The sequence below is a fragment of the Salvelinus alpinus genome, chromosome 36 (assembly GCF_045679555.1).
Source record: "Salvelinus alpinus chromosome 36, SLU_Salpinus.1, whole genome shotgun sequence".
NCBI classification, from domain to species: Eukaryota; Metazoa; Chordata; class Actinopteri; order Salmoniformes; family Salmonidae; genus Salvelinus; species Salvelinus alpinus.
This window is the reverse complement of record NC_092121.1, coordinates 3,886,138-4,030,316: the sequence shown is the minus strand read 5'-3', so window position 1 is coordinate 4,030,316 and position 144,179 is coordinate 3,886,138. Positions and strand designations below refer to the sequence as shown.

Genomic DNA, 144,179 nt, shown 5'->3' with positions numbered 1-144,179 from the left:
AGGCTCTAATTTAGTAACCCAAATACAGTTGTTCCAGCTTTAGCTTGGGAGAAGAGAAGCAGGGCTTTTGGAGTTTGTGTTGAGCGTGTTTTGTTTTTGCACATTTCAGGGGATTTATTGCAGATCTGTATTGACCCCGAGTTCCCCAGGTCATCCTTCCTGTGGTCCTGGCCTCACTACCAGCCCCCCCCTGAAAACATTTGGTTGAGGGATGCCCTCGTGTTACCCATACCCAACACACAATATCTGATCCCAAGACACAACATGACGTCCAATTCAATTTGACTTGCATAGCATTTTTTTATAAATACAATTTGTTGCAATGTATAGATCCCTGAAGAGCCAGCAAAGACAACAGTGTCCAGGAAAACCTCCCTAGGTAGCAAGAGACAGAGGAGTCAGACTCAAGAGGTGGAGCCCATCCTCCTCTAGCTGGCCGGGTGGAGGTTCAGAATACTTTCCTCGTGCCTTTCTCGTCACTCGCGCCAACAAATGTGTGAAGTTAGCACTGTACCATTTCTAAGGGTTGTCACGGTAGAGAGATTAAAAGGCATGATTAAGTGTTCTTTATGATCTCATATGAGCTCATTTGATTACCCTTCACTGGAGTTCAGATATAGATGGCCTGTATTCATCGCTGGCCTCCATCACCAACTCAAGGCAGTTGAAAATTCTATCCACTCATGCAAAATACCCATTTCCCTTGTAAAAACCTTTGTGCTGCTTTCCAGTAGGGAGTGAATTTCCAAATATCTCTGGTTCATGTGTTTATTCAATCAATTTACTCTGCTATTTTAGACTGGCTCTAATTGAGAGAGAGAGGGAGTTAGAGAGTGAAATTAAGGAGAGGGCAGTGGTGGTAGCTATTCAAAGCCCTGTGCTGGGCGTTTCTTACATTTCTGTGGTCCTGGTCCGGTCATGGAGGGTGCTGCTGCCTGCCTCTTCCAACAGTAGCTAAACGCCAGAACACGAGCAAAAATTGCTAGATATATTTTCTAAATATTCCTGTTTAATGCTCCACTATTGTGTCTTTCAGGCCAAAATTAGGCTATTTAGAGGTTAGATCGACATTAGATTGTAATGGTCCAGAACCAAAGCTGGTGAAGGCGAAATCAACGGAGGGTTTTTAGAAAGGCAACACGAGGGGTTAAGCCAAGCATTATCTTACAGCTGGCTGGCATGGGTCATCTGGTTTCTATCCTGTGGTAAGACGGCCTTCAGTATCAACTGGATGACATAGAAGGAAGAGGTGGAGGAACGCTCCTACTATGACTCTGGAGAGGCCCTATATTTTAGAGAGAGTACACAAACGCAATTCCTTGTCAACATGGACCTGCAGTGTTTTTACGTATGATATGACATTCATGAAGTCTATGAGAATTGTTTGTAATATACCAAGAGTTAGCTCATTGTTTACCTACTATAATTCATGTAACATACAGGGCATATTTTTCATTTAGTCTGTTCATGAAGTGTTTACAGGTACTTTGAATCAACCTATGAAAAAAGTTCAAATGCATCCATGGAGCTCTTACGCCATTGACCTGTTCAGACCTTTAGTCCCAGAGCCAATGAGGCCCAGCAGCCACTGAGTCTGCACTGATGGGGAAAACATCTGGGGTCAAAATGGAATTATCACCTCTGGGCTAGAGGAGGCTCTTGCCATGGACTTGCTGCACCACACTGCTAGATGGTTAGGGAGAATGTGACTAAAACTAGCATCTTATCCATTCAAATGGATGTGGATTATATATATACTTTTTCACTTAATATAAAAGGAAATACAACTTCTGGTCAACAAAGAAGGAAACTAGCTGATAGCTGCTGAGGAAAGTTGGGGTAACTCTTCATTTTAAGGGGTCCTTATCACAGCGTAATTACACTGTAAAAAGTATTGTAGTTCATTGTAAATACTCATAGTTACACTGTAATAACCACATGTAACTGGTGGTAATTGCAGTCTGTAATTTCAGCGTTGTAGCAACACATGCTTGTTACCATGCTTGTTACCATGCTTGTTACAAATGGGCAAGTTTCCACTAAATTCACCAATTCTTTGTTTAGTTTCTTCTCAGCTGAATCCGATCAGCAATAACTGTCACATTGGTTGTAATCTCTTGAGGACAGATGCACTGGGTGTCCAAGATTGCAACGTTTGGAGGCTCAATAGGCTCTAATTACCTACCTGTCAATGCGCACTCTTTAACATCTCCACTCAATGTTGTTGCCGTCACTTGCCCCCAAAGTGCCACCTGGGTTAACTTGTTTAGGTTTACAAATACAGATCAGATATACGTCAACCTCACTGACTGGGGTCATCCCATACGGGTGTCATTCCAGATTTTAATTTGACGTATTTACGTATAATTCATGTGTACGTTACCCATTGTGACAACCTGAAAGGGAAAAGGAAAGGGATACCTAGGCAGTTGTACAACTGAATGCATTCAACTGAAATGTGTCTTCCACATTTAACCCAACCCCTCTGACCCTCCTTGCCATCCAAGTGAGAGAATAAACCCACAAGTACAGCACAGAGTACATGTACTATCTACATAAGTACAATGCAATTACTAGGTTTTAAACAGGATTATTTAAAATGAAGTCTCGAGAGGTACTTGTAATTAATGTGTACTTCTATACTGTACTACGTTACCTATCCTGATAACCTGGCCCTGATTTAAAGCTTCTGGAAGCACCATCCAAGTGAGAAAATAAACACACTAATACACCACAGAGTACATGCAATATCTGCATAAGTACAATGTAATTACTAGTTGTTACACAGGATTTAGCTAGTTAAAATGAAGTGCATCTTGAAGTGTACTTACTTGTAATTATTGTGTACCTACAAAGTATGTTACACATTCTGAAAATCTAAAATAGTGAGAAAATAAGCACACTATTACACCACAGAGTACATATCTGTAATATCTGCATAAGTACAAGAGTGTTGCTGCACAGGATTTAACTAGTGAAAGTGAAGCGTAACTTTATAGTTACCGATGAGTCATTTCTATAGCATTACTTATTACCCATTCCCAAGTGAAAATACCTACAAACAAAATATGAGCTTTACTTTAGCTCTACTTTAGTCAACTTTATTGCAACATGTAAAAAGACCTTACATTTCTTACAAAATAAAATATTTTTATTGTTAGATAAAAAAAAATACAAAAATGGATTAAACAAAGATATAGGCATAGGCCACAAGGTTCAGGGAAGATAAGACCATTGAGCCCAGCTAACGTTAGCTAGCTAGTTAGCTAGCGAAAAGCGACCATAGCATATTTGCCATCTTTAAGTAGCTAGCTAGCTACTGTAGTCAAGGCTAGAAAACTAGCTAGCATGCTAGCTAATCAACAACAACAAAAAACACAGATTGCATGGAAAGTATATTCTGTAGATCGGTGGTCACCAACCGGTCAATCGCAATCGACTGGTCGATCTTCAAGGCATTCCTAGTCGATCATCAAACATTTCTGTAGAAAAGCCAATTCTAAAGGCTTTGGCTCCTTTTTTTCCCCATTTGTGTTGTGCTGTTGGCGGTAGGTGCACTTGATTCAGAAGCCCTGCGCACCCGTTAGGCAAAGTGTTCCCATTTTGAACCATTTAATTTGTCTGAATTAACAGATCTACCTGGCGGACTAGGAGATCCGTGGCTAAATTGAGTGTTCCTACTGCGCTAGCCAATCGGGTCGCTCGTATAGTGTATCGATAGCCCTGCGACTTTATTATTATTAGCAGCTCGTCATGTCCATTTTAATATCAAGGAATATTTCACTTTCTCTGGTCATAGGAACAACATGAATTAATGCAGGAGGCAAATGTGGTGAGACTCGATTTTCGCTATCAGGTGAAAGAAGGTGTTCCCCTCTCTCTGGTCAGTCTCACTGGAGGAAAGGAAGGAGAGAGATGGGACCGTGAGACCTCTGTTGCTCTCTCCCTCTCTCCGCTGAGAGTAATACTATGTTCAAAACAACTGGGAACTCGGAAATCTCAGACTTCCGACCCCAGTGCGTTCAAGACAATTGGTATCACGGGGAAAAAACAAGATCTGACTGGGAAAAATAGTTTTGAACCGATCATCCAACTCAGAACTCCATGTAGGAAATTGGGTATCTTTCTAGAACTCCGACTTTCTGACCTGAAAATCACTGACGTCATGAAAAGCAAAACAATTTGCATGGAAAACTTACTCTCTCCTGTGTAGACGTTTTTAACCTACAACACAGTGTATTTAGCGGCAATCATTGATGTCTGACATTATTTTAACAGTTTTAGAAACTTCAAAGTGTTTTCTATCCAATTCTACCAATTATATGCATATCCTGGCTTCTGGGTATGAGTAACAGGCAGTTTACTTTGGGCACGTCAGTCAGGCGGAAATTCAGGAAACTAGACCCTATCCCAGAGAGGTTTCAAGGATCCTTTTGGTCCTAGATTTGGCGCTCCAGTGCGCCGTGCGCCATGCGGTAGCAGAGAAAAATGCCTATGACTTGGGTGACTGGAGTCTCTGACAATTTTATGGGCTTTCCTCTGACACCGCCTATTATATAGGTCCTGAATGGCAGGAAACTTGGCCCCAGTTATGTACTAGGCCGTACGCACTAACCTCTGTAGCGACTTACGGTCAGATGCCAAGCAGTTGCCATACCAGGCGGTGATACTGTGAACCATCAGATCCTCCTCTCCACCCTCTCCGAGCTGGGCATCTCCGGCGCGGCCCACGCTTGGATTGCGTCCTACCTGACAGGTCGCTCCTACCAGGTGGCGTGGCGAGAATCTGTCTCCGCACCACGTGCTCTCACCACTGGTGTCCCCCAGGGCTCTGTTCTAGGCCCTCTCCTATTCTCGCTATACACCAAGTCACTTGGCTCTGTCATATCCTCACATGGTCTCTCCTATCATTGCTATGCAGACGACACACAATTAATCTTCTCCTTTCCCCCCTCTGATAACCAGGTGGTGAATCGCATCTCTGCATGTCTGGCAGACATATCAGTGTGGATGACGGATCACCACCTCAAGCTGAACCTCGGCAAGACGGAGCTGCTCTTCCTCCCGGGGAAGGACTGCCCGTTCCATGATCTCGCCATCACGGTTGACAACTCCATTGTGTCCTCCTCCCAGAGTGCTAAGAACCTTGGCGTGATCCTGGACAACACCCTGTCGTTCTCAACTAACATCAAGGCGGTGACCCGTTCCTGTAGGTTCATGCTCTACAACATTCGCAGAGTACGACCCTGCCTCACGCAGGAAGCGGCGCAGGTCCTAATCCAGGCACTTGTCATCTCCCGTCTGGATTACTGCAACTCGCTGTTGGCTGGGCTCCCTGCCTGTGCCATTAAACCCCTACAACTCATCCAGAACGCCGCAGCCCGTCTGGTGTTCAACTTTCCCAAGTTCTCTCACGTCACCCCGCTCCTCCGCTCTCTCCACTGGCTTCCAGTTGAAGCTCGCATCCGCTACAAGACCATGGTGCTTGCCTACGGAGCTGTGAGGGGAACGGCACCTCCGTACCTTCAGGCTCTGATCAGGCCCTACACCCAAACAAGGGCACTGCGTTCATCCACCTCTGGCCTGCTCGCCTCCCTACCTCTGAGGAAGTACAGTTCCCGCTCAGCCCAGTCAAAACTGTTCGCTGCTCTGGCACCCCAATGGTGGAACAAACTCCCTCACGACGCCAGGTCAGCGGAGTCAATCACCACCTTCCGGAGACACCTGAAACCCCACCTCTTTAAGGAATACCTAGGATAGGATAAAGTAATCCTTCTAGCCCCCCCCCCCCTTAAAAGAGTTAGATGCACTATTGTAAAGTGGTTGTTCCACTGGATATCATAAGGTGAATGCACCAATTTGTAAGTCGCTCTGGATAAGAGCGTCTGCTAAATGACTTAAATGTAATGTAAATGATGCAACCGGTCAGGATGCTCTCGATGGTGCAGCTGTAGAACTTTTTGAGGATTTGGGGACCCATGCCAAATCTTTTCAGTCTCCTGAGGGGAAAAAGCTTTTGTCGTGCCCTGTTCACGACTGTCTTGGTATGTTTGGACCATGATAGTTCATTGGTGATGTGGACACCAAGGAACTTGAAACTCTCAACCTGCTCCACTACAGCACCGTTGATGAGAATGGGGGCGTGCTCAGCCCACCTTTTCCTGTAGTCCACAATCCTCTCCTTTGTCTTGCTCACATTGAGGGAGAGGTTGTTGTCCTGGCACCACACTGCCAGTTATCTGACCTCCTATAGGCTGTCTCATCGTTGTCGGTGATCAGGCCTACCACTGTTGTGTCATCAGCAAACTTAATAATGGTATTGGAGTCGTGTTTGGCCACGCAGTCATGGGTGAACAGGGACTATAGGAGGGGACTAAGTACACACCCCTGAGGGGCCCCAGTGTTGAGGATCAGTGTGGCAGACATCTTGTTGCCTACCCTTACCACCTGGGGGCGGCACGTCAGAAAGTCCAGGATCCAGTTGCAGAAGGAGGTGATTAGTCCCAGGGTCCTTAGCTTAGTGATGAGCTTTGTGGGCACTATGGTGTTAAACACTGAGCTGTAGTTAATAAACAGCATTCTCACATAGGTGTTATTTTTGTCCAGGTGAGAAAGGGCAGTGTGGAGTGCGATTGAGATTGCATCATCTGTGGATCTGTTGGGGTGGTATGCGAATTGAAGTGGATCTAGGGTATCTGGGAGGATGCTGTTGATGTGAGCCATGACCAGCCTTTCAAAGCACTTCATGGCTAACGATGTGAGTGCTACGAGGTGGTAATCATTTAGGCAGGTTACCTCCGCTTCCTTGGGCACAGGGGCTATGGTGGTCTGCTTGAAACATGTAGGTATTACAGACTCGGTCAGGGAGAGTTTGAAAATGTCAGTGAAGACACTTGCCAGTTGGTCCACGCATGCTTTGAATACATGTCCTGGTAATCCGTATGGCCCCGCGGCTTTGTGAATGTTGACCTGTTTGAAGGTATTGCTCACATCGGCTACCGAGAGTGTTATCGCTCAGACATCCAGAACAGCTGGTGCTCTCGTGCATGCTTCAGTGTTGCTTGCCTTGAAGCGAGCATAAAAGGCATTTAGCTCATCTGGGTTTCCCTTTGTAGTCCGTAATAGTTTTCAAGCCCTGCCACATCCGATAAGCGTCAGCGCCAGTGTAGTAGGATTCAATCTTAATCCTGTATTGACGCTTTGCTTGTTTGATGCTTCGTCTGAGGGCATAGCGGGATTTCTTATAAGCGTCCGGATTAGTGTCCCGCTTCTTGAAAGTGGCAGCTCTAGCCTTTAGCTCTATGCGGATGTTGTCAGTAATCCATGGCTTCTGGTTGATACTTGTACGTGCGGTCACTGTGGGGACGATGTCGCCGATGCACTTATTGATGAAGCCGGTGACTGAGGTGGTATACACCTCAATGCCATTGGATGAATCCTGGAACATATTCCAGTCTGTGCTAGCAAAACAGTCCTGTAGCGTAGCATCCGCGTTATCTGACCACTTCTGTATTGAACGAGTCACTGGTACTTCCTGCTTTAATTTTTGCTTGTAAGCAGGAATGAGGAGGATAGAATTATGGTCAGATTTGCCAAATGGAGATTAAAGTATGGTGCATTGGGATGCTTTCAGAAAATGTAACATTTGTAAGAAGCATGGTAAGAAGCATTCGTGTTACATCCCTGTAATTTCAGACCGCATTTACCCCATGTTATTACAGTGTAACTATAAATTATTACAATTAATTACAATACTTGTTAGTGTAATTAGTAATTACACTAATAAGGACCCCGTAAAATAAAGTATTACTGAAAGTTGTCCATTTTCGAATATGGGCCATGTCTACAGAAACAGACAAACTTGTGGATGACCCCTGTCAGATGGCCTCCAGTGACCTATTCTCTGAAACTGGGGTGGACAGCTGCACCCATAACCTGAACTTTGATCTCTCATGGGGATGAGCAGTCATCCCCCCTAGGTTACCCTCCCTATCTTTGAGTTTGCAGGTCCACTAAACCCAGACACCCATCAGGCAGTATGTTCATATGTGAAGCTGAGGAGGAGAGAGATTTACACTGTTTCCCAGCTTGGAGGCATCACCATGGAAACCCAACACTAAGCGTTACCAGATGTCGGTCAAATATGGTGGAAAAAAATGTAAAATGTTCTTGTTGCGTTGTTTTGCTAGTACGGTGTGTAGAGGGGATAAGTACTGAGCACAGAGCTTTGGGACAACCAAGGGAGGAAGTGTACATTTAACAAATCAGCCTTTTCATTAACTACCTACTTCAATGTTCTGTCTGTGATATATGCATATCTATAGGCGTTATGACAGAATGAAAGAGATTTGGCCACCTTATTTCTACTGAAAAAATATATAAAAAGCAGCATGTTGTTGTTCCCATGTTTCATGAGCTGAAATAAAAGAACCCGGAAATGTTCCATACACACAAAAAGCTTGTTGCTGTAAAATGTTGTGCACAAATTTGTTTACATCCCTGTTAGTGAGCATTTCTCCTTTGCCAAGATAATCCATCCACCTGACAGGTGTGGCATATTAAGAAGATGATTAAACAGCATGATCATTACACAGATGCACCTTGTGCTGGGTACAATAAAAGGCCACTCTAAAATGTGCAGTTTTGTCACACAACACAATGTCACAGATGTCTCAAGTTTTGAGGGAGCGTGCAATTGGCATGCTGACTGCAGGAATATCCAACAGAGCCGTTGCCAGAGAATTGAATCTTCATTTCTCTGCCATAAGCCAACTCCAACGTCATTTTAGAGAATTTGGCAGTACATCCAACTGGCCCCACAACCGCAGACCACGTGTAACCACACTACCCCAGGACCTCCACATCCGGCTCCTTCACCTGTGGGGTCGTATTTCTGTCTGTAATGAAGCCCTTTTGTGGGGAAAAACGTATTGGCTGTATTCTGATTGGCTGGGCCTGGCTCCCCAGTGGGTAGAACTTTGCCCTCCCAGGCCCACCCATGTCTGAGCCCCTGCCCAGTTATGTGAAATCCATAGATTACAAACCAATTTATTTATTTCTATTGACTGATTTCCTTATATGACCTGTAATTTTTGTTGTTTAGACTACTCGAATGGCATAATAATGCCATGCCTTGTAACAGCAATGTATCTGATGTTATCAACCAAGATTTGATATGAGACACAGCATGACAGGTATTTCTCTCATTCCCACAACCGCTCAGTGAAGGTGCTAGCAATAGCATTTCAAATAAAACATTCTGTTGTCTCCTGGCTAGCTGCCAAGCTAAACGTAGCTGCAGAGAGCTAGCTGATCCCAGAGAGCCTCCTACTCAGCACATGCCAGAGGGCGTGATGAGGAACAAGGATGGGATGGTCTGTCCGAGAAGCCCATTGAAGGATTAGGAGTTAGGACATACTGCCAAGAGTCTGGCGTCAGCCCCGTCCCACTGACCCACAGGCCCGTCTTGTACAGGATATGCTGGATCAAAAAGGTGGTTAACCCCTCGACACGTTACGATTGCTGGGATTTAGCTAGGATTCCCCTTTCCTTTGTGAAACATTGTTAAGAGGAAGCACGGCATGTTAACTAGTCTTCGAGCTAGCAAATTAATTGAGAACTTGTCCCCCAATAGAGTGTAATTTAGAATTGAAGACACAGAAGGAGGATGGTGCTGGCTTTTATGACACTGTCCAACGTCCTGTTCGTTATGTGGCACAGAATGACTGCTAGCCAGTGACTGGAAGGTCAACGAGGATAGCCGTCATAGTCCAAACCGCAGCTTTTATTGTAGGTCTTGAGATGGTCAGAAGGGAGACCGCAGGTTTGCACAACTTCAGATGTCTTCATTTGACAACAGACAATGATAGGAGATGAGTGGGTAGGGAGGAAGATGGATGAATTATTGAAGAGAAATTAATACCTTCTCATAGAGGAGCGTTTGTCATTTAAATAAACAGCACAGCAATGGTCATGAAAAATTGTCCCTTAAGTCCAGCTTTGACTACAATGATCTTGAAGGATTTTGTTTCTTTACACTTGACCGTGATCAAACTGGGACCACAATGCTCATTTCTGGTCAGATGCAGGAATCCTTCCTTCTCCCAATTCTCCTCCCACTCTTAACACACCCTCCCTTACTCTCTCGTTCTCCCTCTACTTAACTTGGTAGCGTTTGACTACCCGACCGTTCTTTCATGCATTGGAAATCAGCCCATACACTCACACAGGCCCAGAGGTAGACTTACCCATTCCCTCTAAACAGTGACGTAGGTAAAGCATACATTAAAGCTCTGTGTGTATCTGTGCACATTATGTATTGATATTATCCAGTATGTTTCATAATGCATAAGTATGTTAAATGTTATATTTCAGTGTTTAGAGACACTTTTTTTGTTCTCTGCCTGACCCTAGAATGGTTCCCCTTTATTTGTAGAAATCTGACCGTTGACTTGAGCTCCAGATATTTGTTTGAATCATCAACCCAGTCGCCTTTCAATTCCTAGCTCACTGCTGGACACTGCTGTGAGAGGTTGGGCATGGTCAGAGTGTTGTTTGAGGACAGAAATCTGTCTAACACAAACCAGATCTCAAATGTCATCCCGAAATCTCTCCATAAACATTCCTGTTGATTTGACCTCAAATAAAACATGTTAAGATGTGATACCCTTTGCTGCAAATGTGTTCCATGCCAGTTTTCGTGTGAGTAAAAGTTCATTTCAACTCTTCTAGCATAATTAAACAGCTGAATCACAACAGCCGCTATCTCTACACTGCTATCTCACTCAGTGGTTTGGGAGATGAATTTACAATCAACAAAGGGATGGAACTTAAATTCACATGCCAAGGTATGTGGTCACTAGAGACAGGGAGATGACGAGAGAGAAAGATAGCAGACGAGAGACAAGAGTGCCAAACCCTTTGACGCATTATAAAGTCCAAATGCGCCATGGTGAATTGGTAATGACCTTTGGAATCTTTCTGGAGCAATCTCTTAACAGTAAAGGGTTCTCCATTGGAAAAAAAGAAAATGGGTACAGTAGAGCTTCACATTTTATAACAAGAGACTCCTATTGGGCGCACTTTTTCCCCTTCTGGACCTAAAGCTGAAATCTGTAAAGGGGGAAACAGCGCCACTGTTCACCCCAGCGACTTTGTCATTGTTTTTGTTTGTTGATGAAACGGAGGAGAGGAAAATCCAGAATCATGGTTAAAAAAAAAAAGTTGCAGTGCATATTCAAAACAGTGTCTGTTGTTTGACGTCATTTCTTTGTTGTTGTAATATTCGCAAAACGGACGTGGCAGTTTCACAAACTATGGATTTCAGCTTTAAGGCGTCTTTCTGATTACCTTTCCCCGATGGAATTTTCAAAGAAGCAGCGCACCTGTTATTCTCCTCCCCAGGCCTTCTCTAACCTCACCTTACGGTCCTGACTTCCAATACTTCCACCGGTGTTGTGTTTTATGATGTCCAGGATACTGAGCAGCAGACCCGCTGGTGAAATGTGAAACAGTTAGGAAAGATGCTATATCCCACAGAAAACTGTGGACGCCTCTGGTTTACAGGACATCGTTACAGATCTTCTTTAACCTTGAGACTTCACACGCTCATATAAAGTAAAAAAACTCCAGACATGCAGTTTGCCCAACAGGAACATGTTCTAATTCTTTATTTTAGAACAAATGATAGACATTACACCAAATGTCGGCCATGCATGAAGGTTTTACTAATCATTTTCTCTTTACCAAAACATAACATAAGCATGAAAGAGGAAGTGACATGGCTATGGGTCCGACCTCTACCCATGATCCTTTGCAGCAGTTAATTGAGCCGTGGGTGCTGAGTGTGTGATGTAATGGGGAAATACTGATTGTTTACACAGCGCTGCTTGGTAGGTGCTGTACTGCCCTGTCGCTTCCTGCTAATGGAGAGATGATTGTAAGGCAGGCAGGCTGCACTACCGAGAGCATTCTTTCCCCACTACATCACTAAGGCCTCATCATCTACAGTCAAGGCCACCATTTTGGCTGAAAGTTAGGGGGACTGGAGTAGAGGGATGGTGTTTGTGTGTTTCACATATTCTGAAACCCCTCTCCAATATGAACTCCCTTCACCCACCCCACACTAATGGAATGGATCAAACTCTACTAGAGGGCGAGAGAGAGAGAGTGTGTGTGTGTGTGTGTGTGTGTGTGTGTGTGTGTGTATATACATAGTCTTACATGATGAATCATTTGTCCAGTCCACACGAGTGTGGGGGAATGCTTGCTGGAGGAAGAGTTTTTTTGTTGATGTTTTGCTTTAGGTCCATGTGAAACAGTTAGCACTTCACACAAGTTCTCTTAAAGTGTTGTACACAAGGTACACACATCTAGACGTATCTACAACATTAAAGAGAATGTTAAATTCTATATTTAATGTTCCTTAAAAACAATAGTTATTTCTCTATTACCAATCAGCAGTCTCTCCCACATATTCTGTTCCTCTCCTTTCCCACTCCCCCCCCCCCCTCTCTTACACTCACTCTTTAAATATGTCCTCTTTGACCCACTTCTCTTTCGCTCTTTCTCTCACCCGCTCTTTTTCCTCAGTTCCTCCCTGTGTCTGTGCAGAATTGAACCAGAGGACCAGAGACCCAGATAGAAGACAGGGAGTTAACGTAGTCTCCAGACAGGCAGCTGAGCTCACGCTCTGACTAATTTTCCCATACTGGAACGCTGAACGACGGGGGGAAGGGTAAATCTGATCGCTGCTCCAAGAGCTGTTTTTCCAAGGCTGCGCAGGTCTGGACAGTATTTTGAGCCAAGCTGGAGAAAAAGGCCTCTAGACTGACTGCAGTGATATTCAACCAAGAATCCCTTTCGATAAAATAAGGCTAGAATAATTCTCTAACAGCTGGTTTCCCAATGTATTATTTTCTAAGGAACACGCCCTGATGCATGCTATATAGATGCATTAACATTCAGTGTGCGTGCAGTCATAATCTGTTGCTAAACCATGATTTTGCCCTGAGGCCCATTCTAGTTGAATTAAAATGTCATTAAATCAACTCCTAGTTCAGTCTGAGGTCACAAGACATACTTTCCCCTTTAATGCTGAAAATACAACCAAATTAGCACCATAATTGAAAAAAGGCAGGGGAATATTTATGGGACATTTATTCAAATATAACAGTTTTTCAAAGAATGCTAGGCTACTGTAGGTTTGCTATGTGATTTTGTCAGTTAGTTAACCACTTAAGTGTTACCTGTCATGTTGTATAAATGATTGGAGACAAGTGCAGGAATACGTAATAGGGGGTTTTAATACTCCACCCAAAACTACATCATGCCGTGAAAAGGCACGGGGACGAAGCCCAAAACAAACACGTATACAAAAACACAGGGATGTAACCCAAACAAAAGAGTGAGGTTAAACCTCTAATAAATACACGGGGCGAGACCTGTAATTCCACTACACGGGACGAGACCCGTAAACAAAGTGCACAATTACACACAGCACAAAAGCATCAACAACAACAAAGGACAGGTACTCACAAGACCAATGACCATGGGAACAATAACAAACCAACACTGGGGAACAGAGGATACATATATACAATTATTTATCACGGGGAATGGGAACCAGGTGTGCGTAATTAGACAGTTCAGTGACGCCTAGAAGTCCGGGCGACGTAGACCTCCGGAACTGGTGCACGGAATGAGCAGCAGTACCTGGGGGATCCGTGACACTACCAGTCGTCCCAATGTCAAGGTTTCTTCAGAAATTCTAGGTGTGATACAGGCAATTGTGTCGGTGTCCGTTATAGTTAGCTACACAGTAAATCAAGGAGAGTTGAAAACTCTGTTGAGGGTTGAGATAAATTTAACTCTACTGGAGTCATCTTAACCCGCAGAGTTATACACACCCTGGAGTTAGCGTTGATAACTGGAATTGATTGGGACGGAGTACTTTTAACGCCATTAAGAGCAACCAGAGAGAGTCAAAATTATGGAGTAGCCACAAATGTCTCATACTTCCCAGCATTCTCTGTTGAAGGTTGAATTGTTTGTCTCAATACCTGTTTTCGCATGTAACAAGATCAGAAATAATCAAGGTACTACACATGTAACATACATTTTCAGAAACTAATCTAATCTATAAGTGGTTGGATGTAATTGCAACCATTTGTCACGGATTCCCCCAGTACTGCTGCTCATTCCGTTCACCAACTCCGGAGGTCTACGTCACCGGCCTTCTAGATATCACTGAACTGGATTCATTACCACCAACCCCGGACCGTCTAGTCTCATTACGCACACCTGATTCCCATTCCCCCTGATTAGTATGTTATACAGTGGGGAGAACAAGTATTTGATACACTGCCGATTTTGCAGGTTTTCCTACTTACAAAGCATGTAGAGGTCTGTAATTTTTATCATAGGTACACTTCAACTGTGAGAGACGGAATCTAAAACAAACATCCAGGAAATCACATTGTATGATTTTTAAGTAATTAATTTGCATTTTATTGCATGACATAAGTATTTGATACATCAGAAAAGCAGAACTTAATATTTGGTACAGAAACCTTTGTTTGCAATTACAGAGATCATACGTTTCCTGTAGTTCTTGACCAGGTTTGCACACACTGCAGCAGGGATTTTGGCCCACTCCTCCATACAGACCTTCTCCAGATCCTTCAGGTTTCGGGGCTGTCGCTGGGCAATACGGACTTTCAGCTCCCTCCAAAGATATTCTATTGGGTTCAGGTCTGGAGACTGGCTAGGCCACTCCAAGACCTTGAGATGCTTCTTACAGAGCCACTCCTTAGTTGCCCTGGCTGTGTGTTTCGGGTCGTTGTCTTGCTGGAAGACCCAGCCACGACCCATCTTCAATGCTCTTACTGAGGGAAGGAGGTTGTTGGCCAAGATCTCGCGATACATGGCCCCATCCATCCTCCCCTCAATACGGTGCAGTCGTCCTGTCCCCTTTGCAGAAAAGCATCCCCAAAGAATGATGTTTCCACCTCCATGCTTCACGGTTGGGATGGTGTTCTTAGAGTTGTACTCATCCTTCTTCTTCCTCCAAACACGGCGAGTGGAGTTTAGACCAAAAAGCTATATTTTTGTCTCATCAGACCACATGACCTTCTCCCATTCCTCCTCTGGATCATCCAGATGGTCATTGGCAAACTTCAGACGGGCCTGGACATGCGCTGGCTTGAGCAGGGGGACCTTGCGTGCGCTGCAGGATTTTAATCCATGACGGCATAGTGTGTTACTAATGGTTTTCTTTGAGACTGTGGTCCCAGCTCTCTTCAGGTCATTGACCATGTCCTGCCGTGTAGTTCTGGGCTGATCCCTCACCTTCCTCATGATCATTGATGCCCCACGAGGTGAGATCTTGCATGGAGCCCCAGACCGAGGGTGATTGACCGTCAACTTCAACTTCTTCCATTTTCTAATAATTGCGCCAACAGTTGTTGCCTTCTCACCAAGCTGCTTGCCTATTGTCCTGTAGCCCATCCCAGCCTTGTGCAGGTCTACAATTTTATCCCTGATGTCCTTACACAGCTCTCTGGTCTTGGCCATTGTGGAGAGGTTGGAGTCTGTTTGATTGAGTGTGTGGACAGGTGTCTTTTATACAGGTAACGAGTTCAAACAGGTGCAGTTAATACAGGTAATGAGTGGAGAACAGGAGGGCTTCTTAAAGAAAAACTAACAGGTCTGTGAGAGCCGGAATTCTTACTGGTTGGTAGGTGATCAAATACTTATGTCATGCAATAAAATGCAAATAATTTCCTTAAAAATCATACAATGTGATTTCCTGGATTTTTGTTTTAGATTCCGTCTCTCACAGTTGAAGTGTACCTATGATAAAAATTACAGACCTCTACATGCTTTGTAAGTAGGAAAACCTGCAAAATCGGCAGTGTATCAAATACTTGTTCTCCCCACTGTATATGTGCCCTCTGTTCCCCATTGTCGGTTATTGTTAGCATGTCTGTTGGTCCTGTGAGTACCTGTGCTATTGTATTGGCTTCCATGCTACGTGTTATTGTGCACTTGTTTTACGGGTCTCGTCTCGTGTATTATTTAGAGGTTTACACCTCGCTCTTTTGTTTGAGTGGAGAAAATAAAAAACCCTATTATGTATTCCTGCCTTTCAGTTTCCAGGATACTGATTAAGTTTAGTCTTGGACTAAGAAGCACTTTCAACTAGGGCCGGGACACACCAGAATCATGATACTGGTTAGTATTGTGGCTCTCCGTCTCTTTCTAATATGCCTCACATTCCTAAAATCCTGCTGTCCCTTCACGTGGCCCTTCTCCTTTAAAGTGTTGGTCTCCCCTTCTCCTCTGTGGTGTCGTGCCTGGTCATACTTTCCATCTGCTCCCTGTCTGTCGGTTTCACCGCACCGAGGACTGTCTCAGTGGGGGGGGGGGGGGGGGGGGGGGTGCCAGTAAGAGTGGAAAGTAAAGGATTAAATATGGTATGGAGATTGCAATGTCTCCCCCTCAGGTCAGAGTACTTACCAGAGTATTCACAGCTAAGGAATCTATAGAGCATGTATTGTTATGTCTTGAAAAGGAGGAGCCACAATGGAGGGCAGTGGACCCATAGAGATCCTTTAACTATTAGTACTCTAATTCTTAATCTTATCAGTGGACCACTCTCTTTCATCCAGAGCGAATTACATTCCCTTTAGGGTGTTTCCATTCTGGTCTGAACCAAAATGGCTGCCACAGTGATGTGGGTTCACAGATGATCAAAGTGGGAAGCTTACATAGGCAGGAAGCAATGGTGAGGTCACTGCATCTGGTCCGGTAAGAAAACCTAGCACTATTTATGTTTTTCATCCGTGGGGGGTCTACATCAGCAGTGACTAGCACCCCTGGAGGCAGCACCTACTGCGGGAGCACACTCGCAGCTATCCCATGAAGCACCCAGTTCTTGCATCAGAGTCAAGCGAAGGGTAGTGCTTGGGACCTAAAAAGGCATAATCATACAGTAGAAAATGACACCCTTCTTTAGGCACTTGGACTCTGAAACCCATGTTGGCATCTTCCAACTGCAGAGCCAAATCAGTGCTTAAGAAGTGAAAGAGTCATGCGCCGTGTCAGAAATCTCTCTTGCCTACTACTTACTTAAACTGCATAATGTGTACTAAATCGTACAACATACTAAACTCGGCAAAAAAAGAAAAACGGCCCCTTTTCAGTCTTTCAAAGATAATTCGTAAAAATCCTAAATAACTTCACAGATCTTCATTGTAAAGGGTTTAAACACTGTTTTCCCAGGCTTGTTCAATGAACCATAAACAATTAAAGAACATGCACCTGTGGAACGGTTGTTAAGACACTATCAGCTTACAGACGGTAGGCAATTAAGGTCACAGTTATGAAAACTTAGGAAACTAAAAGAGGCCTTTCTACTGACTCTGAAAAACACAAAAATAAAGATGCCCAGGGTCCCTGCTCATCTGCGTTAACGTGCCTTAGGCATGCTGGAAGGAGGCATGATGGCTGCAGATCAGACGCCTAAGACAGCGCTACAGGGAGAGAGGACGGACAGCTGATCGTCCTTGCAATGGCAGACCACGTGTAACAACATCTGCACAGGATCGGTACATCTGAACATCACACCTGTGGGACAGGTACAGGATGGCAACAACAAGTGTCCGAGTTACACCAGAAACGCACAATCCCTCCATCAGTGCGCAGACTGTCCGCAATAGGCTGAGAGAGGCTGGACTGAGGGCTTGTAGGCCTGTTGTAAAGGCAGGTCCTAAGCAGACATCACCAGCAACAACGTCGCCTATGGGCACAAACCAACAGTCGCTGGACCAAACAGGACTGGCAAAAAGTGCTCTTTACTGACAAGTCGCGATTTTGTCTCACCAGGGTGATGGTCGGATTCGCGGTTATCATCAAAGGAATGAGCGTTACACCGAGGCCTGTACTCTGGAGCGGGATCGATGTGGAGGGTCCGTCATGGTCTGGGGCGGTGTGTCACATTATCATTGGACTGAACTTGTTGTCATTGCAGGCAATCTCAACGCTGTGCATTACAGGGAAGACATCCTCCTTCCTCATGTGGTACCCTTTCTGTGGGCTCATCCTGACATGACCCTCCGGCATGACAATGCCACCAGCCATACTGCTCGTTCTGTGCGTGATTTCCTGCAAGACAGAAATGTCAGTGTTCTGCCAAGGCCAGCGAAGAGCCCGGATCTCAATCCCATTGTGCACGTCTGGGACCTGTTGGATCGGAGGTTGAGAGCTATGGCCCTTCCCCCCCAGAAATGTCTGGGAACTTGCAGGTGCCTTGTGGAAGAGTGGGGTAACATCTCACAGCCAAAACTGGCAAATCTGGTGCAGTCCATGAGGAGGAGATGCACTGCACTACTTAATGCAGCTGGTGGCCACACCAGATACTGACTGTTACTTTTGATTTTGACGCCCCCTTTGTTCAGGGACACATTATTCCATTTCTGCTCGTCACATGTCTGTGGAACTTGTTCAGTTTATGGTCTCAGTTGTTGAATCTTGTTATGTTCATACAAATATTTGCACATGTTAATTTGCTGAAAATAAACGCAGTTCATAGTGAGAGGACGTTTCTTTTTTTGCTGAGTTTATTTAGAACATACGGTTTAGTAAAAACGAATGCGGCAAGCAACACATATCCACATGCTAGGCTCATCCTACTGATAATGTGTCATCTAAGGCATAATTACGTTGACTCCCGCCATTCGTTCATTTTGGTACAGCGCGTCCCCCCAGCTGATTACCAGCTAGCTGTTATCAAACACAAATGCGTCTTGAAAGACCATTATCTTCCTCAATAGTGTGCAGCGAATTCTAGTAGTTGAAAAGCTTAAATGAGTATGACATCCTGACATTTAAAGCATGCATACACCATTTTTTAAATGTCACATACTATAAAACGAAACAAAAAAATGTGCATACCCAAAACGCCTACTATTTAGAACGCAAATACGGGTATTCAGACACGGCCATAGATCTGAAAGAGTCATGGAAAAGAACAAAAGAAAGAGGGAAGGGCCTCCCCTAAGTTTCAATGGGCCGTCTGCCTATGCTAATGCGAGAGTCTTAGGCCTGGCACACAGACGATAGGTAAATTGATGTCCATGCCAACTGCGCTCCACTCTGCTCCACGTTGCTATACTATAGCTGCCAGTGAACCAGAGAAGGCTCGCCTATCCACCCTGTAATTGAACCCCTCCCATGCTCGGCTTCTTCCTCTCTCTCATTTAGTAAAAACACTGCTTTTGGTGCTCTGCATCTCCTTCTGTGTATTTGCCCTTCCCACTGGGCAAAAAGTAGTTGAATCAACGTTGTTTCCTCAAAATTGTGATGACGTGTTTTTACTAAATGAGAGAGGAAAACTGATTGGATTTGAAAGAAAGTCCTCAATGTTTGAGAATTTTATTTTTTCCCCCACACAACTTTTAACCTAAATCTAACAACATGGTGACATTTTTTGTTCATTTCACATTGAATTCAGGTTAGCTGACAACTTAACCAAATGTAAATCAAAACTAGATGTTGAACTGATGTCTGTGTCCAGTCGGCCCTTTCTATCTCTCGCCATTTCCCTCTTTGGCAGGGCCTACTATACCTGCACACACACACACACACACACACACACACACATACACACACACAGACCGCCTGGTGCCAGACACCAGTCCCTCAGGCCCTGTCTGTGTTTGTGTTGGGTTTGAGAGAAGCAGCCCGCCTGGGTGTGTGGCGCTGGCTGGCTGCGGCAGGTGTGCTACATACTGTCAAGTGTTTCTAGAGGGAGTGATGTTTACTCACACTCCTCTGAGGTCAGGGGATTAGGAGCCATGCCAATTAGGTTAAGACGCTTATAATAGATCTGAGACCAGATGATCATCACTTTAACATTTCTGAATGGAAGCTTAGTGTGGCCAACCACACTCTATCCCTGGGTTTCTCTCTGTACGGAGCAGATCAGGGTTAAGGTCAATTCAGATTTTCAATTCAGGAAGTAAACTGACATTCAATTAAAAAAAAAAAAAAGCTATTGTCAACAAATGTCACTTTTTGATTCATGAAACAATTTCAAATCAACTTCCTGGATTGACTGAATCAATTAGGAATTGACCTCAACCCTGAAACGGATAACTCCAGCATCTACAGACACGTCATCAAATTGCTCTCTGTCGACGTGGCTGTCCCTGGGTTTGGCTTCATATTCTCCCTCTCCATGCTACTCCAGTGTCTTCCCTGACCAACAAAAACAAAAGGCAGAGAAGTACACTCAGAAATTATCCCGTTTGGGAACGTTGAAAACCTACTGTGTGGGGACAACGGTAGTTCGTAAAGCTACAGAGCTAAGGCTTACCTTACTTCAACCATGAGAGTTCTACAGTTCCCTAATAACAAATGACTGACAAAGGACTGTACCGTGGTAAAATGTATCCAACGTTTTCAGGAAACGCAGTTAACTTGGGGCGTAGCTCAAGCAGGACTCAAATTCACAACCCTGCGTCTGAGAGAGACAGAGCTTACAGAGGTCACGGAGGTCAACGAGCACCTAGCGCTGTGGTGTGAATGGTGCAGGTGAACACATGGTTGTTCACACCTCAAGCCGTATGTACTGTAGACACTGATGTTCATGTTTACAGACCTTGCTAATGGCATTGGATGCCACCATTTAATGCTCTACTTATAGAAGGTTAAGCTGCCCCCCCCCCCCCCTCAGTGTTAGGTCCAAACACATCTATACCTGTGGTTATACATTTTCCTTAAAAATCACCTTAATGCAGTTCTCTCTGTTAGTACTATGACCATGTTCGCTTTTGTACCCATTATTTCTCTTGGTGCTTTTCATGTCTGTCACGCCCTGACCTTAGTTATCTATGTTTTCTTTATTATTTTGGTTAGGTCAGGGTGTGACTAGGGTGGGTATGCTAGTTTTGTATTGTCTAGGGGTTTTGTAAGTCTAGGTGATGTAGGTCTAGGTGATGTGTAGGTTTATGGTGGCCTGATATGGTCCCCAATCAGAGGCAGCTGTTTATCGTTGTCTCTGATTGGGGATCATATTTAGGTAGCCATTTTCCCTTTTGTGTCCGTGGGTTCTTGTCTATGTGTAGTTGCCTGTTCAGCACTCATTTGTATAGCTTCACGGTTTCGTTTTGTTATTTTGTTATTTTTGTTCAGTGTTCATTCTAATTAATAAAGAAGAATGTACGCATGCCACGCTGCGCCTTGGTCTCCACCTTTTGACGGCCGTGACAATGTCACCTGAATATAGCCTACATAAAACCCTAATGTCTGAGTTTAGCTGCCTTAGCTGTATTAGAACCAGCCTGAGGTGTGTCTTTTATAAAGCTAGAAAAGTAACGGGAAATGCTATAGCTAACGAGCGAAGACCTAGTTGACCATTCATTCAGTCAACTGAATGGAGTCAACTCTGAGTTGCAATAGGACAAGCCCAAGGTTAATGATAGGATAAGGAAGCTATAAGAGTCATGGATGTTGTACATGACCTTATGTCCCATTTAGGTCATCTACTTCCATTTACCATGCCAACCAATGCAAGAATCTTTTCTGGACATTTTTTTTGGACAGTATAATGACATCATTGATCCAATTAAGACTCAAGACATCCAAGCTGCTTTGTGCAGACATCACCAACAGGAGTGCACAGAGTTCACCCTTTCTCTCTCCCTCATCCCCGTCCTAGTGTGTCTGTAACATTGGGAAAGACCGTGCCTGGTACCTGTAATTGGAGCAGATTATTTTTAACTCTGCGTTAATGACAGATGCTTTACAGTCTCCCAAATTGAAGTGGCTTGAAAGGGTGCGATTTCGCCCCCGTTCTCCCCCCAGCCTATAATTTGTCTGGAACGTGAGGGCCTATCAAAGAGGATCCACAGGGATGAAAAACAGACAGTCTGTGAGGGGGAAAGGGCTCTACCTCTACCTCACCTGATCATCCACTTCAGTTACTGACGGAACAAGGGATGGGATTTGATTCAGTGCTCGTGGCCCAGGAGGCCATATGCGACGCGGCAGAAAATGGTCAGTGCTGAGACGGGGACTTTTCCAAAGAATCGTATTGGCTTACATTGGGATTTAAACCAAAATCTAACTGGACAAGTTGAAAATAGTCAGCCAACATTAGGCTATAGGAGACAACTTTGTGCTTTGGAAACCAATTTGTAAAAATCTTATGTGTAACATGTGTAGGAGTGCTACTACAAATGTAGGAGCCAGTTTACAGCACATGTAGGAGTTGTACGTTACAGTCTGGTAGCAGTTCACTGTGCTTTGTGGAGTAGCGTAGAGCCCTGACACAGTAAAAATGGTGGCGTCTGGTAGTAGCCTAATCGCAGCCAGAACACCTGCTGTGTAACAGAAGCCCTCGTTGGAAGCAGGCGCCGAATGCCCGCAACGAATGCCCGCGCCTCTCCCGCCCCTTAACTCTTAACATAAGTTTGTGAAGTGTGTCTCACAGCTAGTATCTGCTGCCTGCTTGCCTGGAACATTAACCTCTGCAAAGCATACCCTGGTGCATCACTTTCACAAGTCCCTCACTTATTTCTCTGGGCACACTTCTAATATGGTCAAATATGGTCAAATATTCCACTTCTGACACCGAAAAGGGAAATGGCGAGTGGGACATTCAAACCAACAACCTGCAGACAGTTTCAGATGTTTTGGCTCTTGCGAGGTTGCTAAGCATTTCAGTAATGGTTGCTATAAAACATACCCGTATCTATGGGCAGACGGGCACTGAAAAGGCAAAGATGGGAAATCATTACTTGTGATGAATAGGCATGAGCACTCTATAGGTATTAAAGGCCTGATTGCTACCTTTCAAATAGCTTTATTTCACCTGGCAAATAACAGGGATCCTGCCAACCAATGCTGTAAATTTTCCCTTCAATGCCTTCTGTTCTCTAGACGAGGGCTCATGAGAGGCAACATAATTCATCAATGGATTTAAGGACCTTTCACGACTTCATTACTGAGTGAAATGCAAGCGTTCCAATAGTCATAATTACCTTTCTTTCCCCATGTCCTTACCCGCATGAAAAAAATACTATAGTATACTATGGTATAAATACTGTAGTGTTTTTTGTGATAGTTTTTATTTAAAAAATTACAAATGGGATGAGTGGAGAACATAAGAACCTGCACTGCACTAACGACGCAGGGTCATTACTGTGGTACGAAGGAAGCTCTACAGTAAGTGGCACCACACACTGTAAATGGAACTAGCAGGCCCCCAATGTGATGAAGGGGCTGCACAGCGTCCATTCTAAATTCACATTTTCCATACAGGGCTGCGTAACGGAAGTCATTCATGTTCAAACATCTGCAACAAGTGACACTTGAAGGGGGATGATTTGGGGACGACTTTATGAGGAGGAATGCATGCAATTCGTATTTAGGGAGGGTACCAACAAGGCTAAATGACAGGATATCTATCAAACCTTATAGATGTTGTGTTGTATAAATGAACTCTAATCTATAAAGAAACATGTACTGTATCATTTGAAATGGATGCATATTTCAACATTGTGCTTTGTATCCAAAACCTTCAGAACAGATGTTCCAATGTACAGGACACCACTTCCTGGTACATAAATCCTTATGAGTAGCATGAGCGAGGCGACGCAAAAACAATTAGGCCGAAAACTCTTGGACTTGCTACTATCAGCCTCTTCTAATGCAGTGGCGGCAGGACAAAAATCTCAAATTTGGACTCATCAGACCAAAGGACAGGTTTCCACCGGTCTAATGTCCACTGCTCGTGTTTCTTGGCCCAAGCAAGTCTCTTCTTATTATTGGTGTCCTTTAGTAGTGGTTTCTTTGCAGCAATATGACAATGAAGGCCTGATTCACGCAGTCTCCTCTGAACAGCTGATGTTGAGATCTGTTCCTTGTACTCTGTGAAGCATTTATTTGGGCTGCAATTTCTGAGGCTGGTAACTCTAATGAACTTATCCTCTGCAGCAGAGGTAACTCTGGGTCTTCCTTTCCTGTGGCGGACCTCATGAGAGCCAGTTTCATCGTAGTGCTTGATGTTATTTTTTCATCATAGTTCTTGAAATTTTACGGCTTGACTGACCTTCATGTCTTAAAGTAATGATGGACTGTCATTTCTCTTTGCTTATTTGAGCTGTTCGTGCCGTAATATGGACTTGGTATTTTAGCAAATAGTGCGATCTTCTGTACACCACCCCTACCTTGTCACAACACAACTGATTGGCTCAAACGCATTAAGAAGGAAAGAAATTCTACAAATTAACAAGGCACACCTGTTAATTGAAATGCATTCCAGGGGACTACCTCATGAAGCTGGTTGAGAGAATGCCAAGACTGTGCAAAGCTGTTATCAAGACAACGGGAGGCTACTTTGAAGAATCTAAAATCTATTTTCATTTGTTTAACACTTTTTTGGTTACTCCATGATTACATATGTGTTATTTCATAGTTTGTCTTCACCGTTATTCTACAATGTAGAAAATAGTAAAAATAAAGAAACACCCTTGAATGAGTAGGTGTGTCCAAACTTTTGACTGGTACTGTGTGTGCGCACACACACACACTTCATAGATTGTTTTAACTGCTCATAGAAGTGTGGTAAATGTGTACGCTAAACCAAAAAGCAAATTGTAATAAACTTATAATCATAACAGTCATGGGAGCCTGGGACATGATAAACCGGACATCTACAACCGACAAGAGTCGAAGGACAGAGGGATACACTAGCTAGAACTTCCTCATCGCAGGTCTGGGAGGACAAAAAAGCATGATGGTGGCTGGCCAATTTTATTGTTCATCAGGTTCTACTGTGGGTGACAGTCGACACAACATGTCGACCTAAAACAGAATAAAAAACGGGTGTATCACAAAGCATGATCAAATTAATTAGCCAGCTAGAGTAATTTTGAGAAATATTGAGAAATAGTTTGGTAAAATTTTGGGGTTAAATTAACCAGTTATCTACATTTGCTAGTTGGTAGCTTGCTAGCTAGTTAACTACCATGCCAATTTTAAGTCTTTCTAAACTCATATCTGATTAACTCAGACATTTTAAGTTATTTTAAAGTGAAAGTTAGCGCATCATGCTTTGTAACATTATGTTTTCAGTTAGGGATAATGTGTTTTCACTTATTGCATTGAAATGCTTGTTGCATTCGTTCATTCGTGAGCTGGCTGCTTTTTCTAATTAGTAGGGTCGAATCTTTTTTTTTTAAACAAGTGCCATTTTGTTCAGCAGTGTTCATTCGGTTTTTGACATGCATAGGTGAAATAGCTGTATTTATGCTGTTGTAGAAATGCACACATGACTTCATACATCTTCTAGAAGAATCTACACTGGTAGTTCAAACACTTGGTATTATATTTCCGTCATGCTGCTTGGTTGACAACTCCAACCACCCCGCGCCCCGGATATTCAGCCAATCAGAGGCCGCCACTGTTCTGATGACACCTTTCATGTGGTTACTTCCCATCTTCTGAGAGATGAGAAAATGTTCCTCATTGGGTAATTACAGGTTCACATTACTGTACAGGTATGTTTCATTTTTCAACATTAGACAGTTAGCAGAAACTTCCAACTAGCCATTGACGTGGCGCTTGAACCCCTCCGCACAGACGCGAAGAAAAGAAAATCTTCGGTAACCTCGCTCCTCCAACAGACACAAAATGCCCTATTTACTGGTGCCCTGGTTCCTGTCTTGCAGATGTTCGTAAACTACATGTTGTGTGTTTAAACATATGATTATTAGCCCCCCAGTAAATGCGTATTTTCACCCCCCTCCTCCCCACTGACATCCACTCGCTGCTTTTGGCAAACATATGGCTCCTGCAAAACTTCAAACGGCAGGCTTCCGTTCATAAAAGCAACAGGCTTTGAAGAGAGGCACCTTTAGGGGTTGTGGGAGCCGAGGGAAAAGCTGCATCAGTGTATTCATTAAAGGTCTCTTATGGAGGTAATGAAAAAGCAACAGTCCCATTTTCATCACTTGCTGTGCTGGCTTGCTCTGTTCTGCAAGTCTTTGGTCTCCCTCGTGGAAAATGGTACATAATAAAAAAGAAAATCTTTACCTCAAGCTGCTCCGAAGTGCGAGGTAGACTGAAAAGAACATCAAGCTACATTGGTGTGTTTTAATGGTAGCATGTAGCCGCTGTACGCTCATACAGTGCAGTCAACTCCTGATTAGCAAAGATAACCTTGTGCCTAAAATCTTGCCCTAGCCATGCTAATGTTATTGACATTCCTGTAGCCTCTCTGCATTATTGCTTCATTGAAATGTGCTTGCTTACATACTTACATCAAATCTTTCACGAGTAAGACGCAAATAAGACGAAAGTACTATGTTATAGAAGAGGCACTCTTTATACAATCTTTATACAATCTTTATACTGTGCACGTGTACTTAAAAATGATATTTAAGTGGTGAATTTGGCTCGAAAACATTGTGCTGACCAAGAATCAGTCGGAGCAATATTAAGGAGTCACCCTCCTAGGTCTGAACAATGATTTGTCTTCAACTTTGGGGTAAATGGCAAACCATAGAAGGGTATGGTGTGTGTGTGTGTAGATATGGCAGTTGGCAAACTAAACCCCTAAGTTTGACTAGTAGCTTGGCATAACCAACCCTGCTCTTGTGCTTTGTCCTTAGAGGCCCCAAATGTAATAATCTGTCCTTCTTTAAAACCCTTTCCTGCAGTGAAATGACCTAGTGGCCTCATGGGTGGAATGTTAATATTTTTCATAATTTCATTTAATTAATAAACATTATTTCAAAAAGGCTACCAAGAAAGACTCCAAGCAACACCTGTTTTTCCCCGCTGCAGTAAAAGGTTAATAATGTGAGTAAATCAAATATCCCATTGCCCTTTGTTTCTTTCTGTTGTAAAAACAAAGTATTTTTCCCCAATTAAGACTAATGCTAATCTTATGTGCTTCTCTGGCACTCATATGAATCCAGTCTCACAACTTTTCCACTATCTTGTGTCCAACTTAACTCAAGAGCCGGATATCTCTATCGGTGGCTATTGTATCGTGTCAACTGCGTGAGGAGTACAAACCTTTCTGCAATGCAGTAGAAATGTACACAGCGACAGTTCATCCTCTCCCTCTTTCCAGCTCTCTAAGAGTCTGAGCCAACCCGACACAGTGGGACTCCACCCTTCTTAACCACCAGTATGAACTGTACAAGACACTGACCACGAAACAATAGATTACAAAGAGTCCTGTCAGGCTAGCCGGCCCTGTAAATGAATGTTTCTATTTCAGACGCTGGTTGCCCTTTGGCCAATGCAAGGCACCAGCAGTGCTCTCAGGATAGCTGAATCCCTTACAAATGGGGATGAGTGAGAGTAGGTGACTAACTGGTGTGTGACTTTGTGATACTGCAGTAATACACTGAATTAGTCATCCATTTAGCATATATGGCATTTTGCATAGTGACCTACTTTCAGCTATTTTGGCGAAAGGTGTTTGACCACTTGTGGCCTTCACTGCACTTTACATAAGCTCACTAAAGAATGAACGTGTTAAAATGGCCAAATAGTGGGAAATGCAGTATAACCTTTTGAATTCCACAGGCCCCTTGAGAGTAATGAAGCCAAAGAAATAAAAAGCAACAAAGCCAACAATCATAAATAGACAGGAAAGTTAAACGGGTTCTACAGTATCTTCTCCTTTCTTCCGAACTTCAATTCTTCCCGAACTTCAATTCCTCCCTGATCCTGTGTTTGCGTTCCAGTAATGCTCGCGGTTGATCTGCTGGCAGGGCCATGCTCAACAACAGAAAGTTTCTCTGCTCCATCTGGCATCAACCGGCACGTCGATCAACACTCACATACAGTACATTCAGCAAGTATTCAGGCCCCTTGACTTTTTCCACATTTCGTTACAGCTTTATTCTGAAATGTATTAAATAAAAAAAATACAAAATCTCAATCTACACACAGTACCCCATTTTTTGCAAATGTATTCTAAATAGAAAACAAATACCTTATTTACACACAGTTGAAGTCGGAAGTATACATACACCTTAGCCAAATACATTTATACTCAGTTTTTCACAATTCCTGACATTTAATCCTAGTAAAAATGACCTGTTTTAGGTCAGTTAGGATCACCACTTTATTTTAAGAGAGTTGAAATGTCAGAATAATAGTGAAGAGAATGATTTATTTCAGCTTTGATTTCTTTCATCACATTCCCAGTGGGTCAGAAGTTTACATACATTCAATTAGTATTTGGTAGCATTGCCTTTAAATTGTTTAACTTGGGTCAAACGTTTCGGGTAGCCTTCCACAAGCTTCCCACAATAAGTTGGGTGAATTTTGGCCCATTCCTCCTGACAGAGCTGGTGCAACTGAGTCAGGTTTTTAGGCCTCCTTGCTCGCACACGCCTTTTCAGTTCTGCCCGCAAATGTTCTATAGGATTGAGGTCAGGGCTTTGTGATGGCCACTCCAATACCTTGACTTTGTTGTCCTTAAGCTATTTTGCCACAACTTTGGAAGTATGCTTGGGGTCATTGTCCATTTGCGACCAAGATTTAACTTCCTGACTGATGTCTTGAGATGTTGCTTCAATATATCCATATAATTTTCCCTCTCATGATGCCATCTATTTTGTGAAGTGCACAAGTCCCTCCTGCAGCAAAGCACCCCCACAACATGATGCTGCCACCCCTGTGCTTCACGTTTGTGATGGTGTTCTTCGGCTTGCAAGCATCCCCTTTTTTCCTCCAAACATAACGATGGTCATTATGGCCAAACAATTCAATTTTTGTTTCATCAGACCAGAGGACATTTCTCCAAAAAGTACGATCTTTGTCTCCATGTGCAGTTGCAAACCGTAGTCTGGCTTTTTTTATGGCGGTTTTGGAGCAGTGGCTTCTTCCTTGCTGAGCGGCCTTTCAGGATATGTTGATATAGGACTCGTTTTACTGTGGATATAGATACGTTTGTACCCGTTTCCTCCAGCATCTTCACAAGGTAATTTGCTGTTGTTCTGGGATTGATTTGAGCTTTTCGCACCAAAGTACGTTCATCTCTAGGAGACAGAATGCTTCTCCTTCCTGAGCGGCTTTTCGCACCAAAGTACGTTCATCTCTAGGAGACAGAATGCGTCTCCTTCCTGAGCGGTATGACGGCTGCGTGGTCCCATGGTGTTTATACTTGCATACTATTGTTTGTACAGATGAACGTGGTACCTTCAGGCGTTTAGAAATTGCTCCCAAGGATGAACCAGACTTGTGGAGGTCTACAATTTATTTTCCTGAGGTCTTGGCTGATTTCCCTATGAGGTCAAGCAAAGAGGCACTGAGTTTGAAGGTAGGCTTTGAAATACATCCACAGGTACACCTCTAATTGTGTCAAATTATGTCAATTAGCCCATCAGAAGCTTCTAAAGCCATGACATCATTTTCTGGAATTTTCCAAGCTGTTTAAAGGCACAGTCAACTTAGTGTATGTAAACTTCTGACCCACTGGAATTGTGATACAGTGAATTAAGTGAAATAATCTGTCTGTAAACAATTTTGGGGAAAATGACTTGTGTCATGCACAAAGTAGATGTCCTAACCGACTTGCCAAAACTATAGTTTGTTAACAAGAAATGTGTGGAGTGGTTGAAAAACGAGTTTTAATGACTCCGACCTAAGTGTATGTAAACTTCTGACTTCAACTGTAAGTATTCAGACCTTTTGCTATGAGACTCGAAATTGAGCACAGCTGCATCCTGTTCCCATTGGTCATCCTTGAGATGTGTCTACAACTTGATTGGAGTCCACCTGTGGTAAATTCAATTGATTGGACATGATTTGGAAAGGGACACACCTGTCTATATAAAAGGTCCCACAGTTGACAGTGCATGTCAGAGCAAAACCATGAGGTCAAAATAATTGTCTGTAGAGAAACTACCGAAATACAGGTGTGCCAAGCTTGTAGCGTCATACCCAAGAAGACTCAAGGCTGTAATCGCTGCCAAAGATGCTTCAACAAAATGGGGGGGGGTCTGAAAAAGGGTCTGAATACTAATGTAAATGTGATTTTTCTGTAAAAACCTGTGTTTGCTTTGTCATTATGGGATATTGTGTGTAGATTGATGAGGGGGGGAAAAATATTTAATCTATTTTAGAATAAGGCTGTAACGTAACAATGTGGAAAATGTCAAGGGGTCTGAATACTTTCCGAATGCACAGTATAATATTCAGCTTTATGCATCAATATAATGAAGATGTTCGAAGTACAGATGTAGGATCTTCATTTGAGCCAGTTTGCTAGAGCAGGAAAATAATCCTGCAGCACCAGGAAATGTGCATTTTTATGTGGATTATAATTTATTTAATGGAAATGTTTGTAGGGGTTGATACATTTTTTGTAAGGGCAATTCAAGTATGAAATGACAGTGGAAATAACAAACTTCAGAAGCATTTTTAAATCTCAACAAAAGTGATCAAATTAAGATCCTACATCTGTAGTAATACCTTAATTCTCGTTTTCATTGTATTCTTTGCTAATTATAGAATACAGTTTCACTGCAGACGATAAAAGTACAGTATTCAACTACAAATAATAGCATAACAGAGATTATACAGTGTGAGGCAATGAGTCATAGTAAGTGGTATTGGGTTGCATTCTTCCCCTACCATGCCTACTGAACTGGTAACGACGTCATCATAAGCCCCTCACCTGGTCACAGTATAATAAAAGGGTGTGGTGGTGGGGTATAGGATGATAGGTCTCCGTTTTACCCAATCTGACACTAAGAATCCATCTCATTTGCATACAATTGGTTGGAGCATGTAGTAACGTCAATATGATAAGGGTATTGTCAAGAGGTACAGCATTGTAACACAATGAGAGAGATCTGAAGTCTCACATGTTGTATGTCCAGTTTTCATCGAGTTCATGATAAATAACTTATCTTCACCCTTAGATGAATAGACAGTAGTGGTATGCAGTGTGTCTGTGATGGAACCTCAAATGTCTTCCTATTTGTAGTCCAGATAGTTAAAAACCCTGAACTCAATATTTGTATGTCTCAGATTAAGTCAGTTCAGTCAAAGGGCTGATTTACTGATGATAATTGAGGTCTTGCAGTGCCATTGGGTCCATCTTGCATTCCTCTCCTTCTTTCCAGGTTTGCAGAGATTCCTACTCATTTTCGGTTTTTATGACGTTGCCGGGGACCACAAAGAGGATGGGACCCTTTCCAAGAGGGAACAGCTGCGGTGAAACACCAACCTGCGCGAAGCTGGTGTTTTCAGAGGCATCCCCTCAGTCTCTTGAAAGGGCAAGGAGGGTCCCATCACCTGCTTGCTCAAGACTGACACCCGCCCATCAACCAGTCTCCGTGTCGTTTCCTTCAACAACAGTACCAGTAGTTGTTGATTAGATTCATTAAATGGAGCAACACGAGGGTACATGGCTGTGCTTCAAGGGTCAGGGCTCAAGGCTCGTCATGTTCTGCGTTTACATAGGTGGCCTAATTCTGATAGGTTGTCCCACTAATTGCTTTTTGATCAATCACAACAGCTCTTTTGACATTAGATATTTGTCAGAGCTCAAAAGACCAATTAGTGAAAAAAAAGATCAGAATTGGGCTGCCTGTGTAAACCCAGCTTTAGAGGACCACGTGGCATAAAACAGCAAAGAATGGCACTCATAGGAATCTGATCATTAGTTTATTTGCAGATGGGAGTTCTACCTTGGAAGGTTCACATATGGGTAATTCCAAGGTAACAGAGTGATGCTGAGACTCACTTTAAAACGTACTGCATGTCAAACTAAAACCAATGGTTGCAAAGTTAAACAAACCAACTCTACGCACACAGACAATTTGTATCAATTTCCATAGACATTTTTTACAAAAACACATTTACTTGAAGAACAGTGCAGATGCAAAGTTTGGCAACAGAATGATGACAAACAGCACAAACTGTCATTCTGTTATCAGATTTTGCATCTACACTGTGGAATTGCCCATATGTAAACTGGCATGCATGTGTAACCTGCCCTTTACTCAAATACTGTACTCCATTAATTAACCTCTTGAAGCTAGGGTGCAGAAATAACGTTCCCAATGTAAGCTGCCTATTTCTCAGGCCCAGATGCTAGAATATGCATATAATTGACAGATTAGGATGGAAAACACTCTAAAGTTTCCAAAACTGTCAAAATATTGTCTGTGAGTATAACAGAACTGATTTTGCAGGCGAAAACCTGAGGAAATCCAACCCGGAAGTGCCTTTTATTTTGAAAAATCGCTGTTCCATTGCCTGCCTTTCCTTAATTTAAAGGGATATGAACCAGATTCCTTTTCCTATGGCTTCCTCAGGGTGTGAACTGTCTTTAGACATAGTTTCAAGCTTTTATTCTGAAAAAATGAGCGAGATTTATCAAAACGCGTCAGTGGATAGCTGAATGTCCTTCGATTAGTTCATGTGCGCGAAAGTTGTAGGTCGATATTTTCTTTATCTCTTTTATTGAATAGTTTACCGTCCAGTTGAAATATTACAACCTGAGGATTGATTATAAAAAACGTTTGACATGTTTCTACGAACTTTACGGATACTATTTGGAATTTTCGTCTGCCCTTCATGACCGCTCGAGCCTGTTGATTTCTGAACATTACGCACCAACCAAATGGAGGTTTTTGGATATAAAAATAATATTTATCGAACAAAAGGAACATTTATTGTGTAACTGGGAGTCTCGTGAGTGCAAACATCCGAAGATCATCAAAGGTAAGCGATTAATTTTATTGCTTTTCTGACTTTCGTGACCAATCTACATTGCTGCTAGCTGTTCGTAATGTTTTGTCTAGTGATCGATAAACTCACAAACGCTTGGATTGCTTTCGCTGTAAAGCATATTTTCAAAATCTGACACGATAGGTGGATTAACAACAAGCTAAGCTGTGTTTTGGTATATTTCACTTGTGATTTCATGAAAATAAATATTTTTTGTAATTTTTCGGGAATATGGCGCTCTGCAATTCAGCGGTTGTTTACGAAAATGATCCCTTTAAAGTGATCCGTGCGCCAATTAACATGCCATTTTTACCTAACGTGCTCCTCTGTGGTTTTTGACAATATCATGCAGGCTTGGGGTCAATGGCATCTCAATTCAATCACTGGCATTGCATATCTAAGTGAAGCTCTGCAGCTCTTAAAAGTCACATGTGAGGTGTTTTGGTTGGCCAAGAGAGGAAGATCCATTTTTAATGCTGGTTCTTGACGATGGCGAGATCATTGAGGCCTCTGCATTCTCTCTGCCTCGCTCTCGCCCTCGCCCTCTGACTGAATGCTCAAAATCACAGCCCTTTTCGTTGCAGCTTCCCATCGCTCTTCATGCCGTCTTTCCACCATCAACAGTCCATGTCCAAACACTCATAGGCCTAAATGTCTTTCCTTCATCCCTTCCTTCCTGAGGTAAAAGCAATATGGCTGCTGCAGCCACCAGCCATAGCAGCGGAGATTTCCATCACAATGCTTTTACACATTCATATATCGTCAGGAGCATATGGCAATGTTGCCCCACTTCTGACCCCCTGAAAGTCATTTATTTCCTGAGTAAACACAAGTCTTCATCTGGCAAAGGAATTCTAAACATTTTCTGGACTAGCTTTTCTCTCTCTCTCTCTGCCCACATCATGCTATGATGTGTAATGCTGCCTGAGGGGATGGCTGCCGTTTTACAGGCTCCTAACCAACAGTGCTATTTTGTTTGTTTTTTTGCATTGTTTGTAACTTGTTTTGTACATAATGTTGCTGCTACCGTCTCTTATGACCGAAGAGAGCTTCTGGACATCAGAACAGCGATTACTCACCTCGAACTGGACGAAGATTTTATATTTAAGGAGTCCGACGCGAAGGATATACTGCTTTCTTTAGACCAGGCCCAAATCCCGTCATTCGCGTGAAGAAAATACATGAGAAAAAGGGGGTGGAAGTCGGGATGCCTTGTGAGAATTCGTAGGCGAGTGAGTAAAACTCAACTACTATCCGTACTATTGGCCAACATGCAATCACTGGAAAATAAAGTAGATGATCTACGATTAAGACTATCCTACCAACGGGACATAAAAACGATAATATCTTATGTTTCACCGAGTCGTGGCTGAACGATGACACGGATAATATAGAGGTGGCTGGGTTTCCGGTGCATCGGCAGGACAAAGCAGCTACATCTGGTAAGACGAGGAGCGGGGGTGTGTGTCTATTTGTCAATAACAGCTGGTGCGCAATGTCTAATATTAAAGTAGTCTCGAGGTATTCATTGTCTGAGGTAGAGTACCTCATGATAAGCTGTAGACCACACTATCTACCAAGAGACGGCTATTTACCACCACAAACCGATGCTGGCACCAAGACCGCAGTCAACGAGCTGTATAAGGCCATAAGCTAACAAGAAAATGCTCATCCAGAAGTGGCACCCCTAGTGGCTGGGGACTTTAATGCAGGCAAAATTAAATCTCTTCTACCAGCATGTCACATGTGCAACCAGAGGAGAAAAAAATAATAAAATAAAAATAAAACCTCTACACCACCTTTACTCCACACACAGAGACGCATACAAAGCTCTCCCTTACTCTCCATTTGGCAAATGTGACCATAATTCTATCTTCCTGGTTCCTGCTTACAAACAAAAACTAAAGCAGGAAGTACCAGTGACTCGCTCAATACGGAAGCGGACAGATGACGCGGATGCTACGCTACAGGACTGTTTTGCTAGCACAAACTGGAATATGTTCCAGGATTCATCCAATGTCATTGAGGAGTATACCACCTCAGTCACCGCTTCATCAATAAGTGTCTATCAACGTCGTCCCCACAGTGACCGTACGTGCATTTCCCAACCAGAAGCCATGGATTACAGGCAACATCCGCACCGAGCTAAATGCATTGAAGGAGCGGGACACTAATTCAGACTCGTATAAGAAATCCCGCTACACCCTCAGACAAACCATGAAACAGGCAAAGCTTCAATACAGGACTAAGATTGAATCCTAATACACCGGCTCTGACGCTCGTCAATGTGGCAGGGCTTGCAAACTATTACGGACTACGAAGGGAAACCCAGCTGCGAGCTGCCCAGTGTAGCCAGCCTACCAGACGAGCTAAATGCCTTTTATGCTCGCTTCGAGGCAAGCAACACTAAAGCATGCATGAGAGCACCAGCTGTTCCGGACGTCTGTGTGATCACGCTCTCCGTAACCGATCTGAGCAAGACCTTCAAACAGGTCAACATTCACAAAGCCGCGGGCCAGACGGATTACCTTGACGTGTACTCAAAGCATGCACGGACCAACTGGCAAGTGTCTTCACTGACATTTTCAACCCCTCCTTGACCGAGTCTGTAATTCACTGCCCTTTCCCACATGGACAAAAGGATGTGAGAATGCTATTCATTGACTACAGCTCAGCGTTCAACACCATAGTGCCCACAAAGCTCATCACTAAGCTAAGGACCCTGGGACTAAACACCTCCATCTGCAACTGGATCCTGGACTTCCTGACAGGCCATCCCCAGTTGGTACGGGTAGGCAACAACACATCTGCCATGCTGATCCTCAACACTGGGGCCCCTAAATGGTGCGTGCTCAGTCTCCTCCTGTACTCCCTTGTTCACCCACAACTGCGTGGCCAAACACGACACCAACGCCATCATTAAGTTTACTGACGACACAACAGCGGTAGGCCTGATCAGTGACAACGATGAGACAGCCTATAGGGAAGTGGTCAGAGAACTGGCATTGTGGTGCCAGGACAACAACCTCTCCCTTAATGTGAGCAAGACAAATGAGCTGAAGGTGGACTACAGGAAAAGGCGGGCCAAACAGGCCCCCATTAACATTGACGAAGATGTAGTGGAGCGGGTCGAAAGTTAAGTTCCTTGGTTTCCACATAACCAAAGACTCCAGTCACCCAAGTCATAGACTGTTGTCTGCTACTGCACGGCAGGCCATACCGGAGCGGCAAGTCTAGGACCAAATGGCTCTTTAATAGCTTCTACCCCCAAGCCTTAAGACTGCTGAACAATTAATGAAATGGCCACCAGGACTATTTACATTGACAATTGTTTTTACACTGCTGCTACTCGCTGTTTATTATCCATGCATAGTCACTTTACCCCTACCTACATGTACAAATTACCTCGCACATTGGCTTGGTACCTCCCTGTATATAGACTCTTTATTGTTATTTTATTGTGTTACTTTTTATTTATATTTCTTGAACTGCATTGATGGTTAAGGGCTTATAACTAAGCTTTTCACAGTAAGATCACTGACCTGTTGTATTCGGCGCATGTGACAAATACAATTTGATATACTGAGAACTAAACCAAGGAAAGGGTCTTGGATTACAGGCTTGTAGTTTGACTTTTTAATTTGAGATGTTTGACACTTTTCCTTGTCAATAGTAGCCCTGTCACAACTCTGTCTTTAGCTAATTTTTCAGCGTGACCGTGTTTATGTTTTTTTTGTTTTTTTAATTATGTGGGCACTTTTTTTGTTATGCATTTCCCTCTGGAGACATTGGTGGCCATCCGCTCGCCATAACCACAATTTACAGGGCGTGAAGAGTTCCAATAAATCCAGGGGGTGAGAGCAGTCAACACTGTGGCTTTTGCGGTTTCACTTGACATTCATACTGCACGGCACGTTTCAATTTTAGGTGCGATTCGATTTGGAGAGTTTGGGCGAAGATTAGACAAAAAAAAGAATAACCTCAATTTATGTCGTACATGACTTTTACACGACCCTGTGGTCTGTCATAAATAAACACTTTTAGTGGTCTAGGCCTAGACAAGCCAGTCAAGGAAAAGGTGCACTATACGTAATTGCAGTAACCAATGCGTATTCGGTCTTCCGTCATATTCGGTCTTCCGTCAAATTACGTTTATATTTCTTCTGCTGGTCGACAAGTGACGCTTACATTGCACCATCAAAAATAAAGCAAGAAGGCTTACATTAACACCACGTAGGGTATTTTACGCACGTAAAACAAAAATCACAAAACTACGATGAATTTCATTGGTCATTGTAGACGTACAGCCTATCAAACATGCGGTTGATCTGAATGAAATTATCTTTAGGATGGATAATTTGGTCGTAACGGCCATCTCCTTCACACAATTGCCGGGTGGCTCGCCATTGGCTCTGTAGACTGTCATTGGACTCTACTGCAGTCCATCCTAAATGCCACATATCCAAATGGAGGGTTCATTCACGCAAAGCTAGCTCCCCTTTCTTACAGAATTTCCATCATTATGAGAAGCCAATCATGCCCCGTTCTGTTTTTAATAATGGTACAATGCACTTGTAATTTAATCCCACATACACCTGCTTCAGAACTCGAAATGATGAGGTGGCGCTTTCTATCTCAGAGAAAGCATTCCATCGTCATCCTCGTAAAAAAAAAAGACAGACGCATTTCTTGGATAATGTGAAGGCATGTGATGTGAGGTTCAGAAGTGAAGGGAAAGAGCCGGGATGGGATTGAGTAGTTCTGCTCAAAGCTGCAACGTGTCGGCAGTGCAGAGAAAAGACTGTACTGATGCCCAAAAAAAAGTTTTATTCTTAAAGGAAGATGTAGGCGCGTCTATGGAGAGGTGTCTGTCTTTCTGTGCCTAATAAATACATTATGGGCGTTACGGAACAGTGCATCTGGCGACCTACAATTACACATTATTCACTAATATCTCATTGTATTTATTTGCTATATGTGCATGGATGTTGTATGACACCTTTAGTCTGGGGAGTTCGGGTGCTTTTTGACTCTTTATAGCAGGACTAACAACAAACTTGAGACAAAAGGTCCGAAATAATGACATTATTTTTCGTTTGTAAACGAATTCTTCCGTTGTTGAATTGCAGGGGAGTTTCCACATCTGTTTCAGTCATTATAACTTTTTTTTTTAGCGTGTTTATGTCTGTGCACAGACGTTCTGCAGCATGCACATGACCAGTAGACGTAGAAGAGTTGACGGTTTCCATCCAGAGAGAATCAGGTATACAGTGGGGAGAACAAGTATTTGATACACTGCCGATTTTGCAGGTTTTCCTACTTACAAAGCATGTAGAGGTCTGTCATTTTTATCATAGGTACACTTCAACTGTGAGAGATGGAATCTAAAACAAAAATCCAGAAAATCACATTGTATGATTTTTAAATAATTAATTTGCATTTTATTGCATGACATAAGTATTTGATACATCAGAAAAGCAGAACTTAATATTTGGTCAAATATATCAAATACTTGTTCTCCCCACTGTATATTCTTCAAACAGGTTATAACCAGGAGTTAATTTACGGTATTCTCCTCAGGCGACCTGTGGTGGGATTGATGCCAAAATGAAAGATGCGCTGGCAATCCACAGGCATTCAATTTTCCGATCTCTCATTCCACGTATACCTTCCCGAAGCCGATCCCATATCGCATGAACTATACTATGAACAAATGTGAAATTAAAAACGTTAAATTCCAGCCAAAATAATACTATTGCCTAAACTGTGAATTTCCAATGTGCCACATAGCGACAGTGCACACACTCTTCCCCTAAACTGTAGCTCAGTAAGGCCTAGCAGCCATCCTTTCATCAAATCAAGATCCGTATCGATACGTTTGGCTACATGCAATAGGTTATCGAAAGCCTGCACACCTCTCCCAATATGATCGGTCATAGAACTCCAAACCACATTTACTTCAAAAACGAAAATAATCCTAGGAATTACATTCGATCGTGCCCCACATCTGGATTCAATCGATGAGCAATTTCACGTTAAACAAAAATGTAGGCAAACGTTTCCGATAGCTACATTTCGATCAGAAATATCCTAGGCCTAGACACAGATGTACAGGCCTGCTAAGCAACAGCCAGTCCATCCTCACAGAATAATAAAATTGCAACGAAACCACAGCTCCTGAGGGAACAGTGCATGCCCAATGTCGTGTCCACGTTGATGTGGCACCTTTTACTCGTGAAAGTAAGACTGTGCTACAACTGCAAAGCATTCAATATTGACAACAAAATAACATCTGCCTGGAAACACACAAGCGGGGTAAGGAACATCATTTAAGTCCCTTTCCTGTGCACAGCTCGTTTCTATTTAATTGCAACCCTGTAGAATCTACCGACAGTGAGCTAGCTATCCGGGCCCTCCTCGCCAATAGACTTTTGGAGATGCCATGGCCTGTCGTCTGTCTATGCCGGGATAGGGGATGTTTTTTTTAAAACAAAACCTCCACCTTTTCTACAAAGATCAAGTTTCCTGAGACTTTAAGGTGAAAAAATGTGCCTACGACACCCCCTTTGCACTGATGGAAGGAGGGACTTTTGTTGTATGAACATGAGCATGCTGGAGATTTCTGGTGTGGCCAGCACCTCCCCAAAAGTTTGGAATATAAAAGGCAGGGCAAAAAGTTTCTTTAGGCAGTAGGGACTTTTCTGCGGGGTCTGGATTGGAAATACAGAGGACCGGACCCTACTTGTATGATTGGAATCTAACGGAAAAAAAATAACTTCCCCCCTCGCCTCAAAGAGTCTACATGTCTAATATTTAGACATGTTCAGCTTTGTGGATATTCGGTTAGCGCTGTTGCTCAGCGCAACAGTGCTTTTGGCAAGAGGACAAGGCGAGGACGATCGTAAGTGTCTCTTTTTAGTCTCTCCTTGCCTCTGGTGTCTATTGTCTTAACGAAGTTGATATGGAAAGACGGGGTTGAAGGAGAACGGTGGTTTGGTGATGACTGAGCCATTCAGATACATGTCCATATTAGGATACATTTCTGTTCATTATCTGTGGTAAATGTTTATTGTCTGGTCAACAGTTTTTTTTGTGGCATTCATAAGGATAGCCTACCTCTTGCAGCTTGTGGGTGTATGTGCATCATTGCTTGTGGGCCTTCTCACGCTTGATTGCGCGTGCCTTTGGAACGAGTTGGTACAGGTTCCAAGGCTTTCCCTTCCACTCGTTATTTGATGCCCTGGAGGTACATTTTAACAGCTGGAAATATGTGAACGCATGTAAGGGATAGAGGGGAAGGCTACAAGGCATGCCAACTCTCTGCCCATTGGGTTGGGTGGAATTGAATGGGCCTATATGGCTCAACAGTCTGGAAATAAAGGGTAAATAATTCGTAGCCTGAGGCTAAATGTCAGCCATGTAGAAAAGGAACAGGGTCATTCCTGAACGATGGTAATCTTGAACCTCGAGTTTTTCTAAATGGAATATATCCTAGTATACAGTCATTCATCACAGGTAGGCTATATTTTTTTACTTTTGTGGAAAGAATACAGTGACCTACACGTTGAAGGAGAGGGCAAAGCATCATCCAGCGCAACTTCCTTTGAATAGTTTCAAGCTCAGTTATTTGGCATAGGTAGCTGCTGTATTCAAAATAGAGATAAAGTATAAGAACCTAAATGCATTACCTATAGACAAACTACATGATCAGTTTTACGTTTTTGGATGTATGGCGTCACCCTACACTTGAGTATAGGGTTTCTAGTTGCATCTGGGGCGTACAGATGTGCAAATTCGCTCTACGGCCCTGTACCGCCACCATGTGGTTCTGAAATGCAACTCCACCAACATTTAAATGTTTTCGATGCGCCCCCTACCATCCCCTTTTCATTTTTAAAATAATTGAAAACACATTCAGACTTCGGAAACTTTCCACTGAGGTATAAACTCTGGTGGTTGCCAAACCGATAGTTTTCCGTTATTTCAGCAGCGTTTGGAGGACAGCATTGACGACGTGGACCTTTTCCACTGACTGTTTCGCCCGCTACAGTCAAATTGTAGCAGCTCCTGTGGACCAACATTGTTGGTTTGGACACAGGTAGTCGGGCCCACGGCTAATCGAAGACCACAAATTCGCCATCAATACAATATAATATAATATAGGCTATTTAGGCCTAGTTCGAGCTCTAGCTGGGCTTACTTTGGGAATGCAATGTCTGGTTGCATATCCAACAATAAATAAACAAGCTCAAAACTAATTTTCTGAGGTAATCAAGCCTGATGACTATACTACAAAGCCGGATCAATTACTTAGCCATCTGACTTTAATAAAATAAACAAATACGTATGATTTTCTTAATGATGCAGAAAATCAATAAGTTATTTCAGAATTTTTAGGCAAGTTATCCGGGTAACTAATTGATCCGACTTTGTAGTATACCCCCTCAGGGCTTACTATTTTGCGGGTGGGTATAATTTGTCGAACGTTATAACAGGAATCTGTTCCAAAAACGTCGTCATGTACAAGGATGCCAAAAGACAACGCATACAAAGTAGCATGATCAATTCACTCAGCTAACTAGCTGCCGAATAGGCATCAACTCACCATGTAGCTTATTCTTAATGTTCGTCCATAGGCTACCAGAGTGAGGACAAACATTTTTTGGAATAAACGTAATGAGTGAAAACGTTGTTTTTTGGCAACCTTGTTATTTACGAAGTTTTTGTAACATATTCCTGTTGGAACGTACCACAAATTATACCCACCCTTATTTTACATCTCAACAATATTTGTCAACATAAATGTAGGAAATAGACCTTACTTTAATCGTTTTCGAGGCCTTCTGTCCTGTTGTTCATTCCAATCAAGGCATTACAAATACATTTGTCATTTAGCACAGCCTTTCTTAACTCCAGTCCTTGAGTACCACCGACAGCACACATTTTTGTTGTTGCCGCTGACAAACTCACCCGAATGAACGTGATGTTAGTTGACAAGTTGAATCAGATGAGCTTGTGTGGGGCTACAACAAAAATGTGTACTGTGGGGGTAATCAAGGACTGGAGTTAGGAAACGCTAATTTAGCAGACACTCTTATCCAGAGCGACTTGGTGAGTACATACATTTTCGTATGCATCACCTGGTCAAAGCGTCATCACATGGGCATCCGTGCCTTCTAGGTCGACATTGGAGGCAAGCGTTCTAAACCATTTCATCTCTGCATCTTTCTCAGGCACCGCCGGCAGCTGTACGTTGGACGGTCAATTCTACAACGACAGAGATGTCTGGAAACCCGAGCCATGCCAGATCTGCGTGTGCGACAGCGGCACCGTCATGTGCGACGAAGTTATCTGCGAGGACACATCCGACTGCCCCAATCCAGTGATCCCCCACGACGAATGCTGCCCCATCTGCCCCGATGACGGTACGCCGATTTCCTCCCGACGCAACGAAGTTTACGTTACAGGCGCAGGCACTCTCAGAATCAGTTTTGACAAGTTTTTCGAGGCCTCAGAGGGACTGTTCGGCTTTTACTTTTAAGGGGTTGGACAGCATTTGATGGATGGCCAACGAGGAATTAACTTGGATTTACATTTTATTTTAATCACACCAGTCATTTTTTCCCCCTTTCCTCCGAAATGGGATGGGATACTATTCAGTGCTTCAGGCACATATAATGCGCATGTCCAGTCTGGTGCCACTGCCACCTCCTAACTACCTTTGGCCTTCCTTTCAACTTTGACCAAGTCTCAAATTGGGCATTTGTGTACACTTTCATTAGGCCTAGTTCAGACATTGTAGGCCCCTATTAATTCTAAATCTAATAACATAGTCTTTATGTACAATTTAAATGCACCCTACAAATATTTAATTTGTTTACTGTTCGGACCATTTCAGATATTTCACATTTGAATCTAATTGTTGTTTTTCTGTTGCTACCATAGGCTTCCAGGAGCCAAAGGTTGAGGTAAATATGATATTATGATCCTTGTTGTTATTAACTATTAGATAAGGCTATTATAATTAGATTTGCTATTATTGTTAACGTTTAAAGTGTACTTTACATGTATTTTTCATTGTTGATTCATTATAAACACATCATTGCAACAAAACTATTTTTTATCTTGCACTGCAAAACTAGTAAGGCCATAGCACAATAAGAACCACGTGTTAAATTACAACCATAACCTAATGCTGCTATTTCCCCATCAATAGGGACCCCAGGGTGATCGTGGAGCCAAGGGAGAGCCAGTACGTTTCACTTCCTTATTGCTTTGTATTCACTTCCTGGGGGCCAAAACCTAACAAACAGGAGATTCATGCAAAACCTATATCCTCCATTGATAGAGGTGTGTGGACGTTAAAGGTTTGCACCTATATCCCAAGTTAGGATTTGGCCCTTATGTTCTGGTGTCTTTTTGTACTTGTGTGCCTCTTGTCTCAGTTTTAAAGGACAGGCCTAGCATCTTGCACATATCACTCATAATGACTGTTGTACTAGCTCGTAATACTCATAGCAGAGTTTTGGCCTGTAAGATATTAGCTATTAGTAGATTCTGTTTTTATGTTGGTAATGTCTGACATGAGGTTCGATTATAATCGAAGGCAATGGATAAACATGTACATCCAGAGTCTTTGGAGTTTACTAGTGGAGCTACTTGGCTAAATAGTCGACCACTATCTTCATTATTTAAATCTCAATTCATGTTTTTCACTGGGTAAACATGTTTTACTTCATCCAAGCCCAACCTGTCTAGATACCCATTTGGTGACTAGTATTTTGAGATATGTGTGGATTTGCATATGCAGATATATTGTGCATTTATTGAACAAGAAATACAATTTCTTATTGAAATGGTTCTACTCCATTTCAAATTAATTTGAAGAATAATGTGGTTCTCACAATATCTGGGACAGTGACTGGTTGGCCCTAACCAAATACTTGAAGTGGGCACAGTGTAGGGTTACAATCTTTATGACTTAAGGTACTTGGGATTGTCTTGTAAGTGAGACCACGCGTGTAATTTTATCTCCGATCAGATGAATGGACAGACTGACAGACAGACAGACTGGTAGATACTCATACAGTTGGATGAACAAATAGCTTGATGTATGAAAGGACAGGTAGATAGCTCGACTAATGTAAAAGTCATCTGAAGGTATTACAGATGTGACCCATCAATTTCCTTCTATTATACTAGGGGCCTATATGCCTTGAGTTCACCCCAAACCCTAGGCCTATGTTAGCTTTCCCCTTGTCACTCTTCACTGATGCCTTATCTCCCATAGATAATAACGAAGCCCTTTTCTATATTCAATGACTACTACGTCTCTGTGATAGTTCATCCCTAACCAGCTTCTCTCTCTCGTCTCTCCTGCAGGGACCTGCTGGTTTCCCCGGCAACAACGGTATTCCCGGCCAGCCCGGCCTTCCTGGACCCCCAGGCCCCCCTGGACCCCCTGGTCTTGGCGGAGTAAGTATCTCAGGCCAAGATGGACGCTTAGCCTACTTAGCACTGACTCAGAGTCAGCTTTGACCCAGGTTAAAAGGTTATGCGTTATACAGAGGAAACTGATCCTAGATCAGAGATTAGGGGCAGCTTCTGTTGGGGGTTAGTAGCTTAGATTTAAAGAAATGGGAGAAAGTAGCTAAATCTGATAGCTGGGTGGAGAACATACCAACACCCTCTTATGATGGCACATATCTTAACCTCACTGATCTCCTTATAGTCTGGACAGGCTCCAAATACAGTGTTTGCACAGTGAATACAACAGGAACTATTGTGCTAGTCTATTCAGAATGGAAATCTCCAAGTCACAATGATAAACCTCCCAAAAGAGTAGAGGCAAGAGCACGGGAGGTGTGACGCTAAGCTATTCTGGTTAGAGTGCAGTGCAGTCTGTATTTCAGCACCAGGGCAGGTGGACAGCGCCCAGCCAGGAGTGGTCAGCTAGGAAACGCCAGAGAGGTAGTCACCCTGTGGATATGTAATGGATATGAACAGATCTGTCATTGATATGGACAGGCCTAGTGCCTTGCATTCTCTAGCCGTGTTAGGCCCATCCATATACTGTATGTCGAGATCACTGTACTGTTCTCATAATTCCCAATACTGACTGCCTGTGTAACACATCTCTACCTTGTGTCTCCCTATAGAACTTCTCCCCTCAGATGTCTGGTGGTTTTGATGAGAAGAGCGGCGGTGGCATGTCCATGCCCGGCCCCATGGTACGGGCATACAACTACACAGAGCCTGTTGGCCTAGTAGCATCACTCACTCATGGTATCCGTTTTGTGTATAGACACTACCAAAAAACTATGGCCATGAGAGACTTTTTCTCAGCAGAAGTCCTGCAAATTGGCCTCTGTGGTACTCCATATGTCACGACAAATACTATCCCATAAAAAAATATATATATTTTTATGTCTTACGGTACTTCCATATTCCATAAACGACTAGCACCACGCAGTACATGTTTGAGATATCTGCATAACCTTTGACTCTTCCTACTTTGTCACTTCAAGAATAGCATCACTTCCCCTGTTACCACTGTGTAGATGCCTTGAAAGGTTACTGATACCACGGCTCTAATATCTCTCATCATGGTGCTACTGTTGGGCATTAGAATGTATACTTTGGGAGGACTTTAACCCTCGCCCACCCAACCTTTGGTTGATCCTTTGGTCAGTTGGCTCCTTCTGAAAGATATATTCTAATGGGAAGACTGTGATTGGTCAATCATTTACTGATCGTTTCTTTTCCTTTTGATTGACAGGGCCCCATGGGTCCCCGTGGTCCCCCTGGACCTCCTGGCTCAAGTGTAAGTATTCCTTCCCTTTGTGTTCTAGCTGTTTAAGTGACATATGTCATGTAGGGGACCCCGGGTCAAAGGTCCAAAAAGAGGTCAGTTTATGACTCTAGGTGAATTGCATGATGGGAGTTGAAGTCGCTCTCGAAGTTGTTTAATTGTAGGTGTTTTTTTTTTTGAAGCATATATGGCTGTATGTTAACTTAGTTTAATTTGATAGGTTCCTGACCATTTCTATTTAGTATCTGTTAAGTTCTTGTCATTTTATTTCCATTTTAGTAAGCTGCTAGTCTGTCATTGGCTTTACTTAGTTGACTATTTGTACTGCTTTTTGTCCTCCTTCCTTTTTTTTTAACGTTCAGTTTCAGTCTTCGATAACTATAATGACCGTGGGAATGTTTTTCCCACAGGACTTATTGCCCATTGTCAACAAAACTAAACAACGTTGTTGTTAGGGTTAGGGTTAGGGTTAGGGTTGTTTTTTGTTGGATGAATGAACATCAAAGTCTGACATGATCTCTTTGTCTCCCCCTACAGGGACCTCAGGGTTTCACTGGCCCCCCTGGTGAGCCTGGTGAGGCTGGTTCTTCTGTGAGTATCTCGTTCCGGGAATATTCCAGAAAATGATACGCCACCATCTCAACATCACCTCAGTATCTGAATCCCTCGTAAACACACACTTTGAGCTAAATTCTACGCCGTATTCTGCAGGGCAATACAATGCCAAAAAGCTCAACATACAATAACTACGCTTAAAAAAACGACTTCCAAACAACCTCCAGACTACTAAACCACCCATTACCTGCTGCATAGTTCTTGCTCTATCCTGATGCTTGGAATGGAGTCAACTAAGGTCACAGGGTCACCAATGTATGTTAATGTACCGCCCCCCACACACACACACAACACAGACCCCCATCACCACCTTCCAATAGTATTTTGATTTAACTACCTATTAGGTAATCAAGTTTCTAGATGAATGACAAATGATCCTAGATTATTTCCATCACTGACAAATTGTAATGATATTTCTCATATCAAGATAACTCTCTCTCACACACACACACACATACACAGCCTTCTCACCCAGTGGTTTATCTCTTACAGGGTCCCATGGGCCCCCGTGGTCCTGCTGGTCCCCCTGGCAAGAACGGAGATGATGTAAGTCACCAAGATATCCATAATTAAAATCGACCATTTACCATCTATGTCCCAGGACAATTTCTGGGTAAGATATTCATAAAGGGGATGGATTTGGATCATAATTTATTCCTCACCTTGTCTCCTCCTCTCCATCCCACTCCTTCCTTCCTTCCTACCCTCCTCTACTCCCATCCAGGGTGAGTCTGGCAAGCCTGGTCGCCCCGGTGAGCGTGGAGCTTCCGGCCCACAGGTGAGTCGCAATGTCATTCAAATGTCACTCCGTACTCCATCCATACACTCACTCTAGAACATTAGTCTCAAGCGCAATAGCACCTAATAGTCAGACACCATGAGACATCTCATATACTTCAAGGAATATTAAGCCATCAACTGCACTGATAACATGTCCCGTTATCTTTTTTTCTCTTTCTTTCTCTCTCTCTCCAGGGAGCTCGTGGATTCCCCGGAACCCCCGGCCTTCCCGGCATCAAGGGACACAGAGTGAGTCACCGCACCCCCAAACTGTCTTGGTAGAAGTTACTCTCCAGAACAGATCCAGGATCCGCTAAACGTCCCTATGCCTAACCTTAATCATGAAGGGGATGCACGCTAAACTGATCTTGGACCAGTGTCTGGTGGCAACATCAGCCTATACTTCCCAAATAGCAGCAATACAATCTGCCCTGTTTTCCTCTCCTCTAATATTGTTCTCCATCTCTCTCTCTCTCTCTCCTCTCTATCTCTCTCTACTTCCTTCTCTAGGGATTCAGCGGTCTGGATGGAGCTAAGGGAGAGTCTGGCCCTGCTGGACCCAAGGTGAGACCCCTTCTCCTCCATCTCTCCAACTAATGTTGAAATCACACACAATTCCCCTCTCTCATCCCCCCCATTCACTGACCTGTCCGTTTGTCCTTCCTCAGGGAGAGGGTGGTGCATCCGGTGAGAACGGAGCCCCTGGAGCCATGGTGAGTCCCACCCTCCATTTTGTCAACAGTCCTACACGAGAAAATGAGTGCAGAGAGAAGATCACGCTCGTTTTCAGCATTCCGCAATACAGTTGCAATGTGAATGGCAGCCATGATTACTTACCGTGCCAATATCTGTCCCTCTCTTTTAGGGACCCCGTGGTCTGCCTGGTGAGAGAGGCCGTTCTGGTCCCAACGGAGCTGCTGTAAGTCAACCCCAAAACCACCCCCGGTAACCAGTGGTGGAACAAGTACCCAATTGTCAGACTTGAGTAAAAGTCAAGATACTTTAAAGTATTTTGACTTCAGTACTTTACACCACCCCCTGTAACCATAAACAAGGGGTGCACTCACACCGTCACAACACAGTTGCAAGAGACACTATTCCTGTAGCTCAAGGGTCATCACGTCTCCCAAGCGTTTTGCATATTTCAGATGTTTTACTGGTCAGTCCAGGGCTAATTTGTTGGAAACAACCATTCTTACTCTCAATCTACAAAAGACCTCACAACCTGATTTACTTGAATGTCTTATATTTGTGGGACATAAGCCTTGTACTGCCTTGCATACTGGCCTCAGTAGGAAGCCATATTTCACGTGTTCTTACAATTCAGTATATCAGTTATTTAGTTTTACAGTGTCATGTTGGATTCTGACATTGAAGGGTCAGCCATTTTGTTTGTTTACAATTTATGTTTATAGTTCAGCCATATTGGAATTGGACTCTGAAGGGTGATAGCTAGTTGCATCTGACCCTGTTGTGCCTCTCTCTCTTTGTGTCTTTCTCTCCTGCAGGGTGCTCGTGGTAACGATGGTGCTGCTGGTGCTGCTGGTCCTCCTGTAAGTACTAACGGCAGCTATCTATTCACACATAAACAGTACACAACCATCAACAGAAACACAAGCACACTTATGCAGTATTCATCATTTAGACTGTAACTCATTCCTCGCTCTCTCCCTCTTGTTTTCTTGTATTCTAGGGCCCCACTGGCCCCGCTGGTGCCTCTGGTTTCCCCGGTGGCCCTGGAGCCAAGGTAAGATGTCAACTTGCACCTATCCATGTTCACACACCTGTATACCATCTTCCTGTCTATCCTCCACCCTCGACCCTCACCTCTAGCTCTTTCCCAGGGGGCAGTATTTGGAGAGGTAGATGAGATAAAAAAACATATGAACAGCTGTTGGGTTGGTGCTTATCTGAAGGATGACTATGAGAAGAAAGAACCCTCTGACTCAGGACAGTCTTGATGTTGCTGTTATGTCTTCATGGACAGGGGTAATGTGGGGTCAGAGGTCACATTGATTTATATGGGGTCATGATGTGGACATCATTTAATTGAACGGCAGCATAGTACAGTACTACCATAAGGAAGTACTAGGGAGTAGGGTAGTACAGTACTAGTACAGTAGTACTTAACTTGGTAGAGTAATACTTATGTAGGGTAGTACTTAGGGTAGTACTAGTATAATATTAGTTCCAGGTTCTTGCCCTGACCTATCTTCACCCCAACAGGGAGAGGTTGGTGCCCAGGGAGCTCGTGGTGGCGAGGGACCCCAGGGATCCCGTGGAGAGGCTGGTAACCCCGGACCCGCTGGCGCTGCTGGCCTTGCTGTGAGTCTCAGCTTTAGAAACCTCTAGTGAAATGCACCTCTGGACTGTGTTGGAGGCTTTAAGTTAAATGTGCTATCCTTGTGAGAGACGTTCCCCTCTAACCCGTTGGTTTGTGTCTCTTGTAGGGAAACAACGGTGCTGATGGAAACCCCGGTACCAAGGGTGCCCCTGTAAGTATACACCTCACCCCACTCCTCAGTGAACTAGCCCTTTTAGTTGTCATTGGTTTGTCTTGGTATTTGTTAGTTCAACTTTGGAAATAACCAATATTGTTGTCACTGACTGGTCACTCAGTGATGATGAATCCAGGAAGTATAATGATTGTCTCTCTGCTGCCTCCTCCAGGGTTCTTCTGGTATTGCTGGCGCTCCTGGCTTCCCTGGACCCCGTGGACCCCCCGGACCCCAGGGTGCTGGTGGAGCTCCCGGACCCAAGGGTAACACTGTAAGTCCAGCTCTCTCTGACTTCCATCACTAGATATTGTACAACATTTTTTAAATAAATATATGTTATCTTAATTTATATTGATGTTGTAACTTGGTCAGAATGCACAGACCATTGAGTGTGGATTCTGATAATGATGTTTGTTATTTCTTCAACCTAGGGTGAGGTTGGTGCTAATGGAGCCAAGGGAGAGGCTGGCGCTAAGGGAGAGTCTGTAAGTACACCTTTTGACTTCCTCTTTGGTCAAATACGATCCACCAAGTCGCCCGTAGCACGTACTCTGTCCGCACATGCTCAGTCAGCAGTCCGTATGTGTCTGAACTCCACCACTGTGTACTGATCCACATCTCAGCACAATGCCTTGCCACCCTCCATTTCTCTGACCTTCATCTCGTTTCTCCATTACCCAGGGCCCCGCTGGAGTCCAGGGACCTGCCGGCCCTGCTGGTGAGGAAGGCAAGAGAGGAGGCCGTGGTGAGCCCGGCGGTGCTGGTGCCCGTGGAGCCCCTGGCGAGCGCGTAAGTACCCCAGATAGTCACAGTGTCCCCTCTTCATCATACTGTTCTCCTGTCCTTTACATGTAGGCGTCCCCCCCCCCCTTCCCCTTCTCTTTAGGAGAGAGAGAGGAGGAAAGTATGCTATAATAACGGAACTAGCCCGGCGTTAGAATCTGTTGGCCAATATCTCCATTTCACTGTCCTCCTATCTCCTACTTTTAGAATAGCCCCCCCCCCCCCCCCGCCTCACTAAACTGTGTTGCAGTCCTCCAAATCCACAATATTCTTGCTCCACTGTCTTCCTATTGCGTTACAGCCTCATACCCATCAAAATGATATAATTTGAACCATCCAATATAATGCTTTAAATCAACTATAGGAACTGGGTCAGTAGGAGAGTGCTATACAAGAACTTGGACATTTGTCTTTTTATACATTGCTTACTTCCTCACAGTACAGCTAGTATTGGCACACGCATACACAACGATGACATCTATACCACTATTCCATCACATAAGCATTCATAAGTCAACGTGATTATTTACCTCTTTTTGGAACCAATGGCTAGCTCGTAACCTAATTTGGCCACCAGAGGGCTGTGATTGCTGAGCAGTAATGTTACTGAATGGTTGTGTTCTGGTACTGAGGTAGCAGGAATGTTGTGGTACTGACGGAGTGACAGACGGTGTTATGGTATTGACCTGTGTTGTGTTTGTCGCCCCCTACAGGGTGGCCCTGGAAGCCGTGGTTTCCCTGGTTCTGATGGAGCTTCTGGCCCCAAGGTGACTACACACACACACACACATATACCTGGAACAGACACACATACACATATACCTGGAACAGACACACACACACACATGTTCAAATGTATATACCACAGTGCACCTCCAAACGTTGCTACATGCTATGGCCACTAGCTAAGTACAGCAAACTCCTCTCTCCACCCTTCTCTTTCCATCTATCTCTCTCTCTCTCTCTCTCTCTCTCTCTCTCTCTCTCTCTCTCTCCCTCCATAATAGGGTGGCCCTGGCGAGCGTGGTGGTGCCGGAGTTGCTGGAGCTAAGGGTAACACTGGTGAGCCTGGCCGCAACGGCGAGCCTGGTATGCCTGGATCCAAGGTGAGTTAGACAGGGGACCGGTCTCAGATCCCAGGACATTTGTTCAACTCTATCATTGTTGGATAATTATTCAACAACTAATAGATACTATCAAAATGAAACCCACATATTCATGTTAATATGGCATGTCAAGATGTGTATGCTGCCTATGTTATGTGCCTGACCTTTGCCCTCTCACCTTTGCCCCCCCATCTCTAGGGTATGACTGGTAGCCCTGGCAGCCCTGGTCCCGATGGCAAGACTGGCCCCTCTGTAAGTTCCTCAGCTACAGATTCACCTGACTCTCACGACACCAATTCAACGACACTGAAAGACACTGATGCAGATGGAGACCTATGGCTACTTCCACCGATTATCACTGTGGTCACTGACTCTCTGCCCTCTCCTGTGACAGGGTAACGGTGGTCAAGATGGTCGCCCCGGACCTCCCGGCCCCGTTGGAGCCAGAGGCCAGCCCGGAGTCATGGGATTCCCCGGACCTAAGGGAGCCGGAGTGAGTAACCCTTCTCTCTCGCGCTGCTCTTATTCGGGCAAAATCATTATCGGGCTAATTCGAGAAATGAGATCTGAAATTGACAGGTAACCCAATGTATACAGTGGAGGCTGTTGAGGGGAGGAAGGCTTCTAATAATGGGGGTGGAATGTGAGTCAATGGAATGGTATCAAACATATGTGGTTGATACCCTTCCATTGACTCCATTCCAGCCATTCCTGTGAGCCGTTCTCACCTCAGCCGCCTTCACTACAATGTATGACATGGTTGTCCATAGCCTAAAACCTAGGTTTCAGTGTACAGAATTGCTCTCTGATGGGAAATGAGCTAATGGGTATTTGTCTTCCCCTGTAGGGTGAGGGTGGCAAGCCTGGTGAGAGAGGAGTCATGGGACCCGGTGGTGCTGTTGGCGCTCCCGGCAAAGATGGTGATGTTGGTGCTCCTGGTGCCCCCGGTGTTGCCGTAAGTGCACTTCCACCCTCCAGCATCCCACAATGCTTCACTCCCATTCTCCCCAAAGCTTTGAGGACAACGTTCTTCAGCATTACCCGCACTGCGTCACACTTGCACACAAACGAACACTATCTCTAATACAAGCCAGCATGGAATCTCCTAGGAGACTGCAAAACCACTCCGTTTGTTTTTCCTTACATGATATGGGGGTAACCCCGTCCACTACAAAGGTGTAGCACCCACCATTATGCCGGTCACACTGATTTTCCTAACCTACTCTTCTCCTTCTCAGGGACCTTCTGGAGAACGAGGCGAGCAGGGAGCCGGTGGCCCCTCTGGATTCCAGGTACAGCACTGAACTATGGGAAATGATCAGCAGCTGACCGATCGCAGACCTTCCTCCTACTTCAGGACCTCTGACCCTTGCCTCACCTGTCTCTCACTTGTCTCTTTGTATAACAGGGACTTCCAGGACCCCAAGGTGCTATTGGTGAGACTGGCAAGCCCGGAGAGCAGGTAAGACTACTACAGGACTACAGCACCTTTGGTGTTGTCACTCACTGCCCCATGCCTTGTCCTTGCTACTCATCACTACATGACACTTGACTTTCCTGTCAAGATTTGGGACTCGACGCAGCTGAACATTGAGCATCACAAATGCAGATCTCAAATCTCTAGTCGTAATCTCTAATATCTTCTCCTCTCTCTCTCTCTAGGGTCTTCCCGGTGAGGGTGGTGCCCCTGGCTCCGCTGGATCCAGAGTGAGTATCCCAGAATAATAATGACATCACTTCCTGGGTGATGGACTGCCACAGCTACACTGTGGCCTAGCGACTTAGCCAAGCAAGACAACGGCTAACAGCTGAAGCAGCAACAGCCTAGCGCCCAGCCGACCGAGGCTAAAGACATTAGCATTGGCGTCGAATAGCATCCTTCACCTTATATACACGTGATGCTCCAGAACCAAAGCTGACGCCCTCTCTTCTCTCCGTACCCCAGGGTGACAGAGGTTTCCCCGGTGAGCGTGGTGGCCCCGGCCCATCTGGACCCGCTGGTGCCCGTGGCTCTCCAGGCTCTGCTGGTAACGATGGTGCTAAGGGAGAGGCTGGTGGTGCAGGTGCCCCCGGTGGCCAGGGACCCCCTGGCCTGCAGGGAATGCCCGGAGAGCGTGGTGCTGGTGGTCTGCCAGGTCTGAAGGGAGACAGAGTGAGTACCGGTGCCGCCCTTCACTTATCATCCTCCATGCCTAAATGCATGTTCATCAGTGGGCCTTGACTTCATACTTCTGTGGCACTCGGTGGCATACCCTCCATCCATCCAAACGTACACTTGCATTACAGTGGACTTGACTGAGTCCAAAAAAGCTCTCATCCGTCTCTGTAATCTGCATAACCCACAACTTACAGTACTAATTCAGCTACTCTTGTGTTTGACAGGGTGACCAAGGAGTCAAGGGTGTTGATGGCGCCGGTGGTAAGGATGGCGTCCGTGGTATGACTGGCCCCATCGGACCCAACGGCCCTGCTGGCTCTCCTGGTGACAAGGGAGAGACTGGCGCTCCTGGACCTGGTGGACCTTCTGGTGCCCGTGGTGCACCTGTGAGTACCTCAGTCCCACCCGGTTACCACCTCACCACAGTCATGACACAAAGACCTAAAAACATAGGTCCCCATGCATCCACACCACAGGCATCATCTCTCTATGGGTGTTAGTCTTGAAGCTTCAAATGGAGACCACGTCGACACAATGCACGAAGAAAAGCTCAAATGGTGCCTGAACGTACTGAGCGCCAAAGCAAGCAGTAAAGAATGACACTTAAGTAGAAATGAAGGTGTATAGAAGAAAGAACTGACCCACACTCATATGATGCTAGTCCCCGACCTTTAACACACTCCTGACCTGACTAACCCTAACCTTCTCCTCTCCCAGGGTGAGCGTGGTGAGTCTGGTGCCCCTGGACCCGCTGGATTCGCTGGGCCTCCTGTAAGTACACACACACCTCTTTACCTGTCCTCAATTCACACAGAAATCAGTTGCCAGTTAAAACGGACATCAGTTGTCAATCAAGATGATGACTCGCAACATCTTGCACACTACGACGATTCTAAATGGATTTCATTGACATTAAACGAGACCGGCTTATCTTACCAAAGCATCCGGTCTAGATGAACCTCCACACTTCTTCTCTCTTCTCCTTCAGGGTGGAGATGGTCAGCCTGGTGCTAAGGGAGAGGCTGGAGATAACGGTGCCAAGGGTGACGGTGGTGCCCAGGGACCCGCTGGACCTACTGGAGCCCCTGGACCTCAGGTATAACACGTGGGACTGACCACTGGGTACCCACCCTGACCCATCTTAAATGGTCCTCTGTAGCTCAATTGGTAGAGCATGGCAGTTGCAACGCCAGGCTAGTGGGTTCGATTCCCGGGATGACCCATATGTCAAATGTATGCAGGCATGACTGTAAGTCGCTTTAGATTAAAGCATCTGCTAAATGGCATATACTGTTATATTATTATACAGTTCTTTATTGATGTGCCGTAAAGTCATTACACAAATTAATGGCACGAGCATAGCCCTACAATGGTAATATCAGTGACTTCAGCTGTAGTGTTGTTATATTGGTCTACCCGGTAAGACCACCGTATCACAGAGATGTTTGTATTGCTCTTGCTTACTGACGGAAGCACTGCTGTATCCACACAGGGTCCCGCTGGAAACACCGGAGCTAAGGGCGCCCGTGGTTCTGCTGGTCCCCCTGTAAGTAGCTGTGTATCTCATCCTCCCAACATCTCCCGTCTGTCTGACCGTAAAAGATGGCGTTTGTAAAGTAGTATCATGCTTCCCAATCTGATACACTAGGTTGACCAGTGCCTCTCTTTCTCTCCGTAGGGTGCCACTGGTTTCCCCGGTGCTGCTGGTAGAGTTGGACCTCCCGGCCCATCTGTAAGTACTTCTATCTCTACCACCATTCCATTCACACTGCACCATCCTCCATCGGTGTACCAGTCAATACCCTGGCTGTGGCCATAGGTTCCAGATTTAACCATGGCCTAACACTAAGCAAGCAAACGGCTCGATAATAGCTTAAAACAGCAATCCCACAATACAACAGCACAACTATCAGTACAGCATATTATTGTGCAACCAACCCGAGACATAACGGCATTGCCTGATGCCCAAACAAGCAATCTAGCTAGGCGTTAGCTTAGCATGTAGCTTATCACAATACTGTCATTGATAACAGCCAATGATACTGGTGTATTCGGGTCAACCTCAGCCTCATCTCATACTCAACCATCCTCTCCTCTTTCTGTCAGGGCAACAACGGACCCCCCGGACCCGCAGGCCCTGGTGGAAAGGAAGGACAGAAGGGTAACCGTGGTGAGACTGGCCCCGCCGGTCGTCCTGGTGAGCTCGGCGCTGCCGGACCCCCTGGTGCCCAGGGAGAGAAGGGACAGCCTGGTGGAGATGGTGCCAATGTAAGTACCCCTTTATTGGGGGGCCCTCACCCTAACAAAGTAACACTCTGACCCCTACACTGACAAGAGAGAACAATATGAATACTACTTTTGGAGTGCACCTGTAACACACGCCGCAGGAGTTTAGATCTGACGCTTTAGAAAAGGGACACCTCGATGACCTGTTCTCTCTTTCTCTCCTACAGGGACCCTCTGGAACTCCCGGACCTCAGGGTATTGGTGGACAGCGTGGTATTGTTGGTCTGCCCGGACAGAGAGGCGAGCGCGGTTTCCCCGGCCTCGCCGGACAACTGGTCAGTGCTGTAGACAGCTAGTTATAGAACGTAAATGCCGTTAGGCTTTTGCATAGAAGACACAGTTCATGGTGGATATCCCTAGTTTTTCAATGAGGCAGTGATTGGATAGTCTACAAGCCTGCCGCAATGATGCTAAAGGCCCTCTGTGCTATCTCTGCCAAGATGGCAGCTGACAAGTGCAGCGCTCTTGCAGTAGCTTATTCATACAGTGTAGTCGTCATTGCTCTACTTCAGTAGTGGTTCCTCTCGTGTTGTGGTTGAGGTCTAACCCGGTTCTCCGTTTCCTGCTTTAGGGAGAGCCTGGCAAGCAGGGACCTGGTGGCCCCTCTGGTGAGCGTGGACCCCCCGGACCCATGGGACCCCCTGGACTGGCTGGAGCACCTGGCGAGTCTGGTCGCGAGGGAACTCCTGGTAACGAGGGATCTTCTGGTCGCGATGGTGCTGCTGGACCCAAGGTGAGAGCTATGACTGTTTGGTATACTGTAGACAATCTACACTGGGCACCATTACACGACTACTTGCATGGCTGAAATAGGCATCACATACTGCAACGTATTGGGATCTCTTGACCCGTCTCTGTTCCTCTCTGTCCTGCCTATAGGGAGAGCGTGGTGAGTCTGGTGCTGCTGGTGCTTCCGGTGCCCCCGGACCCCCTGGCGCCCCTGGAACCGTCGGCCCTGCTGGAAAGTCTGGTGACCGTGGAGAGTCTGTAAGTGTCCAGATCCTCCACCATTACTCCCTTTAGACTGACGAGGAATACATAACTGGGCGGCAATTCAGACTTGATAATGTTCAGAGACCTTACTGTGTGTTAAACTGTTGTAGCTTTAAAATGGCCGCCCATTGCAAACTAGTTAAGGCTGTAGAAGGGGGTTGAGGGCTTTGTTTGCAGTACTGTTAGAATACAGCAGATACTGGAGCTCCTAGTAGTTGAGCTACATAGCCTTTATGACATGCCAGTTGGGATTACCAATTGAATTGATTGTCATAATCTCTTTCTCTCTCGTCTTCAGGGTCCTGCTGGCCCCGCTGGTATTGCTGGCCCTGCTGGTCCCCGTGGTTCATCTGTACGTGTATACTCCATCACAGATTCATAAAACCATCACGATGACTACAATATCTGCTCTTCCACTCTTGAGTCTGAGGAGAAAGGGTATACTGAACACACCTGTCCTTTTCTCACCCAGGGACCCGCTGGAGCTCGTGGAGACAAGGGAGAGGCCGGCGAGGCTGGAGAGAGAGGCATGAAGGGACATAGAGGATTCACTGGCATGCAGGGCCCCTCTGGCCCCTCTGTGAGTACCCCTACTGATTACAAATCGACAATAATAACGACACACAAGTGACTCCAGCAGAAACAAGGGGAAATGGCTACCCTTTATCCACGTGCAGTACACCATAAATGGCTAGATTCGGACATGCCCGCAAAAGGCACAAGGAAGAGATATTTCTGCATGAAGCCGAGATATCACAAAACCTAGCAAGTGGGGGGGGGGGGGGATCAACCTTCTCCCTGTAATATTGTTGTTTGATATAACAGGCACCTAAATCAATTGTTTCTGCCCACAGGGACAATCTGGAGAGTCAGGACCTGCTGGAGCCTCTGGCCCCGCTGGACCTAGAGTGAGTATGACCCACATTATGACAACGGTCACACAACTATCAGCACAGCAACGTGCTGACTGTGGATCACTTCTCTGGTGACAACATGATGTGGATAGTCTCCACTGTCGTATTAAGCTATGGCTCTCCCTACACTAGGGACCTTCTGGATCTGCTGGTGCCGCCGGTAAAGACGGTATGAGCGGTCTGCCCGGCCCCATCGGACCTCCCGGACCCCGTGGTCGCTCTGGAGAGATGGGACCATCTGTAAGTCACATCAACCACTTCAAAATCAACATATTTTGCTCCTTGTACCCCTCTTATTCTTCTTTACATCCTATCTTGGTTGGCCTTTTGCTTCTTTCCACATATAGGGACCCCCTGGCCCTCCCGGTCCCCCTGGCCCCCCCGGACCTCCCGGCGGTGGATTCGACATGGGCTTCATTGCTCAGCCCGCTCAGGAGAAGGCCCCCGATCCCTTCCGTCACTTCCGCGCCGACGACGCCAACGTGATGCGCGACCGCGACCTGGAGGTAGACACCACCCTCAAGAGCCTGAGCCAGCAGATTGAGAACATCCGCTCTCCCGAGGGCACCAAGAAGAACCCCGCCCGCACCTGCAGAGACCTGAAGATGTGCCACCCTGACTGGAAGAGCGGTGAGTTGGAGAGTCATAGACCCATTCTTGACTACGGTTGCTCGCTCCTTGTGAGTCACGAAATTGCTTGGCTTTGAGGAAAGCATGGAGCTGTATTGGTTCTGTCAAGCTTTAGCATAGGGTGTAAAGACGTCTTCAGTAGACACATGCTCTTTTAGTTTCTGGCGAGTCTTGCGGTCATTGTAGTCTCGTAACAACAACAATCACATCGGATGTTCTTGACGCGATCCACTCTCTTCTCCGTGCAGGCGAGTACTGGATCGACCCCGACCAGGGCTGCACCCAGGATGCCATCAAGGTTTACTGCAACATGGAGACCGGCGAGACCTGCGTCTACCCCACCGAGGCCGAAATCCCCAAGAAGAGCTGGTACACCAGCAAGAACATCAAGGAGAAGAAGCACGTCTGGTTCGGCGAGGCAATGACCGATGGCTTCCAGGTGAGAACCTCGGAGCGACAAACTGGGCTGTTTGAGAAAAGAGGACCATAGTCGCACCGTTCTCTTGGGTGATGAGTCCTTGATGCTAACTCCAAACCATGCTAACTCCATCTCTTTCTCCTCTCCCCTACAGTTCGAGTATGGCAGTGAGGGTTCCAGCGCTCAGGATGTAAACATCCAGCTGACCTTCCTGCGCCTTATGGCCACTGAGGCCAGCCAGAACATCACATACCACTGCAAGAACAGCATCGCCTACATGGACCAGCAGTCCGGCAACCTCAAGAAGTCCCTGCTGCTCCAGGGCTCCAACGAGATCGAGATCAGAGCCGAGGGCAACAGCCGCTTCACATACAGCGTCACCGAGGACGGCTGCACGGTGAGTCCTCCTTCCTCCTGTTACATACTCTCTGCCGTATCTTAGCCTGTGTCCGCTCAGGAACTGTTCTAGAAAGAATCCTCCCTCTCGGGAATGGTTCAAGAGAGAATTCTCCCCTCTTGAAGAGGTAGTTGATGTAAGACTGTGGGTATGAGCAGCAGTAATCTTGTTAAGGTGAAATTGTAAAGGGCTTTTGGGATAATGGTGTTAGTATAGGACAAGGGTCACTAGTTGGAAGCAGATGAGGGGCTTTGTGATAGTATCTGAGATGTTATTCCTCATAACTCGGTATTTCCAGGAGGCATCTTTTGAAAGGGTAATGGGGAGGGCAGGGAATGATTTTAAATTGATTAGGAAACGCAACTATGGATTCTGATTGTGCCGTTTTCCTCTTCTTTCCCATCACAGTCGCACACCGGTGCATGGGGCAAGACAGTCATCGACTACAAGACAACGAAAACATCCCGTCTGCCTATTATTGACATCGCTCCTATGGACGTTGGTGCACCCAATCAGGAATTTGGCATTGAAGTTGGCCCAGTCTGCTTCTTGTAAAAAAGAAATCTGGACTTGAAATTGTTTGTGTGTATGTTGTTGTTTTTTTCTAGCAGTCATCCCTCTCAACCCTTTTTTTCTATGCATTTAAAAAAAAAAACTAGAGTTTCATTTGGCCCGTTCGAATGGTCCACTTGCTTAAAACTGCACTTCTGAAGACAGTGGTTGTGTGTCATCAAGCTTTTTTGGGGACCACTATTACCACCACCATCAACACCGAGGATACTTTAGAAGACTCAATGGTTTTACTGGCAAAAAGAAAATAATATATACTTGTAAAGTGTAAAATCCCCCCTGGAGTTTGACAGAAAAAAACATCCCAGATACAGGTGACTTTTTTTTACCACTGCGGAAGGACAATGAAAAATAAAATGCTTTGTACCACTTTCAGGTGATGTCAAATAAATCTTAAAAATGACAGTGAAGTGTCTCGTTGTTGTACTCACCTGTAGAAGCAGTTGTTCCTTCTGAAGTCACACGAAAAGCAGCATTAAAGGCATGGGTTCAACTTATTTTTTAATCTTATGGCTACCTCAAAAAGGAAATCCACGTTACCCAGTGTTGGTGAACCCCCAGGTTAGATTTTACACGGCAGAAGTATGTTTGAAAGTAACAGCTGCAAAAGGTGCTATTCTTCATGAGGTCCTGTCAATGGAGGGTGATCGAAATTGTGCTATTATGTTGTCGTTCTTGCTTGCAGGACCTTAGGTGCTAAATTAGCAGATTATCTTGATGTCAGTCATAAAAAGATGTGTTTCAAGTATTGGCTAAGATCTCTGCAACAGAGGCGAAGCAAGAGGTATACTGTAGTTAAGATGCACACAGTCCTGTCTAGTGTAGAATGAGCAGGTGGATTTGTTGTCTGTTTTGTTTTTAACATCTTTTGACACTTTTTGGTTGTTGTTTGTTTCGTTTTTAAATCCCCCCTTTTGTTGTCCAATTGCTTCTAGCAGTACCCCTCTTTCACCCCCCATTGTTTTAGTTTTTTTTTTTTCTTATTTCATGGAAGGGTTTTTGAAAAAATTTAACACAGAAAAAAATGAAATATCAAATTATGAGAGAAGCAGACACACCGTTGGGGGATTAAAACAAGAGGATCTGTACCTATTTTGTATATGTATAAAAATTGGAGATGTTTTTAATTATTTTGGATGCTGAAATAAAGCATGTTAAGTGGTCTACCTTATGTTTGTCAGACATGATCTTGACTATTCCCTGACTGCCCAATGGACTTGAATGAGGCACAGCTTGCACCTGTTACAGTTGTTTTGACTGAAAGGAAGATTAAAGAAAATCTCAGAAATGTTTGCCTCTGAAAATTCTATGCTTCTCAGAATCAGGTCACATTTAAGGTGGAACCATGTCCAGGTCAACAATTAGTCTAAAGTAAAAACACATGGTGGCCATTGTTAGTATTAAAGACAGTTCAATAATACAAACACAGCACAGAAGCTGGATACTTCAATACTCTACCTTCACGACATATGCTAAATGGTTTAATCCTTTTTCTGACTTAAAACCGCTCAGTGCAAAATCCAGTTTGAAAATGCCTCACGCTGTTCATGTCCTTTCGACACCGTTGATTTGAAATAGATATTCCATTCTGTCCTACCAGCGATGACCATAACCGTCCACATTGGCGCGCCCTTGGAGACAGCAGCGGTGCGCGAGACCTGTATGCAACAAAATCTATCGTGCCCACAGTTTGCGCATTGATGTTTACGCAGCGATCGGCAAAAGCAAAACCACTCCACAATTGAAATCCAATTTCTTTCAAGCATAGTTAATCCGAAATAGAAAAATAAATACAAAAGGATAATCATCCGTAAGACATTCTCTCTGATAGGCATTCAGTTGTGGAGACCCAGCACCGTAGTCTAACCGTCTCTGCCTTTCAGTGGCACACAATTCAGGTGGGCTCTACTCTACCAGTTAGCCCCGAGTTGGCTTTACAAAGGGCCCGTTTGTCCACCCTGTTGTGTCAGCAGGTAGCAGCATAGTAGGCGGCTACCCCCAAATTCCGGAGAGGGCTGGCTATAGGGGTTTGAATTCGTCTGTAAATTCCAACTTTTGGCCTCACATTTCTCGGATATGCAACATCAATATTAAGGAAAAATAACGTCTTTTTGGCGAAATATTCTAGGCTACAAAATACTTTTAGTACGGGTAGGCTAGTCTGTTGTTTTGTTTTTCCTGCTTGTGTGCAATTCTGGAGATGGGGTGGTGGCCTTGGGTAGGGGTAAATGGAGATTTTGAAAGAGAGGGGGTGAAGAATCATGAAAGAATATTCTGAAATTTGATAATTCATTCCACAAATGAATGTACTTGTAATTTCCCTCTAAAAGGATCTTTATAACAATGTTATAACTATTGTTCAATTAAAAAGAAGTAGATTATTTTCTAAATATTATTTTTCCTAACCCCTAACTCTAACACCTAATTGTACCCCTAAACCTAAAATAGCCTTTTCCATGGGGGGACTGGCGAAATGTCCCCAAATTATTGTGAGGATTTCTGGTCCCCACAAGGATAGTAAAACCACGCACGCACGCGCGCACACAAACACACACACACACATAGAGAGAGAGAGAGAGAGAGATAGTTAGTTAGAGCCACATTCTGTATGTGAAATTCCAGTCATTGGAATTGATGAGTTTATTACTGTCTTGCTTTATCACAAAACGTGCTTGTTTTAGTAAATTGTGTTGTTCTCATTACATGTCATTCCCCAGGCTCAGATTTTAATTATTTTATTTAACCTTTATCTAAACTAGGCAACTCAGTTAAGAACAAATTCTTCTTTACAATGACGGCCTACTGTATATTGGCTATAGAAATTAAGTAGGCCAACTATTTGCATTGCATGCATTTGCCTTTGCTCTGTTGTTTCCATTTTTTGTTAGTGACCCACTCTTTGATTCATGGTGAGCATATTGTTTTTGTGCTGTTTGGAGAGTGCAACTATGTTTTATGTCACTAGAGGAAATACTGCCATCTTGTGGAACCAGGTGGTTCAGGTCATTTGAGCTCGGCCGAGTAGCACTCTAAAAACAGTAGATGTATCCCTGAAACAATAGAAAACAAAGATCATGGAATAGATAGAATGGAGACTTCTAGTCTTGCATCTGCATTTAGAGGTTATTGTTATTAGATATTAGAATATATTAGATTTTATTGCACCATCATAGGTCCTTATAGCTCTTCTGACCCGAGCAAAGTATTGCCAGTCACTGTTTGGTCAGTTGCTTTTCAGAGGCCATTCATTTTCAATGGGAGTAAAGCGATGAGAATGGGGGACCATTTGGCGATGCGAATAGGGCATGAACAGGGCGAGACTTGGGGATATATTAACTTTATGTATAAGACTCTGCGATATCGCAGCGCAATTGACCAATCGAAGCTCACTATACCATACTATACTATACTATACTATACTCACTATACCATCCCCTACTGGATCGGCTGTTGATACCTAGGCTAGCACTATTGGGCATGCTGTCAGTTTGCTAGAAACTACATGACGAGCCACTCTGGACAAAGCTAGCGTGGCTAGGCAAAGCATCGCTGCTTGTGGATCACAGCCGTGAGAATAAACGTATTTTGGCTTGATGCCTGACAACATGTGCACCGCCACCCGCAATAGCTATTGAGTCATTTTGGCTGTCACATGCATCACATGTTGCCTGCGGAGGCTCCAGTCGTTCACCACAGTGAGTCTCCAGACAGAGACAACAGGCAGCACACATCTGGGTCATTACTGCGGTGTGTGTGTGTGTGTGCAGCCACATTACCACAGGCAGGGGAGGCGTTGCCATGGAGACTCCTCCACAGCTGTGTGTGTGTGTGCGTGCGTGTGTGTGCGTGCGTGTGAAGGCCACACTTGAGTTGAGAGATTCAAGTCCTCAGCTGCAATGAATCTCCTTGAGAACGAGTGCCTGCTGTGAGCCAACCTGCTGCAGATACAGTGGTCTGGACCCTACAGAATATGGTTCTGGTGGCACTTGGCTGCAGCATGCTGCTTGCAACACCGCCAGAATTGTGGGTTTGAATCTTGAATAGGGCCACATACACAGAATATGTTTGATAGCACAAGTAGCTTTGCAGCTAATACTCATTTTATTATACAATGTGGAGTGTGGATATTCCAATGATGCTACATAGAAATCATTTAAGCCCATCCATATTAATGATACATCTGTGCATCTTCTCACTGTCTCACACTGTGTGATTTTAAGAACCCAGCTCTCTTTTGTTATCCAAGCCGGGGAAGAGAATGGCTGGTTGGTTGCTCTGCCATCTGCTGGCTGCAAATGGTCAGTAGCAATAAATCATTACATTTGAGCAGGCTGAAGATATTCATATTACCACTACCATTATTACTGTTACCACTAGTCCTATTATCAATCGGTAGGAATGATGTTCATGGTATATAGTGAATGTGTTTATATATAGGGATATATAGGGTTCAGTCAAGGCAACATCTCTTACCATCCTGCCTCTTCTGTCTGCAGTAAGTATGCGGTGTTGAGTCATTGGTTTAGTGAGCTGGGATTGCATCCCAAATGGCACACTATTCCCTAAATAGTGCCCTTCTTTTTCCAGAGCCCTATGAGCCCTGTTCAAAAGTAGTGTGCTTGTAGGGAATAGGGTGTCATTTGAGACATTACTCTGCTGTATTGACCCATGGTTAACCCCAAAGGATGATCATTCTGTCACTGGCGATGGAGTGAAATGATCTCTATGTGTATTGTTTTCCAATGGCAAGTCAGTTAAGAACAAATTCTTATTTACAATGATGGCCTACTGGGTTAACTGCGTTGTTCAGGGGCAGATTTTTACCTTGTCAGCTCGGGTTCGATCCAGCAACCTTTCGGTTACTGGCCCAACACTCTAACCACTATGCTACCTGCCACCCCAGTGTAGACTAGACAGATGGAATCCCATTATACACTGGAAGGTAAAACATGTACACAGGGTTATTTTAGAACATAGTTTTCTCACCATGTCTTCTTGAGGGCTCTGTGCCCATCAGGTCTGTTATTGGACTGTTTTACATGCCCAAGGACCATTGTGGTGACACTGACAGGAAGAATCACCTAACCCTAACCGAACAGAAAGAAAGGCAAGGGCAACACGTATAAGAGGCTAGGGTAGGCCTTCTCAAAGTAAAATTATAATGGCTGAACATGAAGATGGTGTTTGTTCTTTAAATAAACAATACAAAAGGATTACAAAAAATGACAGCACTGCAATGCCTTTACAACTAAAGTCTTACCTGAAAAATACAGTATACAGTGAATTCGGGAAAGTATTCAGACCCCTTGACTTTTTCCACAGTTTGTTATGTTACAGCCTTATTCTAAAATGGATTCAATTGTTTTTTCCCCTCACCAATCTACACACAATACCCCATAATGACAAAGCAAAAACAGATTTTTATAAATTTTTGCTAATTTACTACAAATAAAAAAACTGAAAAATTACATTTACATAAGTATTCAGACCCTTTACTCAATATTTGTTGAAGCACCTTTAGCAGAGATTATAGCCTTAAGTCTTCTTGGGTATGACGCTACAAGCTTGGCAGACCTCTATTTGGGGAGTTTCTCCCATTCTTCTCTGCAGATCCTCTCAAGCTCTGTCAGGTTGGATGGGGTGCGTCGCTGCAAAGCTATTTTCTGGTCTCTCCAGAGATGTTCGATCGAGTCTGGGCTCTGGCTGGGCCACTCAAGGACGTTCAGAGACTTGTCTCAAAGCTACTCCTGCGTTGTCTTGGCTGTATTCTTTGGGTCGTTGTCCAGTTTGCCCCAGTCTGAGGTCCTGAGCGCTCTGGAGCAGGTTTTCAACAAGGATCTCTCTGTACTTTGCTCCGTTCATCTTTCCCTCGATCCTGACTAGTCTCCCTGTCCCTTCTGCTGAAAACCATTCCCACAGCATGATGCTGCCACCACCATGCTTCACCATAGGGATGGTGCCAGATTTCCTCCAGACTTGAAGCTTGGCATTCAGGCCAAAGAGTTCAATCTTGTTTTCTTCAGACCAGAGAATCTTGTTTCTCATGGTCTGGGAGTCCTTTAGATGCCTTTTGGCAAACTCCATGCGGGCTGTCATGTGCCTTTTACTGAGGAGTGGCTTCTGTCTGGCCACTCTACCATAAAGGCCTGATTGGTGGAGTGCTGCAGAGATGGTTGTCCTTCTGGAAGGAACTCTGGAGCTCTGTCAGAGTGACTATTGGGTTCTTGGTCACCTCCTTGGCCAAGGCCCTTCTCCCCCGATTGCTCAGTTTGGCCGGGCGGCCAGCTAGGAATAACTCTTGTTGGTTCCGAAATTCTTCCATTTAAGAATGATGGAGGCCACTGTGTTCTTGTAGACCTTCAATGCGGCAGACATTTTTTGGTACCCTTCCCCAGATCTGTGCCTAAGCTCTGTCTCAGAGCTCTACTTTACTCTGCTCTGACATGCACTGTCAACTGTGGAACCTTATATAGATAGACAAGTGTGAGCCTTTCCAAATCATGTCCAAACAATTGAATGTACCACACGTGGACTCCAACTAAGTTGTAGAAACATCTCAAGGACGATCAATGGAAACAGCATGCACCTGAGCTCAATTTTGAGTCTCATAGCAAAGGGTCTGAATACTTATGTAAATAAGGTTTTTTCATTTTAATACATTTGCAAAAATATCTAAAAACCTGGTTTCACTTTAGCATTATGGGGTATTATGTGTAGATTGATGAGGAACCATTTAATTTAATCTATTTTAGAATAAGGCTGTAACGTAACAAAATGTAGAAAAAGTCAAGGGGTCTGAATACTTCCCAAATGCACTGTATAGCCTATGGTATTCTTTCTATAGAGGGTGAGTGAGCAAATCACAAGGGTAAGAGCCTATGAAAAGATGCCTATATTTTAGTCTCATAAAAATATCTATAACATTACACTTTCCAAAGTGTCTCCAAGTGCAAAATGATGACGCTATCAATTTATGAACCATAAAACAATGACATCCCTCATAGATGACAAGTTTCTCTCTAATCCTGCATGTTTTTATAATGTTCAGTGGGATAGGCCTGCATCTTAAGAGATGGCTTGGTTTATTCCTTATTTTTCATTCATTTTTACCAGGTTAGTCTCATTGAGATAAAAAATACATTTTTCAAGAGAGACCTTCATTAAAATACATTAGGGCTCCCGAGTGTCGCTGCGGTCGAAGGCACTGCATCTCAGTGCTAGAGGTGTGACTACAGACCCTGGTTTGATTCCAGGCTGTATCACAACCGGCCATGATTGGGAGTCCCATAGGGTGGCGCACAATTGGCCCAGCGTTGGCCGGGTTAGGGTTTGGCCGGGTTAGGCCATCATTGAAAATAAGAATTTGTTCTTAACTGACTTGCCAAGTTAAATAAAGGCAAAAAATAAAAAATAAGTCCATATGTGCAAGTAGCCTACACTCTTAGAAAAAATACACTATCTAGAACCTTAAAGGGTTTCCCCATAGGATTCTACATGGAACCCAAAAGAGTTCTACTTGGAACCAAAAACAGTTCTACCTGGCCAGTTTTTTCACACAAAACAATGCCACAGATGTCTCAAGTTTTGGGGGAGCGTGCAATTGACATGATGACTGCCAGAGCTGTTGCTAGAGAATTGAATGTTAATTTGTCTACCAGAAGCCGCCTCCAATGTCATTTCAGAGAATTTGGCAGTATGTCCAACCGTCCTCACAACCGCAGATGACGTGTAACCATGCCAGCCCAGGACCTCCATATGTGGCTTCTTCACATGTGGGATCGTCACACTGACAGCTGATGAAACTGAGGAGTATTTATGTCTGTAATAAAGCCCTTTGTAGGGAAAATAACAAATTCCGATTGGTTGGGCCTGGCTCCCCAGTGAGTTACTGCGCCCCTTCCCAGTCATGAGAAATCCATAGATTAGGGCCTAATGAAATGATTTCAATTGACTGATTAAAATCGTTGAAATTGTTGCATGTTGCATTTATATTTTTGTTCAGTATACATCAATAAAAGAAATGGACACACTTTTAGACAACATATGTTTAATGTAATGAAAAGGCACTTTAACGCCTGATGCCTATCTGATAAAGATCTCATCTAGATTAGGCCTTCTTAAACCCATAAACCCATAAACGGTAAAGAGATTTTTGTTGTAATCTAGGAATAAGGTATTAGGCTCAAGAGAAATCCTATTTATTCCTGCATTTAAAAAGCAGCTGCCCGTGGCAAATGGTGCTTGCATGGAAGTGAGACATCCCTCAAAGGATTTGACGACAAACCAAATGAACAGAAACTCGTCACACTTATCACCATCGCATAAACGATCTGACAAAAATTAATTCGGGGTGGATAATCCTATGATGAAGTGTCAAAATGAAAGTGGTGCCATTTGGAGGTGCCTCTGGCTGTTGTTCACTGTACACACATGCAAATAGTAATACAGGCCTAGCATACCATCCCGTCAAAATAGTTAATTGTGTTTTTGGAAGATGTGGTGATTGCTTTTGAATAGTGAGCATTAACCATTGTTCTTCTTGTGTGTTCACAGATTTCCTCACGAGGTCGCTGCCGACAGTCACATTTTTGTTGCATTACCAAGGAACAGCCTAACAACCAGTAAAATTGTTTAATGTTCTTTATAATACATTTTTATGATGTGTGTAACGTTTCATTGGGCTATACTTTGATTACATTTTTTTCAGATCGACCTATTTGAAAGTGTAGCTTTTGACTTTTCGGTCACCAGTAGGCCTAACGGTCTTGCGCTATAAGGGTCTATAAACCATTATTTGTGTGCTGAAATTAGTATTTATTTTTATAGAAACGTCATTTTATGTAACGTCGGAGCTCCAGTCCGCCCACACGAGTCGCCGCTCAACTCCATCATAAATCGTGGAGTTGAGTTTAATCGGCTATAAACCCATAGGTCTAGCAGTCGGTTCAGTGGGCTAATAAATAATCCATAGGCCTAACCGTTCGATTGTTGTCCCGATTTTTTTTTGTCGCCAATAGGCCTACGAGTGGCATGTCTCTTACAAGATAAAATAGGGGGGAAATCTAAAAGTGCATTTGGTTTTTGCTCTACATCAAGGGTTAATTAAGGGTGCCTGTGATGCCATATGCTGTTGGTGGGGAGGATGGAGGGGAGTGAGGAGGGGGGAGAGAGAGAAGGCATCAGTTCGCTACGCTCGCAAGGGAATGAGAAGCGAAAACAGAACGTGGACACAATGGATTCTCTAATAGACCGATCGTAACTTGAACCAACCTCTGTGAAACACGGCGAGCAAGGTACGGTAACCAAACCTAGTAAAGACTTAACGCCATTTCCTTTTTTGCTTTTATCGTGCTCGTTTTGTAGAGAAAGAGAACTGTTATTCCGACTGCAGAAGATGCAGGAAGCGACATACAGCCATCGTGCAAGCGAGGTGTTCGAGGCCCCTAATTTCCGCAGGGTCCTAATGTTTTTGACAACACTGAGTTTTGACGGAAGCTCATATGCTATTGTCGGGGATGTTTAATGAAAGTGTATTCCACAATAAATGTCCTGTATAGACATAGTTTGTTGAGCAGTGCCAGCGTTTATAGCGAACAGACTAAACTAAAGCGCTCCGCAATCCTAACTGCCTGTCTCCCTGGTAGGCTATTCGTCACAACAAAAACCTATCATAACATGACAGTCCACGATCTGTTTATTTTAGATGCTCCGTTGCACATTTAGACAAACTTTGCTACATTTGACAGAGTACCTATTTGGAACTTGTCGTTTCCTGATACAATGTATCGTACGGTTGTGGGACTGTAGCTGAGAAAATTGCTATTTTGTGTCAATATGACGGAATGGTCTATACGCCGAGAAGATGAGTCACTGACAAAATAGCATACTCTATGCCTAAAGAACTACGGGTAGATTTTGTTAGTGTTTTGTATAGGATGACCTTTGTGCCATCAATCCATATAGGCTGTTGCAATAGGTTATGCCATTCATGGAAATAGCAATGATCAAATGCGGATATCCGGATTATCCGTCCGATTTCGATTAGGCCTAATGTTGAATAGATTCTCATCGTAGGCATATTTAAATCCAACTGACATCATACATGACATGTAGGCTACAGCAGTCTGCATGACATAGTATCCTGCTACCATGTGTAGTGGTAGCAGGATACTGTGCTCTCTTTGTCAATAAAATTAGAAAATGAATGGGATAAGGTGTCGCTCTGGTAATATACAATAACAGGTAACTGGATCAATGCAGTGCTGCTGATTGAAGAATACAGGCATTGTGGCTGTTATTTGCATAGGCATGGTCCAGCTTGATATTTTTTACATGATTTGCAACAACAATTAGGCATATTTAGTCTATTACATGGTCTGACTTACACTATATATACAAAAGTATGTGGAAACCTTTCAAATGAGTGGATTTGGCTATTTCAGCCACACCCGTTGCTGACAGGTGTATACAACCGAGCACACAACCATGTCATCTCCATAGACAAACATTGGCAGTAAAATGGCCTTACTGAAGAGCTCAGTGACTTTCAACTTGGCACCGTCATAGGATGCCACCTTTACAACAAATTTCTGCCCTGCTAGAGCTGCCCCGGTCAACTGTAGGTGCTGTTATTGTGAAGTGGAAATGTCTAGGAGCAACAACGGCTCAGCCGTGAAGTGGTAGGCCACAAAAGCTCACAGATCTAAAGCGCGTAAAAATCGTCTGTCCTTGGTTGCAACACTCATTACCGAGTTCCGAACTGCCACTGGAAGCAACGTCAGCACAATAACTGTTTGTCAGGAGCTTCATGAAATGGGTTTCCATGGTCGAGCAGCCACACACAAGCGTCAGATCACCATGTGCAACTCCAAGTGTCGGCTGGTGTGGTGTAAAGCTCGCCGCCATTGGACTCTGGAGCAGTGGAAACGCGTTCTCTGGAGTGATGAATCACGCTTCACCATCTGGTAGTCCGAGGAATGAATCTGGGTTTGGCGGATGCCAGGAGAACACTACCTGCCCCAATGCATAATGCCAACTGAAAAGTTTGGTGGAGGAGGAATGATGGTCTGGGGCTGTTTTTCATGGTTCGGGCTTAGTTCCAAGGAAAGGTAATCTTAACGCTACAACATACAATTACATTCTAAACGATTATGTGCTTCCAACTTTATGGCAACAGTTTGGGGAAGGCCCTCTCCAGTTTCAGCATGACACTTGCCCCCATGCACAAAGAGAGGTCCATAAAAAATGGTTTGTCGAGATCGCTATGGAAGAACTTGACTGGCCTGCACAGAGCCCTGACCTCAATCCCATCTAACACCTTTGGTATGAATTGGAACGCCGACTGCGAGGCAAGCCTAATCGCCCAACATTAGTGCACAACCTCACTAATGCTCTTGTGGCTGAATGGAAGCAAGTGCCCGCAGCAATGTTCTAACATCTAATGGAAAGCCTTCCCAGAAGAGTGGAGGCTGTTGTAGCAGCAAAGAGGAAACCAACTCCATATTAATGCCCATGATTTTGGAATGAGATGTTCGACGAGCAGGTGTCTATATACTGTTGGTTAAATAGTGTATTTGAGTGAGCTTAAGGACATTGGATTTGTATTCCTCTCTCACCCAGACTCGTGGCTCTGATTGCTTGAATGAGGATTATTGTAATACAGTTAACTTTAAAGTGGTGTCTTTCTACTTTGCAGCAGCTTTTGCTGTCGGTGGGGAGACCTGAAATCTTAAGGCAGCTGAGAAAAATCCTAGCGATCAAAATTATATAATGACTAAGGGATACAGCATAAGTTGGATTTCTGCCGTGCCTACTCCAATTTGCAATCTGGTGTTATTGTTGTAACCCCTAGACTAGTCATATAATATATACAGTGGGGAGAACAAGTATTTGATACACTGCCGATTATGCAGGTTTTCCTACTTACAAAGCATGTAGAGGTTTGTAATTTTTATCATAGGTACACTTCAACTGTGAGAGACGGAATCTAAAACAAAAATCCAGAAAATCACATTGTATGATTTTTAAGTAATTAATTTGCATTTTATTGCATGACATAAGTATTTGATACATCAGAAAAGCAGAACTTAATATTTGGTACAGAAACCTTTGTTTGCAATTACAGAGATCATACGTTTCCTGTAGTTCTTGACCAGGTTTGCACACACTGCAGCAGGGATTTTGGCCCACTCCTCCATACAGAACTTCTCCAGATCCTTCAGGTTTCGGGGCTGTCGCTGGGCAATACGGACTTTCAGCTCCCTCCAAAGATTTTCTATTGGGTTCAGGTCTGGAGACTGGCTAGGCCACTCCAGGACCTTGAGATGCTTCTTACGGAGCCACTACTTAGTTGCCCTGGCTGTGTGTTTTGGGTCGTTGTCATGCTGGAAGACCCAGCCACGACCCATCTTCAATGCTCTTACTGAGGGAAGGAGGTTGTTGGCCAAGATCTCGCAATACATGGCCCCATCCATCCTCCCCTCAATACGGTGCAGTCGTCCTGTCCCCATTGCAGAAAGGCATCCCCAAAGAATGATGTTTCCACCTCCATGCTTCACGGTTGGGATGGTGTTCTTGGGGTTGTACTCATCCTTCTTCTTCCTCCAAACACGGCGAGTGGAGTTTAGACCAAAAAGCTCTATTTTTGTCTCATCAGACCACATGACCTTCTCCCATTCCTCCTCTGGATCATCCAGATGGTCATTGGCAAACTTCAGACGGGCCTGGACATGCGCTGGCTTGAGCAGGGGGACCTTGCGTGCGCTGCAGGATTTTAATCCATGATGGCGTAGTGTGTTACTAATGGTTTTCTTTGAGACTGTGGTCCCAGCTCTCTTCAGGTCATTGACCAGGTCCTGCCGTGTAGTTCTGGGCTGATCCCTCACATTCCTCATGATCATTGATGCCCCACGAGGTGAGATCTTGCATGGAGCCCCAGACCGAGGGTGATTGACCGTCATCTTGAACTTCTTCCATTTTCTAATAATTGCGCCAACAGTTGTTGCCTTCTTACCAAGCTGCTTGCCTATTGTCCTGTAGCCCATCCCAGCCTTGTGCAGGTCTACAATTTTATCCCTGATGTCCTTACACAGCTCTCTGGTCTTGGCCATGGAGAGGTTGGAGTATGTTTGATTGAGTGTGTGGACAGGTGTCTTTTATACAGGTAACGAGTTCAAACAGGTGCAGTTAATACAGGTAATGAGTGGAGAGCAGGAGGGCTTCTTAAAGAAAAACTAACAGGTCTGTGAGAGCCGGAATTCTTACTGGTTGGTAGGTGATCAAATACTTATGTCATGCAATAAAATGCTAATTAATTACTTAAAAATCATACAATGTGATTTTCTGGATTTTTGTTTTAGATTCCGTCTCTCACAGTTGAAGTGTACCTATGATAAAAATTACAGACCTCTACATGCTTTGTAAGTAGGAAAACCTGCAAAATCGGCAGTGTATCAAATACTTGTTCTCCCCACTGTATCTCATATCCTTCACTGCAATTCTCCTTCTTAAGTGTAGGTGAATAGATAGGGGATTTTCTGCGCCCCAGGCTGTTCCCTATTTACGTCAGAGTAAACCTCCCTCACACCCACGTGTGTAGCTTTTTATTTTTTCTCTAAACTTGCTCCTTTTCAAGCCTCTATCCATCCTTCCCTTCCTCTCTCCTGTGCAGAATCTCTATCTCCCTTTGGTTTTCACTAACCCGCTCTCTCTTCCCCACTATCGCTAAATGTGGTTCTTGCATTTGTGTCTGTCTACCCCATGTGCAGGCAGACTCCCTCAAGTGTAATTGAGTGGTTTTGTTTGTTTTTCTCATCCAGGGGGAGGAAGACAGACAGAGGAGCTATGCTGTTACTTCCAAGTCTCAGTGGCTCAGTTTGATTAACCATGATGAAGACTGAACCCCCATCGGCGGGCAGTGCCAGCTCCACCCTCCGGAGCCCCTCCCCCCACAGGAACGCCTACGAGGCGGGCATCCAGGCTCTGAAGCAGGCCCACGACGCCCTGAACAATGCCGCCAATGGGGACGACGCTGTCAAGGATGGCAAGCCAGCGCGGCCTACCGGCAGGGGCCGCCGCCAGTATGGCTCTAATGTCCACCGCATCAAGAACATGTTCATGCAAATGCAGTCACCTGGCGACGAGGACGACCCGTCCAAGGCCAATGACCAGGCGGTGCGGCTGTCCCTGCCCAGAGCCAGCAGCCTCAACGAAGATGTGAACCACAGCGCCCTGCTCAAGCTGGGTGCCACGGTCTCCGAGCGTGTCAACCGCTTTGACCCCAAGGGCGGCGAAGTTGGCGGGTCCCGAGGGGCATCAGCAGGGTACTCCAAGTTGCAAGAGACGAGGAAGATCTTCGAGCAGCGCCAGCTGCAGGAGAAGCAGTCGGCCACCAACCGCATCCTGCTCAAGAAGGAGCGTCCAGTTTCGTCCGCTGTCCAGGACAGCCGGCTGGACGTGGTAGTGCGCTTCAACGGCAGCACTGAGTCTCTGGACTGCCTGGATACGGTGGGGGGAGCCGGTGAGGCGGTGTCGCCCACCGTAAGCCAGCTTAGCGCTGTCTTCGAGAAGGGGGACCTGAGGAACAACCTGCACCGGCCCTCCTCCACGTCCCCGTTGCCCTCCCGAGAAGAAAGCCCCACTCCGGTAAAAACAGCAGAATGCCTCAACTCTGAAATCATCGCCAGGAAGGTGCAAGTCTTGCCTCCAGGCAGTCAGGAGGATGGGACCAGCCAACACTTGGACCAGGAGGGTTCCCCCAGAAGCCCCAGGAACAGAGCAGCTCCCCAAAATGATGACGGCTCCTCAGGAAGTACACGAACAGGGGATAGGACCTCTTCTGCTTCTACCGAAGCCAAGTCTGAGAGAGGGAAGGAAGCCAGGGGCTCAAGTACCGGAGGCGAGCCTAGCAGAGAACCCATACCCGGGGACCAGGAGGACTCCTTGGCACCCGAGGCAGGAAGCCGGCTGGTGCAGGCCGAGGTCCATGCCTCACTGGAAAATGGAGAGGCCCCTGGGGGCCCCAGCGACCTGGCAGGGCGGCAGGAGGGAGAGAGGGGCCACAGGGAGGAGCCTGGGGAGGGGCCCCAGTGTGAGGGACAGGAAGAGGATGGCCTGGAGGAGGAGTCTCGTAAGGATGATTACTCGGAGGGAGACCTGGTGGACATCAGCGCGTACAGCGGCATCGGAGAGGACTCCGGCGGCAGCCAGCTGGATGAGGATGAGGAGGAGGAAGATGAGCCTTACGAGCCAGAGTCAAGCTGCTCTGAGGTCCCGGGACTGCCTGCCGAGGAGGAAGCACCGCCGGAGAACAGGAAGATCTGCTTTAGCACTGGACCAATAAAGGTGAGTCTCTGGTTCAGGTGGGCAGAAAATGAAATGAGAAACAGTTTATCAAGAGATGATAAGGGAAGAGACATCAATACTGGTCTGAAGTGAAGATCAGAAGATGTCTGTAGTGGTAGACCATTATTTCTACCTGTAGGCATAGTACTTGAGTAGTTTTATTATTTGTTTTACAGTAGTATTCAGAAGACTAAGCTCTCTGATTTAATTTGTGTAGAAGCCATAATAATGGTTGGTTGACACTGCCACATTTACCCCCACACTTTACAGTGGCCTACATCTCTACACTGACACATTTGAATGACTTAGCATTTCCTGTATTGGTGAAAACAACTTGTGAAAGCCTGTGCAAAGATTAGCATCCGCATGCTTCCTTCCACATTCAAATCAAATGTTATTAGTCACATGCTTCGTAAACAGGTGTGTACTAACAGTGAAATGCTTACTTACATGCTGACTACACTGCACATGCTGACTACACTGCTCGTGTCGCAAAATAACGAGCGTCTGCGTTTCCAAGGGTTAAAGTAGAAGTCAGTTCTATTTGTGACGCAGATCGCGGTGCAAGTCCTGCCTCTCCCATTTCCTCATTGGTTTAGAGAAGCAGATACCCACGTGCCATCTCCTCATTGGTTATATCCACGTGGGTGACTGAAATACGAATGAGGTCGGTGGCGGTAATGCACCTAATTTATGAAAGTTGCCAATCGCAATATAAAGTCAAGAGAAGAAAAAGTTAGCTAGCAACAGCAAGCTAGCTAAATAGGACAAATTAGCTAGCAAGTGCAAGCTAGCTAGCTAAATTGCCATAAATGTTTAATGCTTTTCGACCTGTCCCCAAATTAGTATAATTGGTTCAGCATTTGTTTTGATATTTTAACCTGCGTGTCGTGATCGTGTTTGGTGTGGGGGGACAAAATACATTTATGCACGATGGCGCACGCGCGCAGCCTGTTTGGGTTCCGTGTTAGGGGCCCTTTCCAACAATGCAGAGAAAGAAAATAGAGAAATAATAAAGTAAAACATGTAATAGTAGATACACAATGAGCAACAATAACTTGGCTATATACAGTTGAAGTCGAAAGTTTGCATACACCTTAACCAAATACATTTAAACTCAGTTTTTCACAATTCCTGACATTTAATCCTCGTAAAAATCCCTTGTCTTAGGTCAGTTAGGATCACCACTTTATTTTAAGAATGTGAAATGTCAGAATAATACTAGAGTGATTTATTTCAGCTTTTATTTCTTTCACATTGCCAGTGGGTCAGAAGTTTACATACATTCAATTAGTATTTGGTAGCATTGCCTTTAAATGGTTTAACTTGGGTCAAATGTTTTGAGTAGCCTTCCACTACCTTCCCACAATAAGTTGGGTGAATTTTGGCCCATTCCTCCTGACCGAGCTGGTGTAACTGTGTCAGGTTTGTAGGCCTACTTGCTCGCACATGCTTTTTCAGTTCTGCCCGCAAATTTTCCATAGGTTTGAGGTCAGGGCTTTGTGATGGCCACTCCAATACCTTGACTTTGTTGTCCTTAAGCAATTTTGCCACAACTTTGGAAGTATGCTTAGGGTCATTGTCCATTTGGAAGACCCATTTGCAACCAAGCTTTAACTTTCTGACTGATGTCTTGAGATGTTGCTTCAATATATCCACATAATTTTCCTACCTCATGACGCCATCTATTTTGTGAAGTGCACAAGTCCCTCCTGCAGCAAAGCACCCTCACAACATGATGCTGCCACCCCCGTGCTTCATGGTTGGGATGGTGTTCTTCGGCTTGCAAGCCTACCTTTATTCCCTCCAAAAATAAAGATGGTCATTATGGCCAAACAGAGCTATTTTTGTTTCATCAGACCAGATGACATTTCTCCAAAAAGTACGATCTTTGTCCCCATGTGTAGTTGCAAACCGTAGTCTGGCTTTTTTTATGGCGGTTTTGGAGCAATGGCTTCTTCCTTGCTGAGCGGCCTTTCAGGTTATGTCGATATAGGACTCATTTTACTGTGGATATAGATACTTTTGTACCTGTTTCCTCCAGCATCATCACAAGGTCCTTTGCTGCTGTTCTGGGATTGATTTGCACTTTTTGCACCAAAGTACGTTCATCTCTAGGAGACAGAACGCGTCTCCTTCCTGATCGGTATAACGGCTGTGTGGTCCCATGGTGTTTATACTTGCGTACTATTGTTTGTACAGATGAATGTGGTCCCTTCAGGTGTTTTGGAAATTGCTCCCAACGATGAGGTCTTGGCTGATTTCTTTTGGTTTTTACCATGATGTCAATTATAGAGGCACTGAGTTTGAAGGTAGGCCTTGAAATACATCCACAGGTACACCTCCAATTGACTCAAATTATGTCAATTAGCCTATCAGAAGCTTCTAAAGCCATGACATAATTTTCTGGAATTTTCTAAGCTGTTTAAAGGCACAGTCAACTTAATGTATGTAAACTTCTGACCCAGTGGAATTGTGATACAGTGAATTATAAGTGAAATAATCTGTCTGTAAACAATTGTTTGAAAAATGACTTGTGTCATGCACAAAGTAGATGTCCTAACCGACTGGCCAAAACTATAGTTTGTTAACAAGAAATTTGTGTGGTTGAAAAGTGGTTGAAAAATTAGTTATAATGACTCCAACCTAAGTGTATGTAAGCTTCTGACTTCAAATGTACAAGGGGTAGCAGTACCTAGTCGGTGTGCAGGGGTACGAGGTAATTGAGGTAGATATGTACATATAACTATGAATAAAGTGACAGATGGTAAACAGTAGCAGCAGTGTATGTGATGAGTCAAAAAAGTTTGTGCAAAAAGCGTTAATGCAGTTAGTCCGGGTAGCTATTTGGTTAACTATGTAATTAATTATTTAAGAGAGGTGCAATAGAGGTGATCAAGTTACACTTGAAATTCTCACTAATGTTTACCAGGTAAATATCTTAACTATAAGTTTAACTATCTAAGATGTGCCAAATACATTCTCTCCAGCTCAGGGCTCCAGCTATGCATTTGGTTTGTTAACTTTCTGGATAAGTAGTTAGCTTGCAAGATCAAGCTTCTTGGTTACAGCAGAGACAATCAATCCCTCCCTGGATCAAGATCCCTGTTGTCTATTATTTATTTTGTGCTTGCAGCAAACATTTTGAGATAGTTGTACAACTTCGTGAGCTGGGGTGTCTTTCTCCTTGCAATTAGTTTAACGTTCTCTTGCGCTTGCTAGCATTTAGCTAGCGTCCGCTGTGTGAATTTGCCAGGTTTGTTAGCATTTGTTAACATTTTCTTTCGAGACAGTACTTTTTTTACATCTGGAAAGATGTGTGCACTGTCGGTATAACCGTATACCCCGGTATAGTACAGAAACGGTATGAAAATCTGGATACTTCCCAACACTCCTACGGAGTGCATCAGAGATAGAAGCTAATAGCTAGATGTTGTGGTTTGGATTTTGACTTCCGGATATCAGTCCCACTTATTGGTCTAGCTGTTTGAACACAGCAGCGGTATCCAGAACAGCGTTGTCAGCAGGTAGCCTAGTGGTTAGAGTGTTGGGCCAGTAACCGAAAGGATGCTAGATCGAATCCCTTAATTTGACAAGGTACAAATCTGTTGTTCTCCCCCTGAACAAGGCAGTTAACCCACTGTTCCTAGGCCGTCATTGTAAATATGAATTTGTTCATAATTGACTTGCCTAGTTAAATAAAGGTTAAATAAGAAATACTGCAGAACACATTCAGCACTACTGTGTGAGCTGCTCTATGTATGACTAAGTGACTGACAACTTGTGAAATCTCTTTTTGGCTTGGTCAGCATTCATTCATTTGCTTGACACTGAGGGCCTACCCAGTAGTCCTGACAGCAGGATAGACTTGTTCCTCCTGCCTTGACACCAGACAGGTTCATCGTTCCATAGCTTAATTCCTCTAAGATCTGTATGTTAATCAAGGTATCTCAAAAAAGCCAGGCGTATGTAACGGATGTGAAATGGCTAGCTAGTTAGCAGTGGTGCGCGCTAATAGCTTTTCAATCGGTTACGTCACTCTCTTTGAAGCCTTGAAGTAGTGATTCCCCTTGCTCTGCAAGGGCCGCGGCCTTTGTGGAGCGATGGGTAACGGCGCTTCGTGGGTGACTGTTGTTGATGTGTGCAGAGGGTCCCTGGTTCGCGCCCGTGTCGGGGCGAGGGGACGGTCTAAAGTTAAACTGTTACACGTAGAAAACAGATTTTTAAATTCCTAATGCTGACTGCTGCTCCAATGATATGTAATTTCCAGCCAGGTATAGGCCAGGTGTTCTCATGGGCTTCAGTCTGAACCACAACTACATCGTTTACATAAAATTTGAAATTATGTAGGTAGGTAGATATTAGTTCTAGGCTACTGCATATTGTCATTATGAAATGTCAGATGAATATGCCAGTGGCCTTTCTCTCCTGTCCCTTGGTGACTTGCCATTAAATGCCACCAGCAGGTAGTGTGGATTTCATCTCCCCACCATGCACAGCATGCTAACCAACCGGGCAGCCACCGTATCACTGTACCTATATGTTATGTGAGAGGGATTTTCAGTAGCAATTTTTGCCTTTTTAAAAATATATCTTCACCTCTTCTCAGTCAGTGAGTGTCTGAGATTTCATGTGATAGGACACAATAGATTTGCTGCATAGCCTTGTAATCCTAGTAAAGCATTGACTGCTTCGCAGTGGGCCACCCTTAAGCACAGCCACTTGTGACACGTGTAGTGGCATGCCATGACTTTGCTGTCACAGCAAGCAATATCCCTTTATTCCTCAGTGGCGGAGGATAGAGCGCTATCATATAGGCTAGTCCATCATATTGTAGAGTGGAAGGTTTGATTCTGTTAAATCTACTAGACCTCCTAGCTCTGCATAGCCGTTGCTGTTGTACTTTTGAATATTGCACTGAATTGATCTGACCTGTGTAAGAACAGATGACGACAGTTCGGCATCTTATTTGACCTTTCTGACCTATCGACCCTGTTATGGCTTTAACTCAACCAAGGGTGTGGCTTAACCATGACACATTTACAGCACCTGGGAGTTCAAGCTGCGGTCAGCTTCCATTGTTGATAAACTGTGCTGTATATGAGTGTCTTGTTTTGTCTGCAGTGGTGCCTGATACTTACGCATATGCCCATACCATGGGTGACTGACTGACTCCTTCTCTTAGCCAAGGTGAGGGCACTGAAGAGAATGAATTTCAGTTAGGCGTTCAGCAATCCATGGTGATGACTTGGTGTATCGCCCGTGTTGTCCTCTTTGCATAGATGAGGACAGAACAGGCAGGTCCATTCTCCTCTCAGTCAGCTCCAGAGTTTCTGGGTCACAGGAGGTCTGCATCCCAAATTGCACCATATTCCCTAGATAGTGCACTGACCTGGTCAAAAGTATTGCACTATAACAAATTAAATTCCGACATTGGGCCTCATTATGGGAAAAAAAGCCATCATTGATGCATTTAATCACCATTTGATTTCAGCGGGTATCTCTTTGAAAGTAAGCCTATTCACAATGATATTGGGCGGGATGCTGATTGGGGAAACTTGCTGAATGATCAGAGAAATTATAGTCAGAGCTTTTCTTTTAGGCTATTTACAGAAAAGAAAGTCCTGGATGCTTTGCTAGCAATAGACAACAAGAAATCCACAGGGGCCGACCAATCGGATCCTGGGCTGCTTAAGTGTTTTTTTTATTGTCAGGAAATATTCCAAAAGTATGGAAATCTGCTCTTGTGCTGCTACTCCATAAGGACGGGGATAGTAGTGATCTTAATCATTATTGCCCCATTTCAAGGCTTCCTTGTCTAGCTAAGATTCTTGAATTTGCTATTTTTAATCTGAGAAATGTATATACGAATGTAAACCAGTCAGGGTTTAGACCTGGGCAGACCACTGTTACAGCAACCATATTAGTTGTTAATGATATTCTCAATGCTTTAGACACTAAAATGAAATGTGCTGCTTTGTTTGTGGACCTGCCCAAAGATTTTCATACTGTTGATCATGCTATTTTATTGAGTAAGTTGTCCTCGATAGGCCTGAGCTCTGATGCCTGTTCATGGTTTCATGATTATCTTAGTGACAGAACTCAGGCTATCGTGATTGATGGGACTAAGTCTGAATTTCTTGAAGTACGTGAAGGTGTACCACTGGGGTTGATTTTGGGACCTGTTCTCTTCACTATTTATATAAACACCATTGGTCAATCTGTAATTTTTTTTAACTTAATCTATATGCGGATGATACTATTATCTATGCTATTGACTCGACTGTTGATCTGGCATTTTCAAAACTACAGTCAGATTTTATAGCTATGCAGGAATCCCTTGCTGATTTTAATTCTTAATACGGGCAAAACTAAATACATGTTGTTTTTAATCTGAAACATTCTTACGAGAGTTTAACTACATGTTCACTCGTTAGATGGTTCCCCAATCGAACGTGTTCCCGCATTTCGATTGATATGGATTTGACGTTTAAAAAAACAAACATATAGATGAGCTGGTTAAGAAGATAAGATTTAAAGTTGTCTTTTTTTACAGAAACAGATGGTGCCTTTCTCAACTGTAGGAGGCTGATTATTCAGTCAACCTTTTTATCTGTTCTTGATTATGGTGATATTATTTATTAAAGTTCAGCTGCTACTACTCTTAAACCTTTGGATGCCATTTACCATAGTGCCCCTCATTTTGTTACAGGTGACAGTTTTGCTACTCAGCACTGCATCCTGTATCAAAAGGTTGGCTGGACTTCCCTGAAGTCTGTACATTACTCCCTTTTCGTTTACAACGCCCTAATCCATCAACTTCCTTCTTATCTAACTTTGGTGTTGAAGTATAGATGACATAAAAATACATTTCATCTTAATGTTCTGGTGCCGTTCGGGCATTTTAAAGTATTGATTGAGAACTTATTGGTTGAGGATGTTTTTCTGGGAGATTTGTGATGTTTTATTTATGCTTACCGTGACTGTGTTTTTGTATTTTAATGTATAATAATATATATAAATTAATATTAGTTATTGTATATTTATATTGAATTATACAGCCTTTGGTCTGGGACTGGGGTCATGGAGGCCTGCTGTACTTCACCAGCTTTTCATAATAATAACCTTTACAACAGGGAAAGGGATGTGCTGCAGTCTGGAGGATGATTGCCTGGTGTAGTCTAAGGAGAGAGAGAGAGAGAGCCCAGATAGGCCTCTAATTCTATGTGCGGCTTTGTGCAAACCATAGGGTAGTAGTCTGTAGTGGAAGAATCCATGTTTGTGCTATACAGTGTTAAGAAGTCGAGGTGAGGGTCATAAGGTATTTTGGGGGGTATTTGTAAGGATTATAGGTTATGACACTTGTCTTTTTACACTAACTTACACGTTCCATGTCTGTGACCGGATTTTCTGAATCATATTTTGTTCAGGTAATACAGAAATTGCTACCTTAACCTGTTCAGGCCTGCCTTTGCTTTTTCTTCTCAGTGGTTGATTATTTTGATATTTCAGACTGATATGGCATTCATACCTCAATGACAGTGAAAGCACCGTAATATGACATGCAAACTTAATATATGCTCCATCTCTTCCTCGAAGCAGGCATGCTGTCACTCTTATCAGACATCCATGGTGGAGAGCTGAGAATAAACACCAAGTCCCTCTGCATTTAGGGCATGCTAGCCCCTGCGCTTTCTCTCTCCCTCTCTCTGTCTGTCTGTGTCAGCTGGCTGGCAGTACATTCCTTCTGTCCCCTATGTTATACCACCCTGCATCCCACTGCTGGCTTGCCTCTGAAACTAAGCAGGGTTGGTCCTGGTTAGTCCCTAGATGGGAGAGCAGATGCTGCTGGAAGTGGGCCAGAGGACCAGTAGAGGGCACTTTTTCCTTTGGTCTAAATAAATATCCCAATGCCCCAGGGCAGTGATTGGGGACATTGCCCTGTGTAGGGTGCCATCTTTCACAGGGGACGTTAAACAGTCTTGACTCTCTGTGGTCACTAAATATCTTATGGCACTTATCATAAGAGTAGGGGTGTTAACCCCGGTGTCCTGGCTAAATTCCCAATCTGACACTCAAACCATCACGGCCACCTAATCATCCTCAGTTTACAATTGGCTCATTCATCCTCCTCTCCCCTGTAACTATTCCCCAGGTCGTTGCTGTAACTGAAAATGTGTTCTCAGTCAATTTACCTTGTAAAATAATTTGCCCAATCTCAGATCAGTGAGTAGTCTGGTACACACACAAACTGACAGCTCTATGAGTTGGTCCAAACTGTGTGTTTTATATGCACACACATGTTCATTGTGTGCATGCCTACTCAAGTGTGGTTGAGTATTTGTATGTGGAGGAGAGCGTTTGTATCTGTCCATCCTTGTATGTGTGATTGTGATAGTGACCCTGTTAAGTTTTTCCTGATCCCAGACAGACTTGGGTGGCCCCTCTTATCCTCTCAAAGGGAGGAAGCATTAGAGAGGGAAGGGGGTCTGGGGGCGTGGGGGCAGTTTAGGGTGAAGTTGGGGACGCACGTGTGGGGACGCAACCTCATCCAATTCCGAGGTGCATATTGGAAGAACTGTCCACGTACTATTCGTCAGCCATCAAGATGAGTAGGCCAAACGAACAGCAAAAGCACTGGCCTATGTCAATCTACTATCCCCCAAGTAAAAAAGTTTATCTATTCTGTGTGTGAGAGAAGTATTCCAAACATAGTCTGAGACAGTTGTGGGATGGGATAGATTGTAAATTAATACAACCACTAGCATAAAAAAAAAAAAAAAAATAATTAAGCAATGAGGCTGACATAACAGATCAGAACGTTTAGCTTAAAATCTTGATTAACTATTAGGCTATTTCTTTACATTATAAGTGCAGCAATGCGCACGTGGCAGTAGGCTATAAGCGCGAATGTTCCATTAGCGGGGAAAACACCATTCTCAAAAGTGACTGCAAATGTGATTATGCATGTTATGCTTTTATTATAAAGGGGTGTTTTTATGGTGAAAATTATCTTCCCCAAACTTAAAAAACCTGTGCTGTGTATGTATGCCAGTTAGGCTCTAAACCCATTGTAAAAGCTTATTTAATGTACTTAATTTTAAGAAGTTATTTGGCTACTTTAGTTGTGATACAAACCTAATCAAAACATATAGGCCTATAGGCTAGGCTACATGAGGTGTGCAACAATGATTTGAAAAAGTTGCAAAATAAATACGTGTTTCTTGCCTTACTGCAAACTGGGCATCATTCACAAGTGATAATATATAATTCACAAGTGATAGGCTAATATTGTCACCCATCAGACTGTTCTTGATTTAATATTGTCTTTACATATACTAAATAATATATGTGTGAAACCTGTCGGGAATGGGCCAGAGGAAAAAAATGCATGTCATCAAAATAGCAAATGGAGGACGCTTTTCCCGTGGTTCCTTTTCATGCCAGCCAGGTAGTTTATACTCCTATTGTAAAGAGAAGAAATGTGCTTAATATTAGGAAAGTTGACAAATAAATATAGTAGGCCTAGCTTATAGAAAGCTGATGGGATCCTCCTCTTTTTAGAGGCCATCACTCTGTTTTCTCACGCAATTGCATAGCCAATAGAAATGTTCCGCAACATGAGCTCATGGGCTCTCATGAAGTGATTGATTAGATTTTCGATTACATCTGCATTGATGTCAGAGTGATTAGAGGGACAATAGAGTACTGAGTACCAGGCAGTTAGTGAGTTTTGTAGGCTACTAGTGTCTGCAGGGATCTGAACCTGCAGACACTGTCTTGTAACAGGTCAATGTCTAACCTTCCTCACATAAAACGGGCTGCCATCTGTAGTATTACAAGCTGAAATCCTTCAATACGTCTGGTAGATTACACGTGTCCAACTAACCACCAGCTACCATGATTGCGTAAGTAACAATACTGTTTTTGATGCATCTTTTAATATATATTTTTTTTAACCTTTTGTTTAACTAGGCAAGTCAGTTAATGAGAACAAATTCTTATTTACAATGACGGCCTACTGGCCAAACCCGGACGACGCTGGACCAATTGTGTGCCGCCATATGGGATTTCCAATCACGGCCGGTTGTGATACAGCCTGGAATCCAACAAGGGTGTCTGTTGTGACGCCTCAAGCACTGAGATGCAGTGCCTTAGTCCACTGCGCCACTCGGGAGCCCTAGGGCTGTGTGGGGGGGTATGTCGCCTCGCTTGGTAGATCTAGCTTATGCATTCCAAAGGAAATTACTTATTTGAACAAATTACCTTCTCATCAACATCTATCCATAGCATCGGGGTATAAGCGGTATATAGTCCCATAACCTGGTCCATTGTCTTGTACAGTGCCACAGTCTAAGTAGTGAAACAGATTAGCGGAACGCCCTAGTGGTTATAAATAGAGGTCTACCGCTCTGAACGTTCCCATAATCCACTGCTTGATTCTTAGAGCCCCTGTACTGCCGTGCGGGGTTATTTAAAGACGTCTCCCTGTGTCAGGATGCTAGGGTGGCGCTGCAGGGGGGCAGGTCTGGAGGCCACTTAGGTTAGGTAGACATACTGTGCCATAGGTGTAACTCTGCCGTAACGTGGATCTTTTCTTCTGTTTCACCCCGTTACGCAGAGGCCCTTATCTTTCCGATGCAGACTGTGCTCTGCAGTCAGCAGCCTTTCTGTTCACATTTAGATCGTTATCAGTCAAAAGTTTCTGCATTCCATGACGGGGCTTTTTATAGTCTTAAACGAGCAGCCTTGGTTACAATGTTGCCTAAGGCGGGGGGGAGGGCGTTAATAGTGTCAGTAGACAGGAAGTCTTAACGTCTCCAGTTCCGGTCCCCTCGTCACCACCTGATGATGACGCCGATAATGTCATTTGTATAAGAATGTCAAAAGGGTGAACCTCTCATGACTCGTTGTTTGGGTTAAGCTAGTTAGTAGCCTATAAGACCAGTCACCAGACAGGACCAATGTACTGAAGTTCTGTGTTTGTGACATATAGAAGGCTATTCAGAGTTCGAAATCCACAGCATAGCCTAGGCTCTACAGTCTAAATGTCCTCAGGATGCTGTATATAGCATTTTTTACATATTAAAACACACATTTAGAGATATGTCCAGCATTTGCGGCTATGCTTGCAGATGTGCATAATATGCTGCAACCCTAATCAAAAAGTATTTAACTCTAAATAATAAAAACCTAGCTGTAAGTTGTTGTAACATTTAAACTTAAAACATGTTTTTCATTTTTTTGCACTGCATGGATCACCGGTGCGGTTGAAGACAGCAGTGCTGTATGGTGCACTCAAAATGTACTGTAGGTGATTAGCCAGCGTAGGCTACTGCCCAAACGTTGCTCTAATAGACCTACATGTTTCTCCTTAGCATGGTGTTTTGTTGCAGGTTTTTGGGATATTCATTGTAAAGCTTTAAAAACCGAAGCCAGACTGCAACATTTTAGAACCTTAGCTAGGACGGTGACGTGTCTGTACACTTTCCCTCCACTGCGAGCGGTAAACGGGACACACGATAGCAGCGCAATTGACGTTGAATTCACAGACGCGCGCGCATCAGGCTGTTATTTCATAAAGTAGATAACTCATTTATACTCGCTTGTGTGTCCTGTTGTAATTCATACCCATGTGTAAATCATTTATCTTCTAACATTTTGACAACCAAGATTACATTTTCTGTAGGCATGGACATTTAGCGACAACACCTTTAAACATTTCGGTCTGGTAGAAGATTTGGTCAGTGCGGTTAGTGATGATATGATACAGTGCACTGGCTGGCTCGTGTGTGTGTGTGTGTGTGGCAATGAACTGCCGTTTGGCGTTCAGCACGTTGGCAGTGCTTGCTGTGACTTGTACTGCAGCGCAACGCGAGCCGTATTGAAGCGGCCCAAAATGAATTGACAACCTATATCATTGCGCGGGCCAAATAGTAATGTGTCACTGGCCGAATCCTGTCCACGGGCCTTGAGATTGACACGTGGTCCAAATCGATTGTCCATATGTCTATGGGTGGGCTGTGTGATGGCGTTGAATGGTGAGCTGTGTGTATTTTGTGTCAGTGAGTTTGGAGAAACTGGGTGTATAATATTAAAGAGAAGAAGGAGAACAATAGCATGCCTGAGCAGCACAGCAGACTTCCCTCGCCTCAGTCTGCCATTCCCCTCTCCCTGGAGAGAAGGATTATTTAGAAAATCTGTCTCTCTCTTTCTTTCTCCCAAATCCTCAACAGGAAATAGGCTATGCCGTGAGTCCCATTGTGCCAGTTCACACCCAATACACCTCAGAATGACAGCGTAGCCATTTCATTCTTTGTTTCCACAGTGTGTGGTATTTGTTTGGTTTGTTTCCCCAGATTTTGCCACAACAAACATTTTGTACCGCCGTCTGACATGTTTGCTCTTTTGCCGACGGCGGTTTGCATCCAAAAGGCAGGAGTTATTAGCAGAATTCTTGAAGACTGCTTCCGAGTTCCGAGTAGAACCTTAAAGAACAGGAATCGGACAAGAGAGCACGTTTCATTTCTTCCAATTGTATTGCTCACAAACAGCACATTATTATTCTCCACTATCCAGTCTGGTTTGTCTTTCACTCTTTCTATGCCACTTCTAGACTACCAATGGCCTTAACTCAATTTAAACAGATGCTATTGTATTTGTTCTGGTTCATTTCCCTAACCTTGGGAGTCTCTCCAGTCTGCTAACAGTGTTCTGTCTGTGTGAATGATAGCTCCTAATGATCCTAATTATCTGCGAACCTCATTCCACCACTCCGATACTTTTTGAATTGCCTGCTGTTGTAATCCCCCATTAAATAATTGGGGGGGGGGGGGAAGTCAGTGGAAGCTTTGGAACAAATGAGGATATAGCATGACTTCAACGTTACCCGTAAAAGCCAATGTAATTCGACACAGGTGTTAGTCTGCTGTTTGTTTCTGCCCACTGGAAAACCACTGGTTTGTGACGCTCCTCATCCATTGTTACTGTATCGTCTTTGTCTTGTGCCTTCATGTTAGAGAGAGCCTACTCCTCTGCGGACGCTCATGCCTGACTAGAACCTGAACTGAAACATGCTTAGAATGAGGGAGGAAGAATGTTATTCCTGGCCGTGAGGCGGCCATCTTGGTAGTGGTGTAGGCCTATGTGACATGCCCTATTTATGGAAGTAGTGGCATTCTTACTGTACAAGACACAACCTCACAAACGCTCTGACTTCAGCGATGTACTGTACCCCCCCAGTCAGTGTATGGGGCCAAATGAACCGGTCTTGGCTGTGCTTCAGCACTCAATGTGATGATGAACATCCTACTTCTCCCCGGATTCATTACGCTGCTGACTGTAATGGTACAGTAACTCACCTGGTTTTCAAAGCGGCGATCATTGAATATGGTGTTATGAAATATTAACTTGGGCTTGGTTAAATCACAACCCGAAACAGGAAGGCGTTGACAGCAAGCAGACTCTGTTTTTCCCCTCAGGACGTATTCTCCAGTTCTACGTAGGCCTACTCCAATCTCTTGCACCTCCCGTATGTTCCCCACAAAACAAATCTACTTTCAGGTGCCGTCACAGTCAGAAGCCCGACACGAAGCCAGGTCACAGGGAAACATTGTAAAGCGCACACAGCTTTTGTACATGTATCATGGGCAGTAGGTAGCCCAGTTGCTAAGGACGTGGACCGGTAGGCGAAAGGTGGCCGGATTGAACCCTGGGCCGGGCACTGCAAAAATGTGGGAATTGTTCGTGCAACTGGAGGGCTGCTGGGTTCAACACATGTTAAAAGACATCGCCCTACCGTTATGCCCTTTTGAGCGAGGCTCTTAACATGCTCTCCATCCAGGTGTGCTGATCCTGTGCTTTAAAAAAAACATATAGCGTGTGTCTGAGTGCCTTGCCGTCGGGGTGAGATGGGAACAGCGTTTTAACCGTATGACTGTGGACGTTCAATCCAAGGCTGTGTTTATTTTATAGCCCCAGGCATAGGCAGTGTTTTAAGCACTGACTGCCATAAGCCGTGACTTGTTTTATCTTCATTTGAGTAACCTCCCATAGTGATCTCTTCTCTGCGTTTTCTCCCAGTTAGCGGAGTCTGACATTTAGAGGAGGAGGATGGGGAGAATGGATTGTTTGTGCCACATCGATTTAAAGAGGCTGGAGTGCCATTTTGGACATTGCAGGGTCTGAATTGAGCTGGGATGTAAGTTTGTAACCCTTTACATCCCTGTCATCACAAGGTTACAATGAAACTATTGTGTAATAATGATCAATAGGCTACCCAGAGCCTCTTGGCTCTCATTGTAGCAAAAATAGTTATTCCCCGTAAAGTTTTTTTCCTATAATTTCTCCTTAAAATAGTTAGCCTTCAGGCCTCCCGAGTGGCTCAGTGGTCTAAGAGATTCTGGGTTCGAGTCCAGGCTCTGTCGCAGCCGGCTGCGACCGGGAGGCCCATGGAGGGGATATCCTTGTCTCAGGGATATCCTTGTCTCATCGCGCACTAGCGACTCCTGTGGCGGGCTGGGTGCAGTGCACGCTGACCAGGTCGCCAGGTGTACGGTGTTTCCTCCGACACCTTGGTGCGGCTGGCTTCCTGGTTGGATGGGCATTGTGTCAAGAAGCAGTGCGGCTTAGTTGGGTTGTGTTTCGGAGGACGCATGGCTCTCGACCTTCGCCTCTCCCGAGTCCGTACGGGAGTTGCAGCGATGAGACGAGACTGTAACCACTACCAATTGGATACCACAAAATTGGGGTGACAATACAAAACAAAAAAAATACAAACAAAAAATAGTTAGCCTTCATCAAGCCTCAATATCTAGCAGCTTTTTCACATTTGAGTTAAATGTAACTGGTCAAGGAAGTATGACAATGTGATTTGGCTTACGTTCACTCAAGTGGCCCACGAAAGCACCTAGCCGTATAGAAAACCTCCCCAGTGAGCTGTGTATGTTGGTTAATGATTAGCCCTTGTGTGACCCGTTCAACTTGAACCCCACACTTGCCGTGGCACGACGTGAAGCTAGCCACCTTACTGTTTACGCCTCTATTCCATAACGGCAACGCTTACTAGTGTATACAGGGGAGGGTGGCCATGTTGGAATCCGAGATTCAGAAATATACTTTGCAAGTGTAGATCAATAACCAAACGTTGTTATGGCGGTCTTTAAATAAACAACCTATTGTAGTTTGATGACCATGTGAACACGGTAAATCAAGCCATCAGTCTCGGGGAAGGCTTTGACCTTATTAATGGTTGTTGATGTGATTGTTGCCCAGGCAACTCCGGTCGCTGCTGCCCTTCTTACTTTCTGTTTCAGGATCAGATTTCTACCAAAGGCCATGACCGTTATGAGCTAACAAGCCAAACAAATCTCTGCAAATGAATCTACTTCAATGACATTTTACACTGAATGTTCATAATGGTTTTGTTCTCTCTCTCTCTCCCGGAAAAATGGCTTTCCCCTGTCACTCTCTAAACTGTGGCAACCTTCATTTTCATTTGTTTCTATTTCCCTCCCGATCTCTCTTTCCTACTCACACATTTATATTAAGAATTTTGTGTCTGTGGCGCATTCATGGGTTTTTCTTCCTCTCCCCTGTACGTGTACACACACACACACACACACACACACACACACACACACACACACACACACACACACACACACACACACACCTTCTTTCTGACACCATATTTGTCTGCTAGGCTGTCTGACACAACACATTCAATGCATTCCTGCACAATACCCCCGTGCTCAATAAGCCTCTTTACCAAGATATCAACACCAATGCCATCTAAAACAGAACTTGCTTATGGCTCACATTTTTGTTTTTCTTCCTCAAAGCAACACGCAGGGTTGCCAGTACTGGACCTTTCAATCCACCATTTCTAAAGCGCTTGGGTTTGATTTAGCCTAGTTCTTATAGAGGCTGTCCAAGGAAGGTCACAGTAGGGGAACAACTGGCAACTCCCTCACTAGTTATGACTCACACCCTGGTCTCTGTCTCAACATGCTCCAGAAACTTGATTCAACCCTGCTGCTTTCATTCATTCTTTGTATTTATAATGCTCTCTTTATTTTGCTCTCTTTTTTGTTCTTTCTTTCTAGCTCTTTACCTGGCTCTGACTGACTGCTTTCTCTCTTTCTTTATCGTGTGTGTGTGTGTCTTTCTTACTCTTCCTCCCTCTTGAGTCAATTCAAACGCCATTTATTTTCTAGGGGAATTTGGAATTTCTATCCACACCATGAATTGACCGAATTGAAATGGAATCGAGTCGAACCCTGAAAGATGCCGTATATTCATTTCACTCCAATGTCACAGTTCATAAGAATCCAGTTTAATCGCTGCACCTGCAGAAATGCATTGTGAGGGAGGCTTTTAGCCCTTTTGGATACACGCTTAGCTAATGACTTTCTCAGACACACAAAGAAGCTAGGGTAGAGCATGCCGTTAGTGTTATAGTGTTTTCTCTCCGACATGTTTTCCTGGTGTTTGGGTGAGACGCCTACGAGGGCACTTGGAAGTGTGAACCGCGCCAGCCAGGAAAAGGAGGAAAGGCGAGGAGGATGGTGGAGTGGAAAGAGGAGGAAGGGAGGGAGGGCAATGGAGAGAATGTAGAGTGCAATTAACGGTGGATGAGTTTGGTGGGATGGAAGGAGGGAGAAGGGGCGAAGGACAGGGGGGGTTGATTCAGGATGTCTCTCCCAGACTGCAAAGTCTAATGAAGTGCACAGTGCATACTCACTCACGCACATAGCCAATCAATTTCTCCCTCTCTCTTTTACACCCATCCTTCTCTCAGACACGTTGATCACTTTATCTGAACCCCTGAAACATGTCTCTCTCTCTCTCATGTATTTATATATATATATACACCCCCATTCCCCTTTCAAGCCTCTCTCAGCCCTCTTCAGCTCCCCTCCATAGATCGACTCTGGTGGAGAGGCTTTGTTGTGTTGGTGTGGCAGCCTGGAACAGCCTCCATTTTTTTTTTTTTTTAGAAAGCGCTTATTATTTGCCTTCAAGCTGTCTGCACTGTCTCCTCGCCTGTCACTACAACTACTCTGCTCTTTCGGTCATGCTGTAGCTACGGATTAGCTGGTACCGCTGTTGATCAGTTTGTGCTCACTTTATTACTTATGCAACCCCGCAAATCTAGGCCTATAGTGCATCCCTTTTTAATAGGACTTTTAGGTTGAGATTTCTGTCTAAATCTTTTTTTTTTTTTTTTTTTGAGGCAAGGTCTTTAATATCTAAACTAGAATAAATTCCATCCCTGTTGAACCCCACTTTTTGTAGTTTTTACGTATTTCTGCCTATTCGGGATGCCCTTAGTGAAGAGAGCCTTAGTATATTACAGACAAACCATGATTGTATTTGTCGCTGCTGGGGCTTCTATTGAAGTTTAAAGTGAACAGTAATATTTTTTTTTAAATATTTTCATTTAAACTTTCCTTTTAAAAGTGTTCCCAACATCTCTGGTGGTATTCAAACAAAACTTAAAGACAGTTGCTTGTTTGGTCTATGAGCTCACAGTAAAATGTTCAAATACATCTAGTGTGACTGTGACTGTATTTATCCAAGTGTGACTGGCTCTCGTTCTTACACAACCCTCTTAATTCAGCTTCCCTTCACTTAGATCTCCACTCTCGTGTAAGACATTTTAGGGGCATACTGTATGTGACACGTGTGCAAATGGTCAACGCGAGAAGGGATTCATTCTAGTTGATGCCCATTACAATGGATGGCTGTCATGTCAGTGTGATCACCTTGTAGATGAACACTGAATATGTATCAAACCTATTGTTGATCGTCTGATTTCTGCATGTCTAGTTTCCCAGGCCATAATCTCTAAAAAGCCTATGTACACTAAATGTAACTAAGACGTGATGAAAATGCTCCTGCATAAGTAATCAGGTCTATAAAAACATGTTGCGTCCTCCCATCCATCCTCCCACTGCCCAGGCAGCTCTGTTGCTTTTATGGTTCTGCAGTTTCCTTCCAGTTTCTCAGAAACAAGGAACACTAGTTAAACAAAAATGTTCTCTGGAAGTCAGCTAGCTAGACATGACAGCCGTTGTCACACCTTGTGCTGTGATTCCAATGTCGACGTCCCAAATGGCACCCTATTCCCTGTATAGTGCACTACTTTTGGCCAGAGCCCTATGGCCCAGTGTGGAAAATGGTGATGATGGTGTAGAAACTGTCAATAAACAGTCAAGTGTTTGTTGTGAACTTTTAGAAGTGAGATTTTCACTGGGGCGGTTACTTTAACCATTTGTTACTAGTATCACCTTGTTACAGGTTGTGACGACACAACGGCCATTTCAAAAGCCAATCCAACAGGAACCTTTCGACGTCAAGGTCTAATCACATGACTTGTGAGGGCCGAGGTCATGAAAGACTTAGCAATATGACCTTGTTTACGAGAGCCGAGGGCAGGCAGGAAGCAGCAGTTAGAGCTGAAGAGAGAGAGCTGTGTTCGTGTTGCACCAGTGACGCACAGCTAAGTTTTACTGTCACTTAGCTAGCTGAGCTACAAGAGGCCCGGGAGGAGGAGGAAGTGCACTGAAACCAAGGTGTTTCGGTTTTCGCACCAGCAGCGCAAAACATAGATGTATAAGTAATAGCTTGGGTATTACCGCAACCAAAGTGTGATAATTGTTTCCATGTAGAAATAGCTCATTGACTCACCTTGGAGAGAGAGAATGAGTGTCTTATCTGCTAATTCTAAATTTCTGTGTCAATTTTCAAATTCAGTGCCCTGTTGTCACCCAACACCGTCTCTACTTCAGACAATGTCGATCTGATCTGAAATCGTGTTTGGTGTTTTGTTCTTACTTCCTGATTTGTGTGGCAGTTCTGTTCTACAAATGCTACAAATGTGTTACACTGAAAGTGGATTATGTTCAAGTGAGACTAGCTGACTTTCGCCTCATTCTTTTGACATTACTGTAGATGTCTTTTTCTTCTTTTTTTTTTACCCAGTAGCAGATAAATAGTGTGGATGTGCGCTCCACACACACTCCATTGTGACGTGTAAAGTCTGTGCCATAGCAATGATCCCCAGTAGCATTGGTAGACAAACTATTTCCCTGGCATTTAGTGTCTGTGCAACACTTTAAGACAGCTTCTGCCTGGCGAATGGCTTTTCTGGACGACGTTGTGACTGTTTGGCCCCAAAATGGCTTCCGTCAGCGAGGAATGTCACTCTGGCTCAGTCGCCTCCGGGACTGTTTTTGCTCTCACACGTCGTGGCTAAAAGACCCAGATGAGGAAAGCGAAGAGGAGAGGAGACAATGAAGAGACCCTTTAAGACAAGCTTTAATTGTGTTTTTCTACCTATCACATTCATAATTTCCACTAATTACCTCTTCTCCGATGACAGCCGAGCTTTGCCGTTTTAGTGTTGAGCTCTATTATGCTAACTATTTAGATGAGTTGCATCTCTTCATGTGACGGGCAGACTTTGAATAGACTTTTGCGGTTCTTCTGGTTGTCTTGTTCTTGTTTTTTCTGCAGGATGGTCCCCGAGGGTTGTTTGGTCTCAGAGAGGAAGTACTAATGCTGCTGCCACAAAGGCTATTTTCCTCTCCTACTCCTCCTCCGCGTGGGAGAAAATGGCGTCTGTCTTTGGCTGGAAACACAGGGAGTTGGTTGTGAAGAGAGGCACTCCGGGTCAGGCTGAAGTGGAAAGAGACAGAAAACGAGAGAGCTCTTTTCTGTCTTTCGCTCTCTCGCTTTCTCTTCACGTCCCTTTGATAGTCCTCCACTGGCTAGAAGCCTGTGGAACTGTTAGAAAGAAAGAGAGAGTGTGAGGGAGAGAGAGAGAGAGAGTGAGCACACTGCCATCTCTGTTCTCTTTCACTCTCGCCTTCCCTCTTTTTTTTGCTCATGAGATTTGTGCCTCTCCCTGCCCTCTCTGCCACTCTCTCTCTTTTCCTTCCCTCATTCCATCTTTTCTTTTTCTTTCTCTGTCTGCTGTCTCTCTGTCAACCTCCCTAGTTCTCTGTCAGTTGGTGCCACTGTCTCCCCTCTCGCTTTCTGTCACCCCCCCCCCCCCTCTCTCTCCCCCTCGACACTCCTCCTTTTTACTCTGTCCACCTCTCGCTTCTCCTCACTCAATCTCTCTCTCTCCCCTGCATCCACCTCACTGCGTATCCATTCAAAGAAACCATTTGAAAGAAATAGTCTCATTGGAACGGCCGCCACCCTGCCTCTGGGTGTCAAACTCATCAAGCCCAGAAAGCCTACTCACTACTCCTGCATTATGTATGCGTCGTTGTGTACGCCTGGTGGGTCATGTTTTTCTTTGGTCATGTGTTGGTAATTTTGTTCCCGATCCACAGGGTACAGGAGGGACCATTTTTGCCACTGAGCGGGTGTGCGTGCGCTAGGTTAACTGTTTTCTAAATGGGATCCCTGGAACTACACACAACTACACAACGGCATGCCGTTGACCGTGACCCTTTTCCCTCCACGCCGTTATGGACAGTAACGCCCGCGATCGTCCTCGGTCCAGCGGGCCAGAGAGAAGTAAAGGACCTGTGAGGATCGAAAGGGCCGCGGGCATAATCAGGCTTTTACAGCCGCTAAAGCTGAGATGGAAGTGTATACTGTATGGAAACACACACACATACATGCATACATACATTGTAGTAACCCAATGTGTGGACAGTTCTACAGCGAGTGTTTCCCTGTGACATAATGTGCAGTAATAGTCCACTACCAGTGGACCATAGTGGATCATACTGCTGATAGGTAGATGGTACACTACAGTACACCAGCAGCAGGGTTATTTATGGGTGTTCATCTTTAAAAGGCTGCAAGCTGAGAAGGACATGACCTCTAAGAGAGAGAAAGAGCGAGAGGCAGAGCTCAATGGCTGCCCTGTTAGCGAGGGATTCACACACGCAGCCCTGTCAGCAGAAGTTTGTGTGTGTGTAGGTCTGAGAGAGAAAGGGTAGACCATGTCTGTGTTCTTAATGTGTATCAGTGGCCGACTGGCCAATGTGTGTGAGAGAGTTTTCGTATTTCTATGCAAGTGTGTGTGCGCACGTGTGTGCGTGTAGTTATATATTTTGGTGTGTGTGTGTGTGTAAGCCCTCCTCCCTTCTCTCTAAGCTGATTGGACGACCAGGGTGCTCTGTGGCAGCAGTAGCAGAGCTGTTCTGTGATTGGTCCAGCTGCTCCAGCGGCGGGTGCTGTCTCCAGTGGCGGGGTGACGTCAGTACTGCTCACTGGGTCAGCATTGCGAGAAGGAAGGAGAGTAAGAGGGGGGGGATGATGGAGGAGGGAGGGGACACTGCAGCATTCAGAACCCCTCCAATGCAAGAACGCATGTTTCTTCTTCCCAGGTTGTTTCACTCTCAGAAAGGAGGGAAGATGGCGAGAAGAGAGGAGACGTTCATGTGAACTCTCTCTTCTGCGGTACCACTACTGCTGGTAGTAGTAGAAAGTCGAGGGCCTGCTATTTTGAATGGCAGAAGGAGTGGGGGAAATTTTGTGTGGGGGGGGGTTGACTGTTGTGGCTTCTGCTGTGTTGAATTCTTGGTGGGCAAGGCTTGTCGTTTGAAACGATGCCATCAAGATAGAACGTGGTTAACTCGAAGGTGTTGGCCAGGCTCACACCGTTAGGAAGATGGATAACCGGCCTGCCAGTAAAACACTTAATTCCTTTTTGGGTTTTTTAAAACTCTAAACGGATAGTGTTCAACTCTGCACGTTGACTTGGTGGGTGGTTCTGACCTGCAGTACTGTGTCCATTCATCATGGTGGAGGTGGAGGCTCAGGTACCTCACCGTTTACAACCAGATTCTCGCTCTCTCATTGTATTTCTCTCCTTCTCCCTATCTACTACCTAGTTCTCTCTCTGTCTCGCTCTCTCGCTGTGTGTGTGTGTTTCTCATTTATATACAGGGCTAATAGCAGAAATAAAGAGTGCTCTATCCTTCTTAATTTTCTCCTTCCCTCACTCCTGGGGTGAGGTAGTGGGTTATTAGAACAGAGGGAACGCTGCATTCCTCTCTCTCTCTCTCAACATTGTTGATTAGCAGGGAGGAGAGCATCACTCCCTCTATATTGCTCTCCTCTCTCTCCCTCCCTCATCAACCCCCCCCCCCCCCCCCCACCCCCACCCCTGTCTTTCCTCACGCTCATTTTGTCCCTCCCTCAGCACATTTCTATAGGTCCAATCGTTTCTAGTTGTCGTGTCTGTGTGCCCAAGCAGGGTTAAACAGATTGACAAGCGAGTCCTCTGTATTCTGTCTCTTGTGTGTCTTCCTGCAGAGATGAGAGGGAGCAGTGCAATGTGCTAACAGTGCAAAGCCCCATATCCACCATTTCAATACTGTTATATTGGATATAAGAGTCACATTGAATGTTGATTGGACATGCGTTGATTATGTGACAGAGATGATGGTGATGATGGTGCTTGTCGGTATGATGACGAGTCTATGGTGGCTGATTTGTGACGGGCATGACCGTTGTCACGTGCCGGTGATTGTGTTGCCGAATGACTCGCGTTACCGAGTGTCATGTTCAGCTGCATCACCTTATCCATCAACGGAGGGGTGCTCTTGTCAACCGACACGCAGTGTAATTACAGGGACATGATGAGGGGGTAGCTTCCACCCCCGCCGTCTCTCCTCCTCATACAGCTGGGGTGTAAGTAAGTAGCCTTGCATGAGCTTTGGCTTGTGCGAGCCGGAATGCCTCATACGCTCCTATCTCCTGTTTCTGTAGCGTGAGGAAGCTTGATGTGCAAGTACACCCCCTGGACAGGACGCTAGACTACGGCAGGGCCTTACCCTCAATCTATCTCCTTAATGCTGAGCGCCAAGCAGAGCCTCATCGGGTCCCATTTTTACAGTCTTTGTTAAGACTTGGTCGGGGATCGAACTCCCAACCTTCCAATCTCAGGGCGGACACTCTAAGCACAAGGCCACTGAGTTGGCTACAGCTGGGGTGTATACCGTCATTTTGGGGCGGCAGGTAGCCTAGTGGTTAGAGCGTTGGCCCAGTAACCGAAAGGTTGCTGGATCGAATCTCCGTGTTGACAAGGTAAAAATCTGTCGTTCTGCCCCTGAACAAGGCAGTTAATCCACTGTTCCCCGGTAGGCCGTCATTGTAAATAAGAATTTGTTCTTAACTGACTTGTCTAGTTAAAAAAAGGTAAAAAAAATCAAATGTGATTGGTTTATTGATTGGTGACCACTATAATCAGCCATACTTCATGGGATCAATAACATTTATTTATTTAAGCTTTGGTCTTTTAACCCCAAATGGGGTTTGGAACATTGGGAGATCTGTTGTCGTTTGTGGCCTCCAGGCTTGGGGCGACACATTTTTGGGAGGCAAAGCACTCTGTGACAAATGACCTTTATGTAATGTAAAACCAAAGAAGGTTAATTGAACAGGAAATTGAAGGTCACTTTGGCCCGATGGGCTCAGACCGAGTCGTTAGCTAGTGCGGTTTAGCTACTATGTGTCATGCATTTGTCTGGTTTGAGCCCTGGTATGAATCGATATTCAAGTCAGCCAATAATAAATACAGTAAATAACTCAACACGTTATTTATATAAATGCTTTCCTTCAGCGCAAAAAGAAAGATGTTTGTGCCGTAACCGAGCCATGTTTGTTTGGTTTGAATCTTGCCCGAGACAGATTTAGTCTCAGACCTGGTCTTTTCTCAACCCTGGTACCCTGCTCTGGCAAGCTCCACGTGTCGATGACAATGACAGCCAGAAGCCCTGCAGCTAGTCTGCTTCTTCGCCTCTCCCTCCTCCTCCCTTCACAGAAAGAGGAGCGTCTATCCCTCCCTTCATCTGTTAGCCTGGGCTTGGGGAAGTGGACAGAGTGGGCAGAAAGGGAATATGGGATATTCTCGTCCCATGTGGATTCCATCCCTTCAGCAGACCAGAGCTCGGTCTGTCGTTAACAAAAAGCCTACTGCTATTACGTATTTATAATGTGATATAATAGAGACGATTTAATATATAGTATTTCCTACGCTTCCTGTTAATCTAGCAGTTTGAGATGTATGATGGAAATGGATCTAATGAATGATTTAGCTAGCTGAGGGTTTGGGCTACTATTAATAACTCATGATTGAATAGCTCCTAGCTGCTACCCTGCCATGCTTTAACATACTATGACATGCATGTCTTCTGACATATATCCCCACTCTTACATGGGGAAACTGCTGTAGTGCCTGCCGTGTTCTCCGAAGACTACATTTCCTACTGCTAATCGAATACTTTACAATGCCATCCGATGGTAAAGGAGCTAATGAATAGTCTGTGCTGGTGTCAAGGATCTTGATAGCCAAGGGATGGAACATTTACTGTAGCTAGCGTGGCTATCTCCGTGATGGCTAGCTATGTAGCTAGCTGCTATGTTTACTGTAGATAACGTGCATTGGTCCGACTGATATGCAGTGGCACACAGTATACTCTAGGCTATAAAGTATCCTGCAGTGTTTAGAATTGTTTCAGGGGATCTCTGTACACAGTATGTGTATATAATAGTTTTTGAAGCCATCTTTTGAGAATGCCTCTAGGGAATGGTTTGATTTAGTCTCCATGTCATTTACTGGCACATCATCCTTCCACAATAGACTGCTCAGTCCCTCCCTCCTGGCTATGGTAAGATGCCATAATATAATAATATCTGCTGTACAGTACAACCCGAGTATTTCGCAGAAAGGCACACGGGCGCGTTATTGTATTTCAACTGCGAATGGTCGTTCTCAAATGCCAACTGGTGTGTGCATCTGTCTGAATAGTTGAATTGACGGGAATAGTGCGCTGTTTTTCTCTGTAGGTCTACTATACAGGCTAGGATGTACAAGGCTTTAGACCAGTGTTTCCCAAACGGTGGGTTGCGGCGGATTTCTTTGAGTTGAGTCACAAGGCTGGGCACTGGGTGTGTGTTTTCGCTTTATTTGTGGCGTACATTTCAGGAAAACACCCAAAAGCTCTATTGAAGATACAGCTTTAAAACGTTTGGAAACATGCAACGACACAGTCGCACGCACACACATATACACACACACACTGGAAGAGGAGACTCCTCAATCTCCCCCCAGTCTGACAGTGGAAACACACACGGACACGCACACACACACAGGCCTGTCACAAGGGAGGTGGAACAGAAGCCGATCAGTATCTACCACTTCCTGTCGTCATGTTGTGCTTCCTGTCCCTCCCCAGTAGTGTCTGAAACTGTTCCAGAGTCAGTCTGGAGCGTATTCTACTGAATTATAGACCTATGATACAGCGCTTGCTAGCAACTCCTTAGCGACAAGGATTTTGTTGTTGTTGCCCATCACCCTTAGCTGTCAGGGGTAGTGACACATGAACCCCCTAGAGACATAAAAACAGACTGAGGCTAAGTGTGTGTGTGTGTGTGTGTGTGTGTGCGCACATCTAGACAGGAAAACATCTTCATCAAAATAGTCTCTCTCCTCACCCACCCAACTCCCCCCCGCCTCCCTCTAAACCCCAGCAGCGTGGACCCCATCCCCTCCACTGTTAAAAACCAGCATGTCTCCTCAGGTTCATTATCAGATCACCAAGTGGATTATTTAGCTAGGCAAACAGCCTCCTCCTCCCCCTGCTGTGGTAGCCGTTAGCATCCCAGGCCAACGTTGTTATGCCTAAGGCAGCAATGTAAAATAGTGGCTGGGACAAAGTTGGCGTTTTTATAATGTGGGATTTGAATTAAAGGCGCAGACCTGCTGTTTTCCCTTGAGCAACGTATTTGAAAGAATAATCAAATGTACACTCGGCAAGGGAGGCTGCAAATTGGAAGATCTTGGCAGATTTGAACTGCGTTGCCTCCTCATTATGTATGACGACGTCACTGCCGAGTCTACCGATTTAAGCCAGATACTGCAGTGCACGTGTCGAACTCATTCAATTGAGGAGCCGAGTGTCTGCGCGTTTACGCTCCTCCCTTGTACTGAATTGATGAATTCAGGTCACTAGTTAGTCAGGAACTCCCCTCGCCTGGTTGCCTAGGTCTTAACTGAAAGGAAAAACCTCAAACCACCAGATCCTCCATGGAATGAATTTGACCGCTCTGCTGAAGTGTTATTAAGATGCTATATACATGTGGACGTGTTCATGTTCCTGTTGGGATAATGGTGTCTGTGACTTGTGGTGTCCCCTCCTCGCTGCGTTCTGTGTGTGTGTACAGTATTGTCAGTGACCTGCGTCTCATTGAGGGGACAGTACAGAGCAGAGGCGAGGACGTCCTCTGTGACGAGCACTGTTAAGGCCGACTGTGTGTAACGACGACGCGCTCTCTCAGATTTTTAAGAGGGATAAACAAATGATTGGCGATTTACACACAGATGAAGAAAAATGATTTGTTAAAGTACAACGCGAAATCAAGATAAATGGCTGATGGGCAGAGAAGTTACTGGGATGAGGCTTTACGTGGAATATCCAGATCTTATTTGGGGTTTTGAATTTGAAGGAGTTGAAGCTGTCCCAGTGCCTGAGGTGTTCTGGGAGACTGTTCCACAAAAAAAAACGGACCTCTGTAGGAGATGGGAAATTGACCTAGTCGTGTATGGAAACGGGGGGTGTGGAAACTCTGTGGCAGTAGTTGTGGACCCCTCTTCTCTCCACATTCCCCTCCCTCCATACCATCTCTCCCCCTCTGCTGTGTTACTCACCAGAATGGCTAAGAGAATCACAATCGCTGCGGGTTGCCACATGCTTTAATCACATGCATGAGCCCTATTGCCCAAACTGATTGCATTTATATGGCGTTCCTCCGCGAGGGATGCTGAAAATACTCTAGTCACATTCCCTGTGTCCACAGGCCTGGCTGAGAGCTGTGTGTGTGTCCATGGTAACCAGGCAACAGTGTCAAACATCGGCGCCCATGCCCAATTTACATCGCTCTGAAGGCGCATGAAACCATATGCTTCTTTTTTAAGGGAAAACAGCTAGTGAAATACAGACTACGCACACACTCTGCCCCGCCTCACTGGAGTCTAAACTGCTGACTGTGCCAGAGCTTTTACGTGCATTCGTCCGCGGTGTTCGCCTTTTGAATGTCTCGCTCTCCCTCCACCACTCCCGCTCCAGCCAGCCACCACACCCCCTCCACCCCACCGCGGTACACATACAGCTGGGCGGAGCCAAGAGAGAAGGTACAGGCTATGCTATGGTTGTAATTGCTATGCTGTTAGCATTAGCAACATGCTATGCTGCTGCTAGCGTAGTGCCCGCCACATGCCAGCTAAATCCTGTGGAATGGCTGAGAGGCAGGAACCTGGAGATGGTTAAACACAGTGATCAGCCCAGCCCACATTCCTCACTGTCGCTGCGTCCAAAATTGCACCCTATTCCCTATACTTTTGATCTAGGCCCTTAGGACCGTTCGGGACGCAGTCACGTTCTACCCACCTCGCTGTCCCCTAAGTAACCTGCTAAAGGTAGGGGTCGCCCTGAACCACAGATCTAGGTTCAGATTTACCCTCGTTCTTCATCTCACCCGTTAGGGAGATTGATGGAATAATAGCTGATCCTGTATAAGTGGTTAAGAGCAGCTCCCACAAACTGAACACAACCAGGACATCTGTTTTATCCTCTATCCTTCTCCTTTCCTTCCTTCCTCACCCCCCCCCCCCTCGCTATGTTTTCTTTCCTTCTCTCTCCCTGAATTGGGTTAGTCCATGGCAGTATAAGACATCTGTCTTCCCTACTACTTACTGAAGCTACATCCCATTTAGAATACACTGTTTAGTAAGAACGAATGCAGTAAGCAACATACTAGGCTCATCCTACTGATAATGTGTCATCTAACGCATAATTACGTTGATTCCCGCCATTCTTTCATTTTGGTACAGCGCGTCCCCTCAGCTGATTACCAGCTAGCTGTTGTCAAACACACGTGGATCTCGAAAAGCAGAAATTGAGTATGACATCCTGGCATTTTTAAACCGTAGTACATTTTCGATATGTCACACTATAAAACGTTCTATTTTTGCATACCCAAAATGCCTACTATTTAGAACGCGAGTACGGGTATTCGGACACGGCCCATGTGTCGCTCTCCCTGCCACAGCTGGCCACTTGTATCAATGTACAGCTCCAGGGGGACGGCAGGCGGGCAGGGGAACAGGACAAACTGCCAGCTAGGGATGAGGACTGTCCAAACTGGTCACATCAGGCCAGAGCAGGGCCCAAAATTCAGACTTGGTCTCATACTATACTGTCAAAATGATTTATTCACATCTGTGTGCTATACAATAGCCTGCACATCTACATGGATACATTATCTGAAAATAGTTGGCTACTGTAACTATCTTAGCCACCCTGAGTCACTACAATAACTTCACTCTCATTTTTTTACTGGTTTGCATTTGGCTGGTGTTTTATGGCTGTGAAATCATGCTGGGCAGCTGTGTTCATTTTCCACGGGTCATATCTGGATCTCTGAGGTCATCTGGAATCTGCTCTCTCTGTCCGTCCTCATTCTCATGTTGTATTTATGCTGGTAACCACTAGCCATTTTATAATAGCAATAAGGCACCTCAGGGGTTTGTGGTATATGGCCAATATACCACGGCTAAGGCCTGTATCCATAATATACAGAACAAAAATATAAACACAACATGCAACAATTTCAAGGATTTTACTGACTTATAGTTCATATAAGGAAATCAGTCAATCTAAATAAATCTATGGATTTCACATGGGTGGGCCTGGGAGGGCATAGGCCCACCCAATCAGAATGAGTTTTTCCCCCACAAAAGGGCTTTATTACAGACAGAAAAACTACTGCGTTTCATCAGTTATCCGGGTGGCTGGTTTCTGATGATCCCACAGGTGAAGAAGACAGAAGTGGAAGTCCTGGGCTGGGCTGGCGTGGTTACATGTGGTCTGCGGTTGTGAGGCCGGTTGGACACACTGCCAAATTCTCTAAAATGACGTTGTAGGTGGTGGTAGAGAAATTAACATGACATTATCTGGCAACAGCTCTGGTGGACATTCCTGCAGTCAGCATGTCAATTGCACGCCCCCTGTGGCATTGTGACTGAACTGCACATTTTAGTGGCCTTTATTTCTCCCCAGCACCAAGTGCACCTGTGTAATGATCATGCTGTTTAATCAGCTTCTTGAGATGCCACACCTGTCAGGTGGATGGATTATCTTGGCAAATGAGAAATGCTCACTAACAGAGAAATAAGCATTTTGTGCATATGTAAAATGTCTGGGATCTTTTATTTCAGCTCATGAAACAAACACTTTACATGTTGCGTTTAGATTTTTGTTCAGTAATATATATATCATTTAGCAGACGCTTCTATCCAAAGTGACTTACATTCATGCGTTGCATACATTTTACCTACAAGTGGTCCTGAGAATCGAACCCACTATACTGGTGTTATGCTCTACTAACTGAGCTACTGTAAAGACCACTCTCTGTCCGTCCTCATTCTCATGTTACAATCATAAGGTCCATTACAGCTCTGAAAGCCATTACTTAGCTTTTGCCCATTTATAGTTTGAGTACGGCACATTTTTATAATTGACTCTCTATAGGAAGATAGAGAGATTAGTATAGAGATCGTTGAGCTGGTCGGCTTGTTCATATCGAGTGAGGGAGGGCGGTATCTTTTATGTTTTTCCCGCTATGGAAGCTTCTGCTGATTTAGACCATATTGTGAAAGTTATTGTAGATGATGTTTTCAGATGTTAAATTAGATGTTCACTATTTAGCTGAGCAATACGCCATGATAGTGGAGACACTGAAAACGCACCGTTTTTTTTCAATGTGTGCCGTGCACGTCTTAAAAAGCGCGTGAGTGTTTGTGTGTATGTGTATATGTGTAAAATTAATTCCCTGAAGTCTAGACAGAGAGAGACGCTGAGACTGAGAAAAATAACTGCCCTCTGACTGCAGCCTAGGGAGAGAGACAAAGAGAGATAAGAGAGAGAAACTGGTGTCAAACTAACATTTGCTAAGCTGCGGGTTGCTATGGCGATGGGCACCATGTGACCACGGTGATGGTATTCACACAGAGTGGGGAAACTGTTGAGAGAGAGAGAGAGAGAGAGAGCGCAGGCGAGAGATTCTTGAAAAGCAGAGAGTTGAGATTACAATGCATTTGATAAAATATTGATGCTCCTAGGCAGAGAGAGTGATGGGATGTGTGTGGAGGGGGGAGGGGTCAAAAACAAGGTTGTGAAAGAAAGGGCCTATTGGATATTTAAGGATTTTAATGGTTTTATTTATATTTTCTCTCACCGACCAAATCATTCTATCTCTCTCTCGCTTTAAGTATTCACATTCTTTGATATGGCAAGCTTAAATAATGTAAGTTCCGGAGTAAAAATGTGCTTAAGATGCATGGACTCTGCAATCTAAGTGTTTAACATTTTATTTTAGAATGACTACCTCGTCCCTAAACCTCACACGTACCATTGTCTGTAAGTTCCCTCAGTCGAGCAGTGAATTTCAAACACAGATTCAACCACGAAGACCAGAGAGGTTTTCCAATACCTCACAAAGAAGGGCACCGTCTTTGGGTGGTGTATCAATACACTCATTCACTACAAAGATACTTCCTAACGCCGTTGCTGGAGAGGAAGGATTTCACCATGAGGCCAATGGTGACTTTAAAACAGTTAGAGTTTAATGGCTGTGACAGGAGAACTGAGGATTGATCGAAAACATTGTAGTTACTCCGCGATAAATGTTAGAGTGAAAAGGAAACGTGTACAGAATACAAATATTCCAAAACATGCACCCTGTTTGCAACAAGGCACTAAAGTAAAACTGCGGCAAAGAAATTAACTTTATGTCCTGAATACAAAGCGTTATGTTTGAGGCAAATCCAACACATCACTGAGTACCACTTTTCATATTTTCAAGCATGGTGGTGGCTGCGTCATGAGTATGCTTGTAATCAGCAAGGACTAGGTAGTATTTTTTTTTTAGGATAAAAAGACACAGAATAGCGCATAGGGCTAAGCTCAGGGGAAATCTTATAGGAAAACCTGGTTCAGTCTGCTTTCCAACAGAAACTGGGAGACAAATTCATCTTTCAACAGAACAATAACCTAAAACACAAGACAAATATACACTGGAGTTGCTTACCAAGACGACATAGAATGTTTCTCAGTGGCCTAGCTACGGTTTTGACTTAATCGGCATGAAAATCTATGGCAAGACTTGAAAATGGCTGTCTAGCAATGATCAACAACCAACCTGACAGAGCTTGAACAATTTTTAAAAGAATCATGTGCAAATATTGTACAATCCAGGTGTGCAAATCTCTTAGACTTACCCAGAAATACTCACAGCTGTAATCGCTGCCAAAGGTGATTCTAACATTGACTCGGGTGTGAATACTTATGTAAATGAGATATTTCTGTATTTAATTTTCAAGAAATTAACAAACATTTCTAAAAACATGTTTTCACTTTGTCATTATGGGGTATTGCATGTAAAAATATCAATTTAATCCATTTTGAATTCAGGCTGTAACACAACAAAATGTGGAATAAGTCAAGCGGTATGAATATGTTCTGAAAGAGAAAGGGGATACCTAGTCATTCGCACAACTGAATGCATTCAACCGAAATGTGACTTCTGCATTTAACCCGACCCCTCTGAATCAGTCTGGTTGTAGTTATCTAATAGGTCTTCGCTGGTTGCTACATAGAGCCAATCATATGATATTATGTGTTAAAACACCTCCGGTTTATGTGCTATAAAATGGCTGTTCCTTTTCTTATGCTAGTTATGGTGTAACTTATCCAGAGCTGTCTTTAGGACGAAATGTTCATGTATTTTAAACATCTGGATGGCAGTGCTGGGTTTTCGCCAGCTGCAATGAGCTGTAAAATCAGAGGCATAGTTTGTAGGCTTATTTTCCATTTGGGGGGTGTTATGCAAATTCTATGTAAATGAGGCACCCATCAGTTAAATACATGTTGATTACGGTTGGGCTTGGTTCAGTGTGGCTTTGTGATAAGTAGTCCGTGTCTGGGTGTAAAAGAAAGCTAACAAGTGTTGGTATTTTACGAGGGGTAGTGATCTGGCTTTGTCAGTAGTAAATATGAATCTTCTGGCTTTTTGGAGCAGGGGGACGTGGCACACCTACTAGCAGCCCTGAATAGAGCGGCTGATAAGGCGACGTCTTTCACTTGACAAGAAGACACATCGCACTCCTACACTTTATTTAGGAGTATCTGTCATCTTGTTAAAAAAAAATGTTTGTTGTACTCTTTTGATATTGATTCCTGCATTGTTGGGTAGTTAAGTTAATCATTTCACTGTACATTTCACTGTACTTTCAGTGTACTAGTGTCAGGTCTCTGCTTCTTTTAGTAAGAGCTTTTTGAGGCACACAGTGTTCATGTCACTCTATGGAAAAGTGAAACTTGAAGAGGAGATTCGAGGACTTGAACCAATGCTGAATTCCAAATCCTTATTATTGCCTCTTCTCTTTCTGCCTCTCACACAGTCAATCTCAATTTCCCCATAAAAAAAAAACCACACGGCTTATTAAATTCTCCCCTGACCGGCTGATGAACTCAATTCCCTTGTTGCCTACTTTGAATTATTTCTCACATCTGTGCCCCCATCTACCTTCTTCTTCACTCTCCTCCTATGAGCACAAGATGTTGAAAATGTCTTTCATCAAATTTTGCTCGCTGGGCCTAGATAACATAGACCGGGACTAGGCCACTAGGGGATTTGGGGTTAGAATTTTAGCAGTACAAAATCCTAAAGGTTTAGGGTTGCGTTTTATCCTTTTAACCTCAGCAAGAGAATATCTACCTTATTTATACTTGACCCTCTTAGCACGCTTGTGGATAACTGTTGTTGTTAATTTGTTGGTGGTTATTTATTTATTTTCGATGGAAATGAATGCATATTAATAATGTTGTCATGGCAACCCTGGATCAGATCAAATAACTGGATAAAGGATTCCTCCCAATTTATGATATGAATAATACATGTGAAACTCCATGACGTTGTGCGTGTGTGTGTGCGCGCACGTGCACGACCCCGTTTAAAATATTTAAACCTCATCCCTCTGAAAGCAGAACGCATCTCAAAACACGCCCCTACCTCTCCAGACCTGCCCGGACACCTATCTAATGCAGGACGGGAGGTTATGAAAAATACATCGCCCTGTTAAATATAAATCACCCGAGTAGCACTAAAATACACCCCACCTAACCGCTTTCTGGAGCACCCTCACCACTGCTCTCCACACCCACAAGTTGCCAGCGTAGCAGGGCACACCAACACCACCCAGAAGTATGTCCTCGCTGCCAGAGGGAATTTGGCTGGCTGCAGAGGGAGGAGAGAGGCCTTAAAAGCACATGCGCACGCACACACACACACACGCACGCACGCAAGCTCTCTCCTCTCTCTATCGCACACACATTAAACCAGATAGACTTTATTAGGTTGGATGATAAGCCATTAGCTCAGTGAGAAGCCATGAGGGTGTGTGTTTGTATCAGCGGGCCGTATATAACACCACCCCTGTCTGTCTGGTTATTGGAGACGTCTCCTTCCGCCCTGTTAGTGCCTTGGCCGCCTGGCTCTCCTTTTAGATCCGGGTAGAAGTCTGTATGCCTGTTAGCACAGATTTAGGATCAGCTTACTCTTCCTGTAGTCTTATCCTTAACCATTAGTGGTGAAAATGCTAAACTGACCTTAAATAATTTTCTAGAGCAGGGGTTCCCAAACTTTTTCACTCGGGGGGGCCCCCCTTCCAGCATTGGGGAACATCCTGCGCGTACACATGCCATATCTATTTTTCTGGGCAAAAGCACTGTTCATAACACAAACTGTTCACACCGGGTGTGCTCCCCACAGTTTGGGAACCACTGTTCTAGAGGAAATGTCTTCTCTATGGGAAACCTTTTGTGTTGTAAACTTTGTGTGTTGGTGAGTGTCGAACTGACCTATGACCTTTTGTCTTCTCTTGGCAGGTGTTCACCACGTACTCCAACGAGGACTACGACCGGCGTAATGATGACGTGGACCCCATGGCGGCGTCGGCTGAGTACGAGCTGGAGAAAAGGGTGGAGAGACTGGACCTCTTCCCTGTGGAATTAGAGAAAGGTAAATGGCTCTGCATGGCTCAGTCGGTAGAGCCTGGCGCGTGCGACACCAAGGGCTGTGGGTTCGATTCCTGCTGGGGCCAACCATACGTAAAATGTATTTCAAATCAAATGTATTTATATAGCCCTTCGTACATCAGCTGATATCTCAAAGTGCTGTACAGAAACCCAGCCTAATACCCCAAACAGCAAGCAATGCAGGTGTAGAAGCACGGTGGCTAGGAAAAACTCCCTAGAAAGGCCAAAACCTAGGAAGAAACCTAGAGAGGAACCAGGCTATGAGGGGTGGCCAGTCCTCTTCTAGCTGTGCCGGCTGGAGATTATAACAGAACATGGCCAAGATGTTCAAATGTTCATAAATGACCAGCATGGTCAAATAATAATAATCACAGTAGTTATCGAGGGTGCAGCAAGTCAGCACCTCAGGAGTAAATGTCAGTTGGCTTTTTTAGCACGACCGGTGAACAGGTCAGGGTTCCATAGCCGCAGGCAGAACAGTTGAAACTGGAGCAGCAGCAAGGCCAGGTGGACTGAGGACAGCAAGGAGTCATCATGCCAGGTAGTCCTGACGCATGGTCCTAGGGCTCAGGTCCTCCGAGAGAGGGAGAGAATTAGAGAGAGCATACTTAAATTCACACAGGACACCGGATAAGACAGTAGAAGTCCTCCAGATATAACAAACTGACCCTAGCCCCCCGACACATTAACTACTGCAGCATAAATACTGGAGGCTGAGACAGGAGGGGTCAGGAGACACTGTGGCCCCATCCGATGATACCCCCGGACAGGGCCAAACAGGAAGGATATAACCCCACCCACTTTGCCAAAGCACAGCCCCCACACCACTAGAGGGAAATCTTCAACCACCAACTTACCATCCTGAGACAAGGCCGAGTATAGCCCACAAAGATCTCCGCCACGGCACAAACCCTTTTTAAATGTAACCTTTATGGTTAGCAGATGTTATTGTGTTTGTAGAGAAATGCTTGTGCTTCTAGTTCCGATATTACTTGGTAGATAGTGCAGCAATTTCTAACAATTCCACAACAAATGCCTAATGGAATGGAATGGAATGGAATAAGAATATATAAATAAACTCAGCAAAAAAGAAATGTCCTCTCACTGTCAACTGCGTTTATTTTCAGCAAACTTAACATGTGTAAATATTTGTATGAACATAACAAGATTCAACAACTGAGACATAAACTGAACAAGTTCCACAGACATGTGACTAACAGAAATTGGATAATGTGTCCCTGAACAAAGGGGGAGTCAAAATCAAAAGTCAAAGTCAGTATCTGGTGTGGCCACCAGCTGCATTAAGTAATGCAGTGCATCTCCTCCTCATGGACTGCACCAGATTTGCCAGTTCTTGCTTTGAGATGTTTCCCTACTCTTCTACCAAGGCACCTGCAAGTTCCCGGACATTTCTGGGGGGAATGGCCCTAGAAACCGCGACTCGTCAGTGAAGGGGGAATGGCCCTAGAAACCGCGACTCGTCAGTGAAGAGCACTTTTTGCCAGTCCTGTCTGGTCCAGCGACTGTGGGTTTGTGCCCGTAGGCGACGTTGTTGCCGGTGATGTCTGGTGAGGACCTGTCTTACACATTGGATAATGTGTCCCTGAACAAAGGGGGAGTCAAAATCAAAAGTCAAAGTCAGTATCTGGTGTGGCCACCAGCTGCATTAAGTAATGCAGTGCATCTCCTCCTCATGGACTGCACCAGATTTGCCAGTTCTTGCTTTGAGATGTTTCCCTACTCTTCTACCAAGGCACCTGCAAGTTCCCGGACATTTCTGGGGGGAATGGCCCTAGCCCTCACCGTCCAATCCAACAGGTCCTAGGCGTGCTTAATGGGATTGAGATCCGGGCTCTTCGCTGGCCATTGCAGAACATTGACATTCCTGCCTTGCAGGAAATCACGCACAGAACGAGCAGTATGGCTGGTAGCATTGTCATGCTGGAGGGTCATGTCAGGATGAGCGTGCAGGAAGGGTACCACATGAGGAGGATGTCTTCCCTGTAACACACAGTGTTGAGATTGCCTGCAATGACAACAAGCTCAGTCCGATGATGCTGTGACACACCGCCCCAGACCATGACGGACCCTCCACCTCCAAATTGAACCCGCTCCAGAGTACAGGCCTCGGTGTAACGCTCATTCCTTCGAAGATAAACGCGAATCCGACTATCACCACTAGTGAGACCGAAACCGCGACTCGTCAGTGAAGAGCACTTTTTGCCAGTCCTGTCTGGTCCAGCGACTGTGGGTTTGTGCCCGTAGGCGACGTTGTTGCCGGTGATGTCTGGTGAGGGCCTACAAGCCCTCAGTCCAGCCTCTCTCAGCCTATTGCAGACAGTCTGAGCACTGATGGAGGGATTGTGCGTTCCTGGTGTAACTCAGGCAGTTGTTGTTGCCATCCTGTACCTGTCCCGCAGATGTGATGTTCGGCTGTACCAATCCTCATCAGGTGTTGTTACACGTGGTCTGCCGCTGACAGGCGATGAGCTATCCATCATGTCTCCCTGTAGCGCTGTCTTAAGCGTCTCACAGTACGGGCATTGCAATTTATTGCCCTGGCCACATCTGTAGTCCTCATGCCTCCTTGCAGCATGCCTAAGGCACATTCACGCAGATGAACAGGGACCCTGGGCATCTTTCTTTTGCTATTTTTCAGAGTCAGTAAAAAGGCATCTTTAGTGTCCTAAGTTTTCATAACTGTGACCTTAATTGCCTACTGCCTGTAAGCTGTTAGTGTCTTAACGACCGTTCCACAGGTGCATGATGATTCATTGTTTGTGGTTCATTGAACAGTCATGGGAAATGGTGTTTAAACCCTTTACAATAAAGATCTGTGAAGTTATTTGGATTTTTACGAATTATCTTTCTTTTTTCAAAAAAAATCCAATTAACTCTTTTTTTTGCTGAGTTTATATGCATGAGCAATGACAGAGCGGCATAGGCTAAGATGCAATAGATAGTATAGAATATACACTTCCGTTCAAAGTTTGGGGTCATGACTATTGTAGCTGGAATATTTTAAAATGTTATTATTATATATATTTTTTAATGGAATATCTACATAGGCGTACAGAGGCCCATTATCAGCAACCATCACTCCTGTGTTCCAATGGCACGTTGTGTTAGCTTATCCAAGTTGATCATTTTAAAAGGATAATTGATCATTAGAAATCCCTTTTGCAGTTATGTTAGCAAAGCTGAAAAACTGTTGTGCTGATTTATATAAGCAATACAACTGGCCTACTTTAGACTAGTTAAGTATCTGGAGCATCCGCATTTGTGGGTTCGATTACAGGCTCAAAATGGCCAGAAACAAAGACCTTTCTTATGAAACTCATCAGTCTATTCTTGTTCTGAGAAATGAAGGCTATTCCATGTGAGAAATTGCCAAGAAACTTGAGATAGAAGTCTCTCGGTCCCAGCTTTGATGTACCTGTACTGACCTCGCCTTCTGGATGGTAGCGGGGTGAACAGGCAGTGGCTCGGTTGGTTGTTGTCCTTGATGATCTTTTTGGCCTTCCTGTGACATTGGGTGCGGTAGGTGTCCTGGAGGGCAGGTAGTTTGCCCCTGGTGATGCGTTGTGCAGGCCGCACCACCCTCTGGAGAGCCTTGCGGTTGTGGGCGGTGCAGTTGCCATAATAACCATTATATGAAGTAAATTTGGAGTCACCCGATAATATGGTGTGTGGTCCTCCCATTACAACCTGGGAAACCATGCAGTTTATTAGGCTACAGATTAAATAAGTTATGATGAACTTCAGAGTGGTGAAAGTTCACGGTGAAGAGCTTGATGCTGCTTTCCAATAAATATTGCACTGTACCTATCTGCGAGCTGCTGGCTAGAGCACATGGGCCACGACCAGAGTATTGTTGTCCTTGTTGATCTTTTTGGCCTTCCTGTGACATCGGATGTTGTAGGTGTCCTGGAGGGCAGGTAGTTTGCCCCCGGTGATGCATTGTGCAGACCGCACCACCCTCTGGAGAGCCCTGCAGTTGTGGGTGGTGAAGTTGCCGTACCAGGCGGTGATACAGCCCGACAGGATGCTCTCAATTGTGCATCTGTAAAAGTTTGTGAGGGTTTTGGGTGACAAGCCACATTTCTTCAGCCTCCTGACTAGGCAAGTCCGTTAAGACCAAATTCTTATTTATAATGACTGCCTACCCCGGCCAAACTCGGACGACGCTGGGCCAATTTGTGCCACCCAATGGGACTCCCAATCACGCACGGATGTGATACAGCCTGGAATCAAACCAGAGTCTGTAGTGACGCCTCTTGCACTGAGATTTAAATATATATTTCACCTTTATTTAACCAGGCAGATGGTTATGCCTTAGACCGCTGCGCCACTACGCTCCACACGACTGTCGCTTTGGAGTTCAATAGCATAAACTAGTACAACAAGACGACTAGAGAGAGAATTAACTGTAAACATTTAACTGTAACTATTAAAGTTACAACTAGTAGCTAAACATTTTCAGTGAAGTCTGTAGTTCCCATTAAATTGCGTCAACTAGCTAGTTGAAGTCTTTGAGTAACCTTTACTCTTTTTCTCACAAATCTGCTAGCCACAAATATTTACATGACGAGCAAACACATTAGTGGTCACTAAGTGCTTAGTGGTCGCTAATGAATTCAGAGTCGCCCGTTATCTCCTTATTGGATTTATATTACACTAGATTAGCCGTGGCTAATTGGGTTCTAATATGGATAATGGCGTAGTAGTTTTAGCTAGCTACTGTATCTTTAAGTTAAGGTCCCCCATTTTATTCCATTTATTTCCTTACATCTGGAAGGTAACATATTTATGAGGTTAGAGTTCAAGTGGGCCTTCTCGCTTCAGCAAACAAAGGAAAGGAGGGGTGCTCAACAACAATGACAAAAATCATGAGAATGGCTTACCAAGAAAAACTTCCAAAAGGACTAATTCAAGGTATAAAAAAAAAGGAGTTAAAGCACTAAAACAAAAAAGAGCAGAGATTGATTTATTTTTTTCTCACTTTAATCCATTGTACAGGATGCAAACAGGTGACTGACGTTTCGACGTCAATCTGACGTCTTCCGCGGAGTGACCTGACCATTGCACTTAGCTCCTATTTCTAGCTGAGTGGCCCATTGAGACACAACAATGGGTCCTGTACAATGAATTAAAGTGAGCAAAAAATAAATCTCTGCCTTTTTTTGTTGAGTGCTCCAACTCCTTTTTACCTTGAATTAGACATTTTTAAACGTTTTTCTTGGTAAGCCATTCTCATATTCATGAGGTTATTGTAGTATTTGATTAAATACAATTTCCCCATATCCTATCTCCTATCCCCTCCTCTCCACAGATGGGGACGGTCTGGGGATCAGCATCATCGGCATGGGTGCCGGGGCTGACATGGGTCTGGAGAAACTGGGCATCTTCGTCAAGACGGTCACTGACGGAGGAGCTGCGCACAGAGATGAAAGGTTCTGAACAATCTGTGTTTCAGCAGTGTATCCCAAAATTGTGTTTTTCCCTTGCTCCTCGTCCTCTTTTCCCATTGTTCACTATCACTCTCCCCCCCGTGCAGGATCCAGGTGAATGACCTGATCGTGGAGGTGGACGGGACCAGTTTGGTGGGCGTGACCCAGGCCTTTGCTGCCTCCGTCCTCAGGAACACCACCGGCACTGTCAAGTAAGAACCCTCACTCAATAGCTGTCAATAAACACTAGGTTTCAACATCAAGCTATTGTTACAGTATATATTGTGTATTTACTGCACTCTGGTCAAATATGGTTCAACAGTACCCTGACAAAATCTGTTATGAGAAACTAAGCATGCGATTGGAAGGAAGGGGGTCTAGATACAGAACTTTATGAAGACTGGTGATAGGGAACCAAACACACTATTGCTCCCAAGTACCATAACTCCACCTCCCTTCAGACCAGTTCACAATTGGGATCCCCCTCTCCCCATTCCCCCCTAGGGCTAGGCGGTATACTGTATTTTATGATATACCAGTATTGATGCAGGGACAGATTTGGGTTTTTACTTGACCTTCTATACCGTTATTTGAATGTTTGGTTTGTTAAATGTGATACGCCATGTCTAATGTCAATTTTTAATAGTTTACTTCGCTACTTGAGTCATCTCTCTCCACTCTTTCTCTCCATGCCACTTTCCACACAGACCTAGCCACGCCCCCTGTCACTCAAGGAGCGCATTTGATGTTCCTTGACCAAGAGACACTTGCGTTCAGTCTGCATGGTCAATGCAGCACATGCAACAATGTTGATGACAACAATGCTGTTTTCACTTTGCTTCTTCATATAAATCCACTAGCATTCCATATTGACACTATTCGTTTGTGTTTCTTACATCAGCAAACAGCTAGTTTGTATTTTCTTAGCAAGTTGCCCTAAATCTTGAGACGCTAATTGTTAGCCGCTAATGCTAATAGCTAGCTAATACATGTACTGAGTAAGAGCAAACGTAGCTAGCTAATACAGCCGGATAATACCAGTAATGGTGTAGACCTAAATCAGCATGTTGTTTGTGCAACAGTATCTTCTAAATCAAAAGGGAATATGCAAAGCAAGAATGTTAGCTACATGAAGTAGCTAAGAGAAAACATTCAATGTAGCCAAAGCTGATAGGGTCCCCTAGGAAACACTTATCAATACTTTAGTTCCTACCCTGTCACAATAACTCCTCCCTTGCATTTTAATTCGTTGTCATTTCAAACAACACTGTATTCAAAGTGCCCACTATTATATTCTAGCTATAGAATTAGAATAGTAATTATATTTCCATGATTCCAACAGTTTTGCTCTAATTCGCAAGTCAAATCGCAATTGCAATTTACTTAATTTTCTATTAATGTATCTTTACTTTTACTCAAGTATGACAATTGGGTACTTTTTCCACCAATGCAATGGAGTGCAGGAAATGCAGAAAATATAAAAGTGCTGAAATTGTTTTATACTGTTCAATTCAACCAAAACAAATCAGAATGGAGAAAGACAAATTGAAATCACTTAGGATGTATATGTTGCCACCCTAGGATCACTCACTACTCATAAAGCAAATGTAGAACTTTTACTATTCAAAAACAAAAAATACCATCATACCGTCCATTTTTTTTTTTAAATACCGTGATATAATATTTTGGCCATATCGTCCTGCCCTATTCCCCCTCATCCCTCTCCTGCATTATTAACTGCCTGTGGGGGTCCTTGTGTTAATTGGCGGGGCAGTTTGACTGTAGTGTAGCTAGGCGAGCAGAGATGTCTCTCCCTGTGTTCACATCACAGACACCCAGAGATGGGAGAGCCTGATTAATACATGAGCCTGGATCCCAGGGAGATAGTGGAGAGGCCGGTATCGGTGAGGGCGCGGCGAAGCTATTTATAAAACAGCCTGGTCCAGCCTGATTTTTGAACCAAGCTCAGGTTGCTGTCTAACACTACGGACTGTAACCAAAGGAGGGAGGGATGCCCCAAAAATGTCATCGCCTACCCAATCGGACTCTTGTCTCCCTTTGTGGAAGCACCTTTTTTCAAAGTGAATTTGCCAAAAATGGATTTGTCTCTAGACAATCTCTGTGGAGAATGCTGGTGTTTGACCTCATCCAAAGGCAGATGGGTTTGTAAAGATGATACTTGCGGATTCACACGTACAGACGGTTCCAGACTAGGCCTGGTTGTTTTCCGCGTCGCCTCATGTCCTGCAGGCTGGATGGAGAGTGTCTCTGAGCTTGTGAATATTCATTGATTCGCATCTGTCGATCACCCTCACAGGCTGCTGAGGGGTTGCACTGACAGGTGGTGATGTTTTGATTGGTCCAAAATTAGAAGCGCCGTCTCTTTGGTGAATATGATTCAGCATAGTCACAGAAAATAGATGGCGTGGTTTGTTTTGAAAATGCTGGAGAGGTTAGGTGTCATATTTGCTTGACATCTTTTCCCGTGCACAGCTTGGCTTTTCCACATAGTGGTTAGATTCCTAGTCACCATTTCTTCCGCCCTTTTGACCACTGAGTTATTTCTCCTCCGGCAACGAAGGGGGCCTCTAGTGGGTTCTTAACCCTCACACACTCACAACATCACGGAATCCCCGCTCAAACTGAATGCCACAGTGGTGCCGGCGGTCACGTTGAATGATGTAGCTACCGCTCTCTGGGGTCTCATTGAGCATGTGTGGTAGTCTAGTCTCAGGCAGGGATACAGATTGGTGACCAGAGGGTTGTTAGTTTATATCTCACTTAGGGTATTTTTATGATGTAGTGATCCAATGCCTTTTTTTTCTCCCTGCAGTAAACCATATTAGGTGTACAAAAATATATCACGTTATAATAGATTTAGAAATGATTGTTTTCATCATTTTGTCTAGTGCACTTACGTCAAGGAATATGATATTCTGTTGCGAGAATCCCTTTTAGTAAAACGTGGTATTAGCTACAGCAATATGTTTTTCTTTGTGTCTCACGTGTCAATGTGCATCTGGCTGCTTCGCACACATGTTTGAGTATGGAAACTGATCTCCAGGCAAGCGTCCAGTTGAGGTCTTTCCGCTCGATCATTCCATTTGACAACATGTGACAGCCAGAACTGGTGTCGCGGTCTTAAGGGTCCCATCTGCAACAGGATAACTGTCAGACAGTTCTGCTACGGCTTAAATGTCTCTGTAGATGCTTCATTCACACATTCTATGAAACATGCATGTCCTCTCATGCTTTCTGGTCCCCAGGACTGACATTTGTTTATTTTATTGTTATTTGTGATACATAGAAAAAGGCTGTGTCTAAAATCGCAATCTATTCCCTGTGTAGCGCTCTGGGCAAAAGTAGTGCACTAAATAGGGAATGTGGTGCCATTTCAGACACAGCCATAATCTTCTCTTCTGATGGCGTGCCACTCTTATTCACTGAATTGTCTTTCTCAGCACGATCTTTATCACATTTTTCTACTCGTTACAAATTTTCCTTGATTCTCATTAGTGATGTCAACTCATCCGTCCATGTGCAGTGAGTGTCATGTTCCTTCCAGGCACAAGCTGTCATTTTAATTGCCCGTCAAAAGTTGCTGCCCTGGCTTGCACTTGTTTGTAAACTGGGGGATATTTTATATCCTACCCTAGGTTTACCTTTCTACCCACTCAATTCTACCCTAGGTTTCCCATTGGCTTCTCCTTGACAGACATGCCTTTCCCACTCACCCCGTTGGTCGTTGTTGCCCATGCAGGTTCATGATTGGCCGAGAGAAGCCAGGCGAACAGAGCGAGGTGGCCCAGCTGATCCAGCAGACCCTGGAGCAGGAGCGCTGGCAGAAAGAGATGATTGAGCAGCGCTACAGCCAGTACATGGAGGAAGACGAGGAGGTGAGGGGCTCACAATGACTGTGTCCCAAATGGAAACCTGTTCCCTTTCTAGTGCACTACTTCTAGCCAGTTACCATAGGTCCCTGGTCAAACACACACACACGCACACACGCCATGAAAAAGATTAGTTCAGTCCATCCAAAACATCTAACATCTTCACTCCTTCCATCAGTCAACAATATGACTAAACAAGATGGCGCTAATGAAGCGTTTGACACTTCCTCCACACCACTATCAGATGTTCCATCGGGCTCCCTTCACAATGGAATAATACAACTGTCATTCTAGAAAGAACACTCCTTGTTCACCTCCCCTTCACTTGATCTAACTGGACTGGATAGGTTTAAGCAATTTGACGGAACCTAGGTGCCACGTAGTGCTTTACACCTGCCCAGTCATCTCAGATCTTTGAAAGGGGGCTGAATAAGGACATACACAGTAGGGGAAAGCGTTGTGGAATGAGACCCAGCCCAGCAATTTTCTCAGTTCCTTGTCTCCCCTCAGTCTCTTCCATGGAGAGGAAATGCTTGAATAATTGAATCTGTCTCCTTGTTAAATTCAATCACGTTCAGTAGATGTCTGGGCTTGGGTGTGAAAGACGGACAAGTGCGGACCAGATGCCACGACCCAGGTCTGGTATTCCATCACACTGTGTCTCCCCATCAGAGCAAGCCCCTCTCCCAACAGATCTGAACCTGCATCAATGGAATTTACTGCTAAAGATGCATTACCATACACGTCCTTTCTGATCTGTTTAAAAATGAATAGTTCTTGTTATTTGGCCTTGTTTTTATTGATAGGCATCGTTAGATGGCACTGTCCTATGTGACTCCGGCTCATCCCTCAGTCTCTGCACTTTGTTAGTTTCTCCCCAACTCTGGTTGGCTATGCAACGTTCAAACGGTGTAAACATTTTCAGCACGTTTTGAGAGTTGACATACATCATATCAGACAGTGTTGTTGTGACAGGCGCGTTCAGGGCTTTGATGCTTGGCCCAACCGGGAGGGTTCAGATGAGCAGACAGCCCAGGGTTGATGGGGGGGGGGGAGTGTGTGGCATTCCCTCAGAGAGAGTGACTCATTGGTATGACAAGGTTAGGAAAGCTTTGTTGGGATGTCGTCCCAGGCGGCGGCTGTTGTTAAAGGAATATTTGAAATGGCTGTGTGTCGGTCTGTGTGTTGTGTGTGTGTGTGGGCATGAGATGGGGGGTGTTAGGAGTGAGTAGGGATGGGTGTCGTTAAGATTTTAAGGCTATTACTACTCTTACCGATACTGCTTATCGATCCGGTACTTTAAGGGTATTCTTATTGGTTCTTTTAGTTCTTTTTTTACGGGGGAAAACGAAACAAATGAAGAACAGAATTAACATTGCTTTATTTTCTGAAATGGAAAATAAATCAACTATTATTTACAGCAAAAGAAACAGCAATGTTTTGAACAAATCACAATTATAGACTCTAATGTTGTGATGGAAATGTAAAACAAATGAAATAAACAATATTTTCCTGCAAAAGAAAATACAGTGGTATAGAGCATCACGGGTGGGGCATGCAGGTAGGCTGCAAAAGGACTAACAGTTCTTAGCAGTTCTTCTGAAGAAAGATCAACATATTTGCCTTCTCTGGCAGATGTCGGGACCTCTCCTGGCTTATTGTGTTCCCTGCTGTCGAAAATACCCTCTCACTAGGGGTGGAGGAGGCTTGAGCAGAGAGGTAGCTTGTTGTAATGTTTGTGAGGAGGGGCAGAGTATCTCTCTTCTCCCACCACCACATCACAGGATCTTCAGCCATGGAGATGGGAGGCAGGCCTTTGTAGAGCTCAACCTCTAGGTCAACACGCTCGCTGAGGGTGAGGGACGAGGTGTCCTGTTGGATTGTCAACCTCAACTCCCTCTCTCTCAACTCTGAGAACGGCTCCTCCAAGACACTCCTTGTTTTGTACAATGGAGGGACTGTTTCCTCCATTTCCTCTCCTTCAGACTCCTCCTACTGTTGCTGGTGCTCTGTGTCTGTCTGCTCCGGCTCCTCTGACAGCCCTGGTGTTGCTCCTGTCACATTGGCCTCAACAGTTGCCTTCCTCAGCCTGTCCCAGGTGGCGTCACTCACCGGCCTCCCTTTAAATCTGTGGTCCATTGCTGTGGCCTCATGCAGGAAGGCTTGAATGTCCTCATCCTGATAGCGCTCGGAGAGGTTCTCCCACACCTTCTCTTTGATGGTTGCCACGAACGTTGTATCTTCATGCTTCACAGTGAAGTGCTCTTCCAGTGTTTGGAGGATGGGTTTGATCTGTCCACAGGTGGCATTCTTTTCACATGACACACACAGTATGGATGTATAAAGGATTATCATGAGCTGGACAAACTCCTCAGCCTTATGGATGTCCTCATCCTTCAGACTGTCCAGGTTGACCTTGATCATTGCTTTTCGCAGTTGTGGGTCCAAGGCTGCTGCTTGGATCGCTGGATACTGCTCCATGAATCTCTCATTAGATAGAGAGTTCCATCTGGTCTTGACATCAAGGATGAGTGAGTGTTGTGGAAGGCCTGAAACAACAACAAAAATCAACATGCGTTTAATTACCGCACACTTGAATATTGAATTAAATTGTTAAATGTGGGAATTTCTAAATACTACTTTATTAGATTGAACTGGCTTCTTACCAAGGAGCTGCTGCTTTTCCTTCAAGACTGTTTTGGACATCGAGGATCTCTTGAACCACTCGAACACTGCTCTGATTCGGGCTGCCCATTTATCAATTTATGTCATTTTGTAGATTTTCTGCACTGCCAGATTCAATGTATGCGCAAAGCATCCTATTTTTAGGATGTGTAGCCTCTTGTTGGCAACATCCAGATTGTAGCTGTGACTGTTGATAATGCTGGCAATCTTGCTCGGCTCTATCTCAAACCCTTCCAGAATGTCTGCGATCTCCTCTGCCACAGATTTGTACACTGCCCTGGTGTGGCGGACCTTCTGTTTTACACTCCTGGTGTGGCGGACCTTCTGTTTTACACTGCCCTGGTGTGGCGGACCTTCTGATTTACACTGCCCTGGTGTGGCGGACCTTCTGTTTTACACTGTCCTGGTGTGGCGGACCTTCTGTTTTACACTGCCCTGGTGTGGCGGACCTTCTGTTTTACACTGTCCTGGTGTGGATGACCTTCTGTTTTACACTCCTGGTGTGGCGGACCTTCTGTTTTACACTGCCCTGGTGTGGAGGACCTTCTGTTTTACACTGTCCTGGTGTGGTGGACCTTCTGTTTTACACTCCTGGTGTGGCGTACCTTCTGTTTTACACTGTCCTGGTGTGGAGGACCTTCTGTTTTACACTGTCCTGGTGTGGATGACCTTCTGTTTTACACTGTCCTGGTGTGGAGGACCTTCTGTTTTACACTGTCCTGGTGTGGAGGACCTTCTGTTTTACACTGTCCTGGTGTGGCGGACCTTCTGTTTTACACTGTCCTGGTGTGGAGGACCTTCTGTTTTACACTGTCCTGGTGTGGCGGACCTTCTGTTTTACACTGTCCTGGTGTGGCGGACCTTCTGTTTTACACTGTCCTGGTGTGGCGGACCTTCTGTTTTACACTGTCCTGGTGTGGTGGACCTTCTGATTTACACTGTCCTGGTGTGGCGGACCTTCTGTTTTACACTGTCCTGGTGTGGCGGACCTTCTGATTTACACTGTCCTGGTGTGGCGGACCTTCTGTTTTACACTGTCCTGGTGTGGCGGACCTTCTGTTTTACACTGTCCTGGTGTGGCGGACCTTCTGTTTTACACTGTCCTGGTGTGGCGGACCTTCTGATTTACACTGTCCTGGTGTGGCGGACCTTCTGTTTTACACTGTCCTGGTGTGGCGGACCTTCTGTTTTACACTGTCCTGGTGTGGAGGACCTTCTGTTTTACACTGCCCTGGTGTGGCGGACCTTCTGTTTTACACTGTCCTGGTGTGGATGACCTTCTGTTTTACACTGTCCTGGTGTGGTGGACCTTCTGTTTTACACTGCCCTGGTGTGGAGGACCTTCTGTTTTACACTGTCCTGGTGTGGAGGACCTTCTGTTTTACACTGTCCTGGTGTGGCGGACCTTCTGTTTTACACTGCCCTGGTGTGGAGGACCTTCTGTTTTACACTGTCCTGGTGTGGAGGACCTTCTGTTTCACACTGTCCTGGTGTGGAGGACCTTCTGTTTTACACTGTCCTGGTGTGGAGGACCTTCTGATTTACACTGTCCTGGTGTGGAGGACCTTCTGATTTACACTGTCCTGGTGTGGAGGACCTTCTGTTTTACACTGTCCTGGTGTGGAGGACCTTCTGTTTTACACTGCCCTGGTGTGGCGGACCTTCTGTTTTACACTGTCCTGGTGTGGTGGACCTTCTGTTTCACACTGTCCTGGTGTGGAGGACCTTCTGATTTACACTGTCCTGGTGTGGAGGACCTTCTGTTTTACACTGTCCTGGTGTGGAGGACCTTCTGTTTTACACTGTCCTGGTGTGGAGGACCTTCTGTTTCACACTGTCCTGGTGTGGAGGACCTTCTGTTTTACACTGTCCTGGTGTGGAGGACCTTCTGTTTTACACTGCCCTGGTGTGGAGGACCTTCTGTTTCACACTGTCCTGGTGTGGAGGACCTTCTGTTTTACACTGTCCTGGTGTGGAGGACCTTCTGTTTTACACTGTCCTGGTGTGGCGGACCTTCTGTTTTACACTGTCCTGGTGTGGAGGACCTTCTGTTTTACACTGCCCTGGCTTGTGTAGTGCACGATAAGAAGTGAGATAGTGGTCCTGACAGAGGCGGGCCCACCCGTCTGATGTGATGGCCAGCTTTGGCACGTCCTTCAGCTCAGTAATCACATTGGCCTAAAGCCCTTGGACTCCAATGTTGAAAAGGGGTGTAGGCCTTTCACTATGAACCTGGTCACGGCTAGGTGTCACTCAGTCATCCTCCCACTAGCTGCCAGTGTGAAGGGGTTTGGGCTGGTCTTTGGCTTGGACCAGCTGTATTAGAGGGAGGAGTGGGTTGGTTCATTGTAACTGCAATTTTAACAAAGTTGCACAATCTTTAAATGGGTGATTGTTTAGCTATGGGTGCATTCATAAATTCAATCAGCTGGCTGATGATTACTTTTGACCATGAACCCATGTTCGCATAATTGTTTTAACTCCGTGTGTGGGCTCTAGACTGCTAGCATACATGCATAATGTAGATCGGGCAACAAGAGATGAACTATGAGCTAGGCAGTCGAAAACTGTGCATTTCTCTGCCTGTACATGATGCACTTTCGATAGATGTTTGGACAGATTGCTCGTGTTTCTGCCCTTACAAGCAAAAGTCTTGTTGCACTTGTGGCAACGAGCATTCAGCATCGACTCTGGTGAAGTGTAACCACACTTTTGAACGTGTAGCTCTCTCCGCCATTGTCACTAATTAAGAGCAGGGTGCTGTAACGTGTGAGAGACGCGCGAGAGGGATCTCTCTTCTGGATTGGGAATAGCGAAATTGCATCATAGACAAATGTCTTATTTTTATTGCAAATTAGAAACGGTTGGTGAGAAAATGTGCAAGATAACGTTTATGTAGCAATAATGAATAGGAAATGTATTTTCTTAATTTCTCCAGTACCGAAAGCAGAACCGATAACATCGAAGCTTATCGATACTACGGTCTTTCATAATTTAGCCCCGGGGCCCGTTTAATACCGGGTTTCGGTACCCATCCCTAGGAGTGAGTGTGTTGGAGTTCAGTGTGTGTGAAGGAAGGGGGAATTTCCTTTTATCTAACAGAGGTGTGTGTGTGTGTGTTTTGTTATTGACCTCACCAGGTCCATATTGACAGAACAGTAGAGTGGGATTTATTGCACCAATCAACATAACAATTGATTATAGTCAAATTTGTATGTAGACTATTTGTCAACAAAGATTCACATCACTGCAGCCACAGAGTCCCTTGACAAGCTTTGCCTTCTGACAGGCTTCCCTGGTAAACACAAAATGGTGGTTGCCCAATTCTAGGGTGTCAGTTCTGGCCCACTATCGTTCTACTCCTTGAGGGCTTTTTCCTCTAAGCTCAACTTCACCATCTAGTGGCCATTTGAGGGTAGAGGGAAAACATTGATGAGAAATAGAAATGGAGGCCTATCCTGTGAGGACCCCCAAAAAACCTTGGTTCCCCTTTGGTAAAACCATGTATTTACTTCACATGGTAGTTACATGGGCAGGTATGGTTACTGTGTGACCATTGTTGGTTCACAACATGACAGGAATGTCTAAATGCACTCTCTGAATATATGGTGAATATTCTCTGAATCTTCTGAATGTCCTCCAGACAGGTGAGTATGCCACGGACGAGGAGGAGGAGATGAGCCCCATGTTCCCCAACGCCATAGAAGTGTTTGACCTGGCGGAGAATGAGGACATGCTCTCCCCCATGGAGATGGACCCTGAGAAACTGGCCCACAAGTTCAAAGAGGTGAGCAGGGAGGCTTGATGCCAAAGGCAAATGTTCATCTCAAAATGAAGAAAAAGTTATATTCAACTTCTTGTTGAGAGAGCGTATGAGATGAGACATTGTGCTGGAGTGAGCCATGGTGTCCATTTTTAACCTCTCTCTCTTCTCTCTCCCTCTGTAGCTTCAGATAAAGCATGCGGTCACTCAGGCTGAGATTCAACAGCTGAAGAGAAAGGTTAGACCTGCTCCAAAATCAATTACCCAACAAACATGGGACTTGTTTCACAGACCCACCTTGACCCGGGACTAAAACGCACAGTCCAGGAGTGAACTAGAAGTATACAGGGATAAACTTTACATTTTCTCCCCTCATCTAGCTGGCGCATGCAGAGCAGGACAAGCTGCGCTGGCGCATGGAGCGTGCCCAGCTGGAACAGAGTGTTCGGGAGAACAAGGAGCGCATGGAGAAGCTGGAGGGCTACTGGATGGAGGCCCAGAGTCTGTGTCAGGCGGTGGACGAACACCTGAAGGAGACGCAGGCCCAGTACCAGACCCTGGAGCGCAAGTACAGCAAGGCCAAGCGCCTCATCAAGGAATACCAGCAGAAGTAAGGCTGATAAATAAGGAAGATTCTGGAGTTTATAGAAGGAAGAGAAGGATGGGGGGAATTGTAGGAGGAAGAGACGGATGGGGGGTTCTGGTGGTTTGTAGTAGGAAGAGGATTGGGGTTCTGGGGTTTATAGGAGAAAGGGTAATGGAAGATGCTGGAGTTTGTAGGAGGAAGAGAGGAATGGAGGATTCTGGGATTTGTAGGAGGTAGTGCTGAGCGATTAACTGAAATTGCGGGGGTTTGTTATTAAATTACCTACGTTGGTTCAATTACTTACATTTTTTTTAGCTCAACGCGCCGTTTCTCTAGAGAGAAATCAAATAATTCACTAGAGAATTCAAGTCAAGAACGATGTGAGACGCTGGGCCGAAGGGAGTTGTAGTTTTCATTTAAGCAAATTAGTTCACCGCAGAAATGTGGTAATTAACTACAATGAATTGCGCCTGTTCTTTCCAGCTCGGACAGAGACGGATACACACAGACCGCACGAGAGAGGATGATGGATAGAGACATCTCGTGTGGTAGCGCTACCTGATTTGATAGTTGCAGTATTTGGTAATAAGCAGTCTTGAAAGTATGACTTGCCTACTTTGATGAATGTAGCATTATGACTATAATTACTATTCCCTGAGGGAAACGAGGTACAACATACTATGGGGAGTTGATCCTTCGGTTTAAAGTCGTTTTTTGGGGTAACTGTACTTTACTATTTATCTTTTTGACAACTTTTACTATACTACATTCCTGAAGAAAACAATGTACTTTTTACTCCATACATTTTCCCTGACACCCAATAGTAACGATACTCGTTACATTTTGCTTAGCAGGACAGGAAAATGGTCCAATTCACACACTGAGAACATCCCTCGTCGTCCCTACTGCCTATGATCTGGCGGTCTCACGAAACATTGTGCCCCTGGCTATTCGTATTTCACCGTGGGAATAGCTAGCTCGCCTATGCGTATTAGCCAACATGGCTAGCTCGCTTAGCTAGCCAAGTCAAGAAAGTCCACATAACCGAGGTGGGACCGGACCCTTCATGAACAAGTCTGGGAAGAGTGGCAAGCGGTGCTTGACCGAGTCACACAGGCCGTGGGCAATGGTTTGAGCGAGGGCCGCCTGAGCGGGCTGCAAGCGGAGACGAACTACACATACAGTGGGGCAAAAAAGTATTTAGTCAGCCACCAATTGTGCAAGTTCTCCCACTTAAAAAGATGAGAGAGGCCTGTAATTGTCATCATAGGTACACTTCAACTATGACAGACAAAATGAGAAAAAAAATCCAGAAAATCACATTGTAGGATTTTTAATGAATTTATTTGCAAATTATGGTGGAAAATAAGTATTTGGTCACCTACAAACAAGCAAGATTTCTGGCTCTCACAGACCTGTAACTTCTTCTTTAAGAGGCTCCTCTGTCCTCCACTCGTTACCTGTATTAATGGCACCTGTTTTAACTTATTATCAGAATAAAAGACACCTGTCCACAACCTCAAACAGTCACACTCCAAACTCCACTATGGCCAAGACCAAAGAGCTGTCAAAGGACACCAGAAACAAAATTGTAGACCTGCACCAGGCTGGGAAGACTGAATCTGCAATAGGTAAGCAGCTTGGTTTGAAGAAATCAACTGTGGGAGCAATTATTAGGAAATGGAAGACATACAAGACCACTGATAATCTCCCTCGATCTGGGGCTCCACGCAAGATCTCACCCTGTGAGCCACCAATTGTGCAAGTTCTCCCACTTAAAAAGATGAGAGAGGCCTGTAATTGTCATCATAGGTACACTTCAACTATGACAGACAAAATGAGAAGAAGAAAAATCCAGAAAATCACATTGTATGATTTTTAATGAATTTATTTGCAAATTATGGTGGAAAATAAGTATTTGGTCAATAACAAAAGTTTATCTGAATACTTTGTTATATACCCTTTGTTGGCAATGACAGAGGTCAAACGTTTTCTGTAAGTATTCACAAGGTTTTCACACACTGTTGCTGGTATTTTGCCCCAGCTCTCTGCAGGTCATTCACTAGGTCCCCCCGTGTGGTTCTGGGATTTTTGCTCACCGTTCTTGTGATCATTTTGACCCCACGGGGTGAGATCTTGCGTGGAGCCCCAGATTGAGGGAGATTGTCAGTGGTCTTGTATGTCTTCCATTTCCTAATAATTGTTCCCACAGTTGATTTCTTCTAACCAAGCTGCTTACCTATTGCAGATTCAGTCTTCCCAGCCTGGTGCAGGTCTACAATTTTGTTTCTGGTGTCCTTTGACAGCTCTTTGGTCTTGGCCATAGTGGAGTTTGGAGTGTGACTGTTTGAGGTTGTGGACAGGTGTCTTTTATACTGATAACAAGTTCAAACAGGTGCCATTAATACAGGTAACGAGTGGAGGACAGAGGAGCCTCTTAAAGAAGAAGTTACAGGTCTGTGAGAGCCAGAAATCTTGCTTGTTTGTAGGTGACCAAATACTTATTTTCCACCATAATTTGCAAATAAATTCATAAAAAATCCTACAATGTGATTTTCTGGATTTTTTTTCTCATTTTGTCTGTCATAGTTGAAGTGTACCTATGATGAAAATTACAGGCCTCTCTCATCTTTTTAAGTGGGAGAACTTGCACAATTGGTGGCTGACTAAATACTTTTTTGCCCCACTGTAGATCGTGAGTATCTTTCAGAGAAATGGCTTAGCCATCGTCGTCCCGGGCGTTTTCTTAGGCATCTTAATCATCGCACCAGCAAATTGAAGAATAACAAATCGTTTGTGATTTTAGAAAACGTATGAGAACAAATACAAACTTCAGCACACAACGTCCAGAGGATGAGCACGCTCTACCACTATGGGACAGTTTAGTTGGCACAACGTAAGACGGTCTCGTTTTCTAATTGTTTGTTTTAGTAGCGTGAATCATTCCTGTTCATACTGAGCGGAATAATTGAAGGAATGAAACCGACCATCACACTTATCACCAATGGAAGGCAGGGCTTCCGGCGAGGCATGCATTTCATTGGCCTTGTCAGGCGTGATTGTAGATCCTTAAACTGAAATCACGAGAGTACGACTCTCTATAGTATGTTGTACCGAAGTTTACTGACTGAAAGGGAACTAGTAAAATTATTTTTCGTCAGACAGCTCTTCAGCATACTTAGCCAGCTACTAGGTTCTTCAGACAGTACAGTATGGGGAGCACAGAGAACGTTGGTTGGTTGGCTGGCTGGTTGCTATTGCCTAATCAGAGATGAGATGATGACTGAATTAAAATAATAAAATCATCAAATAAAAACTAAATAATATACACTGAAAAATTGTATTATTTCATAGTAATTCCCTATTTTTCTATTGATATCTACCCAATGTGCACCTGGCAGAGACAATGGAACGTTTTTCAATGTTTCGGCAATTGAATGTTCACTATATTTGGTTTTGTCGAAAACCGTGATCATTTTTTGTATAATTGAACCGAAAACGAACCGACCTCAAAACAGCACTAATCGCTCAGCACTTAATAGGGGGATGAGAGGAATGGGGGGTTGTAGGAGGAAGAGGAATTGGCGTTCTGGGGTTTGTAGAGGATTTGGGGATTCTGGGGTTTGTAGAAGGAAGAGAGGAATGGAGGATTCAGGAGTTGGAGCAAGAGAGGAGGGGGATGGATGGGCAGGATTCAGCCTAACCACGCCACGCTATGTGTCTCAGGGAGATTGAGTATCTGAAGAGGGAGACGGCTCAGCGCAGAGCCCAAGAGGAGACAGAGGCCACTCATAAGGAAGAGGCAGACAACCTCCAGGACAAGGTGTTGTATATTTAGGTTCCACTGTGTGTGGAAATATTTCATGACATTCTCAATAATTATGTAAGACAATTTGCTGTGGTTAATCTAGACACATAGCATGAAGATGCTACTGAGTTATGATCATTCCGCCTTGGGATTTTGTGTGTAATAAAAGCCCCCCCCCCCCCCCTCTCTGTCCTCCTCAGATCACAGACCTGGAGACCAAGGTGGATGCGCTGAAGACCTCCGATCCCTCCTAAACCTCTGGCAGAGAGAGGGAAAGGAGGAACAATGCCTTCACACTGAGACTATCCTTTTTCCAATCCACGCTTTCCTTGACGGATTGTAAGAACGACAACAGAAGAAGAAAATAATGGAGGAAGGAAGACTTTAGGGGCAGCAGTTTTGGGGGGGGAGGGGGTTCAAAAGACACCTGCAAGCGAAACTGGACGAAAACAAATCATGAGGTCTGTCATTTGCTTCGAGCCCAACAATCCCCATATGCTCCTTATTCAGAACCTGGAGTCCTTGTTGCATCGAACCACATTCAACTAGTTAACTACCCAATTGATCAATCTGTGAAGGGGGTCGCTTGTCTTCTATGCTCTTCTTTCCGTCTTATCACATGTAAAATAACTAACCAGGAAATACAGCCCCTGCTGACTTAACGCTTCTGTACTAGACTTGCCGGTTCAATAATAAACTGGATATGGGGACCAGAATTGGACAGGAGAAACTAATAGATCCTCAAATACTAGTGTATAGCCTACTGGTGACAGACGGTGTTTCTGCTGTGTGGCGTGATCTCTCTTGATTTCTACTAACTGAACAAAAGAAAATGTCCGCTTCCCCTTTTTGCTCAACTGCTCGCCTTGTATGATGGAAAGACTCGGGTTGGGTTCAAGTTCATTTGTACAGTGATGATATGCTTGTTTTGTATATATTCTTTACATATATTTAAAATGGCTTGAAAAGCTTAAGCAATGTGGCTGGGTTGGGGGTGGGAGGGTGTTGAATGGAGTCGACGTGAGCATCGAGAAGATTGGGTACCCAGAAGATGGGTCTAATTCCAAGTGGATGTAGGCCACGCGAAGTGGCACGTTTCCCTTTTTATATTAGCAAAATGGCAAACAGGGTGCGAATATGTGCAAGCGTAACAGTTCAATGTGTTACTCGTGGTTTTACTTGCGTATGTCTCACCTTGGGTTCTGATAACGTGGAGGGTCAGTATTATTTGACGTTGTGCTTCGCTCTATATCAATTTCAGAATCCGGGGTTTTCCCCGCCCCAACCAGGAAGGTCTTAACTCACGCTCTAACGTTTGAGTCTGGAATCACTGCTAGTTTAGCAAAGGGGTTGAAATTTAGCCCCCCAGATCGGTCTAGCCCTTTAAATTTGAGGACTGGATTTGCAATCTTTGTGTAATGTTGGGGTAACTAGAACCATGGGATAATGTTGATGTTACATAGCAGCTTTATGAAAGAGATCGACGAAGGCAGGGGGGAAATGTTCCAGCATGCCTCAAAGTGGCTTCCTATCGCCTTGTCTCCATTTCTTGATTTCATCTGATCTGAAAAACATAGGGAAGGTAAAAGCAAATCAGTGTGTCTGATCTGATTCCTACCAGAGGACCTCCTGTCAGCTGTCCAGTGTATCTCAGGTCAGTGCAGATGGAGACAGGAGGAGGAGGATGCCACTGGACTACTGAAGTGCATTAAAAGGTCTTTGTCTGTAGACGCGATGCTCTCACTTGAATCTCCAATAATACCAGTCAGCTGCCTTGCTCCCGCTGTGCTGCTCATGTTTGTTAACAGTGTCTTATCCAAGACTAGGCATTTGGAACTTCCTCTCATTACTTCTCTGTCCCCTAGTAGCACAAACAGGTCAGACTCATTTGCCCTCACTATGTATTCATTTTTTCTTCTTAAAAATGGCCCTATTATTATTTTAACCTTGTATCATTTTAATTGGGTTTTACTGTAAAATGTGTATTTTAACTGTGAAAACTCTTGTCAAGTACATCTGTTTTCATGGGCCCGATGTTACTGTACATCTCTGTGATGTTGCAGTACTGCTCTAAACCAGGAGGTGTCACTCTTTCAGTGAGTTTGATTGAGAGAAGGAATACCAGGTCATCAGGTAGTGGGTAATTCCTGGTTTACCATCTCTGGAATAAGCTGACAGGTTTTCTGACCATATTTTGCAGTATTAGGTAATATTGGAGTCGATGTGCGAACAACTTCCACATGCTGAGAAGTGGTAGTGAACCCGAGAACTTAAAAGGGACTTAAAGGCCCAGTGCAGTCAACATGGTTTACCTGTGTAAAATTATATATTTCCACACTAAGGTTTTAATAATACTGTAAAATTGTGAAAATTATGATAATGCCCTTTGTAAGAGTCGATTGAAAAGACTGCCTGTGAATTTCGGCCTGTTTTGGTGGGATGGGGTTTTGGCCTGTCCTAATTAGTTAATAGAATTTCAAACATCCTAGTTTTCAGTTTTCCCCTCCCCACTCAGACCACTCCCAGACAGTCCTAGAAAAAGTATTGCTTGAGAAATTGCTCTTTGCTAAGAAATAATTTTGCTGATTTTTTGCTGATTTTTAATTGAAAACAATCACAGTAAGGTACTTAATTGTGACCCGGAAATGTTCCGATTGAGATAAAATGGCTGCATTGGACCTTTTTTAAGAAAAAGGAAAAACATTCAAAAAAAATTCAATTTTTTTGTGTTTGTCTTGTATGACATTGAAGCATCATGGGCCTACTAACTCCATACAGTATGCTTGTATAGGATGCTGATCGTAGCATAGTGAGTGTGCCAGTACGGAACACACACGGTCCACCTTAGAGATAAGCAGTGCCTCTCTCATCTCAAGACCTTTAAATCCACTGTCCCCAATGGTATTATTGCTACTTTGCGCTTGGCTATATGCGGTATATGTTATATGTTTAATCCATCTTCTTAGTGAATACCTTGCCTACAGTTGTGAATCAAAACTGTTGACCTCTACTAACCAAACGAAAGAGAACTGCGTAGAACACATTCGGATAGATACGATGTCTGTTAATGTATGACTCTCTCAAATGGACCTAACCAAGGGACTTGCCTGTAAAGTCTTCATCACAAAACAGACTTCTCCTCACAGATGGCAGGCAGACACTGGACAAGTATCATTTAACTACAAACTAGACTCAATTTAAATATGTTCACAAAATAACATTCCTTGGCTAGCTATGCTGTCAGTAAAGTTACAACCATGGGGAAATATGTCAGAAATGGGATAGTTGACCAATGGAAATGTCTGGGTGAAAAAGGGATGTGATTTACTGAAGTAGATCCTTGAATTTGACACGTTTTAGCATCTTTATGATTCCAGTTCTGATAGTACCCCCTCGAGGCAGTATCAGAATGCAGTACATATGCTGGGAAATGCATGTTCATATCTGTACTTCAGAATTGGAAACCACGCCGATGAGGCCATGAAACAGGAGTTCTGTATTATGATCTGGACCAGAACAATTGTATGGTTTGTCTCTCATCTTTTAACATTCCATTGTACATTTTGTCATTACTCTGAGTGCATGAGATTCAATATGCCAGACAAATGCTGTTGGAAACTCATTCTGGATCTCGGCTTCATACTAGAGAGCATTATTGACCATGGCGCATTAGTACAGTGTAATAGCTTTGCCCTCCTCTGAGGGGAAGAACACTGGTTACATTCCTTTTGTATTTTTTTTTTTAAATCATTGCCTTGTGGTTTGCAAACACAATGAGTAAGAGGGGAAAAAATTCCAGAAATTCATCATGTTTGTCTCTCACATAGTTTACTGTCATTGTTAATAAATGCAGGTGTGTTGAACAAGAGCTCAAGGGTCATGTTGGCTTGTTTTGTGTTTATAACCTGTTGCACCTGCAATACATCACTGAAAGGGGTGTCGTTTTGGTGAATGAAAGGTTTATTAATGTTAGTGTCTGTTTTTTAAATTTTATGCACTGAATTTGTTCACAAAAGTCGAGAGGTTCTAAAAGATTAGAGGTTATTTCACTTTTCAAATCAAACTTTATTTGCCACATGTCCCGAATACAACAAGTGTAGACTTTACTGTGAAAGGCTTACTTACAAACCCTTAACCAACAGTGCAGTTCAAGAGGAAAATATTTACCAAGTAGGCTAAAATAAAAAGTAACACAAGAATAACAATAACGAGGCTATATACAGGGGGCACCGGTACCGAGTCAGTGTGTGGGGGTACAGGCTAGTTGAGGTAATATGTACATGTAGGTGGGGGCGAAGTGACTATGCATAGGTAACAAACAAACAGCGAGTGAAAGCAGTGTACAAGGGGGTTCCGTGTAAATTGTCCGGTTGCGATTTTTATGAATTGTTCAGCAGTCTAATGGCTTGGGGGGGTAGAAGCTGTTGAGGAGCCTTTTGGTCCTAGACTTGGTGCTCCGGTACCGCTTGTCGTGCAGTAGCAGAGAAAACAGTCTAACTTGGGTGACTGGAGTCTCTGACAATTTTATGGGCTTTCCTCTGACACTGCCTACTATATAGGTCCTGGATGGCAGGAAGCTTGGCCCCGGTGATGTACTGGGCCGTTCGCACTACCCGCTGTAGCGCCTTACGGTCAGATGTCGTGCAGTTGCCATACCAGGCGGTGATGCAACCGGTCAGGATGCTCTCGATAGTGCAGCTGTAGAACCTTTGGAGGATCTGGGGGCCCATGCCAAATATTTTCGGTAACCTGAGGGGGGAAAGTTTTTTTTTGTTTCCTCTTCACGACTGTCTTGGTATGTTTCGACCATGATAGTTCGTTGGTGATGTGGACACCAAGGAACTTGAAACTCTCGACCCGCTCCACAACAGCCCTGACGATGTTAATGGGGGCCTGTTCGGCCCGCCTTTTCCTGTAGTCCACGATCAGCTCCTTTGTCTTGCTCACATTGAGGGAGAGGTTGTTGTCCGGGCACCACACTGCCAGTACTCTGACTTCCCTATAGGCCGTCTCATCATTGTCGATGATCAGGCCTACCACTGTTGTGTCATCAGCAAATGTAATGATGGAGTTGGAGTCGTGGGTGAAAAGGGAATACAGGAGGGGACTAAGGACACACCCCTGAGGGGCCCCAGTGTTGAGGATCAGCGTGGCAGACATATTGTTGCCTACTATTACCACCTGGGGGTGGCCTGTCAGGAAGTCCAGGATCCAGTTGCAGAGGGAGGTGTTTAGTCCCAGAGTCCTTAGCTTAGTGATGAGCTTCGTGGGCACTATGGTGTTGAATGCTGAGCTGTAGTCTGAACAGCATTCTCACATAGGTGGGCCTTTTGTCCAGGTGAGAAAGGGCGGTGTGGAGTGCGATTGAGATTGCGTTATCTGTGGATCTGTTGGGGCGGTATGCGAATTGGAGTGGGTCAAGAGGGTCTGGGAGGATGCTGTTGATGTGAGCCATGACCAGCCTTTCAAAGCCCTTCATGGCTACCGATGTGAGTGCCACATTGCGGTTATCATTTAGGCAGGTTACCTTCGCTTCCTTGGGCACAGGGACTATGGGGGTCTGCTTGAAACGTAGGTATTACAGACTCGGTCAGGGAGAGGTTATAAATGTCAGTGAAGACACTTGACAGTTGGTCCGTGCATGCTTTGAGTACACGTCCTGGTAATCCGTCTGGCCCAGCGGCTTTGTGAATGTTGACCTGTTTAAAGATTTTGTTCACATCGGCTACCGAGAGCGTTATCACAGTCATCCAGAACAGCTGGTGCTCTTGTGCATGCTTCAGTGTTGCTTGCCTCGAAGCGAGCTAAGAGCATAAAAGGCATTTAGCTCGTGTGTTAGGCTCATGTCACTGGGCAGCTCACTTCTGGGTTTCCCTTTGTAGTCTGTAATAGTAAAAATTATTTCCTCATAGTGGATCCTTTTCAAAGTGTCTAATAGGAGCTTTAGGCTAATAGTTGGCCTATAGGTATCACAAGGAACATAGCCAACACATCCTTGAATTATTGCTCTTAGTCACAGCACCATGCCTATATCCTTGCCCCCCATGTTATTCCCAGCCCCCGCGCTCTTCAGGAACAAAACTACCTTGCGGTCATGCACAACATTAGGTTGCATGACGTAATACCGTAATAAAGTCTGTTACTTTTCATCAGTCATCATTAGTGTTCTTCCATGTAGCTGAGACAGACGTGGATGAGAACTTCAAGTGATCAATAAGGTAGGCTTAGTCCTTGAAATACACGTAGGCCTGGGATTTCAAAAGTTAACATAACATCTGATATTGATAGACATATTAGTCCTATATATATTATTACTATTAATAATAGGCTACCTACAGTGGTTGCAGTATAGAATAGCACCTAGCCTATCAGGTGCAGGAGGCCATTATCGTTATGAGTTTATGACACCTGCAATTCTCGAATTCAGGGTGCAGTTCAAACGGGTTTGTACTGGTCGTACATGTTTTAGCAAATATACCCTTTCTTTTTTTTACATCCTTCCCAAATCGGATGGAAAGCAGTTGGATTTTGAAATGTCAACAGGAGAGAGATGGAATAGGAGAAAGAGCCAGTAGTCCAGCCAAAGAAAGACAGGACTAGCAGTGGAAAGACAACCTGTTCTCAGAGCCTTTTGTATTATTCTTTATGTAAAACCAAGTTTGATATTTTAAGTTTGGTATGGTTGCATAAGACAGATGGTTACTTAGTCTGGTGGTTGGTCGGGCGTATAACGCGAACGTCTAGCAACCCAAAGGTTGTGAATTAGAATCTCATCATGGACAAATGTAGCATTTTAGCTCATTAACAATTTACTACTTTTTAGCTACTTTGCAACTACTGAGCATGTTAGCTAACCCTTCCCCTAACCTTACTGTTAAAGGAATTTCAATTCCTATATGTTATCAACCAATTCAATTAAAACACTCTGTCCATACATAAGAATTTGTAAGATACTTATAAGCATTAAATGGACAGAAACCAGTCTTAAAATCAATCAATCAATAGCGTTTATTCTCGAGAGTACTGATCATATTACAATTTACATCAGGTTATATAATAAAGATGATGTCATAGGTTTTAATGTCCATCCTCCTCTCGGATACAATGGCAGTATAGTTAGCATTCTCATTACTATCTGCCACCTGTTAAAATATCTGCAACCAACCCAAGGTCTTTCCACTCCCTGGGTAGACACATCATTCAACCCTGTCTGAAGATAAACCCATTCTTTCTAACAAGGAACACATTACATTCAACATTATGATTATAATAAGATTCATTCATACAGTAACATCTAAGTCAAATGTATACATATTTTAGTCATTTATTCATAAAAATCCCATAACACTTACCCCTTTTAGCTAACCCTTCACCTAACCTTAACCCTTTAAACCTACCTCCTAAACTTAACCTTAACCTTACCCCTAGCCTAGCTAACGTTACTGAGCTAGATTTTGTAACATATTGTACATTTTGCAAATTCGTAAAATATAATATGAACTGTAATTTGTACATATCATACGAAATGGGTGATGGGCCAAATTTATTACATACTATACAAAATGTAACCTACCATACTAAATGGAGTTTCTCGGATTTACATACAGAATATTAAGAAACGCTCTGACCAGGTTTGGAAAGAAGCTAAGTTAAAATGACAACAGAACTGGTTCTTTCCTGGACTGTAATATAATAATATGAATTAATTCTCAACATTTGAGTTGACTCATTATTGGAAATAGCACATCCAACCTCCTCTGTCACACCCTGATCTGTGTCACCTGTCTTTGTGCTTGTCTCCACTGACCTCTGCCTGCCTTGACCCTGAGCATGCCTGCCGTTCTGTACCTTTTGGACTCTGCTCTGGATTACTGACCTCTGCCTGCCATTGACCTGTCGTTTGCCTGCCCCCCTGTTTTTGTAATAAGATTTTGTTACTTCGAAACTGGCTGCATCTGGGTCTTCTCCTGAGCCTTGACAGTACGAACTGGCCATGACAGACCCAGCAGACTCGGACCAGCTCCGCAATGCCGTCTTCTCCCAAGGAGCCAGCATTGGAAGGCCCGAGGACTTGCTTCGTGGTCTTATGGAAGGGTTCCAGACCTTGGCCGAACACCATGAAGACATTGCTGGAGCAATTCTGCGGGTTGTCTGTCAGGCAGTCTACTACGACGATAACCGCCCAGCCCCTCAGTAATCTGGCTGTTAGTAGTGCGGCCATCCCGGTTTCCCGAGAACCCCGCTTACCTCACCTGGAAAGCTTCACTGTAGAGTCGGGAACCTGTCGGTTGTTTCTCGCGCAGTGTTCTCTCATCATCGAGCTGCAGCCCTCCTTCCCCTCGGACCACTCGAAGATAGCGTACTTCATCACACTGATGTCCGGGAGGGCTCTCGCCTGGGCTACGGCCGTGTGAGAACAACAGTCGGCCGTATGCTTCAGTCTGGAGGAGTTTGTGGCGGAGGTGAAGGTTTTCGATTCTCCATTGTCCGGGAGAGAGGCTGCCCGGAAGGTACTCCAGCTTCGGCAATACTCCCGCAGCGTGGCAGACTATGCAGTGGATTTCCGCACGTTGGCAGCTGAGATTGCCTGGAACCCGGAATCGTTGTTCGACACGTTCCTGCACGGACTATCGGAGGAAGTGAAGGACGAGCTAGCAGCCCGGGAACTACCGACGGATCTCAACTCGCTCATTGACTTGACCACCTGGATCGATGGGCGGCTACGGGTACATAGAAAGGAGAGGAGGTCCGATTCCACTCGCACGCCCAAAGATTCCACCTCACCTCCGAGGCATCCCGGAAGTCCCCGACATCTCCGTGGCCGAGAGGACCCGAGGCTACCCGAGTTCCCCCGAGAGACTCTGAAGTCTGCCGATTCACCTTTTCCCGAGCCGATGCAACTAGGCAGAGCTAGGCTGTCCCCAGCCGAACGTCTACACCGGCTTCACACAAAGAGTTGCCTGTATTGCGGGACTACTGGTCATTTCGTGTCCTCCTATCCACTAAAAGACCAAGCTCACCAGTAGGGCCGAGTACTCTGGTGGGCCATACGGAGAACTTTCCACTCACCTTACTCGCACCCCTTAACCATGCCATCCTGCTGTGGGGGAACCAACTCAACCCCTCTCGCTAGACGGGCGCTGGACTCTATAAGCCGGGTCACCCACAATACCATTCCCATCAACCTACGAGTGTTAGGGAGCCACATCGAGGCAATCCAATTCATGCTAATTAAGTCTCCTCAGGTTCCCGTGGTATTGGGATTCTCTTGGCTCTAGCCCGTTCTGCCACGCCCATTGCCTGAAGTCAGCGCAGCCTGCCCTGCTACGTCTTTCTGTGGGCTCAGAAGTTGCCCCAGACCACTCCGCCATTCCCACGGAGTACCAGCACCGCTGGCAGGTTTTTCAGTAAGTAAGGCCACTTCACTTCTTCCACTCCGACCCTATGACTGCGGGATCGACCTTCTCCCAGGCATCACACCGCCCTGGGGACGAATGTACTCTCTGTCGGGTCCGGAGACCAAGGCTATTAGAACCCCTACTTTTTCTTTATTTTTACTATTTTCTACACTGTAGAATTATAGTGAAGACATCAAAACTATGAAATAACACATATGGAATCATGTAGTAACCAAAAAAGTGTTAATTCAAAATACATTTTAAATGTGAGATTCTTCAAAGTAGCCACCCTTTGCCTTGATGACAGCTTTGCACACTCTCTGCATTTTCTCAACCAGCTTCATGAGATAGTCAGTGTGCAAATCTGTCATCAAGGCAAAGGGTGGCTACTTTGAAGAATCTCACATATAAATAAAGTGACTGGTACTGTATATACTGTATGTGAGTTGAGTAGTAGATCAACGTTATTTGGTTCAACCTGTAAAATACTTCTAAAAACATATTATACTGTATTTCTGTTGAACACAGATGACCAGAGTCCAGTTTGGCAGACTGACAGATAGTTTTGCTTGATAGGAATACACATTCTCCTGCCAGTCCTTTTTTAGCTTAATGGAAACTTTGAGGAACAGGAGGTTGCCTTTGAGCTGAAGAGGGTGAATTTGATGTAGGACTTAAACCACCTAAACAGGGAGATGCGAAAGGGTGGCTCACTACTACAGGTCCCATGAGCCCACTTCCCGCTCCTCTTCTAGGAGGTTAGTTCTCCAACCATACTTGTATCTATTGATTACTGTATATACTGTATGATTTGAGTATGCCTATCACATATTCTTATCACTTATTATGAAGGTCTAAATTGAATGTACTGATAAATTCCTTAATTACCCTAAATCATACACACTATAGACAAATTCCAAAATAAAGAAATCTGTCCTCATTTTCATGATTATTACATCCAGAAAAGGTGATAGTAACCACAAAATGAACACCATTGGAAATTATAAGTAATTGTAAAATGAATTAATCAGAGATCAATAACACAGAAGTTATCAATGTTTGTGTTTGCTTTAAAGTTCCTAGGCCTCATTGAAAAGGGAGCATGAAGGAGAGGCTCCCATCACTGAGCCCCTAAAATACATATTTGGTATCACAGAAGACATAACTCTGCAGTCACTGGGTGACTCTTCCTGTAATTCACCTGAATTGACCAGAGCTCTTGTGCGGGAAGCTGTGCATCAACTTAACTCTGCCCTCTTAGTAGTCATCTCCAATTCACCTTCAGGGAATTCTTCCCCACTGATGAGTGATGGGCAGTATGCCATGGAGGTTGCTGAGAAGATGATGCGTGTGATCTCTGACACGATGCAGAAAATTGGAAAGGAAGTGGCAAAATGCAAGATCAGTCCATGTGAATCTGATCAGGACATTGAGTCCTTCCTTGGACCAATGACAGGTAAGTGATGAGATATCTACTGCAGGTGAGATATCTACTGCAGCCCTCATCCTCAACATACAACATCCGTTCTGCCAGTCACATTCTACCAAAGGTCCCCAAAGCATACACATCCCTGCGTCGCTCCTCTTTTCATTTCGCTGCAGCTAGCGACTGGAACGAGCTGCAAAAAAAACACTCAAACTGGACAGTTTTATCTCCATCTTTTCATTCAAAGACTCAATCATGGACACTCTTACTGACAGTTGTGGCTGCTTCGCATGATGTATTGTTGTCTCTACCTTCTTGCCATTTGTGCTAATGTTTGTGCTATTTTTTGTGCTGCTCCCATGTTGTGTTGCTACCATATGATGTTGTCATGTATTGCTGCCATGCTATGTTGTCTTAGGTCTCTCTTTATGTAGTGTTGTGGTGTCTCTCTTGTCGTGATGTGTGTTTTGTCCTATATTTTTAGCCTTTTGGTAGGCCGTCATTGTAAATAAGAATTTGCTCTTAACTGACTTGCATAGTTAAATAAATGAATTTAAAAAAATCTCCCAACTGGATGAATTCACTGCTTCAAGCGTTTCTCTTTTTGCTTGCGAGTCATCCGATGTCAGTCCGTGGGAGAATGCAACCAGCACCAAAGCCCATCTGGTCTCCTAATCCTAAGCATCAGGAAACTATCCAGTCAGAGCTTCCAGAGAAAGCTTGGGGGAATTTGTTAGGTACTCCTGAGAAAAATTTAAATCTTAGAACACCCTCTCAGAACTCAGAGCCATGCAGCAAAGCTGCTAGCCAGACCAAGATGGCCACTATGGTAGAGGACAATGTCTCTGTGTCGTCAATGAATGTTGATTCAGAGACATCTAAAATCATCCGACACATTTGTGGCGGATGCAGAGAGCTTTGTAAAAAGGCATTTGAAGCTGATGACAACATGGAGCAGTCAGATTTTGTAGACAGCATTATGGACTGGGTAAAGAATTTATCAACACAGAGTCACGTACCAGTGAGGACAGCATTTTACAGAGCACCCCCACCGCTTCCTCTATGAGTATGGACACAAAAGCCTGTGATGCTTTTGAAATCATAGTAGATGGCGTGAAAAGCCTGTTCCAGACCACAGAGTCCTCTGGTACTATAAGGCCTACAGACTCGGTCCTTCAGGATTCAAACGATTCAGAGACCTCATCCACAGACTCAGAAAAAGGTGTTGTGTCTGAGATGAAGATGTGGTCTGTAGCACAGATGATTTGCCAGCGTCTTCAGAGAACGCTGGGGTATTTTCTCTCCCATCGTGTCAAAAGCAGTGTTACCATGGCTGATGCCAAAAAAGGTCTCCGATTTTGGTCATCATTCAGGAGGAAATTTCCAGGTCTGAAGAAGTGAAGACCTCTGGGAAGTTCGCCCAACCACATAACATTTTGGGAACTAGGATGTAAAGTGTGGCGATGGCTCAATGTGAAGGCAATGAAGAGCTGGAGCACACTTCCTACAGGACTGCCACGCAAAAGAAATTCCATGTTGAACAGAGACGCAATAGATTGAACGTCACTGAGTGCGCCCCATTAGTTTGCACCAAATAGATCAACGTTTTTTCTGTGATTGAATCAACATTATATCAGCCCATTTCAATGCAACAAAACAAAACAAATCTAACTTTTCAAGATTGAGTCTGTGATTTTGTTTTATTCACAGCCAGAGCCAACTGAGTAGAATTCTATTGACGGGGGTAGCCCATAAACGGCCTTTCAGTCACCCGCGAGTGAATGCACTTTTCAGATCAGAGCCTCGGGTGTGCACATTTGTTGATATACTTTGCTAGTTAGCGAGTTATTAGCCCAGTTATAGATAAGTATAGGTCAGCAATGGGGAGTTACCGCTTCCTACAAGAGCACAACATGTGTAGGATACGTTTGCCTTTGAAAAGCAAGGCAGGTTAAAAAAAATTGAGAATGGCAGGTAAAAATATTTTGATAATGGCTTGAATATGCAAATAAGCCTATAGGCAGAGGGGTAGCCTACATTGTCTAATTCTCTGTATGGTAATAATAATAAATTTCATTTTGTAAAGTGGTTTCTTACATAATACAACACAATACAATGCAATTTACAGTCACCTATTTGGCCCATGGTGTTAGACCAAGTCAAAAATAATTAATGTCAATCCTTTCATGATGTAAAAACGTTTTTAAAAGTCTCATGCAATGTAGGCCTGCATTGAAAATCATAAGTCAAAAGCTATTTCCATGTGAAAATGTTATGGGATTTACTCCATTGGTTTTGCTAGGCATACATTATGCTCAAATAGCCACAATAGCCTACTGTCTAAAATTGTAAGGGTACAGCCTGTGTTCACTGTAAATGCGCACCGGAAGTTGCAAAAATTCTCACAAAGCTCAAGTTTCCACTCACAATAGTTTTTTTTACCCCCCTTTTCTCCACAATTTCGTGGTATCCAATTGGTAGTTAGTCTTGTCTCATCGCTGTGACTCCCGTACAGCCTCGGGAGAGGCAAATGTTGAGAGCTGTGCGTCCTCTGAAACACAACCCAACCAAGCCGCACTGCTTCTTCACACAATGCCCACTTAACCCGGAAGCCAGCCACACCAATGTGTCGGAGGAAACACCGTACACCTGGCGACCTTGTCAGCGTGCACTGTGCCTGGCCCGCCACAGGAGTTGCTAGTGCGCGATGGGACAAGGGCATCCCTGCCGGCCAAACCCTCCCCTAAACTCGGACGATGCTGGGCCAATTGTGCGCAGCCCTATGGGTCTCCCAGTCGCGGCAGGCTGCGACAGAGCCTGGACTCAAACCCAGAATCTCTATTGGCACAACGGTGCAGTACCTTCGACCACTGCGCCACTCGGAAGGCCTGACAAAGACCAACAATTTGCTCAGTGCCCCAAAGAATTTGAGGGAACATTGCTCCCAGGGACTCCCATTCCTAGTGAGTTGCCTGTCTATAGTTGTCCGATTGTACGAAGTACAATTATTGATGTGAATGATGGTGCAGTCCCAGACCCTCCAGTGGGTGGCGAAAACTACACCAGTGATGGTTAACACAATCCTGGATGTTGTAAATCCAGCATGACTGCATGAAGTCATCTCCAAGAGTCAGATCCTCACTCTGTCCCAATATATAGTTGATGAACACCGAAACCTGATTTTGAAACACAGAAACCTGTTTGTTAATGGAATCAGTGGCAGCGGGGGGAAAGTGTGTTAGACATTGTTCTATCGACTTTCACGATGAGGGAAAAACAATCGGGGAAGCTCTTTTCCTCCGAGCCTTTGCTGAAATGTCAGTGAATAAGTTGCTGTTCCCTCTACTCATCCCTGCTTCTTGCGAAAGCTCTGCAGTCTCCAACAGCTCTTCACAGCTCTACGACAACGTTGTGAATTCTGTTCACAATGGTCCATCGAGTCATGGACAACAATGGAAAGCAAGCAACATCTGACTCATATGTTTGCCACGGAGTCCGAGGTTGAGAAACAGAGAGATGCCGTTCTTCCTCAGACTGAGTCTGTTCATTTGAACTCGAAGGTAGACAAGCATAGAGGTTCTGGTTAAAATGTTCCTGTTACATTTTAAAACACTTTTATTACAACACTATTGCAACACTATTATCTAAGTGTTGATCGTGGATATGCTGTTCTCTTGCCACACAATATAATAATCCAACAATAACATTATTCTACCTCAGCTGCTAATGACCAGCAATGTGTACGAGTTAGAGAAATGCGCTAACCATATTGTCCATTTTTAAAAAGAAAGAAAATCAAGAAAGATATATTGTAAAATGTTAAGAATATACTGTGGATCTATATCAGTGTACGGTTATACTGTATACAAGTAGTAAAGGGAATAGTGACTAGTTAGGAGTGCGGTAGAGAGGTATATAAAAATACATAGAGGCAGCAGTGGTGTGGGTGGGTGTGTGTGCGTGCATGCGT

At 44.5% G+C, this 144,179-nt stretch overlaps 2 protein-coding genes across 2 annotated transcripts; both read left to right on the top strand.

Annotated features, from left to right (window-relative positions):
• Positions 1 to 39,454: 39,454 nt before the first annotated feature.
• col1a1a (collagen, type I, alpha 1a) lies at positions 39,455 to 60,902 on the top strand. Its single transcript, XM_071385400.1, has 47 exons — positions 39,455 to 39,673; positions 42,006 to 42,197; positions 42,718 to 42,740; positions 42,989 to 43,024; positions 44,155 to 44,247; positions 44,931 to 45,002; positions 45,551 to 45,595; positions 46,121 to 46,174; positions 46,691 to 46,744; positions 46,923 to 46,976; positions 47,174 to 47,227; positions 47,489 to 47,542; positions 47,647 to 47,691; positions 47,844 to 47,897; positions 48,487 to 48,531; positions 48,672 to 48,725; positions 49,205 to 49,303; positions 49,429 to 49,473; positions 49,649 to 49,747; positions 49,908 to 49,961; positions 50,158 to 50,265; positions 50,973 to 51,026; positions 51,267 to 51,365; positions 51,564 to 51,617; positions 51,760 to 51,858; positions 52,213 to 52,320; positions 52,604 to 52,657; positions 52,774 to 52,827; positions 53,028 to 53,072; positions 53,311 to 53,517; positions 53,748 to 53,909; positions 54,241 to 54,294; positions 54,512 to 54,619; positions 55,016 to 55,069; positions 55,202 to 55,255; positions 55,630 to 55,791; positions 55,977 to 56,084; positions 56,381 to 56,542; positions 56,689 to 56,796; positions 57,101 to 57,154; positions 57,275 to 57,382; positions 57,657 to 57,710; positions 57,849 to 57,956; positions 58,064 to 58,346; positions 58,595 to 58,785; positions 58,919 to 59,161; positions 59,570 to 60,902. Exons 1-47 carry the CDS (start codon positions 39,592 to 39,594, stop codon positions 59,714 to 59,716), a joined length of 4,350 nt encoding a protein of 1,449 aa, XP_071241501.1. The 5' UTR covers positions 39,455 to 39,591; the 3' UTR covers positions 59,717 to 60,902.
• A 7,965-nt stretch (positions 60,903 to 68,867) lies between these two features.
• On the top strand, positions 68,868 to 133,253 carry LOC139565400 (neurabin-2-like). The gene is made up of 11 exons (XM_071385710.1): positions 68,868 to 69,024; positions 73,549 to 75,073; positions 109,054 to 109,186; positions 114,536 to 114,656; positions 114,761 to 114,865; positions 118,414 to 118,549; positions 124,872 to 125,015; positions 125,176 to 125,229; positions 125,372 to 125,601; positions 129,304 to 129,400; positions 129,586 to 133,253. The coding sequence occupies exons 2-11, from the start codon at positions 73,616 to 73,618 to the stop codon at positions 129,637 to 129,639; spliced, it is 2,532 nt and encodes an 843-aa protein (XP_071241811.1). The 5' UTR covers positions 68,868 to 69,024; positions 73,549 to 73,615; the 3' UTR covers positions 129,640 to 133,253.
• Positions 133,254 to 144,179: the final 10,926 nt, after the last annotated feature.

Excerpts from the sequence above, each read along its gene's own strand:
- col1a1a (XM_071385400.1), top strand. The coding sequence starts at position 39,592 with ATGTTCAGCTTTGTGGATATTCGGTTAGCGCTGTTGCTCAGCGCAACA. Across the intron at positions 51,027-51,266 it reads ATGGAGCTTCTGGCCCCAAG|GGTGGCCCTGGCGAGCGTGG; the intron begins GTGACTACACAC and ends CCTCCATAATAG. Across the intron at positions 57,383-57,656 it reads AGGGCCCCTCTGGCCCCTCT|GGACAATCTGGAGAGTCAGG; the intron begins GTGAGTACCCCT and ends TTCTGCCCACAG.
- LOC139565400 (XM_071385710.1), top strand. The coding sequence starts at position 73,616 with ATGATGAAGACTGAACCCCCATCGGCGGGCAGTGCCAGCTCCACCCTC. Across the intron at positions 114,866-118,413 it reads AACACCACCGGCACTGTCAA|GTTCATGATTGGCCGAGAGA; the intron begins GTAAGAACCCTC and ends TTGCCCATGCAG. Across the intron at positions 118,550-124,871 it reads ACATGGAGGAAGACGAGGAG|ACAGGTGAGTATGCCACGGA; the intron begins GTGAGGGGCTCA and ends AATGTCCTCCAG.